General features: G+C 41.8%; 4 protein-coding genes across 4 annotated transcripts in view; all 4 read left to right on the top strand.

Moving 5' to 3' along the window:
- The window catches only part of LOC118575988 (leukocyte immunoglobulin-like receptor subfamily B member 3), an 8,939-nt gene extending 3,741 nt beyond the window's left edge, over positions 1-5,198 (top strand). The window contains exons 9-16 of the mRNA XM_036176370.1: positions 1-240; positions 471-773; positions 2,530-2,649; positions 2,960-3,026; positions 3,105-3,142; positions 3,347-3,399; positions 4,618-4,773; positions 4,850-5,198. The exon at positions 1-240 is cut by the window's left edge and continues 57 nt beyond it. Of these exons, the coding sequence (XP_036032263.1) occupies positions 1-240; positions 471-773; positions 2,530-2,649; positions 2,960-3,026; positions 3,105-3,142; positions 3,347-3,399; positions 4,618-4,773; positions 4,850-4,960 (1,088 nt within the window). The 3' untranslated portion in view covers positions 4,961-5,198. The remainder of the gene's footprint in view (positions 241-470; positions 774-2,529; positions 2,650-2,959; positions 3,027-3,104; positions 3,143-3,346; positions 3,400-4,617; positions 4,774-4,849) is intronic.
- A 42,169-nt stretch (positions 5,199-47,367) lies between these two features.
- LOC118590926 (leukocyte immunoglobulin-like receptor subfamily A member 6) lies at positions 47,368-110,410 on the top strand. Its single transcript, XM_036198763.1, is given in 10 exon segments — positions 47,368-47,407; positions 47,569-47,604; positions 47,787-48,071; positions 48,209-48,511; positions 48,804-49,088; positions 49,231-49,530; positions 109,600-109,725; positions 109,728-109,883; positions 110,018-110,057; positions 110,059-110,410. Coding segments are annotated over 10 exon segments (1,917 nt in total). The 5' UTR covers positions 47,368-47,373.
- Positions 50,302-66,257, top strand: LOC118579453 (leukocyte immunoglobulin-like receptor subfamily A member 6). The gene is made up of 10 exons (XM_036180738.1): positions 50,302-50,568; positions 59,621-59,905; positions 60,582-60,884; positions 61,103-61,396; positions 61,621-61,923; positions 64,060-64,126; positions 64,203-64,240; positions 64,442-64,494; positions 65,721-65,831; positions 65,908-66,257. Exons 1-10 carry the CDS (start codon positions 50,379-50,381, stop codon positions 66,016-66,018), a joined length of 1,755 nt encoding a protein of 584 aa, XP_036036631.1. The 5' UTR covers positions 50,302-50,378; the 3' UTR covers positions 66,019-66,257.
- A 14,408-nt stretch (positions 110,411-124,818) lies between the features above and the next one.
- Positions 124,819-134,155, top strand: LOC118590977 (leukocyte immunoglobulin-like receptor subfamily B member 3). The gene is given in 13 exon segments (XM_036198885.1): positions 124,819-124,852; positions 124,973-125,011; positions 125,194-125,478; positions 125,766-126,068; positions 126,378-126,662; positions 126,805-127,104; positions 127,422-127,706; positions 127,843-127,914; positions 127,917-128,144; positions 128,351-128,647; positions 128,879-129,181; positions 131,716-131,835; positions 134,145-134,155. Coding segments are annotated over 13 exon segments (2,562 nt in total).
- The last annotated feature ends 10,024 nt before the right edge of the window (positions 134,156-144,179 follow it).

Genomic DNA, 144,179 nt, shown 5'->3' on the forward strand with positions numbered 1-144,179 from the left:
AGAACCTGACACTCAAGTGTTCCTCTGAGATAAGTTATGACAGATTTGCTCTGTTCAAAGATGGGGGATGTGACCTCACTCAAGTCTGTGTTCATCAGCTCCAGGCTGGACATTTTCATGCCAACTTCCATTTAGGCTCTGTGAATTTCTCTATTGGTGGTCAATATAGATGCCTTGGTGCAAGCAGCTTCTCCTCTGAGTGGTCAGCCCCCAGTGACCCTCTGGACATCTGGATCACAGGTGAGCAATGTAGTGCATTTATATAGACCCATCTTGGCACAGACTCAGCAGGGTGGAGACCTGGGATTCATCAACATGATGGTAAGCATGTCATGGATGAATAGGTCTGGGAACAAGAGAGTGGAGAAAGGACTGTCTTTTAAAATATAGAGACTAGATTCTGAAAGAGGGGGCTTGGAGCAATGACTGTAGCCCTTCAGTCACTTATTATTATTATTTTTTATCTTTAGGATACCTCCCTGTCACACCCATTCTCTCAGTGCATCCAGGGACTACTGTGTCCTCAGGAGAGAATGTGACTCTACTCTGTCAATCATCAAATCCAGTGGACACATTCTTTCTGTTCAAGGAAGGTGCAGCTCATCCCTACATGCAACAAAGATCAGCATCTCAAGATCTACAATATGAGGCAGAATTCTCCATGAGTGCTATGACCTCAGCCTTTGGGGGTTCTTATATATGCTTTGGTTCTAAGAGCTCATCCCCTTACCTGTTGTCATATCCTAGTGACCCCATCGAGATCATAGTCTCAGGTGAGGTGATCCTGACTTTTGTCAGCTCAGAGTGTTACCCAGGATAATTGACCTAGGAAGCATGTGGCTGGGATAGGAGTAAGTTTATACAAGGCAGGGTTATGAAAAGAGGGTCTCCTATGCAGAGATTTAGAAGTGAACTGAGATTTTTCAATGACCATCTCATTCTTTTCTTAGGAACCTAGGAGATTCCAGGTAGGAAACTTGGAGGTTCTGAAGAGGCTGCAGTGTAGACATAAGACTGAGAAGATATGAGATAATTAGTGCAGGCTTCCACACATCATTCCCCCAACAAATTTCCCATAGTCTCCTAGGGTCCAAAAATCCATTTCTATAAAGGTTTTAGATTTTTTTTATCTAGAAAATTGTTTCATCCTGAGTGTGTGCAGACTCTCTGTCCCCATGAGTCTTCATCCCTTTATCAGCTTGACTGATGACCAAACTACTGGGTGAGAAGCAGAGACCCCAACATGGTCTCCAGAAACCCAGAGGCTCAAAAGCTAGGTTGCAATGGAAGCATTCTGACAAAGAGTAGTACTGTTGATCTGTCCTCGGATGTAGCACATATAATGAGAGCAGGTGTTAATTCCCCTGGTTTTCACCATCCAAGTGTGTCATGCCATGAACAACAGCTCTTCATCCTTGTTGTGTGTGACAGCAGAGGTCTAAGCAAAAACTCTACTGCAGGGTGTGTCCAGCAGGGATAAAGCTAGTTATGTGGTTGGTACAATCTTGTCTGGAGAGGTTGACATGTACTATCCTCTGTCTTGTGAGGTTCTCAGTTTCTCCACATGTAAATGGAAAAGCCCTGGCAAGACATTAAGTTTCTTTTAATGATGATCTCATCTGTTTCACATACTTATAGAGAAAGATTCTAGAACTCTGTTCCACAGTGGTTCTGCCCCATCTACCACTGTGCTTGAGACATTGTGTTGGGGTGTGGTACAGGGCTAGGACAGGACATTCAGGATCTTTCCTTCCAGTTCATGAGGTTTAGCTCCAGAGGGCAGATATCCTGGACTCAATCCTCAGCTATGCACGATCCTTCAGGTTGATCTTGGGCAGGAAAACTGACTGAAAGTATTCAGAGATGGTCCTCTGCATGGCTGTGAGAATGAGATACAGCAAATACAAAGACCCAACATCGGGTTCTTTCTTTCTTTCTTCCTTCCTTCCTTCCTTCCTTCCTTCCTTCCTTTCTTTCTTTCTTTCTTTCTTTCTTTCTTTCTTTCTTTCTTTCTTTCTTTCTTTCTTTCTTTCTTTCTCTCTCTCTCTCTCCCTTTCTTTCTTCATTCCTTTTTTCTTTATCTATCTATCTATCTATCTATCTATCTATCTATCTATCTTTCTCTTATACAATGCTTCCCAATTGCAGCTTCCCCTCCCTCCACTCATTCAAGTGACCCACACACATCCACTCTGCTTCAGATTCACTATTCCTGCCCCAGAAAAGAACAGGCCACTGAGGGGCATCAATTGAACATTGGACTATATGATACTATAACATCAGGCATATACAGTCATATCAAGGTTGGGTGAGGTCGCCCAATTGAAAGAAGAGCATCCTAAAGGCAGGCTAAATGTCAGATACACCTTCATCTCTGCTGTCAGAAGTCACCACAACACTCCAAACCAACAACCATAATATATATGCAGGGGACCTAGTGCAGCCCCATGCAGACTCTGATAGTTGCTTCAGTCTCACGCAGTAGATTATCATCACAGTTCCTCATTCATGACGCCCCCTGTCTCCTAGGACTGGCAAGATATCAAAAGGCTGTGATTGTGGCTTCTGTGGCCTTCTTCCTACTGCTCTTCCTTCTCATCCTCTCCCTTCTTCTCAGACTCAGGCATCAGAAGAAAGACAGGAAGGGAGGTGAGTAGGGTGTGGGAAGCCTGGGTGTCAGTGGGAAGTGGGTCCCGTTGTGGGGTATCCAAGCAGGGGCTCAGGGCACCAGCCTCAGAGAAAGCCCAGACTGGGACAGATCAGCTAAGAAACACTTCTGCAGAATCTGAACACAAAGTGATATCTGGAAACATGTGTAATATTCTGTATTGTATAGACTTTTTCAACTCCTGAAATATTTTTAACATATATGCAATGAGTTGTAAAGGTCCTTTCTAGTCCTGACGGTGCTAGGTAAGGGGCTCCAGCCTCTTGGCTGAGGCTCCTTCCTCTCTCGCAGTTCAGACAAAGACTGACTTACAACATCCTGCAGCTTCAGCAAACAGGGACAAAAGTCTCCAGAACAGGTAACTCATGCCCAGAACCATAGACCACATCTGCCCAACTTCCCTCACTGACACTTGTCTTTTTCTTGTTTCTACTAGCTCCAGCCCAGCTCCTGCCACCCAGGAAGAAATTTTGTGTGAGAAAATGAGGGCCCATGAGGGAGATGTCTGACATCTCAGCATCACAGGGCTGGTGGAGGGTCTGGGATTCTGAACCCTCTCTATGTACCCTCAACCCACTACATCTTATCTTTCCATATCTGGGATATGGCAGAGGTCTGGGGAAGTGAGATGTCTTGGGAATGTGGACAGGGGAAGACCTGCATGTTCTGTTATGACAGATACTACTGTGAAGGTCACACAACCTGCATACAGCATGGAGCTGGATGTCCTGGTGAGACTCTTGTTATCCACAATGCTAAGAAGTCATGATCCAATATAACTGAAGCAATCTCTGTTCTCCCTCTTTTTCAACCCTTAGTATCATCCACAGCTGGATCCTTGATTCTTGAAGCACCTCCATTCTGTATGCTATGGTCTCATTCTTTCTTTGTTTACTTCTCAACATCTGTCTGATTTCTAGAGTGATTTTAAGGGCTCAGAAGAGAATATGAGGGTTATAAGTTGTAGTTGAATGGTAAATTGATTACTTTAGATGTATAAGGCCTTGGGTTTAAACTCTACTGATAAAACTAACAAGTGAATGAATAGGAACTACAAGTAAGTGAGTGTCTTGTGCCTGAGAATGTGTCTGCACATGCGCTTAAGCAGAAGCAGAAGACAGGGGTCAACATCTGATATCTTCTTCTATTTTTCCCTAAATTTCCCCTCATTTTCTCTGACAGGCTCTCTTCATGTCCCTGATGCTATTTATTTGGGTGGATTGGTGCCACTGAGCACTGGGCACCAGTCTCTCTCTCAACATCGCTTAGGTCCCAGGCATGTGAATTCTTGCTTGGCCTTTTTTTTTTTTAAATATGGCCACAGGGGATCACACTCAGGTGCTTATGATTGCATAGCAACCACTCTGCTGCTTGACTCCTCTCCCAGTTCCTTGTCTCCTTCTTGACCATGCTTTTGTAAGGGCTGCATTAACAGCTGGGAACAGAACTTCCTACCTACTGTGATGAGCTCAGATGGAAAATGGTATCGAGATAAATGGAATCTGAGCAGTACAAAGTATATGAAGGAAATATATTAGAAGAATGGGTTGAGTTATGTGAGGCACAGATGATCAATGTGAATTTAAAGGGAACTTGAAAGAAGCCTTCTGTGGAGAAGCCTGGGTAGAGTTTCATACAAACCTGTGAAGACATGGCACATCTAGGTATGGAGCATGGTAGATCCAAATGTCCTTAGGGTAGAGAAATTCTCTTTCCAAAAGCCGGAGTCACTGGAGAGGACATCATTGTGTCAGGATAATATTTCAGAAGCACAGAGAAGTAACTGACAGGCACTCATAGTCCCTAGAAAGTCCAAGAAGACCCCATCAGCAATAGTTTAGTTGGATAAAAACGTCTGAAGTATCATTCTTGCTCCCTGTGGAAGTATGGGTGGAGAGCCTCTGGGAAATCAGGCCAACTCCCTTTGTTACATTGTCTCTCTGCTGCAGAGCCAACATGAGGAAGACCACTCCAAAGACTTGTATGCCCAGGTGAAGCCCTCAAGACTCAGAAGGACAGAGACCACCTCTTCTTCTCTCATGCCAAAGAAATCATTGGCCTCAAATGACACACAGTCAAAAGGAAATCAAGTGATAGATGAGAAGGTGGGTCCTGACTTCTCTAGTTCCCCCATGCTCCCAGTGCCCAACATAAACCTTCTTCTACACTTTACCACTTCAGGCTGCTACAACAGAGGAGCCACATGATGTGACCTATGCCAAGCTGTGCATCCTGACCCCGAGACAGGGACATGTGAACCTCCCACCTTCCAGGCAGAAAAGTCCAACCTGAGAAATACTCTGGCCTCTACCAATCCAGGGAGATCCACATTCTGCATTCCATGGAGGAGGGAGGACTCAGGGACGTCAGAACACAAGATCTGCCTCAGGTGCACAGTCATAGTGCAGACATGACCAGTCTCTAGGAAATCCTGAGAAATTTGGGGATCTGATCCTGTTTCCCTGAATTTTATAAATAAAGCAAATGCTTTGTCAGTAACCAATGCATAAAATGAGGAAAGAAGAAAGGAATGAAGAAAGTTTTATTTTTTGTGTTTTTCTTTTAATTTTTATTTTTGAGATTCCACTATAATTACAGCATTTTTCTCTTCCCTTCCTTCCCTCCAGACATTTCCATAGATTCTTCTCTACTCTTCTTCAAATTCAAGACCTCTTTTTCCCTTGTTAACACATGTACATATAAAGATGCATGTAAAACATCTTAAACATTTTTACCCTGATTATATACCTTTTGTCAATTATATCTTAATAAAGCTGAAATTTGAATGATGAAGTTACCTTAATATAATGTAGTATGAACTAGAATAATTCAGAACTGATATTAACAAGCATAAATAAGGGTCCTGAAAATTGAGGAGTTGGGTTGGAAGACCTTGTTTAAGTTGCTTACAATGCTCTACCTGTTTACTTAGATAATAGTATATATCCTTCTGAGATGTTTGATGTAGTTGAAGACTAGATAGTTACAATTATTTTCCTTGGTTATGATAAAAGATAAATTAGACATAAAACTTTAGACTAACAAATATAGGATAGAATATTTTCTTTACTTTTGCCAAATACACATAGACTGGATATTGTAACTATAATTCTTGCTTGATAATTGTTTTGTTATATGTAGTTTTACTATGTTAAAGTTAAAACCTTCCTTTTTGAAAAAAAGAAAAGGGGAAGTGCTGTGAATATCACTCTGTATGCTGTGAATGTGTTGCTCTGATTGGTTGATAAATAAAATGCTGATTGGCCAGTAGCCAGGCAGGAGGTATAGGCAGGAGAAGCAAACAAGAAGAATTGTTGGAAGGGTGGAAGGCTGAGTCAGGAAATGCCAGTGAGCTGCCTAAGGAGCAACATGTAATGGCACACAGTTAAAGCCATGGATCACGTGGCACATTGAACACATATAGATTAACCAAAATGTGTTAGTTTAAATGTAAGAACACCTTACACCCATCAGAATGGCTAAGATCAAAAACACTGAAGACAGCTTATGCTGGAGAGGATGTAGAGCAAGGGGAGCTCTCCTCCACTGTTGGTGTGTATGTAAGCTTGTACAGCCACTTTGGAAATCAATACGGCACTTTCTTAGAAAATTGGAAATCAATTTCCCCCAAGACCCAGCTATACCACTCTTGGGTATATACCCAAGGAATGTTCAATCATACCACAAGGGTACATGCTCACCTATGTTCATAGCAACATTATTTGTAATAGCCAGAATCTGGAAACAACCTAGATGCCCTTCAACTGAAGAATGGATAAATAAAATGTGGTACATATACACAATGGAGTACTACTCAGCAGAGAAAAACAATGACATCATGAGGTTTGCAGGCAAATGAATGGATCTAGAAAAACAATCATCCTGAGTGAGGAACCCAGACTTAGAAAGACAAACATGGTATGTACTCATTCATAGGAGGATACTAGATGTAAAACAAAGATGACTAGACTGCTACTCACAACTCCAGGGATGCTACCTAGAAAACAGGACACTAAGAAAGGCACAGGGATTGACCAATGACAAAGAAATGGATGAGATCTACATGAGAAAACTGGATGTGAGGGTGGGTAATGAAGGGCAAGGGTCAAGGGTAAGAGAGCTTAGGGGAGTGGGAGATCCCAGCTGGATTAAGAACAGAGTGGGTGAACAAGGAAAAAGAGACCATGATAAATGAAGACCCCATGGGAATAGGAAGAATCAAAATGCTAGAGAGATCCCCAGAAATTCATAAAGATACCTCCACAATAGAATAGTGGCAATGGTTGTGAGAAAGCCTGAACTGACCTACTCTGGTGATCGGATGGCCACACACCCTAACTGTCTTGATAGAAATTTCATCCAATGACTGATGGAAGTAGATGCAGACATCCATGGCCATGCCCCTGGTGGAGCTCCAGGTGTTCAATTGGTGAGAAAGAGGAGGCATTGTCTGAGCGAGAATTGTTGAGACAAAGATTGGAAAAAGCACAGGGACAAATAGCCAAATTAGTGGAAACACATGAACTATGAACCAATAGCTGGTGGGGAGTCCCCAGCTGGATCAGGCCCTCTGGATAAGTGAGACAGTTGATTAGCTTGAACTGTTTGGGAGGCACCCAAGCAGTGGGACCGGGACCTGTCCTTAGTGCATGAGCTGGCTGTTTGGGCCTATGCAGGGACACTTTGCTCAGCCTGGGAGGAAGGGACTCGACCTGCCTGGACAGGATCTACCAGGTTGAATTGAATCCCCAGGGGAGTCCTTGCCCTGGAGGAGATGGGAATAGGGGGTGAATGGAGGGGGGGCAGGAGGAAGGAGGACAGGGCAATCCATGGCTGATATGTAAAATTAAATTATGTATAAAAAAAGAGCTAGTCAGTGGTAAGCCTGAGCTAATGGCTGAACAGTTTTAATTAATATAAGCTTCTGATTGATTATTTTATAAGTAGTGCAGGGTCTGTAGTGCTGGGCAGGACCAAAATAACCCCCAGGTATACCAGTGTAAGAAATAAAGAAGAGAAAATCAATAGTTAGATGAGAGCTATTGCAAAAGTTATCCCTTACACCACACAAATTTATTAAGAAACACACTATCTCATATACTATTAGCAGTAGGGAAAGGGGCAAGGTTAGCAGAGAGACAAGCCATTTTTGTAAAAGAAAGCATGGGGAACATCAGCCATATCCACTAGGATAAGAACCAAGCTCATGAGGCAGAGTCCTGTCCACAGACTTGAACCTCATCTCCTAGGAGGTAATGGTCCCAACATCAGACTGGCTTCCTCTGTCTGATCTTGGATGAGGATACAGAGCTAAAGTTCCCTTTGTCTTTTCATCAGGGCCTCCTAGACAGTCTTGGGTTGTTATAGTTTCCTGGACCAAACCATTAATAAACACATAAAATACCTTTCTAAATCAATGACCTCATTGTCATATTGAGAATATAAAAAAGAGAGCAACAGCATATTCTATATTAGGAGTAGGGATGGACAAGATCATGATGGGGAAACCTACAGAGATGACCAAACCAAACTAGTGGGAACTCATGAAATTTAGATGAACAGCTGTAGAGTCTCATGGGACTGGATTAGACCCTCTACATGAACAAGACATTTGTGTAGCTTGATCTGCTTAAGGGGCACCCTGGCAGTAGGATCAGGATCCATTCCTGGTACATGAGCTGGCTTTTTGGACCTCACTACCTATGGTGGGACACCTTGCAAAGCCTTGGTGCAAGGGGAGGGGTTTGAACATGCCTCTAGTGAATGGATCAGGTTGTACTGACTCCCCATGGAGACCCTACCTTGTCGGAGCGGGGAATGGGAGGTGGGTTGGATGGAAAGCTGGGGGTGGGAGGAGGGAAGAGAAGGGAATCTATGGTTGGTATGTAAAATGGATAAAAATTTCTTTTTTAAAAAAATATATTTATTTATTAAAACTTTTTTTTTCATTTTACATACCAAACCCATTCCCCCTCCCTCCCCTTCTCCCGCCTCCTCACCTCCCTCCCACTCTACCCCCATCCACTCCTCAGAGTGGGTAAGGCTTCCCATGATAGTCAACAAAGTCTGGCATACCAAGGTGGAGGAGAGCCTAGCCCCTCCCCATTGTATCAAGGCTGAGCAAGGTATCCCACCACAGGGAATGGGTTCCAAAAAGTCAGTTCATGCACCTGGGATAAGTCCTGGTCCTGCTGCCAGGGACCCCACAAACAGATATAACCACACAACTGTAACCCACATTCAGCGGGCCTAGTTCAGTCCCATTCAGGCTCCAAGCTCAGTCCTGAGTCAGTGAGCTCCAACTAGCATCGGTCAGCTGTCTCTGTGGGTTTCCCATCATGATCTTGATCCCTTCTTCTTCTTCTTCTTCTTCTTCTTCTTCTTCTTCTTCTTCTTCTTCTTCTTCTTCTTCTTCTTCTTCTTCTTCTTCTTCTTCTTCTTCTTCTTCTTTTGAATGCCAAATGCCGTTTATTGAAGGAGGGAGGAAGTCTTAAATACAGGCTTACAGCACAATGGGAGAACCCTGGAGAGCAGAAGTTCGTTTCTGATGTTTTTAAAAAAAATTTCTTAATAAAGAAAACTAAGAAAGTAGAAAATGGAATTCTTGGGAAGAGAAGGTGGTGGGGGGACCAGCAAGAGGAGGAGGATGGTACCAGAGAAGGACTGGAAGGTTAAATGTCTTCAGTGTAGTGAAACTTAGGATTGAGTATGATTTATGCATGTTAATAAAGACGGGAAAAACACAGTGCCCTCAGAACTACAAAACAAACACCGACAAAAAAGGAACAGGGGTGGAAATGATACAGGAAGACGTTACAAGATAAGAACACAGGCAGTCCCTGCTAAGGAGAAGATAGCAGCAGGTGAAACACTCATTGTAGGCCTCGCTGGGCTACACAGTGTTTTCAATGCCAGCACAAGAATGACTCGCTGGCTCTGACTGTATGACTGAGATAGTCCTTTTGTAGTTGTGCTGTATTTTTATTTTTAAAAATTAATGTTCTTTGTCAACATCTTATAATCTTCAACTCGTATATAACGCATTTTTTCTGTGTTCTCTCCATATCAATTTTTATATACCTCCCACTTCTTTAAAAATCCATCCCTTTGCAATGACTAAAGAAATGGCTCCATTTTATGCTAGGCGTCCATCTTGGTACTCCCTAGCTGTTTGTCTCTGACTCCAATCCCTCCCTGAAAGATAATTTCCCAGTAGGCCTGACTCAGTTACCCCCAACCCAGGAATGTATAGTGTGGTCATCTACATCTTACAATATCGCTAACTTCTTTTGGCTTCTGTTACCTGCTTCTGTAGACAGTCAAGGACCATTTTGAAGTGGCTTTGACTACTTAATTTTGGCAGAGAAAAATGGCTCTGGCTAGCTTGTGCAGAAACCAATGTTCATTCTACTTGTGGTTTTTGCCCTTAAAAATCCTCCCCTCGTTCTCCTGCTCATGGCAGTCTGTAGGTTGGCTCAGCGATCATTGCCTGCCAGCGGTAATCGGTAAACTTCTTCATTATGACCGGATTGTCCATGGACTTCCCCAGGGGTCAGGAACTGTGAAACACCCCCTCTCATCATCACTTCTCCGTAGTCATGTCTTCGGGGTGTAATGTGTGACTCGTTTAGTCATATGTGTGACAGTTGGATCGGAACTATGAGTTTGGTGGGTAAGCAGTAGGTGCACAATAGAGGAAATGACTCCCTCCTTCTCTGAATCTATAGCTAGGAAGCGGTTTATCAGTGAGCAACAATATGTCCTCTGTGACCTATCTCCTTCCATTCCTGGCTGTTCTTCTTTTTGCACTCATCAGCTTGTTGAGAGTTTTTTTTATTGTAATGGCTATGCATTACTCAGCAAGTGACATTTCAGCCCAGCGGTAGTGGCACATGGGTTTAATCCTAGCACTTGAGAGGCAGAGGCAGGAGGGTGAGGGAAGGCCATCAGGTTGGAGGAGGTCAGCCTGATCCACTAAGTGAGTTTCAGGACAGCCAGGACTGTTACAGGTCTGAGCTTAATTTGCATGAAGCTATGTACTTAAGTTCCACCTCACCTAGGTGGTGTCTCCATCTGGAATTTACCTTAATTCAGGAGACTGACATGCGGTGGTCTGCAATGTTATTGTCTGTCCTTGGATGTAGCTAAGGGAGATATCTGATTCCAGTGCTAAAAAGAGAGAAACAGTTGGGCCTGAGGGAAGGAAGCCTTTCCCGAGGCTGTTCTCCAAATACCTCAAATGTATATGTCCAAAGAGTGATCAGTCCATTGTTAGCAATTTGTAGGAAAAAAGTCAATTGGGAAAACTATGAAGGCACACATGATATTCATAACAGAAGACAGTTAATACATAAAAGCCACATAGCACCAAATGCTCCCTGAGTTTCGGCTTCTTCTGAGGGAATTCTTTGATTCCTTCAGGTGGTGGCCTTGCCATAACCAACTGAGTTCTTATATTACATTCCTGTGGCCCATAGCAGTGTACACCTGTTTCCCTGGAAGAATCGGACTCATCAGAGTCAGAGGTCCTGGCTTTCTTCACAGGCAAGAGAGGTGTATTTCAGAGTGAGTTGCCTGGCACCAGGATTTCTGTCTCTCTAAGACTAGCAGTGTGGAATGCAAGTTCCCCTTTTTTCCCCAGGGTCATTGGGTAGTTTTTAATCTGGACAGGGGTAGTTGCACTTTTTAGTTGAGTGATTATAGGTTCTTAGTGTTGGGCCAGTCCTGGCGGGTTGTTTTTTCTAATATCCCTGGGAATCTTTGTTTTCAAGCTGTGAGGTAGTTCACCTGTATCTTTTGATTGGAGGCAGAACTTTCAGCTAGAAGATGTTCTTCTGACCAAGGGTAAGAGACGAAAATTTTGTTTATTTGTTAGTTAGTGTACCTGTCTCATCATTAAAGGTGACAGTTACTATCTATACTATTTCCATTTCCAAAGAAGGTCTTTCTGTTTCCTCTAGTTCATTACTATCTTCTGTAGTTCTATAGACTTTGATTTGTGATCATTGACTTCATAGCTAATATTGTCATCTAAGCAAATACATATCATGTTCATCTTTCTGATTCAGGAATACAGCAAACAGGATGATTTTTTTCTAGTTCATCCATTTGCCTGCAAAATTCATGTTTTATTTTTTTATTTTATTCATTTATTTTTTTATTTAAATTTTTTTTCATTTTACACACCAATTCTAGTTCCCTTACCTCCCATTTTCTAGCTGCCCTCCTCCCCTCATACTCCTCCCATCCACTCCTGGGGGGGATAAGGCCCCCCTTGGGGAGTCAGCAAATCTGGCATGCCAAGTTGAGGTAGGACCAAGTGCCCCCCCCCCCCACACACATCAAGGCTGAAAAAAGTATCCCACCATAAGGAATGGGCTCCAAAAAGCCAGTTCATGCACCTGGGATAAGTCATGGGCCCACTACCATGGGCTCTTCCATCAGATCAAGCGCCACAACTATCACCCACATTCAGAGGACCTAGTTCTGTTCCATGCAGGTTGCCCAGCTGTCTTTACAGAGTCCATGAGCTCCCACTAGCTTGGATCATCTGATTCTATGGTTTTCCCCATCACGATCTTGACCCTCCTTTCTCATATGGTCCCTCCTCCCTCTCTCCAACTGAACTCCAGGAGCTCAGTCCAGTGCTTGTCTGTGGATCACTGCATCTGCTTCCGTCAGCTACTGGAAAAAGGTTCTATGATGATAATTACGGTAGTTACTAATCTGATTACAGGGGAAGGACAGCTCAGGCACCTCTCCACTATTGCTAGGAGTCTTAGCTTTGGTCATCCTTGTGGATTCCTGGGAATTTTCTTAGCACTAGGTTTCTCCTTAAGCCCATAATGACTCCCTCTATCAAGATATCTCTTTATTACTCTCTCTCTTCATCTCTCCCCCAACTCAGCCCTCTTGATCCCTCATGTTGCCATCCCCTATCTACTCCCGTCTACCCCCTCCAAGAGATCTTAACTATTACCCTTTCTTAGGGCTGTCCACGCCTGTCCCACTTAGGGTCCTCCTTTTTGCCTAGCTTCTCTGGGGTTGTGGATTGTGGTCTGGTTATTCTTTGCTTTGTGCCTAATATCTACTTATGAATGAGCACATATTGTATTTGTCTTTCTGTGTCTGGGTTACCTCACCCAGAATGATTTTTTTTCTAGTTTCATCCATTGGCCTAAAAATTTTGTGATGTCATTTTTTTTTTACTGCTAAGTAAGAGTCCATTGTGCATATGTACCACATTTTCTCTATCTATTCTTTAGTTGAGGGGCATCCAAGTTGTTTTCAGGTTCTGAATAATGCTGCTATGAACATAACTGAGCATGTGTCCTTATGGTATGATTAAACATCTTTTGGGTATATGCCCAAGAGTGGTATTGTTGTGTCTTGAGATAGATTGATTCCTAATTTTCTGATAAACCATCATACTGATTTTCTGAGTAGCCATATATGTTTGCACTTCCATCAGTGTAGGAGTGTTCTGCTCACTCCACATCCTCTCCAACATAAGCTGTCATCAGTATTTTTGGCCTTAGCTATTCTAACAGTTGTAAGATGGTATCTAAGTGTCATTTTGATTTGCATTTCCCTGATTGATAAGAATGTTGAGCAATTCCTTAAATGTCTTTTGGCCATTTGAGAGTCTTCTGTTGAGAATTCTGTTTAGGTCTGTACCCTATTTTTAAATTGGATTATTTGGTATTTTGATGTCTACTTTCTTCAGTTCTTTATGTATTTTGGAGACCAGCTGTCAAATGTGGGGTTGGTGAAGATCTTTTCTCATTCTGTAGGCTGATGTTTTGTCTTATTTACTGTGTTCTTTGTCTTACAGAAGCTTACAAAATTTAGAGGTTAGCCTGGTATATATTGAGTATATATATGAGCCATAGCTGCATATAGAGAGATCTGTTTGCAAAGCAAGAAAGAGGAAGAAGAGGAGAGGATGAGGATGAAGAGGAGGAGGAGGAAGAGGAGGAGGAGGAGAAGGAGGAGAAGGAGGAATGTCCAAGAATGGTAGTGCACATCTATAAATCTAGTGATTGGGAGGCTGAGGTAGGAGGATTGTAATTTTATTTTCATTTTTATTTATTAAGAAATTTTCTACTCACTTAACATACCACCCACAGGTCCTCCCTCCCCCCTCCTCCCACCCTCAGGCCTCTCTCCCAAGCCACCCTGCATCCTCACATCCCCCAAATCAAGGTCTCCCATGGGGAGTCAGCAGAGCCCAGCACATTGAGCCTAGGCAGGTCCAAGCCCCTTCCCACTGTACCAGGGTTGTGCAAGGCATCACACCACAGTCACCGGATTCCCAGGAGACTGCCCATGCACAAGGGATGGATACCGATCCCCCTGCCTAGGTGACCTCCAAACAGTTTTAATCAAACAACTGTCTTGTTTTTGCAGAGGACCTAGTCCAGTCCCATGAGGGCTCCACAGCTACCAGTCCACAGTTCATGGGCTTCCACTAGTGTGGCCGGTCATCACTGCATGTCCTCCCATCATGATCTCAATGTCCCCCGCCTGTAGAATCCCTCCTCTCATCAATTGGATTCCCGGAGCTCAGCCTAGTGCCTGGCCATGTATGTCTGCATCTGCCTCCATCAGTCACTGGACAAAAGCTCTATGATGACAGTTAGGGTATTTGTTAGACCGGTCACCAGATTAGACCAGTCCAGGTACCCTCTGGACCACTGCCAGCAGACCAAGTTGGGGTCATCCTTGTGGATTCCAGAGAGCCTCCCCAGCACCGTGTCTCTTCCTATTCCCATGATGTCTTCATCTATCATGGTATCTTCCTCCCTGCCCTCCCACTTTGTCCCTGTTTCAGCTTGACCCTCCTATTTCCCTATGTTCTCATCCCCCACACCTCACCCTCTGCCACCCCCCTACACCCAGTCCTCTTATATAGATCTCATACACTTCTCCTTCCAAGGGCTATCCATGTGTCTCTCCTAGGGTCTTTCCCTGTTAGCTAGCCTCTCTGGAGTCTCTTGAAGTCTGGCCACCCCTTCCCTCACATCTAGTATCCACTTATGAGTGAGTACATACTGTGTTTGTTCTTCTGAGTCTGGGTCACCTCACTCAAGATGATATTTTCTAGTTCCATCCATTTGCCTGCAAATTTCATGATATCATTGTTTATTTCCTGGACAACAACATTTTCAAATTATCATAAATCTCAAAGAGATTGTGATGAATACCTAATGGTTTGAAAGTATAGACTATTAGGAGCATCATTTATTTTCAGTTATTTTTTTCATTCTGGAATCTGTCTTGTGCTCATTTTTTGATTGATCTTGTACTGAGTCAAATGCCTTGTTCATAGGTACAACATCCACAAAAAGCAGATGCTCATAATGTAAAATAGGGAATGTGGTAATTTATCATAAAAAAAGTTTGACGCAGGGTGGTGGTGGCGCATTCCTTTAATCCCAGCACTTGGGAGGCAGAGGTAGGTGGATCTCTGTGAGTTCGAGGCCAGCCTGGGCTACCAAGTGAGTTCCAGGAAAGGCGCAAAGCTACACAGAGAAACCCTGTCTTGAAAAACCAAAAAAAAAAAAAAAAAGTATGACAACAGACTGGGGGAAAGCAGACGATACACAGAGGAAAAGACTCAAACCTCACTGCTGGGACAACATGTTCCCCACATCATAGACTGCAAAGGAAGGAAGAAAAACCTTCCAAGTCCACAGCAATGCAGAGGGTAAAGGACTAAACTTGGTGGTAGAAGAACTCTCCACACCAACATTTGGGTCTTTTCCTGAACCAAAAATATGTTTGATTCCTGGATCTTTTCTCACAAGTGATTCCCAATATTAAACATTGAATTTTATGCAACAACTTCAACCCCTCTGCCCCAAATCAAAACAAAAACCACCAGAGACCCTCAAATTTGCTTCCCATAAGTGGGCACCATGCATGGCCTGTTGCTATCTCTCTTCTTCCCTTCTAGGATGCAGTCAAGGTCCTTCTCTGGCTGCGGCAAGCTTCAAACAGCAAAATCCCAAGAAGTATGAAGATCAAGCCAGACAAGCCCATCCGGATGAGGTTCTGTACTGTGTGATCCTGGGGTGGTGAGACTGGAAATTGTTGACAAAGACATCAGGACCAACCAAGGCCACCGTAAGATACCAGAATTTTCCTTACTCACCTGTCGGGGCTTCTGACATGTTTTGTGGTTGTCTGCTGGTCTCAGGTGCTCCTGAGAAACAAAGACACGTTGGAAGTGTGAAGTGCTCAAGAGAACTGGTTCTTTTTGTCCAGTTTCATCTTGTTATTTTCTAGTCATGCATATTAATTCCATCACATAACATCATGAAAACATGAAATGCAGCCTTTCTCTGCTGTAGCAGCTTCCTCCAGGTCCTTGGCTTGATTTCTTCAGCCTGACTTGCTCTGAGTTCAGAAATTCTGCCCAAGGCCCTTCATCGACATAGAAAACCTGACCAGAAAACAAGAAGCGGAGACAAACCACATGGTGAATCTGTGATGGCTTTAGATAAATTGTTTGGAGACAAAGGAAGGAAATGAAAAATATCAAAAGAAACCCAAGCTGGGCTTTAGGATTTGTGAGTGAGTGAGTGAGTGTGTGTGTGTGTGTGTGTGTGTGTGTGTGTGAGTGTGTGATGTAACAATAATTATCTGATTCCAGAGAGCAGAGATGGAAAAGTATGGTCTCATAGTTCAGAATAAAGGAGCCTTTCAGTGCTCCCACCCCAGATTAGAATCCTGGAAGCTAATTTCCCAGAAAATTGGTTTGTGCCAATTCACCAGCTAAGAACCCAAGATACTGCCAAAATTCTTTCTCTCAGGGACCTATAATATCAGGTGTACAAAATAGTGACAGGCTGGGGTTCTCTACCTGCACTTATCCCAAGCAGTTTCCATGATGTTTCTGTTTAACATCTCACTCTCTAATCATCACATTGTTAATAATGCAAACAATACAAAAAAATGCTCATAATGTACATGAATGCAGATATGTTCTAATAAGTAGGTAACATAAATTATCAAAGAATAAACCAAAATCGAGCAGTGACAATATATTACTTGGGCTGGAGAGATGGTTCAGAGGTTAAGAGCAGTGACTGCTTTTCCAGAGGTCCTGAGTTCAATTCCCAGCAACCACATGGTGGCTCACAACCATCTGTAATGAGATCTGGTGCCCTCTTCTGGCTTGCAGTCATACATGCTATATACATAATAAGTAAATCTTTTAAAAAAAGATGCTTTTTTGAAAAAAAATATTACTTGTACCCACATCTGCAGAGGCTATGTGCGCTAAGGAAGAAATAAGTACTTCCATGTTCCTAAACCAATGTAATTTCTAACTGCATTATATATACTTATCATTAAACCTACAGGTAAGCATGGCTCTCACCTCTCATCAAAGAAGCTTCTTTTGCCATAGATCATGATGATTGTTGAGATCGACACTGGTCAAAACAGGAATAAGTGGCATTCATGTGCCCAGTCCAAATGGATACTTCTACAATCCAATACATACATATGTAAGTGTGTGTGTGTGTGCATGTGTGTGTTTGCGCACGCGTGTGTGTGTGTGTGTGTGTGTGTGTGTGTGTGTGTGTGTGTGTGTATTACAGGGTACATTGTGGAAGTGAGGTAGAAAGGTTATAAGAACTAGAGGAACAAGATTCCTGCTACAGAATGGAGTCTTCTAGACATGACATGAAATGTCAAAAGTATGCTTGCCTAAAGAAGGCCTGTATAATGACCACCAGGAATCCAAGTCATTTGCTCCCTTGTACATGCTGGGATCAAATGGAAAACCTGACCAGAAAACAAGAAGCAGAGACAAACCACATGGTGAATCTGTGATGGCTTTAGATAAATCGTTTGGAGCCAAGGGAAGGAAATGAAAAAATCAAAAGAAACCCAAGCTAGGCTCTAGGATGTGTGTGTGTGTGTGTGTGTGTGTGTGTGTGTGTGTGTGTGTGTGTGATATGTAACAATAATAATTAATAATCACAGGTCAAGTATAAAAAGGAATGAAAGAAACAGAGTAAGAGGAAGAAGAAAATGAGTAGATATGATTTCAGTACAACACTCATATGAAATCATCAAAAAAGTTAAATTTATACATATACATAAAACTATATAATATTGTAGATGTATTTCTGTAATTATTAATACATGTGAAAATAGAATTATGTATGTATATGCATAAATGTATAAGTTACAATGAAATTTCAAATATATCTGTTTGAAGGAAAAAATTCTTTGTGCAGAAAAATTGTGTAAAACTGGGTGCAACTGGAGATCAATATATTAAACCAAGTAAATGAGACACAGAGAGATTAACACCATGTTTTCTCTCATGTGATTATCTTTATTATACGTATATAAAATCACTTATAATGCATATACCATATACATATCTATTCATTTATTACATGATAATATGGAGATCATTAAGTTGATCCCAGAACAGCAGAAGGAACACCAGAGTCACATGAAGACTCATTTATCTTCTAGACACCCCATGTTTCATTATCACTGCCCACCCTCCCCTAGTTTCTGTATCTTGGGTCCTATTGTCTTCATGCTCTGCATCAATGGGATTGAAAGTCCTGGATCTCCTAGATCCTTTCCAGAAGCAATATCTTTCAATAGACAAGCGGAGCTTCCTCACCTGACACCAGGAACTGCAGCGGGTCACTGGGTTCTGACCACACCTGGGGTTTACTCAGGTAATAGCCATAGAATCTGAATGTCCTCCACTGTCTGGAGGTCACAGGCCACACAGAGGACAGTGCCCGGAAACTGCCATTAGAGTATATGTACTGTGAGTCTAGGGGCCAAGAGAACTTCTGTGGTTCCTCCTTAGTCAAAGCAAACCCATCATACCCAATCTTTGAGACACACTGGAGGGTCACATTCCCTCCTAATATCATCACTGGGATAGGCAAGGCTGACAGACTGGGTTTTCTGTAGAGTCCTAGGAGAAAAGAGAGCATCCTGTTAAATGGACCAGCACCTCCTGATTTGGGATGACCAAAGCACATCTCAGAGAGAAGATATACTCCTTGAGAGAACCTTGGAAGGGAGACCTTGGGTTTCCACTTACCTGTCACCATCAAGTCCAGAAAGTCACTGAGTTCTGGCCAGCCATAGAAAAGTAAATAATATAATCAATAAGGTATTTCACATATTTGGTCCAAGTTAGAGAAGAGTCTTCCAAAGCTAGATGTGGATTATCCTACCTTACATCACCAAAGAAACATGACACTAGGGTTCTTGAATCTAGAAGTTGTGTTAGTCTTGGAAAGTGAGGGTCTCAATGTTTAACAATGAGTTGGTCAAAAAACATCCCTGGCACTTGAGGATTAACTGCCTGAAGGTCAAAGGGAGGCAGACAACTTCTAAATTTTATGGTAATGGAATAAAAGGATGATGATGAAGGCCTGGGGAACAGCATTATCACACCTGAGGAACTGAGTTATTCTGGCTATCATGGGCAAACAAATTCATTCCTTATGGAATTTATTTAGGGGAGGGTTACTCATTTTTTACCTGTTTTTACAGAGAGTCAACCCTGCTGGTTTCAGAAGTGTTATTGAATTAGAACGTAGAGACAAACATTGTTACTTTATTCTGCTTTTAGATTACTCATTTCATTAAACTCTTCTTTCATGAATATCTTATGGTGCCCAGTTCCCCATTCTCTTTCTAGTAAGTATTATAGTGTACAAGTTGGACATTTTCTTAAGATTTGGATACTCAATGGTCAAAATTTGTCTCCAGAGGGAAATTATAACTTCTCTGATGCAAATAGAAAGCTCAGTAGCTCATTGGTCCTGATATACAGAGCATCTAAGAGATGCCATAACTATAAAGTACAAATTCAACTCAGAGATTCTTAGAAATTCCCTTGTAAAGTAAGAATATCCCACTAGCAAGCCAGGAAAGAATTACAACTTTCAACAGCCCAACTTATAAGATATATATCCCATCCTGTCTCACAAGAGAATACTAATTAACTAAAGACTTGAAAGTGTCCAAGGAAGCTTTGGTTTCTATATATTCCCTAGTGACAATTCCACATACTCTGTTGACAAAATTTACTGTTGGGGGAGGGGTTGAATGTCTTATTTTTGTTGTTCTTATTATTACTATTATTATCATCATCATCATTATTACTGGAAAACTTAGAACACACATATAATGTATTATAATCATATTAATCCCTAACTCTATTTGAAGTTCAACTTTGTGCAGTGTGAGAGATCAGCATTCATTTTACTATTTTGCGTGCTGAAATCTCTGTTCACCATCATCATCTGTTGAATACTTATATTTCTCCACTGTCCATTTTTTATATCTTTGTCAAAAATCAGGTAACCTTGGTTGGATAGACTTATATCAGAATCCACTATTCCATTCCAGCTATTTATTTACCTCCTGGGCCAGTACTGTGCTGTTTTGATTACTATGGCTCAGTAATATAACTTTAAATCAAGTATAGAGAGACCTCCTACACTACTCATTTTGTCTAGGATGTCTTTGGTTATCCTTGGTCTTTCTTTGTGCTTCTATGTAATTGAGACATTTTTCCTATGTCTGTGAAGAAATATCCCAGTGTTTCGATTGGGCTTGCATTGATTCTGCAAGTTACTTTTGGCAGGATGGTTATTTTTAACAATATTATTTCCTCCATCCATACATATGAGAGGTCTTTCCATCTTCAAGTGTCTTCCTCAACTTCTTTCTCCAGAGATTTGAAGTTTTCATTATAGTGGTCTTTAAACCCTTTCCTTAGGATTGTTCCTGTTCATTTTACTATTTTCTAAGCCTACCAATAATGGTGTTTCTATAAATTCTTTGAAAGCTTATTTGTTATTGATATTTAGAAAGGCTGCTTTTTAAGGTCAATTTTGTATGCTAGCACTTCGATGAAACTACTGATTATATATAGAAGTTTTCTGGAAGATTCTTTGGACTCCTTTACATATAATACCATACCATTTGAAATTAGGAATAATTTGATTTTTCTTCCTATTTGTGTCCTTTAGCAATATTATACTGAATTGGGAAGAACTGGGAGCATGCCCTCTAAGTCAGTAACGAGAAAATAGTGTCTTGTCTTTCTACACTTACACATTATAGCTCCCAGCATTTTAGTTATAACACTAAGCAGGAGGAAGAAACAAAACACAAATAGGAAAAGAAAAAGTCAAATTAGACCTATTTGCATATTATGTGGTCAAAAACTTAGATGATCCTAAATAGCACAACAGAAAACACTTGGATCTCTGAAATACTTTCAGTAAAATAATAAACAACAAACAAATTCACAAATATCAGTAGGTTTTCTACATACTACCATGAAAAAGAAAAAAATGAGAAAGAAAAATGGATGCAAACATATTAAACCAATTAAGTTATCTCAGAAAAAAATGAATATAAGTTTTCTCTCAAAAAAATGAATATAAGTGTTCTTTCACGTGGAACTCCCACACTCACAGAATGTCCATCTCTAGTCTGAACACTGTCACCACCCTCAAGACAGCCACATGCAATTCCACACTTACTCCCATTGCACATTCTCCTCAGATCCTGCTTTCTGCTTCTCTGGAGCTATCCTGCACATATCATAGGCCCACACTTATACAATAAAAGACACTGTATGCGCCACTTTTCCTTTGAGCGCATTGAAGTCCACCCATACTTTAATATGTAATGTGTTTTGTGGTATAAAACCGTATTTTCTGCTTCATATCAATACTTTAGTGGCTTCTGAAGGCTAGAAACCACAGTGTAAAACAGCAAATAAGCAGACCTTTCCCCCGATGAGAATTCATGAACAAGAGGTGTGGCCCCAGCCATCACCATGAGAACCATGCATGGAGGTCAGAGGCCCACACTTCTGCAATAGTAACTTCCTCTTTCTAGTCCCTACATGGAGTTGACTGACTTGTGTGAAAGGGAAAAGCTGAGGACTTTCCAGAAACTCACATAGCTCTGCTCCATTCATCCAGCACGTTGTCTCCTGATTCACTTTGGGTCCCCCATTCTTCCTCAGTATTCATACACCAAATTAAAAAAAAGACAAAAAGATGAAAAATTCTAAAATCAAGTAAGAATATAAAAAGCTGAGTCCTTGAGATTGAGCAATATTGAGGAAATGGGCAATCCAAGCCTGAGCAGAGGGAAAGACAGACTTTGGGGTGCATACTCAGCAAAGATGATTTTGGGCTGGTCTAAGAAGTGAAAATCAACATGATTTCTGGGGTCACATTTCACAGTGTCTCTTTCTTAATGTATTATTAATTAATTAATTTTTATAAGTCTTATCACAGTTTCTCCTTCTCTTTTATCCTCCCACACCCTCCTCCCAACATCTCCTCTTCTCCACATCCACTTCTCCTCTTTTTCTTAGAAAAGGCCAGTACTCCAATAGTCAAGAGGGTGCCTTAGCTGACCTACTCTGGTGATTGGATGGCTTTATTGTCATAATAGAACCTTCATCCAGTCACTGATGGAAACAGATGCAGAGATGCACAGCTGGGTCCCAGGGGGAGCTCTAGGAATCCAATTGTAACAAAGAGGAGAGATTCTATGAGCAAGGGATATCAAGACCATGACTGGACAAAATACAGAGACAACTAGCCAAACTAGGGGAGAAGCATGACCTGTGGACCAATAACTGAACAGCCCCCATGGTACTGGACTAGGCCCTCTGGATAAGCTAGACGGTTGTTTAGCTTAAACCGTATAGGGGGCCCCCAGGCAATGGGATTGGGACCTGTCCCTTGTGCATGAGCTGGCATTTTGGAACCTAATGCCTATGGTGAGACACTTTGTACAGCCTTGGTTCAGGGAGGAGGGGCTTGGACCTGCCTGAACTGAATGTACCAGGCTGTGCTGATTCCTCATGGAAGATCTTTCCTTGGAGGAGGTGAGAATTGGGGGTAGCTTGGGGAGAATGTTGCAGTGCAGGAGGAAGGAGGCCAGGGTAATCGATGGTTGGTATGTAAAATGAATAGAAAATCTCTTAAGATAAAATGAAATAAAATAAAATAATATAAAATGGCATTCTGCCTGAAGAAAAAAAAAAGGCCAGGACTCTCATTTATTTCAGCCAGCCATGGCTTATCAAGTCAGATGCCAAGTAAGACTAGGCATCTCCTCTGCTGCTGAAGCTAAATGAGGCAACCCAGTAGGAGGAAAGGGTCCCAGAAGCAGGTAATAGAGTCAGTGATAGCCTCTGCTCCCACTGTTAGAGCCCCCAAGAAGATCAAATACACAACTGTAACATATGTGCAGAGGGCCTAGGTCAGTCCCATGCAAGCTCTCTGGTTGGTGGTTCAGTCTCTTTTAGACCCTATGAATCCAGATTATTTGATTCTGTGGTTTCCTTGCCCCTCTCACAATCTTCAGTGGGTCTCTTGCCCAATGTGTTTATTCTAGAGTTCATCTTCCCATAAGTGAGAAATCTCTGACCAAAGGAAAATATGCACATGATGCTTGACTAAGAATATAAACAGTATGAAGTTGGGTGATCAAAGCATTACAATGATAGAGAACTGAACAAGCACCTGAATAAGAACGGAAACGCTGCATTCATCAGAAGTCTGAATGGTGTGTGGATTTGCATGTGTGCCCAACATAATAAATCTAACCCCATGGACATGTTTGTGGTTGAGCAGGATAAGAGAGGAAGACTCCCTTTTCCTTATGTCATTAAAGATGTTTTTAAAAGAGTATTTTTTTTTTGTTTTTTGCTCCCAAGAGCTCCAGGATCCAACTTCAGGAGGTATAAATGTATTCACGAATGAAGGTGTGTATAGCAGGAAGAAATGGTGACTCAGGAAGAGCTTGTCTTGTGGAGATAAACTGGGATTGTTTAGGAAAGAATAGTTCAATTAACTATGGATGTCAAGACAAGATGTCCTTAAATAGTGCAGGACAGTGGAGCCTTGTGGAAACTTCCAGCATCATGGATGATGAGGACTGGAGAAGGTTTCCATAAGAGGCTCTGAAGCAGTGAAAGGAATGGGATTGGGTGGGAGAGGAGACTGATGGTGGACAGGAAGCTGTTGATGTGATAGTAACAACAGGACATTTTGAGTCACACTGAGCCTTGTCAATGATCAAAGGACAGGGACACCTCAGAATAAGACTGTATGAAATTGATGCAGAGGAATGAAAGCAGGAGGATGGAGAAGCCAAGGAGTCCACTCTCTGTTGGCTTGACTGGAGGCGTGCAAAGATGTTCACAAGCCCTAGCTGGTTCACAGAGGGAAGCTCACCTCACTCCTCGACAGGATGTGGCTTTTAATTGCTGATCATTTACTTCTACTGGACATAAAAGAGAACCCCTTGTCTTCTTTAAAATTATTTAAAAAAATACATTTAGTAGAAACAGTATTACTTCATTTTCTCATCCCCTTTCTTCTTCCAACCCCACCCAGTAACCCTCCTTAAAAACCATCCATCTTTTCTTTGATAAATATTGTTTTACACACACACACACACACACACACGCACGCACGCACGCACGCACGCAAACATACACATACAAGTATGTTCTTGTTTTGTTTGTATATGGTCCATGGCAGACCACTCTGCACTGGACAAAGAATAAGATATTTTTCATCTGACATTCTTATAAAGGAGATCCCCTCTTCTTTACCCTGTGAATTTAAACCTCCTCACTATTTCCCTTCCCTCCATGCCTCTGGTATCCAGACCATAGCCCCTCCTCTAATACTGCAGATTCTGTCTAATGCCCCAGGCACTAATTATTATTGGAAGATATTCACTGGTTCCCTTAAGATATAGGAGGAACATTTATCAGTGCTCAGTTAACAGCCTCCATTCTTCCTCCATCAGCTATGATGATATCCTTAATTTAAATGTTAGTGTGAAGATCAGCAAGTTTAGTGACATGGAAGACTTTAATTTGGGATTCTTATTCCTCAAAAAATAAATCAAGATACAATATCCAATGTGGCGGGAATGATTCACTGATGTCCCCATTCTGTGCCCACACCCCTAAAAGGGGACATGATAAGCAGTGTTTCCTGGAAGGAAACACAGATGATCACAAAGATTTACAGAATGTGAGAATACCTGACACTCAGGGAGGTCTACCTTCAGGGAATTATCCATCTCTAGTCTGGACATTGCAAACACCCTGAAGAGAAACATATGCAAATTCACATTGGACAGTTTGCTCAGATCCTGCTTTCTGCTTCTGTGATTCTATATGTGACACTGTATGTTCTACTCTTTCATTGAGCATATTTCAAAGTTCACCCTACTTTAATATGTAGCAGATTTTTCACATTTTCTTGCTTCATATCAGTACTTTAGCAGTTCCCGAGAGGAAAAAAAAACAACAAAAAAACAAAAACAAACAAACAAAACAGCTGGGCGCTGGTGGCGCACGCCTTTAATCCCAGTACTCAGGAGGCAGAGCCAGGCGGATCTCTGTGAGTTCGAGGCCAGCCTGGGCTACCAAGTGAGTTCCAGGAAAGGCGTAAAGCTACACAGAGAAACCCTGTCTCGAAAAACCAAAAAAAGAAAAAGAAAAAAAAAACCCAATGTGTGAAACAGGAGACAAACACACTTTCCCTGATGAGACTTCATGAACGGTGTTGCCCCACCCCATTTCACGCAGTTCGCTGTGAGAACCATGCAGTTAGGACAGAGGCTGGCACTTCTGCAATAGCAACTTCCTCTTCTCTGATCTCTTGCATGAAATTTGCTAACCTGGATGTGAGAAGGAAGCCTGGCTCTCACCACGCCCCATCTCGCCCCCCTCAACACATGCGGCAAGTAGTGAAGCTGACCCAGCCTCTCATCAGCCGCAACACTCAAGAGAGCAAGCCCGGCACCTCCCCTGGGCAGCACAGTAGAACTGGCAGGGGGAGCTGGCAGTAGAGCTGACAGTGGGTTGCCTATGAATGTGAGCATGGAAGATCTGGCTCCACCCCTTACCTGCCATGTGGTGTTGTGGGCTAGGGAGAGATGACTCTCCTCACTGCCTGTGGCAGGAGGGAGAGCTGACCTTGAGTTGATGAGTAGGAGAGCTGACCCTGCCCCACGCCAGCTGCAGCACTCAGGAGAATAGCCCCTGCACCTGGCCTGGGCAACACAGTAAAGCTGGCCCTAATGGCATAAATGTGGGTGACCCAGCTCTGAGGACACGAATGGAGAAAAACCAGCCCCGCCCCTTGTTTCTTGCTACACAGTGTGAATGAGCCAGGGCAATGCTGGAGAGGTCAGTTTGGTGGTGAGGATGGGGGAGATTTGATGTCCTGATGAACTCTGAAACCTCAAAAGCCAAGAACCAGGGCTATTACAGTTAATCCACCCCAATATTCTCTCCATCTATGATATGCTGGAGCACATGAAGGGACTGGTCCTGCAGATCCAAAGCTGCAAGATCTCCACAACACAGGACAACAATAGAGTATCCAAGAGCAGTCCCAGTGAGGGCTAAATATTGATAGTCTAGTAGAAACCGGATGACTCAAATCAGACCAATGACTCTAGAATGAACACTTACAAGTAAAGATATATGGACTTAAAGATATGCAGTGTGACTCACTGTGTCACACTATAGCTTCTAAGACGAGAATTTTCTATTTCTCTTTTTTTTTCATTTTTCTTATTTTATTTTATTTTGGGGTGGAGGGAGAGGTTGCAAAGGCAGAGGACAGATATGAAGAGATGGGGAGATGAGTGGGATCAACATGCTTGATGTGAAACTCAAAAAGTATAAATAAAACTGTTGTTAAAAAAGAGGTGAGCTTGGCACTTTCCAGGAGCCCGGTTATGTCTGCTCCATCAACCCATCCCTTTGTCTCCTGGTTCACTTTGTGTGTCCCCATCGCTCCTCTTAAGGCAGTCTCTGAGATACTGGGAAGTGTCAGAGTGGGTAAAGTTAAAATTACTTTCCTCCTTCCCCACATGTTGTATTTCTTGGAGACATGTTCTGACCACAAAGTGGGTGAGGAAGACCACAATCTCGGGGCTGTGTGGGCCCTGTGTGGAATACTTTTGCATTAACCCTGCTGTTTAAAGCTCTGTCATTCACAGAGTCTATTAGAATTCATGGCCTTGTACCATGAGATGCCTCCTTCTTCCACAGGATCAAAGTATGAGGCCTCCAGCCTCTGATAAAATTAGGATAGGATCAGGAAGATCTTCCCATGGAGGAGAGTGCATGGAAGGTGCCCACAAGCCTGACCTATTTCAAAAAGGTCTGGTCAAATGCTAGAAGGAAGTCCAAGAAGCTAACTGGGCACTTGCATCCTAAAAGTAATATATGTAACCTAACCCATATGAGGTCATCATCATCTAACACAAAATCCAGACAAATACATTAGAAAACAAAATGATGCTGGGGGTTGGAGGGTGGCCCATGTCTTTAATCTCAGCTCTCAGGAGGCAGAGGCAGGTGGATCTCTGTGAATTCAAGGATAGCCTAGTCTTCAGAATGAATTCCAGAGCTACACAGAGAAATTCTGTCTCAAAAAAACTGTACATGTATATGTCCTATAAATATCAATACAAAGTCCTCAAGAAATATCAATCATATGCTACTTAACAAAATCCCAGGAAGTGACAGACCACACATGAGATGGAGATCCCACAGGATCTCATCACCTGTTCAACTTTATCCCTGTGATACTATATGATGTTTACATAATGAAAAACATTCCCACATGGGGATTTAGTTCAGTGGTAGAGCATTTGCCTAGCAAGCGCAAGGGCCTGGGTTTGGTCCTCAGATCCGGAAAAAAAAAAAAAGAAAAACATTCCCTACTATGCCTTTATCATCACATATTCTATTGTAAGTCATACAAATTTAATCCAATGATGAGTAAAAAGATTACTATATCATGAACAAGCAAGATTTGTCTTGTTATATAAAGCTGGTTCAAGAACCCAAAAGCCAATGAATATCACCCATCATAGCGACACAGTAAAAGTGGAAATAAACATAATGAAGGTAAGAAAGATGATTAAAAAGACATTTACCAGTGACCCAAATCTGTTTATGATGAACACTCACCATAAACTAAATATAGAGTACTCTCTCCACTGAATAAGATCATATTAAAGAAACCTAGAATCAACATCATAGTTGGTGGTGAGAAATGAGATATTTCACATTAAGTTGGGAGTAACACAGCAATACCCAGTCTCTCTAGGAAAATTCAAAGTTGTACTTGAAGTTCCAGGTGATGAAGTAAGACCAGAAATTGAAGGCTCATATATTCTGAAGGAAGATCTACAACTGTCATTTTTGTTTATTGTCTGGTTGGCTACATAAAAATTCTAAAATATTTTGCAAATTAACTTTGTAGAATTAAGCAGTGATTATTTTTTCCAATTTTATTTTTTATTTGTTTGTGTGTGTGTATGGATGTTTTGCCTGCATGAATGTTAGAATCCACAGAAAGCAGAAGATGGTGGACTCTCTGGAGCTGGAATTGTGAGCCACCTTATGGATGCTGAAAATTGAGCCAGAGTCCTCTACAGGAGCAGAGAGTGAACATAACCACTGCGCCAATTCTCCAGTCCCCAAAACAGTGATTATATCAAAGAGATTAGTTGTTGCTTTATTTATATGTTAATTGCTTTTGCATGTGGCAGCAATTGACAATTGAACTTGATGGAAAGTACATCAAAATCATGTATTATTTCCAAACTTCTCACACTTTTTTTTTTTTTGAGACAGGGTTTCTCTGCATAGCTTTGCGTCTTTTTCCTGGAACTCACTTGGTAGCCCAGGCTGGCCTCGAACTCACTCAAGTGTTGGGATTAGAGGCGTGCACCATCACCGGTTTTACATGAATATTATGAAGCTGTTCATTAGGAGAGTACATTGTATACAGCAATCAGCAAATGTCACATATCAGAACTTGTTTAGAAAATGATATTTACAAAGCCATGTCAACAGTACCTGATCAGAGAACTCCTCCAAACACCAGTGAGTTAATGGCTAGCAAGTCTTTACATTTTAGGAGAAACCACACAATGAGCATGTAGTCGTGATTGAAGGATGTGATGGCCCAAAAAGAGTTAAAGGACTTGATTTTTGTTCAGTCATTTTTCTTTCTAGAATCTGATTTATTCTCATAGTTGTTGTTATTGAGCCAAATACCTTGTTCTCATGAGAAAAGACCAAACCTCAAAGTACAAAGGAGAATGTGGTAGTTTATAATGAAGGAAAGTGTTACCTTAAAATGGCAGAAATTAGAAGATACGTGAGAGTAGAGACTCAACCAGGCTTTAGGACAGGATTTTCACTTGTAGTAAGAAGAGAGGATGCATCACTTAACAAAAGCCCACAACACGCTAAAGAGAGACATAATATGGTAGAAAAAAATTTTGGATCCCAAGACCCATGCCTCTCACTGAACCCAAAACACACTTGCTCTCTGAACAATACTGAAAACAGTTTCAAACATAAACCCCAGATTTTCTTACAGAAACCCTTTGAATCTTCAGATGTATTTCTCAGAATCTGCCACCAAGGATGATGCTGTCTCTTCTGTTTATCTCCCAGGTGTGTCCATCTCTGGCTGTATCACGTCTTTAATTGCAGAATCCCCAAAACCAAGAGGACCAAGCCAACCATAGCCATTTGGATGAGGTTGTCCACTGTAGGATCCTTGGGTTGTGAGGCTGGAGAGTGTATGCAAACTGGTCAAGGCAGGTCAAAATGGCTCCCAGATGTGTGGATATTCATCCTCAGCACCTGACTCCACTGCATGAGGAAAACTTGATACTTTGCATCCATCCCTTAATGAAGAACTCCCATTACTCACCTATCTTGGCTTCTGATGAGCTGATCATCTCAAATGCTCCTGATAAACAAGAAAAAGAGGTAGGATGTACGAAGTATTTAGGAGACCTGAGCCTTTCTAATGGGCTTCATGTTATTCCCTTTATTCATTGTATAATTTTCTCATCACATAATATTTTGAAGATCGCTTCCCTGCTATGGCAGAGCTCTCTCTGGTTGCCTTAATGAATTCTATAGCTCCAGTGCTCCCTACTCAAAAATTAAGTAAGAGTTCTTTGGAAGAATATGTATTTAACTCCTAAGAGCCAAGGATGAAAACAAAGATATTCTCCCACTTAAGATCTAATGAAGCATCCTTTGATCTCTGTCCAGTATGGGATATAGGGTGATGAAAGCTAATCTCCTTTGAGATTAGTTTCCACCCAGTCACCAGGATCCAGGGGTGAAGGCTGACCCACAGGTGCTTCTGAAGTAAGGAGAACAAGGGAGTAACAGTATGACACTCTGTCTCCTTTATCTACCACAGCTAATTCCTATGATGCTTCATCTACTCACCATCTCATTAATTAAGTATCCACAAGGCAACTCACAAATATACATAAATATTTTTACAACACACACACATTGAAGTATTCTAGTTATGGGTGATTTATGGCTTCAGAGAGTGACAAAAAATAAACATGTAAAAATATATTACCTGGACATCTTGACATGAATGGATTTGTAATACTGTATTTAAATATATGATCTATATAATTACCAATGTTAATGCATATATTTATATAACATATGTAAAATTACAGGCAAACCATTTGAAGCAGGAAAATTGGTATGCAAGAAAGGTCATAAGTACAACTAAGATCATTATATTAAGCTAAGTATATCAGACTCAGAAGGACAAATACCACAAAATATGTTTTGTCTCACTTGTAGGTGTTACGTAGACATACATAAATTCATATCATCCTGGTGACTGGGTGGAAACTAAGCTAAAAGGAGATTACCCAAGTAAACCCCAGGTGTGGTCAGAAACAATGACCTTCTAGAACTGCTTGTCTCAGGTAAGGCAGCCCAGCTTGTCTATTGAAAGATATTGCTTCTGGAGAGGATCTAGGAGATCCAAGGCTCTCAATCCCATTGACACAGAGCATGAAGACAATAGGACCCAAGATACAGAAACTAAGGGAGGAAGGGCAGTGAGAGTGAAACATGGGGTGTCTAGAAGATAAATGAGTCTTCATGTGACTCCAGTGTTCCTTCTGCTGTTCTGGGATCAACTCAATGATCTCCATATTATCATGTAATAAATGAATAGATATGTATATGATAGGTGTATATTATATTTGTTATATGTGATTTTATGTACTGATAAATCCAGATCCTCATGTGAGAGAAAACATGGTGTTAATCTTTCTGTGTCTCATTTACTTGATTTAATATATTGATCTCCAGTTGCACCCAGTTTTTCACAATTTTTCTGCACAAAGAATTTTTTCTTCAAATAAATATATTTAAAATTTCATGGTAATTTATACATCTATGCATATACATATAATTCTATTTTTATGTTCAAATGTATTTATAATTATAGAAATAAATCTATAATATTATGTTTTATGTATATGTATAAATTAAAATTTTTTGATGATTTCATATGAGTGTTGTACTGAAATCATTTCTACACACTTTCTTCTTCCTCTTACTCTGTTTCTTTCATTCTTCTTATATTTGACCTATGATTATTATTATTAATATTATTGTTAAATCTCACACATACAGACACATCCTAGAGCCTAGCTTGGGTTTCTTTTGATTTTTTCATTTCCTTCCCTTGGCTCCAAACAATTTATCTAAAGCCATCACAGAATCACCATGTGGTTTGTCTCCGCTTCTTGTTTTCTGGTTGGGTTTTTCCATTTGATCCCAGCATGTGCAAGGGAGCAAGTGACTTGGATTCCTGGTGGTCATTATACAGGCCTTCTTTAGGCAAGCATATTTTTGACATTTCATGTCATGTCTAGAAGGCTCCATTCTGTAGCAGGAATCTTGTTCCTCTAGTTCTTTTTAACCTTTCTACCTTATTTCCACAATGTACCCTGTAATACACACACACACACACACACACACACACACACACACACACACACACACACTTACATATGTATTTATTGGATTGTAGAAGTATCCATTTAGACTGGGCACATGAATGCCACTTATTCCTGTTTTGACCAGTGTCGATCTCAACAATCATCATCATCTATGGTAAAAGAAGCTTCTTTGATGAGAGGTGAGAGACATAATTACCTATAAGTTTAATGATAAGTATTTATAACAGCAGTTAGAAATTACATTGGTTTAGGAACATGGAAGTACTGGTTTCTTCTTTAGTGTACATATCTTCTGCAGACATGGGTACAAGTAATATATTTCCACTGCTCAATTTTGGCCTATTCTTTGATGATTTAGGTTTCTTACTTATTAGAACAAGTCTGCATTCATGTACTTTGTGAGCATATTTTTTGTATTGTTTACATTAACAGTGTGATGATTAGATAGTGAGATGTTAAACAGAAGCATCATGGAAACTGCTTGGGGTAAGTGCAGGTAGAGAATCCCAGCCTGTCACTATTTTGTACACCTGATATTTATCGGTCCCTGAGAAAAAGAATTTTGGGCAGGATCTTGGGTTCTTAGCTGGTGAATTGGCGCAAACCAATTTCCTGAGAAATTAGCTTCCAGGATTCTATACTGCAGACTGAGCTGGGAGCACAGGAAAGCTCCTTTATTCTGAACTGTGAGACCATACTTTTCCATCTGAGCTCGCTGGAATCAGATAAATTCTATTCCCAAGAAGGGCCTTGGGCAGAATTTCTGAACTCAGAGCAAGTCAGGCTGAAGAAATCAAGCCAAGGACCTGGAGGAAGCTGCTACAGCAGAGAAAGGCTGCATTTCATGTTTTCATGATGTTATGTGATGGAATTAATATGCATGACTAGAAAATAACAAGATGAAACTGGACAAAAAGAACCAGTTCTCTTGAGCACTTCCAACGTGTCTTTGTTTCTCAGGAGCACCTGAGACCAGCAGACAACCACAAAACATGTCAGAAGCCCCGACAGGTGAGTAAGGAAAATTCTGGTATCTTATGGTGGCCTTGGTTGGTCCTGATGTCTTTGTCAACAATTTCCAGTCTCACCACCCCAGGATGACACAGTACAGAACCTCATCCGGATGGGCTTGTCTGGCTTGATCCTCATACTTCTTGGGATTTTGCTGTTTGAAGCTTGCCGCAGCCAGAGAAGGACCTTGACTGCATCCTAGAAGTAAAGAAGAGAGATAGCAACAGGCCATGCATGGTGTCTACATCTGGGAAGCAAATTTGAGGGTCTCTGGTTTTGTTTTTGTTTTTGTTTTTTACATAAAATTCAATTTTTAGTATTGGGAATCACTTGTGAGAAAAGATCCAGGAATCAAACATATTTTTGGTTCAGGAAAAGACCCAAGTGTTGGTGTGAGGAGCTCTTACACCAGCACATTAAGGCTCTACCCTCTATCTTGCTGTGGACTTGGAAGGTTTTTCTTCCTTCCTTTGCAGTCTATGATGTGGGGAACATGTTGTCCCAGCAGTGAGGTTTGAGTCTTTTCCTCTGTGTATCTTCTGCTTTCCCCCAGTCTCTTGTCATACTTTCCTTTATGATAAATTACCACATCCCCTATTTTGCATTATGAGCATCTGCTTTTTGTGGATGTTGTTACTACGAAAAAGGAATTTGACTCAGTACAACATCAATAAACAATGAGCACAAGACAGATTCCAGAATGAAAAAATAACTGAATATAAATGATGCCCCCAAATTCTTTACTTTCAAACCATTAGATGTCATCACAAATTGATTGTGAGATTTCTGATAATTTATAAAAAGTTGCTGTCTACTGTTTAAAGCAACTCTGTGGTTGAATGCAGTTGATAGTGTTTTGAAAATATCATTTTGTTGAGCAAGTTCTGGTCTTTTATGTTTGCTGATTGCTGTGTATGATCCTTTGCATCAGCACCTTGAAGGCCCAGCCTATTCCTCTATACCAAAGTCAGCCCCATGCTGGAAACAACATGGGGCAGCAATTACAGCAGACACGGACCTTTGCCCTCCCTGACTGGTTCTGTGTGTGAAGGTTAGACACCATCAAACTATGATATATATTTTCATTCTCAAAATATTGGATTTTTTTAGTCCTCAATTGATTATTGGGATATTTGAGATGTATGAAAAAGAGACCCTTACACATCCTTCCTGTTTTGTTAAGGTCAAGTGTGAATTTTCCATTGTTAATTGTGTGAAAACTGTAGTGTGAAATGGGGGCTCTGAAGATGCAGGGCCCAATGGAGAAAAAACTGGGGCACTGTAAAGAAGGGGATGAAAAAAAAAGATTGTCATTTCCCCTACCAGGCAGTGGTGGCGCACGCCTTTAATCCCAGCACTCGGAAGGCAGAGGCAGGCAGATCTCTGTGAGTCTGAGGCCAGCCTGGGCTACAGAGTGAGTTCCAGGAAAGGTGCAAAGCTGCACAGAGAAATCTTGTCTCAGAAAAAAAGGAGATGGTGAGCATAAAGATTTAGATAATCAGTTCAGCACAGGGGTATGGAGAGCATGGATAGACCTTCAACAGCCCTTCATGGCTCTCTGAACTTGTTTCTGAGGCATCATCTTGAAAAGGTGATTGATATGGGAAGTGCCTTTTTAACTGTGCTTGGGACTGCTTTTTGGGGACAAGGAAGTACTCATGTGTATAAAATGAAAGAGGTTAGCTGAGCACCAGCATGTATTTGTTCACCCTTTTCTGCTTCTTGTTTGTGGATATAGTGCTTCTTGCTGCTTCGAAGTTGTGTGACCCTGATTTCCCTTCCACGGTCAACTGTTCCCTGGAATGAGAGCTGTAAATACACTTTCTCCTTCAAGTGTTTCCCCTTCCCTGAGTATCTTATCGTAGTAGCGGCACAGAGAGAGGCCTCATCATCCTCTCCTTTAACAATGCTTTAATGTTGACAACTCAGGCTTAGGTCAGTCTTGTGCAGGGAAACATACTTGCTGTGACTTCACTAGCACAATGTGACATTATGTTCAGGAGATGGTATTTCACAGCACTGTTCTTCATCCCTCTCCTTTCTTCTTCCGTGTTCCCCGAACCATGGAGAGGGGGATGTGGATGTGCTGATTAGGTCAGAGCACTCCATGGTCACTTATTTTCCACACTTTGACAAGCTACACATAGGTATTACTGATTAACAGTTACCAATTGTGTACAGAAATGTCCAACTAACACTGAGACCAGTATTTCTCTCTCTCTCTCTCTCTCTCTCTCTCTCTCTCTCTCTCTCTCTCTATATATATATATATATATATATATATATATATATATATATATATATACATACCTATAGCAGTTTGATACCGTGTGAATTTAGCAAAATAAGAGTGGCAGATACCTCTCCAAAGCTTATAATAGTTCCTGCAGTGGATTTTTGACCCAGTGTTATAGTACCATAAATGGATAATCTCTTGTTGATCATACCTCAAATACCATAAGAAAGAAGTTAGCTCTTCCTTTAATAGTCATGGACAAGTAGGCAGATGGAGCCTTTCTGGCAGGTGTATAGGACATAGGCTTCATAGCTAGGTAGGACCATTGGTGACTTTCCTCCCTTAGAAGCCTATACAACACATTCCAGATTATGAAGCTAGTGAAAAGGAGGAAAATTTCTGCATATTCTAAAACCAAAGTTTATGATATCTTCACCAATGGCATTTTACTATTTGATGGGAAACCAAAATTGATGACAATACTGTGTATTATTGTGGTGGATGTTTCTGGATCCACCTTGACTGAAAACTCTGACTATGAAATACATGACTATAAAACTTCTGTTTAATCATCCTTTTCTACTGAGCACTATCCATCTAAAGCCATAAAACAAAATGTTCAGAAAATTTGGGACACCATGGAAAGACCAAACCTAAGGATAATAGAGATAGAAGAAAGAGAACTCAAAGGAACCGAAATTATATTCAACAAATCATAGAAGAAAACTTTCCCAATCTAAAGAAGAAATGCCTATGAAGATATAAGAAGCTTACAGAACACCAAATTGACTGAATCGAAAAAAAAATCCCCTTGCCACATAATAATAAAATCACTAAGCATACAGAATAAAGAAAAAAAATTAAGATCTGCAAAGGAAAATTCGCAAGTAACATATGAAGGCAGACCCATAAGAATAACAGCTGTACAGTATAAATTGTAACTTCAGGAAAAGCTCCTGTTTTATTATTCCAAATAATTTCTCCCAAGTCAAACAAATGTCCAATAGTTCCTGGTATGTGGGAAGATAATGTTTGTTAAAGTCACAATGAAGCCTTATAGATGGAAGCTTGTGTATATAAACAGCACAAGTTGAGAAAAGGTTTAATCTCCAAACCTATTAGACTTGATGAAGTAAGATCAGTAATGGCCACCTTGCGACATAACAGGAGGTCTCATTCCCATTGGAGGTTGAGGAGACCCACCTTGGTAAGGGGGCACCATTGGTGGTCCCTGTTCATAAGGTGGCATAGCACCAGGAAGGTAACCTGGCATGCCTTGATGATAACCACCATACTGACCATGAGGTGGCATTGGAGGTCTCATTCCTTGCTGCTGTGGGATACCTGGCTGTGGTGGCATCATACCCCGAATTGGTCCAACTGGTGGATTACCAATTGGAGCCTGTCCTGGTCGAGGAAGATTATGCTGATATTTTGGTAACTGTGCCCTTCTTTCTTCCAGTGATATATCCTCATCTGGATGGATCAACTTATGGCTTCTTTTTCATGTTTCATCTAGGTTTTTAGAAGTGAAGTATAGTAAATTTGATTCGTTAAATTGTGAAGGCACTGGAATTACATGAACATACCATCTTAAATAAAGGCAAGTTCTGTAAGCTTACATTGCTCTTTGTAAAGTTATGTCTTCACAGCATTTCCAATGCTGTTGGACTTCATGCCCCCAACCTAGCTTGGTGAGGGCTGTAACTGTTTCCAAGTACTTGTACATTGGTAGTCTGAGTGTGTAACAATATTTAATGTATTTAGAGAGTTCCTGGTGTTGCAGGGTTTAAGAAATCTGTCCCACTGAGTCATGTGACTTTTCTGTACTGTTAAACTTCATTGTAATAAAATGCAAAAAAAAAGAATAACAGCTGATTTCTCGATCGAGATTCTGAAAGCCACATCTGGACAGACATTATGCAGACAATAAGAAACTATGGATGCCAACCCAGACTATTATATCCAGCAAAACTCTCAATAGCCATGGATAGAGGAAACAAAATATTCCTTGATAAAACCAGATTTAAACAATACTTATCCACAAATCTAGCCCTACAAAAAGCACTAGAAGGAAAAATCCAACCTAAGGAAGTTAGATACTCCCATGAAAACATAGGCTATAGATAATCCCACACCAACAAATACCAAAGAAGAGAAATACACAACACTACCACCCAAAATAACAGGAATTGACAATAACTGGTCACTAATATCCCTTAATGTCAATGGAATCAATTCATCTATAAAAAGACACAGGCTAATGGAATGGATATAAAAATAGGATCCATCCTTCTGCAGCATACAAGAAAAACACCTCAACTTCAAAGACAGATACCACCTCAGAGTAAAAGGCTGGGAAAAGACTTTCCAATCAAAGGGACTTAAGAAGCAAGCTGGTGTAGCTATCCTAATATCTAATAAAATAGATTTCCAACTAAAATTAATTGAAAGAGATTGGGAAAGACATTACATATTTATTACAGGGAAAATCCACCAAGATGAAATCTCAATTCTGAACATTTATGCCCTAAATAAGGGCACTCATATTTGTAAAAGAAACATTACCAAAGCTTAAATAACATGTCAAACCCCACATATTAGTAGTGGGAGATTTCAACACCTACTCTCACCACTGGACAGAACTGCCAGATCAAAACTTAACAGAGAAATAAGGGACCTAACAGAAGTTATGACTCCAATGGACTTAGTAGATATCTACAGAATATTCCACCTGAACAAAAAGAATATACCTTCTTCTCAGCACCCCATGGAACCTTCTCTAAAATCGACCACATGCTTGGTTACAAAGCAAATCTCAACTGATACAAAAAAATGGAATAACCTCCTGTATTTTATTGGACTACCATGGCTTAAATTTAGATTTCAACAATAACAAAAATTACAGAAAGCCTACAATCTCGTGGATACTGAATAATGCCCAAATGAATTACCACTGGGTCAAGGAAGAAATAAATACAGATATTAAGGATTTCCTAGAATTCAATGAAAATGAAAGCACAACATACCCAATCTTATGGGACATTATGAAAGCAGTGCTAAGAGGAAAATTCATAGGACTAAATGCCCACATAAAGAAGTTGGAGAAACCTCACACTAGTGTTTTAACAGCACACCTGAAAGCTGTAGAACAAACAGAAGCAAAGCACAGAGGAGGAATCAATGCCAGGAAATCATCAAATTGAGGGCTGAAAACAAAAAATAGAAACAAAGAAAACAATACAAAGAATCAATGAAACAAAGAGTTGGTTCTTTGAGAAATTCAACAAGATAGACAAGCCCTTATCCAAACTAACCAAAAGGCAGAGAGAGAGAGCATCTAAATTAACAAAATCAGAAATGAAAAGGGGGACATAACAGACAATGAGGAAATCCAGAGAATCATCAGGTCATACTTCAAAAACCTGTGCTGCACAAAACTGGAAAATCTGAAAGAAATGGACAATTCTCTGGATAGGTATCACAGACCAAAGTTAAATCTAGACCAGATAAATTATTCAAATAGACCAGTAACCCTCAAGGAAATAGAAAATGTCATTAAACATCTCCCAACCGAAAAGAAAGCTTACTACCAGATGGGTTCAGTGCAGAATTCCACCAGATTTTCAAAAAAGAGCTAACTCCAATGTTCTTTAAATTGTTCCACACAATAGAAACAGAATGAACATTACCAAACTCTTTTTATGCTGCTACAGTTACCCTGATACCCAAACCACACAAAGATGAGACAAAGAAAGAGAATGACACACCAATCTCCCTCATGAACATTGATGCAAAAATAATAAAATATTGGCAAACTGAATCCAAGAACACATCAAAATATTATCCACCATGACCACCAAGTAAGCTTTATCCCAGGGATGCAAGGATGGTTCACCATATTAAAGTCTGTCAGTGTAATACACCATATAAACCAAACGAAAGAACAAAACCACATGATCATTTCATTAGATGCTGAAAAAGTCATTGACAAAATCCAACACCCCTTCATGATAAAGGTTCTAGAGAGTTCAGGAATACAAGGAACATACCTAAACATAATAAATGCAATTTACAGCAAGCCAACAGCTATGGTGATATTTTATTTGTGTTCAAATGTCATTTTTATTTGTATGTTAATAAATAAAGTTACCTGGGGATCAGAGCTAAAAGTGAGCCATTTAGCAGAAGTCTGGCTGTGGTGGCACACACCCTTAATTTGATCACATGGCAGGCAGAGTCCTGTGTGGTCAAGGACACAGCCAAGTGGTGACAAACTTTTAATCCCAGTACCAACCATAACGACCTGGAGGTCTGCATAGACAGGCAGTGACAAGGAAGTCATGTGGTTGGGTTTAGAGTCGATGAGAAGGCAGAACAGAAAGGCAATAAAAAGACAAGCCAGACATTGGAATCTCTCAGGGGAAGGACGGCAGCAAGTGGTAAGCTAAAGGCTATTCACTAGTGCTCTGATCTCTTGGCTTTTAACTCTGTATTTGCTTTTGTGTTTCTTATTTAATAAGACTGTATAGAATTTCATCTACAAACAGCCAACATCAAATTAAATGGAGAGAAACGCAAAGCAATTCCACTAAAATCAGGAACTAGGCAAGGCTGTCCACTCTTCCCATATTTATTTAATATAGTGCTTGAAGTTCTGTCTAGAGCAATAAGATAACAAAAGGAGATCAAAGTGATAGAAATTGGAAAGGAGTCATTTAAACCTGGTGGATTCAGTACAGGCAGGTCCAGTCCCCTCCTTCCAGGATGAGCATGTGTCCCTGTGTAAGCCCAAGGTTCCAAATAGCCAGCTCATGCACTAAGGACAGATCCTGGTCTCACAGACTGGGTGCCTCCCAAACAGATCAAGCTATTCAATTGTCTCACTTATCCAGAGGACCTGATCCAGCTGGAGTCTTGGCCCTGGAGGAGATGGGAATGGAGGGGAGGGGAGGGTGGGGCGGGAGGGGGAGGACAGGAGAACCCATGGCTGATGTGTAAAATTAAAACACAAATATAATAATAATAAAAAATTCAATAATAAAAAAGGGCCACAACAGCATTGGGAAGGCTGAGAACTACTCAAAAAAATTAAAAAAAAACTGGACAGAGACTCTAATAATTTTACATAGGTAATCAATAAATAGCTTCAAGTAGAGGAGAAAAGAAATTGGAAAGGAAGAAATCAAACTTTCAATATTTGGAGACAATAACATAGTGTACATAAGTGACCCCCAAAATTCTACCAGAGAACTCCTTCAGTTGAAAAACTCCTTCAGTTATGTAGCAGGATACAAGATTAACTAAAAAAAAAAAAATCAGTAGCCCTCCTATATACAAATGATAGATGGGCTGAGAAAGAAATCAGAGAAACATTATCCTTTACAATAGCCACAAATAATATAAAATACCTTAAAGTAACTATAACTTAGGAAGTGAAAGACCTGTATGATAAGAACTTTAAGTCTCTGAAGAAAGAAATTGAAGAACATATCAGAAAATGAAAAGATCACCTATGCTCATGGATAGGTAGGATTAACATAGTAAAAATGGCAATCTTACCAAAAGCAATTTTCTTGCTTCAAAATCCCATCAAATCCGAACACAATTCTTCATAGACTTGTAAAAAACAATACTCAACTTCACATGGAAAAACAAAAACCTAGGACAGCTAAAAGAATCCTGTATAATAAAGCAATCTCTGGAGTTATCACCATCCCTGACCTCAAGCTCTATAATAGAGCTATATTAATAAAAACAGCTTGATACTGGCATAAAAACCAACATGCGGACCAAGGGAATTTGAATTTAAGACCCTGACATTATTCTGTACACCCATGAACACTTGGTTTTTGACAAAGAAGCCAAACTGTACCATGGAAAAAAGAAAGCATCTTCAACAAATGATGCTGGCATAACTGGATGTGAACATGTAGAAGATTGCAAATAGATCTATATCTTTCGCCATGCACAAAACTCAAGTTCAAGTGGATCAAAGACCTCAACATAAATCCAATTACTCTAGACCTGATAGAAGAGAAAGTAGGACATATTCTTGAACACATTAGCACAGGAGACCACTTCCTAAATATAACACCAGTAGCACAGACACTGAGAGCAACAATTAATAAATGGGACCTCCTGAAACAGAGAAGCTTTTTTAGGGCAAAGGACACAGTCAATAAGATAAAATGACAGCCTACAGAATGGGAAAAGATCTTTACCAACACTACATCTGACAAAGGGCTGATCTCCAAAATATACAAAGAACTAAAGAAAGTAGACATCAAAATACCTAATAATCCAATTAAAAATGGGCTACAGAGCTTAACAGAGAACTCTCAACAGAAGAATCTCAAATGGCTGAAAGACATTTAAGGAATTGCTCAACATCCTTAGTCATCAGGGAAATGCAAGTCAAAATGACTCTGAGATACCATCTTGCACCTGTCAGAGTGGCTAAGATCACAAACACTGAAGACAGCTTATGTTGGAGAGGATGTGGAGCAAGGGGAACTCTCCTCCACTGTTGGTGAGAGTGCAAACTTGTACAGCTACTTTGGATATCAGTATTGTGGTTTTTCAGAAAATTGGGAATCAATCTTCCTCAAGACCCAGCTATACCATTCTTGGGCATATACACAAGGAATGCTCAATCATACCACAAGGATACATGCTCAACTATACTTATAGAAGCATTATTTGTAATAGCCAGAACCTGGAAACAGCCTAGATGCCCCTCAACTGAAGAACTGATAAATAAAATATGGTACATATACACAAAGGAGTACTACTCAGCAGAGAAAAACAATGACATCATGAGATTTGCAGGCAAATGAATGGAACTAGAAAATATCATCCAGAATGAGGTAACCAAGACTCAGAAGGACAAACGTTATGTACTCACTCATAAGTGATACCAAATGTAATACAACAGGTAACCAGATTACAATGCACAGCTCCAGGGAGGCTAGCTAACAGGGAGGACCCTAGGAAGGATTCACGGATCATCTATTGAAGGAGAAATAGATGAGATCTTCATGAGCAAACTGGGAGTGGGGAGCTAGTGGAGTGCAATGGATGGAGGATGAGAACATAGGGAATGAGAGATTCAAGCTGGAACAGGGACATAGTGGGAGAGAAAGGAAAGAGATATCATAATAAATGAAGACATCATGGGAATAGGGAGAAACAGAGTTTTAGGGAAGTTTCAAGGAATTCACAAGGATGACCTCATCTTAGACTACTGGTAGTAGTCGGGAGGGTACTGGAAAATGTGCACAGACGACTAGCCAAACTAGTGGAAATACATGACCTGTGGACCAATAGTTGAGGAGCTCCCGTGATACTGGACTAGGCCCTCTGGATAAGTGAGATAGTTGTTTAGCATGAAGTGTTTAGTGGGGCCCCAGGTGGTGTGATCAAGACCCATTCCTGGTGCATGAGCCAGCCTTTTGGAGTCTAGTGCCTATGGTGAGACACTTTGCACAGCCTTGGTGCAGGGAGGACTGGTTTGAACCTGCCTCAACTGAATTTACCAGGCTCTTCTGACTTCCCATGGGAGACTTGGCCTTGGAGAAGGTACAAAGACTGGGTGTGTTGGGGGGAAGTTTGGGGTTGGGAGGAGGGATGAGAGGGGAGTCTGTGGTTGGTATGTAAAATGAATATAAAATCTCTTAATAATAATAAGAAAAAAGGGAGGAAAAAACTTAAATTATGCAATTAGACATTTGGGCTATCAGCTCACAAAAAACATGCAGATAATTATTAGTGATGCAAACTTGGCCTTACCTTAGCCTTGTCTCATTAGCTCTTATAACTTAAATTAACCCATATTTTTATTAATATACTTTATACCATGTAGCTTTTATCTCTCTCCAATTCTGTGTGTCCAACCCAATCTGCATCTTGATGGCATCTCCTTCATACCTCAATTATCTCATCTTTCTGTCTTTGCCTGGAAGTCTGGTCTATATCTCCTGCCTAGGAATTGGCCATTCTGATTTTTATTACAACAGTTACAGCAATACATCTTCACACAATGTTCAAATGTCCCACAACATTTCACACTTTTGTCTAAATAAGAGAAAAGGTTTTTTAAGTCTAATACATAAAGTTATATAAAATAAAAACAATTATCAAGTAAGAATTACATTTACAAAGTCCAGTCTATTTGTATTTGGCAAATTTGGACTAATTACTCTATTACCTTTCTTATCTTGATGAGTCCAAAGTTTTATACCTAAACTACCTTGTATCATAGCTTGTATTACCATCCTTACAATATCTTCTTAGATAAACAATTTAAGCTTTCATATTTCCCAACCTTATAAACTTTTCATCTTTTATGTAAGTATTTTTTAATTTATTAACAAGTAAGACTGTAACTATAACTATCTAGTCTTTGATGCCTATCAGAGACCCCAAAAGGATAAAATATTACCCGAGTAAATGGGATATGCAAAGCAGACAACTTCCAAATTCCAAAGCTATATAAACGATTAAGACATTTGGCTGCCTGCACAGTCACCCCAAGATTCCTCTGCAACATTGCGGCATCCATCTTCAGCCTACAGGCTTAGAAAATCTGACATTTCTGAGAAGCAGGAATTTTGTTTTCTTTTGTGTCCTCTGTGTCTAATTTGGATAGCATACTGTCAGCGGTCAAGGCAAGGGTTTTCTTACCCAGTGGATAACCTTGCCACAATCAAAGAAAGCTCCATATGTAGGTTCTTTGATGCTTATTATCCTTTTGTGAAGTAAATTGGTGCTGCCAGGAGCTAATATGTCTCACTGTCATGAAAATCCTTAGGTTATTAAAACATCTTAAATTCCATATTCTATAGGTCTCTGTAGTGTTTGAAGACCATTTATCTATCTAAAATATATATACCTTGAAAACATACTTAATGTGACTACATTTTGATTATTATAGATGACTAACTACTAACCTATATTTTTAAATTATACATTACATTTTTAATGAGTTGCATAGGTACAAATACCTTAAAGAAAAATAGAAACATATATACAGTGTAGCAAAATAATTTTAAATTTGTATCAATTTATAAAAATCCATACCAATGTAAAATATTTGAGATTAGTATTTGCTTTTTAGACTAAAAATAGGTTCAGTAATCTATCCTTTTATCCTATCATTCCCATATACCCCTTTTTTTCTTTTCATAAAGAGATCCTTGAATCCGACCTCAATTGCTTAGTTTCCTTCCTTTTTATGACCAGTAATAATTCACAACCAATTGCTCAAATGATGACAACCATCCATAAACCACCAAATGACAAAACCACCTACCCCACATATTGGAAACATGGGTTTTGTGTTATCTTATCTAGACTGCTTCCTCTTGTCTGCAGGTGATGTAATCTTTAGGGGACCCTGAGAAAATTAAGATAATGGTCAAGTCCTGTGAGAGCTAGCTGTTGCTCAGTCTCTGTGTGATGGGAAAATGTAAGGCTTATCTAAAGTCTGTGAGGCTGAACTCTCTCTAGCAGTTTTGAAGTTGTTCTGGATGCCAAATTTTGGAAATTGCACCAGAAACGTTCCAAAAGGCTGGGTCATCTGGACTACTTGTCTTTATTGGTGTCTGGCCTTTTTGTTCTGAAAACACAGAAAATTTAAACCCACCATGTAGCTCTGCACATGGTGCTGACTGGCTCAAAAGAGTGGGCAGTGGTCACCCAAGAGACTGCAGGACTAGGAAGTCACATCTGGCTCCATGTTTGGAACTTTTTAAAAGCTTTTTTGTGTCCTATGTGAAAGTATTTGTCTTCACACTGGATGCCCTGTGTAAGGAGTCTTTCTCTGACCCATCAGCCAGCTCCCAAATGATGACACAGAGACCTTTGTTAATTATGAAATCTCGGCCTATAGCTTAGGCTTGTTTCTAACTAGTTCTTGTAACTTAAATTAACCCATTTTTATGTATCTATTCCATGTCATGTGGTTCAGTTACCTCTTTTTTATTCTGTACCTCTGACTTACTTGTTCTGAGTCTCCTGGAATCTCTCTGGAATAATCTGCATGCTGAGCTCCCCCGCTCTCCTTTTCTCTCCCTGAACCCAGCCTATCTCTCCTGCCTGGCTATCATGTTGTGACTTCTCTTCCATCTTGCAGCTCCAGTTTGTTCCATGTGCCTGTTGTCTGGCTGGTGACTCTGCCGTACTTCTTCCTAGAGTTCTCTCTCTGTCCAGACGTCCCACCTATACCTCCTGCCTAGCTATTGGTCATTAAGCTTTTCATTATCCCAATCACAGCAAAACTTTTTCACACAGAGTACAAATATCCCACAACAAAACTGATACACATGAGACAAGATAGCTGTGGATAAAAGTAGGAATTAATCTATTTTAGTGTCAATGTGGGAACCAGGCAGTATTATGAACTATTGTAGTACCCTTCTGCAGATAGCGCACAGAGCATACACAGCTGTCAACATTCTCTTAGAGCCCTGACCCTACCTCAGCCTCCACTGAGGAGGAAGTCTCCCTGCAATGATCCTTAAGAAGGATAGGTTCAGAGACTGATCAATGTTAGCCTCTTTTCTTTTTTTCTCTGAAGCTAAAATTACCTTTAATTTTTTTGTTTAAAGTTTTTTTTTTCATTTTACCTACCAAACACAGTTCCCCCTTCCTCCCTTACTCCCACTAAACCCCCTGTCTCCTCCCCCGACACCCATCCTTACCCAGAGAGGGTAAGGACTCCCATGGGGAGTCAGCAAAATCTGCCATATCAAGTTGGGGCAGGACCAAGTCCCTCCCCCAGTTTCAATAGCCTCTTTTTTGAACAGTGAACCTTCTGCATTTTGGGAACTTTAGTTTTCACTTCTGCTTTTCAGCTCATGATTTTGATGACCTTCACAGTTTAGAATTAATATAGTAACCATTTCCAAAACAGGAGAGCAGAGAGGGGGCCCTTTAACTATAACATTTACATGACCAAAACACTCTTGTACCCGAATTACATTGTAAAAGTCTGAAAGTTAATCATTCCTTAAACATCAAAGTCACAAAATCTCCTGGACCCATAAGTAAAGCTGATGGTGATATTAGATAATCAGGATGGTGCTGATGCTCATAGTTGAGATGCCAACACCATTTAAATTGGAATAAACATTTGTGGATGAACAGGCATTAACTTAAACTCAGCCTTCACAAAAACTAGAAGGATTCTGGACAATAAAATAAGAACACTTAAGATGAAAGACAGCTGAGAGGTTGTTCCTATGGAAATCATGTATGTTGGTAAGAAAATGGAATGAGTCTATCAGCAATTATTTAGCATAGACTCAAATCAGAGCCATGAGAATACCACATTTCTTTCTCTATTGCAATAGATTTCTCCTGTGAGTTCATTCAGGATCTCTGAAGGATCAGGTGCTCAGTGTGTCCCTTCTGTTCTGTATGATCACAGCAGCATCAGCCTGCATCTTCCCTTGTTGTAGAACAGTGCTCTCCAGACAAGGCAGTACTCTTATCGTATAAGTCTCTGTAGCTCTGATTACACACAGGTGACCTGCACAAGATTGGCCCAATGAATATTCCTTCATGCTATAGAGGCTCCTAAGGCCACTCCCCGCTTCAGAAATATTGGCAGTTAAAAGTTGTAGGTGAAGCATTTTTTTTCAGGGATATAACCACAGAGAAGTTTCCAAAATTGTTGGGTATAGTGGAGTGCACTGTTTTCAACAGTTGGGTGTGAGACTGGTTGGTGGATCTAGTCTGGTCTACATAGTGATTTCCAGGACAGCCAGAGCTACACAATGAGAACCTGTCTCAGCAAACAAACAACAAAAACTGAATACCAAAAAGCCCAACCATTGACAACACACTTTTAAGGAACCCTAATAAAACTCATTGCTTCACCAGCTATGGCTGTGTGGAGTCTTATCTTTGATTCTATAACTGGTGTCTCATGTATCATGTGTAGGCATTGTTCTTGTATCACTAAGTAAAGTTCATACAACATTCCCAAAGCATCTCCCAGGCAGGCTCGGAAACTGGTATGAGTTTGGTCAGGCTGGTAAAGAAAAGGAGAACCAAGAAGAAACTCTGAGAGAAAAAGACCAACCACCTCAGAGTCTCTCAAGTGAAAGTGTTGGCTCAGGAATGCACCAGGTTTATTTTGCATGAAGTCCTAGTCTGTGGTGAGTGGGAGCATACAGGCAGACATAGTCGGTTAAAGTGGAGATGTTCTGCCGGAAGTGACCACAATCAGTTTGGGCTTTTAATCCCAGCACACAGCAAGCTGAGGGAGAAGGAGGAAGAATCTGAGACCCACATGATTTTTAAGAGGTTCTGTCAAAGAAACAAAAAGAAGATATAAAAGCCACAAATTCTGGCCCATCCAATCACAGCACCAGAAAGAAAAGAAGGGTCAGGCGCCAGTTTAGAGCATTTCCTCTTCCTCAGGCACTGCCAGTATGATATCCTTATGACAGGAAGCAGAAACCAGCCTTCCTAGGCCACGCATTTTGTCTCTGTGTGTGTCTGGAAAGGAGGCCAATCATCTGCACACTTGTGGCAACTGGAAGAGACCATGAACCCCTTTCTTACAGTCCCGCTGTATCTTGGTGAGATGCCAAATGGGGAGGGAGGATTCTCATCTGATAGGGAATCCACCTCACATCCATGCTTTGGGCCATCAGGATGTCTCAGCAACTGCAGAAGGGACCTGGGAGTGGAGGCCATGCTCTTGTTTAATTTCCAGCACTCACAGGTAATTCTATTGCAGGACTGAGTTTGGACCTCAGGATCCCAGTATTGGCAGGTGAGTGTCTTCTCAGCTGCCTCAGTTTGGACATCCTTGCTGGGGTCCACACGTCACTCATGAACAGAGCAGATGGTGAACAGCAGGTGTGGCCTGTTGCTGGGGAGTGTCTACATTTCCTGGTTCTGAGAGCTTACATCTGAGGGAGAGTTCTGGGAAAGCAGCTGACAATTTTCTTGCAGGGACCCTCTCTAAACCTACACTCAGGGCAGTGCCAAGAAATGTGGTAAACCCTGGGAACCAGGTGACATTCTTCTGCGAAGGGCCCTTAGAGGCCAAGGCATATGTTCTCTACAAAGAAGGAAGTCCAGATTACCCGATGCCAACAACCCTTCTGGAAACTGAAAACAAAGCCACGTTCTCTATCTCATCAGTTCAGTGGTACAATGCAGGCCAATGTTGGTGTGAATATAAAAGCAATCATGGTATGTCAGAAAGAAGTGACTCCCTGGAGCTGCCAGTAACAGGTGAGAGGACTGTACCATTTCCAGATTCTGCCTTAAGGAAAGGAGTATGTTCATTGCGAGTTTCTTTCTCAAATATGAGAAAGGAGAAAAATGCTTTTCATGTAAGCCCACACAACAGGCTTTCTCTTCTCTCCTAGGATACTACTCAAGCAAAATCACCTTGTCTGCCACTTCCAGCCCTGCGGCGACCCCAGGAGGGCACGTGACCCTTCAGTGTGTCTCACAACAGGCATATGACATGTTTAGTCTAATGAAGGAAGATGAGAAGTTCTCCAGGCCGTTGCCCTCACAGAACATCTACCCTGGGCTCTTTGGAGCCCTGTTCACTGTGGGTCCTGTGACCCCCAACCAGAGGTGGAGGTTCACATGCTATGGCTATTATTTGAGCATCCCCCAGGCATGGTCAGTGCCCAGTAACCACCTAGAGCTCCTGGTCTCAGGTAAGGAAGTGCAGGACTTTACATGATATTGTAACTGACCCAGGATCCCAGGAGAGGACCTGATGTGTTGTGGCACATCTACTGAACTCAGATCCCCATATCTGTGGTATAGCTTGACTTCAGATCCAGAAATTGGGGTCTAATTAATAGTGGAACTCAAAATTCAGGGAAGAGTGAAGTCTTTAAGTGTCCTTCTATAATTGCAAATCAGTTTAGATGTCATGGGCAAATGTGAACTTCTTTGTGATATTCTCCTAACAGATGCACCTCCTTCTTTTCTACTTTTTGGCAGGGATCCTTCATAAACCCACCATCTGGGCTCATCCTGGCTTTGTGATCACCTCAGGGAGTCCTGTTACCATCTGGTGTAAGGCAACCCTGGAAGCCCAAATGTATGTGATATATAAAGAGGGAATCCCAGGACCCTGGGACCAACAGGCCCCATTAGCCCACACCAATTATGCAAAACTCACCCTTCCATCTGTGACACAAGAGCAGGCAGGACGATATCACTGTTACACTTACACCTCTTCAGGATGGTCAGAGCGCAGTGACGCCTTAGAGCTGGTGGTGACAGGTGAGAGGACACCAGAAATCTTAACCCCAGATGTCACTCTCAAGAGAAGACTGCACTAACGGTATCTGCCATCTAAGGACAGCCATGGGGGACAATTCAGGCTTTGTGATCCTCTTTAATTTTCCATGTGTGTTTCTTCTAGGAGTCTACAAGAAACCCACCCTGTCAACCATGCAAAATCCTGTTGTAAACTTAAGACAGTCTGTGACCCTCTCTTGTACCTCAAGTCAGAGATACGACTGGTTCATTCTAACTATGAATGGTCGGAAGTTCTCCATCCCTCGGAGCTCAAGATACACATACACTGGGATGTTCCTGGCTGAGTTTCCAGTGGGTCCAGTGACCTCCAGCCAGAGGTGGAAGTTCACATGCTATGGCTATTATACAAATAATCCTCAGGTGTGGTCAGAAGGGAGTGACGTCCTGGAGCTGCTGGTCTCAGGTGAGGAAGCCTCAGACTCTCTGTGGAATCGTGTTGCACCTGACTCATGTTCCCAGTGAAGACCAGGCTTGCGGTATGTCTGTGGAATCAGGGTTCCTGAGATAACTGACACTGCCTGGAGATTGTGGGAGTCACTGTACAGAAAACAAGGGAGTCATAGTGAGACTGGGCCTTGGTAAGGTCAGGAGACTAATGAATATCCCCATGACATTATTCGTCCTTTGCTAGTCAGGGGTAAATTTCAACATCAATAGCATGCTTGACGTTTACTGTGAAACTGTTCAAAGTCCCCTCTCCTTCACACCTTCTTCCCTGCAGGGAACCTTCAGAAACCCTCCTTGTGGGCTGTGCCAAGTTCTGTGATTGCCTCTGGCAATGATGTGACCATCTGGTGTGAGGGGACCAAGGAAACTCAAATATATTTCCTATATAAAGAAGGAAGCTCAGCACCCCAGGACAGTCATACACCAAAAGATCCTGGTAACAAGGCCATGTTCTCCATATCATCCATTGAAAAGCATCATGCAGGGCAATATCGCTGTTACTCTTACAAATCTACAGGGTGGTCAGAGCGCAGTGATTCCCTGGAGCTGGTGGTGACAGGTGAGAGGACACTTCTCTAACACTAGGACCATCCTTGAGGAAAGGATTGTGAAGTATGTCCTCCTCAAGTCCCAAAGAGCATAAATTGTTTACCGTATGATTCAACTTACCATGCTTCCTCTTACTTCCTAGGAGTTTACCCCACCAAAGTCACACTGTCAGCCCTTTCCAGCCCTGTGGTGACCCCAGGAGGGCACGTGACCCTTCAGTGTGTCTCACAACAGGCATATGACAGGTTCATTCTAATGAAGGAAGATGAGAAGTTCTCCAGGCCTTTGCCCTCACAGAACATATACCCTGGGCTATTTGGCACCCCTTTCTCTGTCGATGCTGTGACCCCCAACCAGAGGTGGAGGTTCACATGCTATGGCTATTATTTGAGAAACACCCAGGCATGGTCAGTGCCCAGTAACCACCTAGAGCTCCTGGTCTCAGGTAAGGAAGTGCAGGGCTTTCCTTTGGCTGTAATTGCAACTGACACAGAATCCCAGGAAAGGACCTGATGTGTGACAGTCGATTATGAGCCAGGGTTACTGAACTCAGTGTCTCTGGATGTGTGATACTGCTTGACTTGAGGAACAGAAATCAGGGTGGGTAGTAAGAATGGAATCAAAGATCCATGGAAAAGTGTGGTTTTTATGTGTCCTTCTGCTATTGCAGATCAGCTCATGTGTCCCTGCAATGGTGACCTTCTCTGTGCAATTCTCCTAACTGATGCACCTCCTTTCTTTCTACTTCTTTGCTGGGATCCTTTATAATTGCTCAATATGGCTGAGCCAGGCTCTGTGATTACATCAGACAGTCCTGTCACCATCTGGTGCGAGGGGACCTGAGAAACCCAAACTTACGTGCTACACAAAGAAGGAAGCCTGGAACCCTGAGGCAGACAGACCCAAAAGAATCACAGCAATAAGACAAAATTCACCATTCCTGTGTGATAACACTGCAGACAGGCTGATATCACTATTACTCTCACAGCTTTGCTGGCTTGTCAGAATGCAGGGACACCCTGGAGCTGGTGGTAAAAGGTGATTGAATAGTCTCGAGTTATGTGGATTCCCAGATGGGACTTTTTTTTTTTAGTCTTTAAAAAAAGTCACATTTATTGTAAAAGCTAACATGCATGTTTCGGAATGAATCTCAGAAGCCCACCTGAGCATTTTCAGCACATAAAATATGAATATGTCTATTTCTTAATGAAAGGAAGCAGTGTCTGAATGAGTTCCTCATCTCCACCAGAGAATAATGAATGATAAATAATGAATGGAGCCCCAACCTTATATAACTGGCGTTTTTTTTTTTGTTTTTTTTTTTTTGTTGTTGTTTTTTTTTTTTTTTTTGGTGTGTGTGTAAAGTACATGTTTTTTTCATTGTTCTTTATTAAGAATTTTTCTACTAACTCCACATACCACCCACAGACCCCATCTCCTCTCTCCTCCCACTTCCCAACCCTCCCTCCCAAACCACCCCACATTCCCACATCTCCCAAATCAAAGTCTCCCATGGGGAGTCAGCAGAGCCTGGCATACTGAGCTTAGGCAGGTCCAAGACCCTCCCCACTGCACCACCAAGGTGTCACACCACAGACACTGGAATCTCAAATACATGCCCATGCACCAGGGATGGATCCTGATATCCCTGCCTGGGTGCACCCCCAAACAGTTTGAGCCAAACAACCATCTTCCGTATCCAGAGGGCCTAGTCCAGTCCCATGGGGCTCCACAGCTGCTAGTCTACAGTTCATGGGCTTCCACTAGTGTGACCGGTCATCTCTGCACATCTTCCCATCATGATCTCGATGTACCCCGCCTGCAGAATCCCTCCTCTCTCTCATTGATTAGATTCCTGGAGCTCATCCTGGTGCCTGGCCATGGATCTCTGCATCTGCCTCTATCTGTCACTGGACAAAAGCTCTGTGATGACATCTAGGTTATTTGCTAGGCTGGTCACCAGAGTAGACCAGTTCAGGCACCCTCTGGACCACTGCCAGCAGACCAAGGTGGGGTCATCCTTGTGGATTCCTGAGAGCCTCTCTAGCACCCTGCTTCTTCCTATTCCCATGATGTCCTCATCTATTATGGTATCTTCCTTCCTACCCTCCCACTCTGTTCCTGTTCCAGCTTGACCCTCCCATTTCCCTATGTTTTCATGCCCCACTCCTCACCCTCTGCCACTGCCTGACTCCCAGTCCACCCATGCAGATCTCATACACTTCTCCTTCGCTGTGCCATCCATGTGTCCCTCCTTGGGTTTTTCCCTGTTAGCTAGCCTCTCTGGAGCTGTGGTTTGCAGTCTGGCCATCCCTTCCCTCCCATTTAGTGAGTATATAACTTATGAGTGAGTATATAACATGTTTGTTCTTCTGAGTCTGGATTACCTCACTCAGGATGATATTTTCTAGTTCCATCCATTTGCCTGTAAATTTCATGATATTGTTTTTTACTGCTGAGTAGTACTCCATTGTGTATATGTGCCACATTTTATTTATCCATTCATCAGTTGAAGGACATCTATGTTGTTTCCAGGTTCTGGCTATTCCAAATAATGCTGCTATGAACATAGCTAAGCATGTGCCCTTGTGGTATGATTGAGCATTCCTTGGGAATATGCCCAAGAGTGTTATAGCTGGTTCTTGGGGAGATTGATTACCAGTTTTCTAAGAAAGCACCATACTGGTTTTCAAAGTGTCTATACAAGTTTTCATTCCCACCAACAATGGAGGAGAGTTTCCCTTGCTCCACATCCTCTCCAGCATAAGCTGTCTTCAGTGTTTTTGATCTTAGCCATTCTGACAGGTTTAAGGTGGTATCTCAGAGTTGTTTTGATTTGCATTTCCCTGATGATTAGAGATAGTGAGCAATTCCTTAAATACCTTTAAGCCATTTGAGATTCTTCTATTGAGAATTCACTGTTAAATTCTGTAGGCCATTTTTTTTTTTTTTTTGGCCAGAGCTGAGGATTGAATCCAGGGCCTTGAGCTTGCTAGGCAAACGCTCTACCACTGAGCTAAATCCCCAACCCCTGTAGACCATTTTTTAAATTGGATTGTTCAGTATTTTGAAGTCTAGCATTTTGAGTTCTTTATATATTTTGAAGATCAGCCCTCTGTCAGATGTGAGGTTGGTGAAGACCTTTTCCCATTCTGTAGGCTGTCGCTTTGTCTTGTTGACCGTGTCCTTTGCCCTACAAAAGCTTCTCATTTTCAAGAGGTCCCATTGATTAATTGTTTCTCTCAGTGTCTGTGCTACTGGTGTTATAATTAGGAAGTGATCTCTAGTGCCAATGCATTCAAGACTACTTCCTACTTTCTCTTCTAATCAGGTTCAGAGTACCTGGATTTAGGTTGAGGTCTTTAATCCACTTAGACTTAAGTTTTGTGAATGGTGACAGATATGGATCTATTTGAAATCTTCTCCATGTTGACATCCAGTTATGCCAGCACCATTTGTTGAAGATGCTTTCTTTTTTTTCCATTGTACAGTTTTGGCTTTTTTGTCGAATATCATATGTTCATAGGTGTGCAGATTAATGTCCGGGTCTTCAGTTCAGTTCCATTGGTCCACATGTAGGTTTTCATGTTAGTACCAAGCTGTTTTATATTACTATGCCTCTATTGTAGAGCTTAAGGTCAGGGATCATGATGCCTTCAGAGACTGCTTTATTATACATGATTCTTTTAGCTATCCTAGATTTTTTGTTTTTCCATATAAAGTTAAGTATTGTTCTTTCCAAGTCTGAGAAGATTGTGTTTGGATTTTGATGGAGATTGCATTGAATCTGTAGATGGCTTTTGGTAAGATTGCCATTATTACTATGTTAATCCTACCTATCCATGAGCATGGAAGATCTTTTCATTTTCTGATATCTTCTTCAACTTCTTTTTTCAGACACTTAAAGTTTTTATCATACATGTCTTTCACTTACTTAGTTAGACTTACCCCAAGGTGTTTTATATTATTTGTGGCTATTGTAAAGGGTGATGTTTCTCTCATTTCTTTCTCAGCCAATTTATCATTTGTATATAGGAGGGCTATTGATTTTTTTGAGTTAATCTTGTATTCTGCCACCTTACTAAAGCTGTTTATCAGCTGTAGGATTTCCCTGGTAGAATTTTGGGGTCACTTATATATACTATCATATTGTCTGCACATAGTCAAGGTTTGAATTTTTCCTTTCCAATTTGTATCCCCTTGATCTCCTCTTGTTGTCTTATTGTTATAACTAGAACCTCAAGTACTATGTTGACTAAGTATGGGGAGAGTGGACAGCCTTGTCTTGTTCCTGATTTTAGTGTAATTGCTTTGAGTTTCTCTCCTTTTAATTTGATGTTGGCTCTTGACTTCCTGTAAATTGGCTTTATTCTGTTTAAGTATGTTCCTTGTATTCCTGATCTCTCTAGAACCTTTATCATGAAGGGGTGTTGGATTTTGTTAAAGGCTTTTTCAGCATCTAATGAGATGATCATGTGGTTTTGTACTTTCAGTTTGTTTATATGGTGTATTACATTGACAGATTTTTGTATGTTGAACCATCCTTGCTTCCCTGTGATGAAGCCTACTTGGTCATGGCAGATAATTTTTTTGATGTGTTCCTGGATTCAGTTAGCCAGTATTTTACTGAGTATTTTTGCATCAGTGTTCATGAGGGAGATTGGTCGGTAATTTTCTTCTTTGTTACATCTTTCTGTAGTTTGTGTATCAGGGTAACTGTAGCCTCATAAAAAGAATTTTGTAATGTTCCTTTTGTTTCTATTGTGTGCAACAATTTGAAGAGTATTGGTTTTAGCTCTTTGGAAATCTGGTAGAATTCTGTGCTGAAATAATCTGGTCCTGGGCTTTTTTTGTTGTTGTTGGCAGAATTTAATGACTATTCCTATTTCCTTAGGTGTTTTTGGACTATTTATATAGTTTATCTGGTCTTGATTTAACTTTGGTATGTGGTACCTATCCAGAAAATTGTCCATTTCTTTCAAACATTCCAATTTTGTGGAGTAGAGGTTTTTGAAGCATAACCTGATAATTCTCTGGATTCCTCATTGTCTGTTGTTATGTCCCCCTTTTTGTTTCTGATTTTGTTAATTTGGATTCTCTCTGCTTTTTGGTTAATTTGGATAAGGACTTATCTATCTTGTTGATTTTTCTCAAAGAACCAACTCTTTGTTTCATCGATTCTTTGTATTGTTCTTTGTGTTTTCAGCCCTCAATTGATTATTTTCTGGCATTGTTTCTCCTGGGTGAGTCTGATACTTCTTTTTCTAGAGCTTTCAGGTGTGCTCTTGAGTCACTAGTGTGAGATTTCTCCAACTTCTTTATGTGGGCATTTAGAGCTCTGAATTTTCCTCTTAGCACTGCTTTCATGGTGTCCCATAAGTTTTTTATGTTGTACATTCATTTTCATTGAATTCTAGGAAATCTTTAATTTCTTTCTTTATTTCTTCCTTGACCCATTGGTGATTCATTTGGGCATTATTCATTTTCCATGAGATTGTAATTCTGTAATTTTTGTTGTTGTTGAAATCTAACTTTGAGCCATGGTGGTCTGATAAGAGGTTATTTTATTTTATTTTATTTTTTTGTATCTGTTGAGATTTGCTTTGTGACCAAGCATGTGGTTGATTTTAGAGAAGGTTCCATGGGGTGTTGAAAAGAAGGTATATTCTTTTGTGTTAGGGTGGAATATTCTGTAGGTATCTATTAAGTCTTTTTGAGTCATAATGTCTGTTAGTTTCCTTATTTCTCTGTTCAGTTTCTGTCTGGCAGACTTGTCCATTGGTGGGAATGGGGTGTTGAACCCTCCCACTAGTAGTGTGTGGGGTTTGATATGCAATTTAAGCTTTAGTAACATTTCTTTTACAAATGTTGGTGCCCCTGAATTTGGGGCATAAATATTCACAATTGAGACTTCTTGTTGGATTTTCCCTGTGATAAATATGTAATATCCTTCCTGATCTCTTTTGATTGATTTTAGTTTGCAGTCTAATTTATAAGATATTAAGATAGCTACACCAGCTTGCTTCTTAAATCCATTTGCTTTGAAATCTTTTCCCAGCTTTTTATTTTGAAGTGGTATCTGTCTTTGAACTTGAGGTGTGTTTCTTGTATGCAGCAAATTGATGGATGGATCTTGTTTTCATATCCATTCTGTTAGCCTGTATCTTTTTGTTTGTTCGTTTTTTTGAGACAGGGTTTCTCTGTGTAGCTTTGCACCTTTTCTGGAACTCGCTTTGGAGACAAGGCTGGCCTTGAACTCACAGAGATCTGCCTGCCTCTGCCTCCAGAGTCGTGGAATTAAAGGCATGTGCTACCACTGCCCGGTTAGCCTGTCTTTTTATAGGTGAATTGAGACCACTGATATTAATGGATATAATGAACAGTGATTGTTAATTCCTATTATTTTTTGGTGGTAATGTTTTATGTTTCCTTTCTTTGGTCTTTGTTGGTGTGGGTCTATCTATTGCCTGTGTTTTCATGGGTGTATCTAATTTCCTTAGGTTGGATTTTTCCTTCAAGTGCTTTCTGTAGGGCTAGATTTGTGGAAAGATATTGTTTAAATCTGGTTTATCCTGAAATATTTTGTTTACTTTGTCTGTGTTGATTGATTGTTTTGCTGGGTATAATTGTCTGGGTTGTCATCCATCATCCCTTAGTGTCTTCAGGTCCTTCTGGCTTTTAGAGTCTCCATTGAGAAGTCAGGTATTATTCTCATGTTTCTGCCTTTATATGTTACTTGGCCTTTTTCCTTTGTAGCTCTTAATATTTTTTCTTTATTCTGTATGTTTAGTGGTTTGATTATTATGTGGCAAAGGGATTTTTTTGGATCCAGTCTATTTGGTGTTCTGTAACCTTCTTGGTCTTTTTAGGCATTTTGTTATTTTGGTTATGAAAATTTTATTCTATGGTTTTGCTGAATATATTTTCTGTGCCTTTGAGTTGGTATTCTTCTCCTTTTTTTTTTATCCCATTTATTCTTAGGTTTGGTCTTTTCATAGTGTCCCTAATTTCCTGGACATTTTCGGTCATGACTTTGTTGGCTTAAGTGTTTTCTCTGACTGATGAATCTATTTCCTCTATCATATCTTCAAAGCCAGGGATCCTCTCTTCCATCTCTTGCATGCTGTTGGTTATGCTTGCGTCAGTAGTTCCTGTTTGTTTACTCAGATTTTCCACTTCCAGCATTCTCTCAGTTTGTGTCTTCTTTATTATTTCGATTTCAGTTTTCAAATCTTGAACTGTTCCCCACACTTGTTTAATTGCTTTCTCTTGGCTTTCTTTAAGGGATTTACTGATTTCTTCTCATTTTTTGTTTGACTTTTCCTCAAATTCTTTAAGGGAATTTTCATTTCCTCTTTAAGGATCTCTATCATCTTCTTAAGATCATTTTTAAAATTATATTTGTGTTTTAATTTTATACATCAGCCATGGGTTCCCCTCTCCTCCCCCCTCCAGCCCCACCCCCACCTCCCCCTAGCCCCTCCTCTTCATTCCCATCTCCTCCAGGGCCAAGACTCCCATGGGGATTCATTTAAACCTGGTGGATTCAGTACAGACAGGACCAGTCCCCTCCTTCCAGGCCGAGCAAAGTGTCCCTGTGTAAGCCCAAGGTTCCAAACAATAAAGTCATTTTTAAGGTTGATTTCTTCTGTTTCTTCTGTGTTGGGATGTTCAGGTCTTGCTTATGTAGGTTCTGATGGAGCCATATCGTTTTGTTTGTGTGTGTGTCGTTGACTGTATATTTTCACTGGTGTCTACCCATCTCTTTCTCCACTTGGTGCAAGCAGTGTCTGTGTCTGAGGGAGCCTCCACTTGGTCCATTGGGAGCTCTTGGTCTAGTTGGTGCTGATGGACTCTTTGCCTCAGGGAGTAGCTCTTAGTTCAATTGGTACTCATGGGCTTTGTCTCAGGGAGTAGCTTCAAGTGGGTGGGTTGGGAGGGGTGGGGCTTGTGGGTTACAGTGTCTGATGGGGAATGGATGTAGTTTGGCCTATCTGCAAGAGGCCTGCTATTGGCATGAGACAGGGACTATAATGGGTGGTCATGTGGAGGCACAGAGTTGTGCCCCTTTGCCCAAATCCTAGTGGCTGGGGTGTTTGAGTATGAGGATAAAGACTTACCTCTTGGTCCAATTGGGTGCTGTTGAGCCCTGTGTCAGGGAACAGTGCAGTCTTGGAGGGTGGATGGGATTTGGGGGAGGTTGGGCTTTTGGGTTACAGGGTCTGGTAGGGGATGGTGGTAATCTGACCTGTCTGCAGGAGGCATGCCTATTGGTGTGAGACTGGGACTATAGTGGGTGGTGGTGTGGGGGCACAGGGTTGTACCCCTGGGCCCCACCTAGACAAAGACTCACCTCTTAGTCCAGTTGGGCACTGGCAAGCTCAGTCTCAGGAAACAGTTGCAGTCTCGGAGGATGAGTGAGATATGGGGGAGGTGGGGCTTGGGTTACAGGATCTGATGGGGGATGGTGGCAGTCTGACCTGTCTGCAGGTCTGCCTGCTGACTGGCCTGAAACTGGGTCTGCAATGGGTGGTGGTGTATAGGCACAGGGCTGTGCGCCAGGGCCCAAAGCCTAGGGGATGGGGTGTTCAGGTATGAGGATAAAGATTCATCTTAGTCCAGTTTGGTGCTGGTCAGCACCCAGATGTGACTCTCAAGACAAAAGTGTTCTCTGAATATATCCCCACTTGTTAGTCAGGTCTGAGGGACAACCCAGACTGTGTGAACCCATTTAATATTCCATATGTATCTCTCCTAGGTGTCTAAAAAATCCACCCTGTTTTCACTGCCAAACCCTGTTGTAATCTTAGAAGGGTCTGTGATCCTCTCATATATCTCAAATCAGAGATACAACTGACTCATTTTAATTAAGGATAAGCAATTCTCTACTTCCATGTGCTTACAATATGTATATATCAGGCTGTCTCCAGCCAGGTTCCAAGTGTCCCATCACACTCATTAAAAAAATGAAGATTAGCTCTGACGTGGTGGCACACACCTGTAATCCCAGCACTCGGGAGGCAGAGGCAGGTGGATCTCTGTGAGTTTGAGGCCAGCCTGGTCTACAGAGCTAGTCCAGGACAGGCTCCAAAGCTACAGAGAAACCCTGTCTCGAAAAACAAAACAAAAAAAAATGTAGATTAACAATTCTCAAGTTTTTTCAGAAGGTAATGACATACTGTAGCATCTAGTCTCAGAGGAAGCCCCAGCTCCTCTGTTAAAGGACACTGAACCTGAAACAGGTTTCCCCAGGAGACCCTAATGTAAGGTGAGCATAGGGAAGGACAGGTGTATTAGCCCACTGATACAGATGCAGACTGTGGGAGTCAAGATGCAGAAACCAATGAGAGGTGTTGGGATAATGGAATCTGGGAGGGTCAGCAATGATATGGATCTTCAGATGCTTCCATGTGTCTTTCTGTTATTCAAGGGTCAAGTTTCACATTCACTGTACTACTGTTTAAAGTCCCACATCCCTCTCACATAACTCTTTTCAGGGAGCCTCCAGAAACCCACAATCTGGGCTGAGCCAGGCTCTGTGATCAACTCAGGGAATCCTGTGACAATTTGGTGTGAGGGAACAATGGAAACTCAAATGTATATCCTGTATAAAGAAGGAAGCCCAGCACCATGGGGCAGATTGACTGCACCAGTGCCTGATCACAAGGCCAAGTTTTTCATCCCTTCCATGAGAGTGCATAATGCAGGACGATATCACTGTTACTGTTATAACTCTGCTGGCTGGACACAACACAGTGACTCCCTGGAGCTGATGGTGACAGGTGAGTGGACACTAAGGGTCACAGTTCTCACCTTTTTCCCTATGGGCCCCTGAAAGCTCTGCTGCTTGCAGGTAAATGACCCACATGAAGTAATAAGTAAAACTCAAAGCAGGCTGAAATAGCAGTTGCCTGTTAACACTCTTAAAAGCCTGAAACCAGGTGGCTTATTGCAAGCAAATTTAAATGCAGAACAATCTAAAAAAAAAGATTTCTTTTGTAATCAATACCCTAGTGAACAACTAGGCATAATTACATCAAAACTCAAATCAAAATACATGTGATCATGAAGATTGATTTTACATCTTAAGGTTCTTTGCTCTGGTGTGGTCTCTGCCTGAGGTAATGCCAATGTCAGCAGGCTAAAAAATATATGTGACATCTCCCCAAAGGATGAGCTTCATTAACTTAATGCCAATGATAAAGGTCTAGGGAGGTCTAGATTCAGGTGAGGTTTGGAATCACAGATGGAAAGGTCACCTGGGTATTAACAACATGCACTCCCAGCTTTCTTGTTAGAAAACAAATATTTACTTACTCCATTGAGCAGACACACTGCATGAGTAACATTTTATCCTCTACATTTTCCCTCAGGAAATACAGCTCCCAAACATTTTCAATCATATCCCAGCTGCTGGAGACAATGTATCATTTAACAGGCTCTGTCCTCTTTTTCTAGGTGTCCACCATGGTAAACCTACTCTTTCAGCTGTGCCTAGCCCTGTGGTGACCTCAGGTGGGAATGTGACCCTTCAGTGTGTCTCATCCAAAGGATACGATGGGTTCATTTTGACTGGGGAAGATCTGAAGTTCTCCAGGTCCCAAAAGGCACAACTCATACACGCTGGACTGTCCCTAACTCTGTTTCCTGAGATCTCTGTGATATCCAGCAAGAGTGGTCCTTTCAGATGTTATGGATACTATACAAATACCTCCTTTGTGTGGTCAGAGGCCAGTGACCCTCTGGAGATACATGTCTCAGGTGAGGAAGTCTCCTCATTCACTCAGCTCTTTGACACCAGAAACCATTTGACATGCCCTACAGAACCGTCACAGAGGCATTGAGGCCATGATGGCTGAAGCAAGCTCTTGAGTGGTAAGGCCTAGAGTATGAACGGCCATGGCAGTGTCAGAGCAGGATGGGATATCGAATGTATTGGAAGAGCCAGCTGAATGACTTCCTGTCTATCCTTCTTCCAGGGCTGTCAGGGAAGCCCTTCCTGGTGACTCAGCATGGCCCTGTCCTGGGCCCTGGAGAAAACCTGACACTTCAGTGTTCCTCTGAGATAAGTTATAACAGATTTGTTCTGTCCAAAGAAGGGGAAAGTGACCTCCCCGAGGTCTCGGTTCATCAGACCCAGGCTGGACATTTTTATGCCAACTTCACCCTAGGCTCTGTGAATTTCTCCATTGGTGGCCGGTATAGATGCTATGGTTCCTATAACTTCTCTGAGTTGTCAGCCCCCAGTGACCCTCTGGACATACTGATCATAGGTGAGGAATGTAGTTCATTTAGTATGGACCCATCACAGCACAGGTACAGTTTGGTGGAAACCTGGGACTCATCAACAGAATGATGATGAGCATCTCAGGATGGAATAGGTCTAGGAAAGAGAGTGGATGAAGGACTGCCTGTTAAATTATAGAGATTAGGTTCTGAAAACGAGGTTCATAACAATGGCTATAGACCTTCACTCACTTACTTCTCTTCTCTTTAGGACATCCTCCTGTCACACTCAATCTCTCAGTGCATCCAGGCACTACTGTGTCCTCAGGAGAGAATGTGACTCTGCTGTGTCAATCATCAGTCCCAGTGGACAAATTCTTTCTGTTCAAGGAAGGTGCAGCCCATCCCTACATGCAACAAAGATCAAAGTCTCAAGATCTACAATATGAGGCAGAATTCTTCATGAGTGCTATGACCTTGGCCTTTGGGGGTTCTTACATATGTTTTGGTTCTCAAAACTCATCCCCTTACCTGCTGTCACATGCCAGTGTTCCTGTGGAGATCATAGTCTCAGGTGAGGTAACCCAGACATTTGTGGGCTCAGAGGGTAATCCAGAACAATTGACCTAGGAATTGATCTATGCAGAGATTAAGAAGTAAACTGAGATTTCTCAATTAATGACCATCTTACCCTCTTCATAGCAGTCCAAGAGATTCAGGGAGGAAGCTGGGAGGTGCTGGAGGGGTGTAGTGTAGATATAAGGCTGAGAAGAGATGAGATAATTAGTCCAGCCTTCCTCACATCATTCCCCCAACAAATTTCCCAGTCTCCTGAGGTCCACAAATCCATTCCTATAGAGGTTTTAGATTTTCTGGTCTAGGGAAGTTGTTTCACCCTGAGTGTGTGCAGAGTCTCTTTCCACATGAGTCTTCATTCCTTTATTAGCTTGGCTGGTGACCAAGCTACTGGGTGTGAATCAGAGATCCTAACATGATCCCCAGAAACCCAGAGGCTCAGAAGCTAGGCTACAACAGAGGCATCCTGACGAAGAGCGACATTTTTATCTGTCCCAGGCTGAAGCACCTAAAATGAGAGCAGGCACCCATTCTCCATATTTCCCCACCCTATTATGTCAGGCCATGACCAACAGCTCTTCACCCCTGTTGTGTCTGACTGCAGAGGTCTTGGAAAGAACTATTTTGCAGGGTGTGTTCAGGGCATCAAGATAGTAATGTGGTTGGTGCATTTTTGTTTGGAGTGGGTGACAGGTACTACAGATTCTTTCTAGTCCACTTCACTCATCTCTAGAGACATTTGGAATTTGACATCACCAGTGGTAAGCCTTGCCCCCTCATTTCCCAGAATTGAGCACTGTTGTTTAGAGAGTCACATGCCACACATAAAATTTCAATTGCCCCCTGTCTTGTGTGGTTCTCAGTTTCTCCAAGTGTAAATGGGAGAGCTCTGGCACAGATATGAAGTTCTTTTAAATGATGATCTTACCTGTTTCATCTACTTACAGAGAAAGACTCTAGAATCCTGTTCTGCAATAGTTCTGCCCCATTTGGCACTGTGTTGGTGACATTGTGTAGAGGTTTGGTACAGGGCTAGGGCCGAATATTCAGGATCATTCCTTCCATTTCATGAGGTTTAGCTCCAGTGTAGAAAATTTGGTGGGAGGCCAGACACCTGGGGATGAATCCTCAGCAATGCACCTTCCCTATGGGTGTCTTTAGGGCAGGGAAAACTACTGGAAATGGTCAGAAATGGTCCCATGTTGCAAAGCTATGAGAATGATAGGTAATAAATACAGTCCACATTGGGTACTCACAAAGTAAGTTCTTTATTATTTATCTATTGATTAACTGATTCTTCTCTAATACAATACATTATAATTAGCACTTCCCTTCACTTCACTTTTTTGAGTTCCCACACACACATTCCACTCTTCCCCATGACCATTACTCCTGTCCCATCTGCCTCAGGAAGAGAAGACCAGTTAGGGGCATTAACTGAACATGGCACAACATTATACCATAATATCATGATACCATAATCTCCCTCAAGGCAGGTTAGTAGGAAGAATAGTGTCTTAAGAGCAGGCAAAAGTGTCAGATACACCTACACCACCACTGTCAGAAGTCTCCTGTAAAACCCCAAACTAAGAACCATAACATATATGCAGAGGACCTAGTCCAGACCCATGAAGGCTCTATGACAGTCTTTTCAGTCTTACATAGTGTGTTCTAATTTACAATTCTTCATTCATGATGTCCCCTGTCTCATCGGACTGGAAGGATACCAAAAGGCTGTGCTTGGTGTCTCTGTGGCATTCTTCCTACTGCTCTTCCTCCTCTTCCTCTTCCTTTTCCTCAGACTCAGACGTCAGAAGAAAGACAGGAAGGGAGGTGAGTAGGGTGTGGGAGGCCTGGGTCTCAGGTGGTAGTGGGTCCCACTGTGGGCTATCCAAGCAGGGGCTCAGGCCATCAGCCCCAGGGAAAGCCCAGACTGGGATACATGAGCTTAGAAACACTTCTTCAGAATCTCAACACAAAATGAGATCTGAAAATGTGTTCAATGCACTCTATTGTATGGACTTTTCCATCTACTGGAAGATTTTAAGAGACATGCAATGTTGGTCCCTTCTTTTTTTGAAAGTGCTAGGTAGGGGCTCAACCCTCCTGGCCAAGGCTCTTTCCTCTCTTGCAGTCCAGACAAAGACTGACTTGCAACATGCTACAGTCTCAGCGAACAAGGGCAAAAGCTTTCAGAAGAGGTAACTCACGCCCAGAATATCTACCTAACCTGCCTGACTTCCATCACTGTCACTTGACACCCTCTTGTTTCCACAGATCCAAACCAGCTCCTGTCATCCAGGAAGAAATCTTATGTGAGAGGAAGAGGGCCTGGGGGAGATATTTGAGATCTCAGCATCACAGGGCTGGAGGAGGGCCTGGGACACTGAACCCTCTCTATCTACCCTTACCCCACTACATCTTCTCTTTCCATATCTGGGATATGGCAGGGTTCTGGGGATGTGAGATGTCCTGGAGATCTGGTCATGGGAAAACTTGCATGTTTGTTATGACAGATGCTACTGTGAAGGTCACACAGCCTGCAGACAGCATGGAGCTGGATGTCCTGGTGAGACTATTGCTTATCCACAATGCTAAGATATTATGACCCAATATAATGCCAAAGCAATCTCTATTCTCCCCCTTTTCAGCCCTTAGTATCATCCACAGCTGGCTCCCTGTTTCTTGAAGCACCTATATTCTGTATGCTATGATCTCATTCTTTCTTTATTTACTTTGACAATATGGCCCCAAATTTCTGACTCCTCAACATCTCTCTGGTTTCTAAAGTGATTTTAGAGGCTCCAAAGAGAATATGAGGATCATAAGTTGTAGCTGAATGGTAAAGTAATTACTTTAGATGTATAAGGCCTTGGGTTAAACTCTAGTGATAAAACTAACAAGTAAATGAACAGGAAACACAAGTAAATGAGAACCATGAGTCTGAGAATATGTGTGCACATGTGCTTAATTAAGCACAAGCAGAAGGCAGGGGTCAATATCCGATGTCGTCTTCTATTATTTCCCAACTCATTTTCTCTGACAGGCTCTCTTCATGTCCATGGTGCTATTTATTTGGGTGGATTGGTGCCACTGAGTACTGGGCACCAGTCTCTCCCCCAACATCACTTAGGTCCCAGGCACTTGAATTCTTGCTTGGCTCTTTCTTATGTAGCCACAGGGGATCAAACTCATAGCAACTACTGCTGCTTGGCTCCTCTCCCCAGCTCCTGTGTCTCCCTTTTGACCATGCTTCTGTAAGGGCTGCAGATACATCAAGGGACAGAACTCGCTACCCATTGTGATGAGCTCAGATGGGAAATGATGTGGAGATAAATGTCAGACTAAGCAGTGCAAAGTGTATGAGGGACATATATTAGAGGATATGGGTTGAGTTATGTGAGGCACAGATTATCAATGTGAATTTAAAGGGAACTTGAAAGAAGCCTTCTGTGGAGAAGCCTGGGTAGAGTTTCATACAAACCTGTGATAACATGGCACATATAGGTATGGAGCATAGTAGATCCAAATGTCCTTAGGGTAGAGAAATTCTCTTTCCAAAAGCCAGAGGCACTGGAGAGGACATCATTGTGTCAGGATAATATTTCAGAAGCACAGAGAAGTAACTGACAGGTACTCAAAGTTCCTAGAAAGTCCGAGAAGACCCCATCAGCAATAGTTTAATTTAATAAAAATGTCTGAAGTATCATTCTTGCTCCCTGTGGAAGTATGGGTGGAGAACCTCTGGGAAACCAAGCCAACTCCCTTTGTTACATTGTCTCTCTGTATGCCCAGGTGAAGCCCTCAAGACTCAGAAGGACAGAGATCACCTCTTCTCTCATGCCAAAGAAATCATTGGCCTCAAATGACACACAGTCAAAAGGAAATCAAGTGATAGATGAGAAGGTGGGTCCTGACTTCTCTAGTTCCCCCATGCTCCCAGTGCCCAACATAAACTTTCTTCTACACTTTCCCACTTCAGGCTGCTACAACAGAGGAGCCACATGATGTGACCTATGCCAAGCTGTGCATCCTGACCCCGAGACAGGGACATGTGAACCTCCCACCTTCCAGGCAGAAACGTCCAACCTGAGAAATACTCTGGCCTCTACCAATCCAGGGAGATCCACATTCTGCATTCCATGGAGGAGGGAGGACTCAGGGACGTCAGAACACAAGATTTGCCTCAGGTGCACAGTCATAGTGCAGACATGACCAGTCTCTAGGAAATCCTGAGAAATTTGGGCATCTGATTTGGTTGTTCCTTTGTTTTATAAATAAGGCAAATGCTTTGTCAGTGACTAATAGATAAAATGAGGAAAGAAGAAAGGAATGGAGAAAGTTTCATTTTTTTGTGTGTTTTTTTGTTTAATTTTAATTTTTGAGATTCTACTATAGCATTTTTTCTCTTCCCTTTCTTCCCTCCAGACATTTACATAGATCCTTCTCTACTCTCCTTCAAATTCAGGACCTCTTTTTTCATTAACACATGTACATATGAAAATGTATATAAAAAGTTTAAACACTTTTACTCTGAATATATACCTTTTGTCAATTATATCTCAATAAAGCTAAAATTGAATGATGAAGTCACCTAATTATAATGTAGCATGAACCAGAGTATTCAGAACTGATCTGAACAAGCATGAGTAAGGGTCCTAACAATTGAGGGGTTGAGCAGGAAGACCTAGTGTAAGAAATAAAGAAGTGAAAATCAATAGATGAGAGGTATTGCAAAAGTTATGCCTTACGCCACACAAATCTATTAAGAAACACACTATCTCATATACTGTTAGCAGTAGGGAAAAGGGCAAGGTTAGCAGAGAGACAAGCCATTTTTGTAAAAGAAAGCATGGGGAACATCAGCCATATCCACTAGGATAAGAACCAAGCTCATGAGGCAGAGTCCTATCCACAGACTTGCAACCTCATCTCCTACGAAGCAATGGCCCCAGCGTCAGACTGGCTTCATGTCTGATCTTGGATGAGGACACTGGACTGAAGTTCCCTTTGTCCTTTCATCAGGGCCTCCTAGACAGTCTTGGGTTGTTATGGCTTCCTGGTCCAAACCACTAATAAATACATAAAATACTTTTCTAAATCAATGACCTCATTGTCATATTGAGGCTAAAGAAAGAGAACAGCAACATATTCCATATTAGGAATAAGGATGGAAATGATACAGGAAGAAATTACAAATTAAGAATGCAGGTAGTCCCTGTTAAGCAGAAGATGCAGGCAGGGGAAGCACTCATTGTAGGCCTCCTTTGGCTCCATAGTGTTTTCAGTACCATCACGAGAGAGACTGACATGCTGGCATTGATTGTGTGACTTAGATCCTTTGCAGTTGTGTTGTATGTTTTTTTTTTAAAATAACTTAGTTCTTTGTTAATATCTTATAATCATCTACTTGTATGTACTGCATTTTGCCTGTCCTGTCCCCACACCTTTTTTATATACCTCCCACTCCTTAAAAAACACATCCCTTTGCAATGACTAAAGAAACTACTCCATTTTTTGGCTAGGCATCCATCTTGGTAATTCCTAGTTGTTTTCTCTGACTCCAGTTCATACAAGACAATTTCCTAGGAAGCCTGACTCAGTGACCCCCACCCAGAAACGTTCAGTGTGAATATCTACTTCTTGTGATATTACTACATTCTTTTTGGCTTCTTTTTCCTCCCTATGTAGACAGTCAAGGACCATTTTGAGGTTGCTTTGACTACTTAGTTTTGGAAGAGCACAAGAGATTCTGGCTAGCTTGTGCAGATACCAATGTTCTTCTTGTGGTTTTTGCTCTTCAAAGTCCTTCCCTTGTCCCCCTTTTCATGCCACTCTATAGTTTGGCTAAGATATTGTTGTCCTGTTAGCAATAATCAACAATCCTCTTAATTATAATTGGATTGTCATGGACCTTCCCAAGGGTTAGGAAGTCCATAACATGTTCCTGTCCCATCACTTTTCCATATTCATGACTGTGGGCTGTGACTCATTTAACCAGAGACCTATATGTGACAATTGGATTGGGACTGTGCTATTGAGCCTGGTTGGTTATGTCTGTGTACACAATAGAGGAAATGACTCTTTTCTCTCCAATTCTACAGCTAGGAAGCAGTTTATCAGTGAGGGATAATGGGTTTTCTGTGACCGTCCTCCATCTATTCCTGGCTGTTCATGCTTTGTACTCATCAACATGTTGAGAGTTTGTGATTGCAATAGCTGTGCATTACTCAGAAGACGACATTTCAGCCAGGCGCTGATGGTGTATGCCTTTAATTCCAGCACTTTGGAGGCAGAAGCAGGCAGAGCTCTGTGAGTGTGAGACCAGCCTTGTCCACTAATTGAGTTCCAGGACAGTCAGGGCTGTTACACAGAAAAAATCTTCTCTCAAAAAACAACAACAGCAACAGCAACAGCAACAACAACAAAAGAAGTTGACTTTTCATAACCAGGTTACCTTTTGCCTCCCTTCAGCTAGAAGCTAAGGTTAAGTAACCCCTGAGGAATAAAGAAATAAAATTGAGCTTTCATAGCTGAGATTCTGTTACCTTAGCTCTCTAACATTTGGAGTAGTCCCTCAGTGGCACTTTTGTAATTTATTTTTCTCTGAAACCTCTGATTGATGGGCAGAAGTTCAAAGAGGTTTGGAAAAGTTTTAAATCCATGGGGATCCCTGGTCCAGGTAAGTTGCCTGCTGTAACCTCCCTTTTGGTATGCCCATTTAAAATCAAAGATGTTCATAATTCATGTGCTTCCATTCGTTTGGCTGTTTGTTCCTGTGCTTTTTCCAATCTTGGACTCAACAACTCACGTTCTTACAGTCCCTCCTCTTTCTCGACAATTGGACACCTGGAGCTCCACCTGGGGCCTGGCTGACGATCTCTGCATCCACTTCCATCAGCTGGATCAGGCCCTCTGGATAAGTGAGACATCCGAATAGCTTGGACTGTTTGGGAGGCACCCAGGCTGTGGGACCGGGACCTGTCCTTAGTGCATGAGCTGGCTGTTTGGAACCTGGGGCTTACACAGGGACACATGCTCAGCCTGGAAGGAGGGGACTGGACCTGCCTGTACTGAATCCACCAGGTTTAAATGAATCCTCAGGGGAGTCTTGGCCCTGGAGGATATGGGAATAGAGGGGAGGGGCTGGGGGGAAGGTTGGGGTGATGGCAGGAGGGGGGAGGACAGTGGAACCCATGGCTGATGTATAAAATTAAAACACAAATATAATAATAAAAAAATAAAAAAAAATCAAAGATGTGTTGACTCTGGTTTTCCAATAGGAGGTTGAAGAGTGCATCCTTCAGGTCCAAGAAAGTGTACATCAGTTTTTCTGGAGGAACCAGACTCATGAGATTCAGAGTTCTGGGTCACTAATCTGGGTACTGGAGTAGACCAGTTCAGGCCCCCTCTCGAGGATTTCCAGTAGTCTAAAGTGGGGTCATCTTGTGGATTCCTGGGAACTTCCCTAGCACCCTGTTTCCCCCTATTCCCATGATGTCTTCATTTATCATGGTATCTCTTTCATTGCTCTCCCACTCTGTCCCTGTTCCAGCTCCTACCTCCAATTTCCTTATGTTCTCATCCCTCATTCCTTGATCTCCATTAATCCCCCTCATCCTCAGTTTGTAATGTAGATCTCATCTTTTTCTCCTTCACTGGGTTATCTATGTGGCTCTCTTAGGGGCCTCCTTGGTAGCTAGCTTCTCTGGAGCTGTGGGTTGTAGTCTGGTTATCCTTCACTTTACATCTAGTATCCACTTCTGAGTGAGTACATACCATGTTTGTCCTTCTGAGTTTGAGTTACTTTACTCAGGATGATATTTTCTAATTCCATCTATTTGTCTGCAAATTTCATGTTTTCTTTTTTTTTTAACTGCTGAGTAGTACTCCATTATGTATATGTGCCACATTTTCTGTATCCATTTCTCAGTTGACAGGCACCTAGGCTGTTTCCAGGTTCTGGATATTATGAATAATGTTACTATGAACATATTTGAGCATGTATCCTTTTGGTATTATTCAGCATTCCTTACGTATATGCACAAGAGTGGTATAGCTAGTTCTTGAGGCACCATAATGATTTTCAAAATGGCTGTACAAGTTTGCATTCCCACCAACCAATGGAGGAGTGTTCCCCTTTCTAAGCATCCTTTCCAAAATAAGCTGTTTAGTGTTTTTGATCATAGCCATTCTGACAGCTGTAAGATGGTATCTCAGAGTCATTTTGATTTGCATTTCTCTGATGATTAAAGATGTTGAGCAATTCCTTAAATGTCTTTCAGCCATTTGAGATTCTTCTGTTGAGAATTCTCTGTTTAGCTCTGTAGCTCATTTTTTTTTCAGTTGGATTGTTCAACATTTTGCTGTCTAGTTTTTTGAGTTCTTTGTATATTTTTGGAGATCAGCCCTCTGTCAGATGTGGGGTTGATGAAGATCTTTTTCCATTCTATAGGATGTCGTTTTGTCTTATTGACCATGTCCTTTGCTCTACAAAAGTTTCTCAGTTTCAGGAGGTCCCATTTATGAATTGTTGCTCTCAGTGTCTGTGCTACCAGTATTATATTTAGGAAGTGGTTTCCTGTGCCATATTCTCTTCTATCATATTCAGTGCAACTGGATTTATGTTGAGGTCTTTGATCCACTTGGACTTGAGTTTTGTGCATGGTGACAGATACGGATCTATTTGCAATATTCTACCTGTTCACATCCAGTTATGACAACACCATTTGTGGAAGATACTTTCTTTTTTTCCATTGTACAGTTTCTGCTTCTTTGTCAAAAATGAGATGAGGTGTTCATTGGTGTGCAGATTAATGTCTTTATTAGATTCTATTGGTCCACATGTCAGTTTTTGCATCAGTACCAAGCTGTTTTCATTACTATAGCTCTGTGGTAGAGCTTGAGGTCAGGGATAGTAAGAATGCCTCCAGAACTTGTTTTATTATACATGATTTTTTAACTATCCTAGATTTTTTGTTTTTCCATATGAAGTTGATTATTGTTTTTTTCTAACAAATAATTGTGTTGAGATTTTGATGGGGATTTCACTGAAACTGTGGATTGCTTTTGGTAAGATTGCCATTTTTACTATGTTAATCCTGCTTATCCATGAGCATGGGAGACCTTTTGATTTTCTGATATCTTCTTCAATTTCTTTTTTCAGGGACTTAAAGTTCTTGTCATATAGGTCCTTCACATGCTTAGTTAGAGTAACCCCAAGGTATTTTATATAATCTGTGGCTATAGTAAAGGGTGATGTTTCTCTGCTTTCTTTCTTAGCCCCTTTTTATTTTTATATAGGAGGGCTACTGATTTTTTAAGTTAGTCTTTTATCCTGCCACATTATGGAGTCTATCAGCTGTAGGTATTCCTGGTAGAATTTTTTGGGTCACTTATGTATACTATCACATTGTCTGCAAATAGTTTCTTTTTCCTTTCTAATTTGTATCCCCTTGATTTCCTTTTGTTGTCTTATTGCTCTGGCTAGACCTTCAAGTACTATATTGAATAAATATGGGAAGAGTGGATAGCCTTGTCTTGTTTCTGATTTTAGTGGAATCGCTTCGAGTTTCTCTCCATTTAATTTGATGTTGACTGTTGGCTTGCTGTAAATGGCCTTTATTATGTTTAGGTATGTTCCTTGTATTCCTAATCTCTCTAGAACCTTTATTATGAAGGGGTGTTGGATTTTGTTAAAGGCTTTTTCAGCAGCATCTAGTGAGATAATCATGTGTTTTTTTCTTTCAGTTTGTTTATATGGTGTATTACATTGACAGATTTTCATATTGAGCCATTCATACATCTCAGTGATGAAGCCTACTTACTTGATCATGATGGATGATTTTGTTTCAATGTGTTTTTGGATTCAGGTTGCCAGTATTTTATTGAGTATTTTTGCATCAATGTTCATGAGTGAGATTGGTCTATAATTCTCTTTCTTTGTTCCATCTTTGTGTGTTTTGGTTATCAGGGTAATTGTAGCCTCATAAAAAGAATTTGATAATATTCCTTCTGTTTCTATTGTGTGGAAAAATTTGAAGAGTATTGGTATTAGCTCTTCTTTGAAAATCTGATAGAATTTGTGCTGAAACCATCTGGTCCTGGACTTTTTTCGGTTGGGAGATGTTTGTGACTGTTTGTATTTCCTCAGGGGTTTTTGGCCTATTTAAATAGTTTATCTGGTCTTCACTTAACTTTTCTATATGGTACCTATTCAGAAAGTTGTCCATTTCTTTCAGATTTACAAATTTTGTGGAGTACATATTTTTGAAGTATAACCTGATGATTCTCTGGATTTCCTCATTGTCTATTGCTATGCCTCTCTCATTTCTGATTTTGTTAATTTGTATTCTCTCTCTCTGCTTTTTCATTAATTTGGATAAGGGCTTATCTATTTTGTTGATTTTTCTCAAAGAACCAACTCTTTGTTTCATTGATTCTTTGTATTGTTCTGTTTGTTTCTATTTTATTGATTTCAGCCATCAATTTGATTATTTCCTGGTATCTAGTCCTTCTGGGTGAATTTGTTTCTTTTTGTTCTAAAGCTTTCAGGTGTGCTGTTAAGTTACTAGTGTGAGATTTGTCCATCTTCTTTTTGTGGCCATTTAGTGCTTTAAATTTTCCTCTTAACATGCTTTCATAGTGCCCCATTAGTTTGGGTATGTTGTGCATTCATTTTCATTGAGTTCTAGGAAATCTTTAATTTTTTCTTTATTTCCTCCTTGACCCACTGGTGATACAGTTGGGCATTTTTCAGTTTCAGTGAGATTATAGTCATCATGTCTGTTAGTTCCTTTATTTCTCTGTTAACTTTCTGACTGTCAGACCTGCCCATTGGGCAAGAGAAGAAGACTATTTCTTCCTTGTTTCATTGTATATGTTAAAAAATTATTTTCTTTGCTCCCAGGATCTCCACAATCTAGCTTCAGGAGGCATAAATGTATTCATTAATGAAGATGTTTGTAGCAGGAAGAGATGGTGAATCAGGAGGACCTGGCCTCATGGAGTTAACCTGGGTTTGTTTGGGAAAGATTAGCTCAATTAAGTATGGATGTTAAGACAAGATGTCCTGAAATATTGCAGGACAATGGAGCCCTGTGAAAGCATTCAGCATCATGGATGATGAGGACCAGAGAAGGTGTCCATAAGAGGCTCTGAAATAGTGAAGGGAATGGGATTTGGTGGGACTCGAGCTTAGTGTTGGATCGGAAGAGGTTGATGTGATAATAACAACAGGACATGTTTAGCCACATGGATCCTTGTCAATGATCAAAGGACAGGGACAGCTCAGGATAAGACTGCATGAAACTGATGCAGAGGAATGAAAGTGGGAGGATGGGGAAGCAGAGGGGTCCACTCTCTTCCTGGCTTAACTGGAGGTCTGAAAACATGTTCACAAGCCCTAGCTGGCTCACTGAGGGAAGCTCAACTCCCTCCTGGACAGGATGTGATTTTTACTTACTGTTCATTTACTTCTACTAGACACAAAAGAGAAACCCTTGTCTTTTTTAAAATTATTTAAAATATATATGTAATTGGAATAGTATTACTTCACTTTCTCCTCCCCTTTCTTCTCCCAACCCCTCCCAGTTACCCTCCTTCAAAGTCCTTCAAATTTTCTTTGATAATTATTGTTACACACACACACACACACACACACACACACACACACACACAATTCTGTTCTTTTTTTTTTTGTATATGGTCCATGGCAGACCACTCTGTACTGGACAATGATTTAGCTATTTTTCCTCTGACATTCTTATAAAGGAGATCCCCTCCTCTTTACCCTGTGAATTTAAACCTCTTCACTATTTCCCTTCCCTCCATGCCTCTGGTATCCAGACCACAGATCCGCATCAAATACTGAAGATTCTCTCTAATGCCCCAGGCACTAATGATTATTGGAAGATATTCACTGGTTCCCTTAAGATATAGGAGGAACATTTATCAGTGCTCAGTTAACAGCCTCCATTCTTCCTCCATCAGCTATGATGATATCCTTTATTTAAGTGTTAGTCTGAAGTCATCAAGTTCAGTGGCATTGAAGACTTTAATTTGGGATTCTAATTCCTCAAAAAATAAATCAAGATACAATATCCAGTGTGGTGGGAATGACTCACCGATGTACCAATTCTGTGCCAACACCCATAAAGGGGACAGGAGAAGCATCCTGGGAGGAAATGCAAATGATCACAAAGAATTTGAGAATACTTACATTCTTACAGTATTCTCAGGGAGGTCTACATTCAGGGAATTATTCACCTCTAGTCTGGACATTGCAAACACCCTGAGGAGAAACACATGCAAATTCCACATTCACTTCCATCGGACAGTCTGCTCAGTTCCTGTTTTCTGCTTCTGTGATTCTGTATGTGAGACTGTATTTTCTACTGTTTTGCCGAGCATATTTCAAAGCCCACCCTACTTTAATATGTAGCAGTGTTTTTCACATTTTCTTGCTTCCTATCAATACTTCAGCAGTTTCTGGGAGCAAAACAAAATGTGTAAAACAGGAGAGAAACTAATTTTTCTTCTGATGAAACCTGGTGCCCTGTCCCGTCTCATGCAAATCCTTGTGAGAACCACACAGAGAGGGCAGAGGCTGTGAGTTCTGCAATACCAACTTCCTCTTCTCTGATCTTTACATGAAATTGGCTAACATGGGTGTAAGAAGAGAGCCTGGCTTCTTCTCCTCTTGCCACTTGTAACAAGCAAAGAAGCTGACCCAACCTCTCACCAGCTGCAACACTGAGGAGAGCAAGCCCTGCAACTCTGCATGGACAGCACAATAGAGTCGGCAGGGGGACCTGGCAGTAGAGCTGAGAGCGGGGTTGCCAAGAATGTGAGCATGGAAGATCTGGCCTCACTCCTCATCTGCCATATTGTGTTGGGGGCAAAGGAGAGATGCCCCTGCTCACTGCCTGTGGCAGAAGGGAGAGCAGGCCCTGAGGTCATGAGAGCATCAGAGCCGTCCCTGCCCCTCACCAGCTGCAGCACTCAGGAGAGTGTCCCCACTCCTGGCCTGGACAACACAGTGAAGCTGGCCTTAATGATACAGGTGTGGATGAGCCAGCCCTGGGAGCATGAAAGCAGGAAAACTTGCTTCTTGCTGCATAGGTGAAATAGTTAGGGCAATGCTGGAGAGGCTACCCTAGTGGTGAGGATGGGGGATATCTGGTGGGCTGATGAACCCTGCAACTGCCCAAGCCCAGAACCAAGGTTACCAGTTGGCCTACCTCAACATTCACCCCATCTATGATCTGCTGGAGCACTTGAAGTGGCAGATCCAGAAGTTCCAAAGTTACAGGATTTCCAAAACACAGGGCAACAACACAATATCTAAGAGCAGTCCCAGTGCGGGCCTAGTATTCATGGTGTAGCAAAAACCAGAGGCCACTGACCAATGACTCTTCAGGATGAACAGTTGCAAGTAAAGATATATGGACTTCAGGGTATACAGTGTGAGTCACTGTGTCACAGTACAGCTTCTAGTGACTTTTTTTTCTTCTTTTTTGTTTCTCTTAAATTTCATTTTATTTTCTTTAAGGGGACAATAGGAGATTTCAAAGACAGATGTGGATATGAAGGGATGGGGACAAAGATGGGATCAAGATGCTTGACGTGAAACTCACAAAGTATAAATAAAAACATTTTTAACAAAGAGGAGTGCCAGCTGGACACGGTGGTGCACATCTTTAATCCCAGCTCTCAGGAGGCAGAGAGAGACAGATCTCAGTGAGTTCAAAGCCATCCTGGTCTACAAAGTGAGTTCCAGTCTATCCAGGGCTGTTACATATAGAAATTCTGTCTCAAAAAGCCAAAAATAAATAACTAAATAAGTAGATGAGAGGAGACGAGGCTATCCAGGAGCCTGGTTATCTGTTTCATCCATCCATCCCTTTGTCTCCTGGTTCACTTATGTGCTCCACATCCCTCCTGACAAGGCAGTCCCTGAGTCACTGAGAAATGTCAGAGGGGGTGAAATTAAAACGATCTTATTTTCTCCATGAGATAAGAATATTACTTTCCTCATTCCCTACATGTTGTGATTCCTGGAGACATGTTCTGACCATAAAGTTGGGGAGGAAGACCACAATCTCTGGCCTGGGGGGTCCTGTGTAGAATTCTTTTGCATCAACCCTGCTTGGTTTTTTCCCCTGAATCTACCAGGTTGAGCTGAATCCCCAGGGCAGTCTTGGCCATGGAGGAGATGGAAATGGAGGGGAGGGGCTGGAGGGAAGTTGTGGGAGGGTATGGGAGGGAGGAGGACAGGGGAACCCATGGCTGATATGTAAAATTAAAACACAAATATAATAAAAAAAGAAAAAAATACTTTAAACAACAAAAAAGGAAAATTTCTACTCACTCATCATACTATCCACAGATAACCCCTCCTCCCTCCTCCCACCCCCTAGCCCTCTTTCCAAAGCCACCCCACATCCCCACATCCCCACATCCCCCAAATCGAGGTCTCCCATGGGGAGTCAGCAGAGCCTGGCACACTGAGCCTAGGCAGGAGGTCCAAGCCCCTTCCCACTGCACCAAGGCTGTGCAAGGCATCACACCACAGCCACTGGGTTCCAGAAGCCTGTCCATAGACCAGGGACAGATCCTAATCCCCCTCCCTGGGTGTCCCCCAAACAGTTGGAGCCAAACAACCATCTTCCTTATCCAGAGGGCCTAGTCCAGTCCCATGGGGGCTCCACAGTCACATAGGCTTCCACTAGTGTGTCTGGTCATCTCTGTATGTCCTCCCATCATGATCTCGACATCCCTCTCCTGCAGTATCTCTCCTCTCTCTCATCAGTTGGATTCCTGGAGCTCATGAAATTTGCGGACAAATGGATGGAACTAGAAAATATCATCTAGAGTGAGGTAACCCAGACTCAGAACGAACATAGGATGTACTCACTCATAAGTAGATACCAAATGTGAGGGAAGGGATGGCCAGAATGCAACCCATAACTCCAGAGAGGCTAGCTAACAGGGAAAGACCCTAAGAGGGACACATGGATGATCCTGTGAAGGAGAAGTGGATGAGATCTACATGAGTGGATTGGTTGTGGGGTAGTGGCAGAGGGCGAGGAGTGGGGGATGAGAACATAGGGAAATGGGAGGGTCAAGCTGGAACAGGGACAAAGCGGGAGGGCAGGGAGGAAGATGCAATGATAGATGAGGACATCATGGGAATAGGAAGAGGCAGGGTGCTGGGGAGGCTCTCAGGAACCCACAAGGATGACCCAACCTTGGTCTGCTGGCAGTGGTCCATTGGGTGCCTGGACTGGTCTACTCCAGTGACCAGCCTAGCAAATAACCTAACTGTCATCATAGAGCCTTTGTCCAGTGACAGATGGAGGCAGATACAGAGATCCACAGCTAGGCACCAGGCTGAGCTGGGAACCTTGCTTGTACAAAGGTCTGTGATTCTCAAAGTCTATTAGAATTCATGGCCATGGAACATGAAATGCTTCCTTCTAACACAGGATCAAAGTATGAGGCTTCTATCTACTGATGAAATCAGGATAGGATCAAGAAGATTTTTCCACAGACGAGAGTGTATGGAAGGTGCCCATAAGCCTGTTCCATTTGGGAAAGATCTGGCCAAATAATAGTAGAAAGCCCAAGAAAATAACTAGGCACTTATATCCTAAATTTAATACATGTAATCTAACCCATGTGAGGCCATCATTATCTAACAACAAATCCAGACAAACATATTATAAGAAAACAAAATGAAGCTGGGTGGTGGTGGTGGTGTACATTTTTAATCCAAGTAGTCAGGAGGCTGAGGCACGTGGATCTCTGTGATTTCAAGGGTAGCACCTCATATACAGAACAAGTACCAGGACAGCCAGAAATATGCAGAGAAACCCTGTCTAAAAAAACTGTACATGAATGTCTCTTAAAAACATAAATACAAAATCCTCACCCAATATTATTTATAGGCCACTTAACAAAATCCCAGGTAATGACAGACCACACATAAGATGGTGATCCTACAGGATCATATTACCTGTACAACTGTATCTCTATGACAGTCTATGATGTTTACATAATGAAAAATATTCCCTAATATGCCTTTGTTACCATATACTCTATTGTAAGTCATGTAAATTTAATTCAGTTATGTGTAAAAATATTAATACATTGTGAATAAACAAGATGTACCCTGTTATATAAAGCTGGTTCAACAACCCAAAAGCCATTATCAATCATCATAGCAACACAGTAAAAGTGGAAATAAACATAATAAAGGTATGAAGGGAAATAAAAAAATAACATCTGCCAATGCCCCCAAATCTATTTAAAATGAACACTCACCATAAACTAAGGATAGATGATAACTCTCTCCATTGAATAAGATCATATTAAAGAAACCTAAAATTAGCACCATATTTTTGGTGGTGAGAAATGAAATATTTCACAGTAAGTTGGGAAGAACACAGCAATACCCAGTCTCTCCAGGAAAATTCAACCTTATACTTGACATCCCAGGTAATGAAGTAAGACCATGAAATGAAGGTCCACTTATTCAGAAGGAATATGTACATCTGTCAATTTTGCTTGTTGCCTGGTTGTCTACATTGAAATTCTAACTTATTTTGTAGAATTAAACAGTGATTATTTTTTCTGATTTTATTTTTTATTTGGATGTGTGTGTATGGATGTTATACCTGCATAAATGTTCAAATCCACAAGGCCAGAAGATGTTGGATTCTTTGGAACTGGAGTTGTGATGCACATGTGGATTCTGGAAATTGAGCCAGGGTCCTCTGGAGGAGCAGACAGTGTTTTTAACCACTGAGCCATTTCTCCAGCCCCCCAAACAGTGATTATATCAAAGGCATTCAGTGTTGATTTATTTACATGTTAACTGCTCTTTCATGTGGTAGCATTTGACAATTGAATTTGATTGAAAGAACATCAATATCATGTATCATTTCCAAATTTCTCACACATGTTTTTTCATGTATGTTATGAAGTTGACCATGAAGAGATTATATTATATATAGCAATCAGGAAATGTTGCATATCAGAACATGTTTAGAAAAAAGCCATGTCAACAGTAGCCAACCAGAGAACTCCTTCAAACACCAGTGTGTTGATGAGTGGCAAGCTTTTACATTAAAGGAAAAACCACACAATGAGCATACAGTGAAGATTGAAGTGTTTGAGGGTCCCAGAGAGTGTTTCAGTACTTAATTTTTTATTCAGTCATGTTTCTTTCTAGAATCTTATTTATGTCCATAGTTATTGTTATTGAGCCAAATAGAAAAGACAGAATCTCAAATTGCAATGGCAAGTGTGGTGATGTATAATTAAGGAAAATGCTACATTATAGTGAGAGAAATTAAAAGACATATGAAAGTGAGGATGCAACCAGGCTTTAGGGCAGGATTTTCCATTTGTGTCATGTAGTAAGGAGAAAGAAGCCAACAAAAGTCCACAACATGGTAAAGAGAAACTTAATCTAGTAGAGAAAAGCTCTGTACCCCAACACCCAGACCTTTTCCTGAACACAAAACACATTTGCTCCCTGACCAATACTGAAAACAGTTTCTAACATAAACCCCAGATTTTCTAACAGAAACCCTTTGAATCCTCAGGCCAATTCTCACAATCTGCCATTCAAGAAGGATGCAGCTGTCTCTTCTGTTTATCTCCCATGTGTATATCAGATCTGTCTCTGGCTGTGCCAAGACTTTAATCGCAGAATCCCTCAAACCAGGAAGACTAAGCCAACAATAGCCATCAAGATGAGGTTGTCTACTATATGATTCTGGGGTTGTGAGGCTTGAGATTGTATAAAAACAGGTAAGGCCAGACCAAAGTAATGCCTGGATAAGGAAATCTTGATTCTTTGCATCCATCATTTAATGAAGAACTCCCATTACTTATCTATGTTGAATTCTGATGAGCTGATCACCTCAGATGCTCCTGATAAACAAGAAGAAGAGGAAGGATGTATGAAGTACTTAAGTGGGGAGCTAGAGGTCCCAGCTGGATCAGGAACAGAGTGGGAGAATAAGGAAAGAGATACCATGATAAATGAAGACTCCATGGGAATAGGAAGAAGTAGAATGCTAGAGAGGTCCCCAGAAATCCACAAAGATGACTCCACTATAGACTACTGGCAATGGTCGAGAGGGTGCCTGAGCCTACCTACTCTGGTGATTGGATGACCAACACCCTAATTGTCAGGATAGAACTCTCATCCAGTGACTGATGGAAGCAGATGCAGAAATCCATGGCCAAGCCCCAGGTGGAGCTCCAGGGGTCCAATTGGACAGAGAGAGGAGGGATTCTATGAGCCAGAGATATTGAGACCATGGTTGGAAAAAGCACAGGGACAAGTAGCCAAACTAGGGGAAACACATGAACTGTAAACTAATAGCTGAGGACCCCCCATGGAACTTGACTAGGCCCTCTGGATAAGTGAGACAGTTGATGAGCTTGAACTGTTTAGGAGGCCCTCAGGCAGTGAGACCAGGACCTGTCCTTGGTGCATGAGCTGGTTTTTGGAACCTAGTGCCTATGGTGAGACACTTTGTGCAGCCTCAGTGGAGGGAGGAGGGTTGTGGACCTGCCTCAACTGAATGCACCAGGCTGGGCTGACTCCCCAGGGGATACCTTGCCTTGGAGGAGGTGGGAATGGAGGTGGATTGGGGTGAAGGCTGGAAGGTGTGAGGAGGGAGGACAGGGGAATTTGTGACTGATATGTAAAATGACTAGAAAATCTCTTATATAAAATAAAAGAAGAGAGACCTGAATCTTTCTCATGGATTTCATGTTAATTTGTTTATTCATTGCATAATTTTCTCATCACATAATATCTTGAAGTTCCTTTCCCTCTTATGGTAGAGCTCCCTCTGGTTGCCTTAATAAATTCTACAGCTCCAGTACTCACTATTCAAAACTTAAGTATGAGTTCTTTGGAAGAATGTTTATCTGACTCCTAAGAGCCAAGGATGAAAACAAAGATATTTTCCCAGTTCAAAATTAATGAAGCCTCCTTTGATCTCTGTCCAGTATGGGACATGTTATAAAAGCTAACCTCTTTGAAATTAGTTTCCACCCTGTTACCAGGATCCAGGGGTGAAGGCTGACCTGCAGGTGCTTCTGAAGTAATGAGAACAAAGGAGTAACAGCAGGACACTTTGTCTCCTTTATTTACCACAGCTAATTCCTATGGTGCTTCATCATCTACTCAGTATCTCATTTATTAAAGTATCCACAATGCAACTCACACATATACATAAATATCCTCACCCCCCCCACACACATACACATGTTGAAGTATTCTAGTTATGGATTATATATGTCTACAGAGAGTGGCAAAATAATAACATGTAAAAATATATTAATTGGATATCTTGACATGAATGGATTTGTAATACTATATTTAAATATATGATATATAATTACCAATGTTAATGCATATATTTATATGTTATATGTAAAATTATAGGTAGAGCCCTCCAGAACCAATTGGACTAAGAGGTGAGTCTTTGTCCTCATAGCTGAACACCCCAGCCTCTAGGTTTGTGTCCAGGGGCACACCTCTGTACCCCTGTACCACCACCCATTGCAGTCTCAGTTTCAGAGCAGTAAGCAGGTAGACCTCCTGCAGACAGGTCAGGCTAGTACCACCCCCCACCAGACACTGTAAAGCATAAGCCCCAGCCTCACACCCCCCTAGACTCCAGCTGCTCCCTGAGACAAAGAGTCCACCAGCACTGATTAGACCAAGAGCCCTGATTAGACCAAAAGTGTCTATGGGACCAAGAGAGGCTCCTGCAGACACAGACAATGCTTGCACCAAGTGCAGAGAGAGATGGGTAGATGCCAGTGCAAAAATACAGTCAAAACATAAAGATCAATATGGCTCCATCAGAACCAAGTGGTTCTACATCAGCAATACCTGAACATCCCAACAAAGAAGAAACAGATGAAATTTATGTTAAAATGACTTTAAGAAGATGATAGAGGCCTTTAAAGCAAAAATGAGAAATTCCCTTAAAGAAATTGAGGGAAAGACAAACAAAAATTTGGAAGAAACCATAAGTCCCTTAAAGAAAGCCAAGAAAACAATGAAAAGAGAATTTAAAAGGTGAAGGAAACAGTTCAAAATTTGAAAACTGAAATTAAGATAATAAAGAAGAAACAAACTGGGGGAATGCTGGAAATGGAAAATCTGACTAAACAAAAGGAAATACAAATGAAAGCATAACCAAGAGAATGCAAGAGATGGAAGAGAGAATCTCTGGCATTGAAGATACAATGAGGAAATAGATTTATCTGCCAACTCAAAGGCACAGAAAATATATTCAACAAAATCATAGAAGAAAACTTTTCCAACCTAAAGAAGAAAATGCCTATAAAGATACAAGAATCTTACAGAATACCAAATAGACTGGATCCCCAAAAAGTACACTCACCACATAATAATCAAACCACTAAACATACAGAAAAAGAAAAAAATTAAGAACTACAAAGGAAAAATGCCAAGTAATATATAAAGGCAGACCCATCAGAATAACACCTGACTTCTCAATGGAGACTCTAAAAGCCAGAAGGTCCTGGCTTTTAGATGTTATGCAGATGTTATACAGACACGAAGAGACCATGGAGCCAAACCAGACTATTTTACCCAGAAAAACTCTCAATCAACATAGAAACAAAACATTCCATGATAAAACCAGGTTTAAACAATACCTATCTGAAAATCCAGCCCTACAGAAAGCACTAGAAGGAAAAATCCAACAAAAGGAAATTAGATACATCCATGAAAACAGAGGCAATGATAATCCCACACCAACAAATACCAAAGAAGAGAAACACATAAAACTATTACCAAAAAAATAACAGGAATTAACAATCACTGGCCATTAATATCAATGGTCTCAGTTCACCTATAAAAGACAAAGGCTAAGAGAATGGATACAAAAACAGTATCCATCCTTTTGCTAGATATAAGGAACACACCTCAGCTCCAAAGACAGACACTACCCCAGAGTAAAAGGCTAGGAAAAGACTTTCCAATCAAATGGACTTAAAAAGCAAGCTGGTATACCTATCATAATATCTAATAAAATAGACTTCAAACAAAGATCAATCAAAGGAGATCATGAAGGACATTACATATTTATCACATTGAAAATCCACCAAGATGAAGTCTCAATTCTGAACATTTATGCCCCAAATACAAGGGCACCCACATTTGTAAAAAAAAATTACTAAAACTTAAATAGCACATCAAACCCCACATACTACTAGTGGGAGAGTTCAACATCCCACTCTCACCAATGGACAGATCTACCAGATCAAAACTTAACAGAGAAATAAGGGACCTAACAGAAGTTATGACTGTAGTGGACTTAATACATATATCTACAGAACATTCCACCCTAACACAAAAGAATATACCTTCTTCTCAGCACCCCATGGAACCTTCTTTATAATTGATCACATGCTTGGTTAAAAGGTAAGTCTCAACAGATTAAAAAAAATGGATTAACCTCCTGTATTTTATTGAACCATCATTGCTTAAAGTTAGATTTCAACTACAACAAAAATTACAGAAAGCCTACAATCTTATGGAAACTAAATAATGCCTAAATGAATCAACAATGACTCAAGAAATAAATAAGAAAGAAATTAAATACCTCCTAGAATTAAATGAAAATGAAAGTATAACATACTCAAACTAATGTGATACTATGAAAGCACTGCTAGAAAAAATACATAGCACTAAATACCCACATAAAGAAGATGGAGAAATCTCATACTAGTGACTTAATAGCACACATAAAAGCTCTAGAACAAAAAGAAGCAAACTCACCCATGTGGAATAGATGCCAGTGAATAATCAATTTGAGAGCTGAAATCAATGAAATAGAAACAAAGAGAGCAATACTCTTTGTTTTGATTTCAATCAATGAAACAAAGAGTTTGTTCTTTGAGAAAATCAACAAGATAGTAAAGCCCTTATCCAAATTAACCAAAAGGCAGAGAGAGAACATCAACAAAATTAGAAATCAAAAGGGAGACATAACAACAGACAATGAGGAAATCCAGAGAATCAACAGGTCATACATCAAAAACATGTACTCCACAAAATTGGAAAAATGTAAAAGAAATGGACTATTTTCCAGATAGGTCCCACATACCAAAGTTAAATCAAGACCAGATAAACTATTTAAATAGACCAATAGCCCCTTAGGAAATAGAAATTGTCATTAAAAATCTTCCAACCAAAAGAAACGCAGGACTAGATGGTTTCAGCTCAGAATTCTACCAGATCTTCAAAGAAGAGTTAATACCAATACTCTTTAAATTGTTCCACACAATAGAAGCAAAAGAAACATTACCAAACACTTTTTATGAGACTACAGTTGCCCTGATACCCAAACCACACAAAGATGTAACAAAAAAGAGAATTACAGACCAATCTCCCTCATGAACATTGATGCAAAAATACCCAATAAAATATTGGCAAACTGAATTCAAGAACACATCAAAAAATTAGCCACCATGACTAAGTAGGCTTTATCCCGCCGATGCAAGCATGGTTTAACATACAAAAATCTGTCACATCATATACACACACTGAAAGAAAAAAAACCCACATGATCATCTCATTAGATGCTGAAAAAAACCTTTGACAAAATCCAACACCTCTTCATGATAAAGGTCCTAAAGAGATCAGGAATGCAAGGAACATACCTAAACACAATAAAGGCCATTTACAGCAAGCCATTAGCCAACATCAAGTTAAATGGAGAGAAACTCAAAGTGGTTCCACTAAAATCAGAAACAAGACAAGGCTGTCCACTCTCCCCATATTTATTAAATATAGTACTTAAAATTCTAGCCAAAGCAGTAAGACAGCAAAAGGAGACCAAAGGGATTGAAATTGGAAATGAAGAATTCACACTTTCAATATCTGGAGACAATGTGATAGTATACATTGGTGACCCCAAATTTTCTACCAGGGAACTCCTTTAGCTGATAAACTCCTCAGTTATATGGCAGGATACAAGATTAACTTAAAAAAATGAGTAGCCCTCCTATATATAAATGAAAAAGGGGCTGAGAAAGAAATCAGAGAAACATCACCCATTACTATAGCCACAAATGATATAAAATACCTTGGGGGTAACTCAAACTAAGTAAGTGAAAGACCTGTATGATAAGAACTTTAAGTCTCTGAAGAAAGAAATTGAAGAAGATATCAGAAAATGGAAAGATCTCCCATGCTCATGGATAGATAGGATTAACATAGTAAAAATGGCAATATTACCAAAAGGAATCTACAGATTCAATGCAATCCCCATCAAAATTCCAACACAATTCTTCACAAACTTGGAAAAAACAATACTTAACTTCATACGGAAAAGCAAAAAACCTAGGATAGCTAAAAGAATCCTGTATAATAAAGCAAACTCTGGGGGCATCACAATCCCTGACCTCAAGCTCTACTATAGAGGTATAGTAATAAAAACAGCTTGGTACTGGCATAAACACTGATATGTGGACCAGTGATATTGAGTTGAAGATGCTGAAATTAATCTGCACGCCTATGAACACGTGATTTTAGACAAAGAAGCCAAAACTGTACAATGAAAAAGAGAAAGCATCTTTAACAAATGGTTCTGGAATAACTGGATGTCAACATGTAGAAGATTGCAAATAGATCTATATCTGTCACCACACACAAAACTCAAGTCCAAGTGGATCAAAGACTTCAACATAAACTAGTTACATTGAACTTGATAGAAGAGAAAGTAAAAAGTAGTCTTGAATGCATTGGCACAGGAGATCACTTCTTAAATATAACACCAGTAGCATAGACACTGACAGCAACAATTAATAAATGGGACCTCCTGAAACTGAGAAGCTTTTGTAGGGCAAAGACATGGTCAATAGGACAAAACAACAGCCTATAGAATGGGAAAGACCTTCACTAACCCCATATCTGACAGAAGACTGATCTCCAAAATATATAAAAAACTCAAGAAACTAGACATCAAAATACTTAACAGTCCAAATTAAAAATGGGCTACAGAGCTAAACAGAGAATTCTCAACAGAAGAATCTCAAATGCCTGAAAAACATTTAAGGAATTGCTCAACATCCTTAGTCAGGGAAATTAAAATCAAAATGACTCTGAGATACTATCTTACACCAGTTAGAATGGCTATGATCAAAAACACTGAACACAGCTTATGTTGGAGAGGATGTGGAGCAAAGGGAATAGTCCTCCTCTTTTGATTGAAATGCAAACTTGTATAGCCACTTTGGAAATCAGCATGTCAGTTTCGCAGAAAATTGGGAATCAATCCATCTCAAGACCCAACTATACTATTCTTGTTCATATACCCAAGGAATACTCATCTTTCTACAAGGACACATACTCAACTACGTTCATAGCAACAGTATTCATAATATCCAGAACCTAGAAACAACCTAGATGTCCCTCAACTGAACAGTGGATAAAGAAAATGTGGCACATTTACAAAATGGAGTACTACTCAGCAGGGAAAAAAAATGACATGAGGTTTGCAGGCAAATGGATGAAACTAGAAAATATCATCCTGAGTGAGGTAATCCACACTCCAAAGGACAAACATGGTATGTACTCACTCATAAGTGGATAGTAGAGGTAAAGCAAAGGATAACCAGACTACAACCCATAGTTCCAGAGAAGCTAGCTAACAAGGAGGACCCTAAGAGAGGCACATAGATAACCCAGTGAAGGAGAAATAGATGAGATCTACACAAGCAAACTCTGAGTGATGGGGAGTAATGGAGGGCAAAGAATGAGTGGTGAGAACATAAGGAAATGGAAGGTTCAAGGTGGAACAGAGACAGAGTGGGAGTGTAAAGAAAGAGATACCGTGATAAGTGAAGATATCATGAGAATAGGAAGAAAGAGGGTGCTAGGGAAATTCCCAAGAATCCAAAAGGATGACCCCACCTTAGACTTCTAGCAATAGTGGAGAGGGTGCCTCAAACGGTCTACTCTGGTAACCAGATTAGTGCATAACTTAATTGTCATCACGGAGCCTTCATCCAGTTACTGATGGAAGCATGCAGCAATCCATGGCTGGGTGCCAGGCTGAGCTTCAGATGAGAGAGGAGGGAGTCTATGAGCAAGGGAAATCAAGATCATGGCGGAAAAGCATATAGAGGAGCAGCAACACTAGTGGAAGCCCATGTACTGTGGACCAGTAGGTGTGGAGACCCCATGGGACTGGACTAGGCCCTCTGGATACTCGAGACAGTTGTTTAGCTTGAACTGTTTTTGGGGTCCCCAGGCAGGGTGATTGGGATCCATTTGTGGTGCATGAGCAGGCTTTTTGAAGCTGAGTGCCTAAGGTGTGACACCTTATGCAGTCTTGATGCAAGGGGTATGGACTTGGACCTGCCGCAACTGAATGTACCAGGCTCTGCTGACTCCACATGGGAGACCTTGCCTGGAGGAGGTGGGAATGTGGTGTGGTTTGGGGGAAAGGCTGGTGGAGCAGGAAGAGAGAGGAGGCAGAGATCTGTGGTTGGTATGTTAAATGAATAGAAAATTTCTAATAATAAAAAAAGCCCTTACCCGACCCCCCTCCCCCGAAAAAAACCTCTAGAAGACTGGGATAGCTCAGGTTGTAAAATGTCTTGGGAATAATCCCAGAAATTTGGAAAAAAAATCTAGTCTTGAGCATGTCTGTCCCTAAAGGTGTCATAAGGTATTTCTGAAAACATATCCTCATGGTGATTGACAAGCACAGATTATTACAATAAAACATACTCCAAATAATAAAAAAATGGAAATCACTTATGAGAAAAGATCCAGGAAGGAAATGTAATTTTTGGAGCAGGAAAAGCCCTGAAAATTGGTGTGAGGAGCTGTTCCACCAGCACATTAAGACTCTACCCTCTATCTTGCTGTGGACTCTGAATATTTTTATTCCTTTCTTTGCAGTCTATGAACATGTTGTCCCAGCAGTAAAGTTTGAGTCTTTTCCTCTGTGTATTTTATGCTTTCCTCCAGTCTCTTTTCATACTTTCCTTTACTATAAATTACCACATTTCCTATTTTGCATTATGAGCATCTACTTTTTGTGGATGTTGTTACTATGCACAAGGCGTTTGACTCAGTACAACATCAATAAAAAATGAGCACAAGTCAGATTCCAGAATGAAAAAATAACTGAATATAAATGAAGTCCTCAAATGCTGTACTTTCAAACCATTAGGCATTCATCACAAACTCATTGTGAGATTTCTGATAATCTAAAATTTACTGTCTAGTGTTTAAAATGACTATCTGGTTGGATGCAGTTGGTACTGTTTTGAAACCATCATTTTGTTAAATAAGTCCTGGTCTGTGACATTTGTTGATTGTTGTGTATGATCCTTTGCATTGTCACCTTGAAGTCCCAGCTTATTCCTCTATACCAAGGTCAGCCTGTTCCATGCTGGAAACACCAAGGGGCAGCGATCATAGCAGACATGGACCTTTGCCCACCCTGACTGGTTCTGTGTGAGAAGGTTGGACAGCACCAAGCTATGATATGTATTTACATTCTCACAATATAGGACATTTGTTTAGTCCTCAATTGATTATTGGGATATTTGAGATGTATGAAAAAGAGACCCTTATGCATACTAGCTATTTTGTTAAGGTTAAGTCTGCACTTTCCATTTTCACAGTCCTTTGTTCCTGTTTATTGTGTAAAAAATGTAATGAGAACTTGGGGCACTGAAGATATAAAACCCAATGGGGGGAAAAACTGGATCACTGTAAAGAAGGAGATGGTGAGCATGAAGACTTAGATGATCAATTCATCACAGAGGTATGGATAGATCTTCAACAGTCCTTCATGGCTCCTGAACCTCTGAACTTGTTTCTAAGACATTATCTTAATTAAAGTGATGGATGTGGAAAACCCCATTTTCACTGTGATTAGGACTATTTTGGGGACAAGGAGGTATTGGTGTGTATAAAATGATGAAAGTTAACTGAGCACCAGCATGTATTCATTTATCCTTTTTTGCTTCTTGCATGTGGGTATAACACTTTTGCTGCTTCCAGTTTTCGTTGCCTTGATTTCCATTCCACGATCAACTGTTCCCTGGAATGTGAGCTATAAATACCCTTTCTCCTTCAAGTTGCTTCCACTTCCCTGAGTATTTTATCATAATAGAAGGACAAGGGACAAGTAACAGAGAGAGGCCTCATCATCCTCTCCTTTAACAATGCTTGCATGTTGACAACTCAGGCTTAGGTCAGTCTTGTGCCGGTAACCATAATAGTTAGGAGTTCATTAGTATGATCTGACATTATGTTCAGGAGATGGTATTTCATAGCACTACTCTTCATCCCTCTCCTTTCTTCTTCCGTGTTCCCCAAACCATGGAGAGGGGGATGCAGATGTGCTGACTAGGCCAGAGCACTCCATGGTCACTTATTTTCCACACGTTGACAAGTTACAAATCTGTACTACCAATTAACTATTACCAATTTCATACAGAAATGTCAAACTAACACTGAGACCAGTATTACTCTATTCATATAAATATAACTAAGGCCAAGAGAGCAAGACAAACTCCATTTTAAAGAAAACTTCATTTCTAGCAATACTAAGATAAAAGCTGAACCAAGTTCTGGAGACACAGACACCCAGCTAAGACTCCGGTCAAGGAGACCACCCTGCTCCCCAGGGTGGGTAAGCTGCTGAGCAAGAAATAGTTATGAAGCTAAAACAAAGGCTTAATCCATCCAAAGTCTCCAATGGTACTGGGAGAGTCTCCAAATGTATTTTGTCTCTGTAGTTCTTTCTTCTCTTGGCTAAATGTTCCTGTTAACTGAGTATGACCCTGAAATGCAAAGGCTTGTACCCCCTAGCTTGTGATTTTTTCCCATTAAAAACCTTTCAGTTTGAGAGCTCTGGGCCATCCTCCTTCTCCTGGCTAGCCAGGGTGTTAGATGCAGACCAAGCCTGGGCTTGCTTGTTATTAATAAACCCCTTTGTACTTGTATCAGATATTGGCTCAGTGGTGGTCTTGCTTGGGGGTCTCATGAAATGGGCCCAACCAGGCAGTTTGATATCATGTGAATTTAGCAAACTAAGAGTAGCAGATACCCCTTCAAGGCATATAATATTTCCTGCAGTGGATTTTTGACCCAGTTTTATAGAACCATAAATGGATACTCTCCTGTTGATCAGACCTCATATACCATAAGAAAGGAGTTAGCTCTTCCTTTAACAGTCATGCACAAGTAGGCAGATGGAGCCTTTCTGGAAGGTATTATAGGACATAGACTTCATAGCTAGGTAGAGACATTGGTGACTTTCCTCCCTTAGAAGCCTACACAGCACATTCCAGATTATGAAGCTAGTGAAAAGGAGGAAAATTTCTGCTCATTTTCAGCTTGATTTCTGCATATTCTACAACCAAAATTTATGATATATTCATCAATGACATCTTATTATTTGATGGAAAACCAAAATGGATGACAATACTGTGGATTGTTGTGGTGGATGCTGCTGGGTCCACTTTGAACGACAACTCTGACTCTGAAATGCCTGTTTCTGTTCAATAACCTGTTGCTTCTGGGCATTATCCATGTGTGCAGGGTGCCTCTATTAAACTCTTTAAAAATTCTACTTTTTTTCTTTATTATTATGTGTCTTAAATTTTATACATCAGCCATGGGTTCCCCTGTCCTCCCCACTCCCACCCTCACCCTCATCTACCCACAGCCCCTCCCCTCCATTCCCATGTCCTCCAGGATCAAGGCACCCCTGGGGATTCCTTCAAACCTGGTAGATTCAGTACAGGCAGGTCCTGTCACCTCCTTCCAGGCTGAGCAAAGTGTCCCTGTGTAAGCCCAAGGTTCCAAACAGCCAGCTCATGCACTAAGGACAGGTCCGGTCCGACTGCCTGGGTGCCTCCCAAACAGTTCAGGCTATTCAATGGTCTCACTTATCCAGAGGGCCTGTTCCAGTTGGGGGCTCCACAGCCTTTGGTTCATAATTCATGTGCTTCCATTTGTTTGGCTATTTGTCCCTGTGCTCTGTAGACTGCTGGCAATGGCCGAGAGAAAGCCTGACCTGACCTAGTCCGGTGATCAGATGGCCAAACACCCTAACTGTCGTGCTGGAACTCTCATTGAATAACTGATGGAAGTGGATGCAGAGATCTTCAGCCAGGCCCCAGGGGGAGCTCCAGGTGTCCAACTGTCGAGAAAGAGGAAGGTCTGCAAGAGCGTGAATTGTTGAATCCAAGATTGTAAAAATTCTACTTTTAATTAGATTACAAAGTAGCAAAATTCTATGGATTTTAAAACTCCTCCATGTAACCAGACAGGAAGATTCCTCCAGTAACCCTAAAAGAAAGGGCAATAACATAATCCTACCCTAGGGAAGGAGCAAGGAGTTTATGATCTGTTTGTGGTTGAACTGTATTGTGTTGTCCCTTGTCTTCAGTGGAAACTAGTGACATTTCTCCAGTGAGCATCAGTGCCTGGAATGTTACAACAGAATCTGCAGTGCCAGATGGGGAGTGGTGGCCAGGAGAGAAGGGTTGAGGAGGAAGAACTGGCGAATTCAGATGCAGAAGTGTGATAATGAGGGGAAGCCTTTTCTATCAATGTGTGAGTCAGGGAAACAAAAAATATGTGAAACTAAAGCACAACCCAGGGTGTGAGGGAGGTGACCTTCCTTCAGTGGGTCAGCTATGTCTTGTCAGCATTTCTAGAAACCCTCTTCTCCTGGGATCCTCTGTCTGGTAATGGTCCTATTCATGCTTAGTCAACTCAGAATGAGTGTGGTCTTCTTTAGCTCTTGCTTCCCCACTATTCCTCCTGCCAATATTGCCAAAAGATTCTGTCCTGTGGTGTTCCTGTTGCTGCCCTCCAGCTGCTGTGCTATGTGAAAAGGATACTCCCTAAGTTGTTGAGCTACCTACAGGTTTCTCAGGGTATCCAGGAGTCTAGGTTTTGTGATCCATCACTCCCTCTGGCATTGGATTTTGTGACTCAGCTGCATTGTAGTGGTTCTTGTTCCTGTAAACAACCCCTGACACATTTCTCTAAACATCCCTATAAAATTTGTTGGTTCACGAGGTTAGATTTTAGTGTTTTCCTTACTTTGACCTATCATGTGTTCCCTACCTAGCACGAATAGATGTTTGTTCACAGCCTTTCCCCTGGCCTATTAAGGTTCACAGGCTGAAATCTGAACTTCAAGGGTATGTGTGTGTCCTGGAGAGATCATTAAGGACATACCTAAATAAAGACCACCACAGATTATGAGCATTACCTTTTCTAAATTACTACTGTAACTCCCTGAGACCCTGATAAGTTCCTTTTGGAGTGTAATGGAACACAATTCAATGCCCTCAACACAGTTTTATCCTGTACCTGGGAATTTCATTTTAGCTCCTCTCCCCAGGAGGGCACGTGACCCTTCAGTGTGTCTCACAACAGGCATATGACATGTTTATTCTAATGAAGGAAGATGAGAAGTTCTCCAGGCCGTTGCCCTCACAGAACATCTACCCTGGGCTCTTTGGAGCCCTGTTCACCGTGGGTCCTGTGACCCCCCAACCAGAGGTGGAGGTTCACATGCTATGGTTATTATTTGAGCATCCCCCAGGCATGGTCAGTACCCAGTAACCACCTAGAGCTCCTGGTCTCAGGTAAGGAAGTGCAGGACTCTCCTTTAAATGTAATTGCAACTGAAACAGGATCCCAGGAAAGGGCCTGTCTTTCTGTATGCTGCGAATATGTGTTGCTCTGATTGGTTGATAAATAAAACCATTTGGCCTATGGCAACTTAGCTTAGAGGCAGGTGAAAATTCAAAGGGAGAGTCAGGAAGAAGGCCGAGAGACAGTAGCCATTCGCCCAAGGAGCAACATGTAATGGGATGCATGCAAAGCCATGGAACATGGAGAGATATATAGATTAATAGTTATGGGCTAATTTAAGATATAAAAGCTAGCTAGCAAAAGGTTTGAGCCATGGTCATGCAGTTTTAATTAATATAAGCCTCTGTGTCTTTACTTATGGGATGCGAGTAGAAGAGATTTGTCCCGACTACTGGCGGACCAGGACACAGGGAAACTTCAGCTACAGTGGTCTTTATGTGTCCTTCTGCTATTGCAGATCAGCTCATGTGTCCCTGCAATGGTGACCTTCTCTTTGCCATTATCCTAAGAGATGCACCTCCTTTCTTTCTACTTCTTTGTTGGGACCCTTCATAATTGCTCAATATGGCTGAGCCAGGCTCTGTGATCACATCAGAGTCCTGTCACCATGTGGTGTGAGGGGACCAGAGAAACCCAAACATATGTGCTACACAAAGAAGGAAGCCCAGAACCCTGGGACAGACAGACCCAAAAGAATCACAACAATAACACAAAATTCACCATCCCTCATGTGATAACACTGCAGACAGGCTGATATCACTGTTTCTCTCACAACTTTGCTGGCTTGTCAGAATGCAGGGACATCCTGGAGCTGGTGGTAAAAGGTGATTGGATAGTCTGAAGTCATGCGGATTCCCAGAAGGGACTCTTTAAGATAAAAATGTGCTCTGAATATATCCCCATGTGTTCGTCAGGTCTGAGGGACAACCCAGACTGTGTGAACCCATTTAATATTCCATAAGTATCTTTCCTGCGTGTCTAAAATAGGCCACCCTATCTGCCTCCACTGAATCTACCAGGCTGAGCTGAATCCCCAGTGGAATCCTTGCCCTGGAGGAGATGGAAATGGGGGATGGACTGGGGGAAAGGCATGGGGACAGGAGGAAGGAGGACAGGGGAATCTGTGGCTGATACGTAAAATTAAATTAAAATAAATAATCTGTGTCATCAAAAAAATAATAAACCACCCTGTTTACACTGCAAAACACTGTTGTAATCTTAGAAGGGTCTGTGATCCTCTTATGTATCTCAGATCAGAGATACAACTGGTTTGTTTTAATTAAGGATAAGCCTTTCTCCAGCTCCATGTGCTTACAATATGCATGCACCGGGCTGTCTCCAGCCAGGTTCCAAGTGGGTCCCATCACACTCAGTAAAATATCAGAAGGTAATGACATACTGTAGCATCTGGTCTCAGAGGAAGCCCCAGCCTCTCTGTTAAAGGACACTGAATCTGAAACAGGTTTCCCCAGGACACCCTAATGTAAGGTGAGCACAGGGAAGGACAGGTGTATAAGCCCACTGATATAGATGCAGACCTGGGAGTCAAGATACAGAAACCAATGAGAGGTGTTGGGATAATGGAATCTGGGAGGGTCAACAATGATATGGATCTTCAGATGCTTCCATGTGTCTTTCTGTTATTCAAGGGCCAAGTCTGAATTTCACATTCACTGTACTACTCACTTACCTCTTTTCAGGGACCCTCCAGAAACCCACAATATGGGCTGAGCCAGGCTCTGTGATCAACTCAGGGAATCCTGGGACAATCTGGTGTGAGGGAACTGCAGACACCCAAATACATTTCCTGTATAAAGAAGGAAGCCCGACACCCTGGGGCACATTGACAGCACCAGTGCCTGATCACAAGGCCAACTTTTTCATCCCGTCCATGAGAGTGTATAATGCAGGCTGATATCACTGTTACTGTTATAACTCTGCTGGCTGGACACAACACAGTGACTCCCTGGAGCTGGTGGTGACAGGTGAGTGGACACTAAGGGTCACAATCCTCACGTTTTCCTGTGGGGCTCCTGAAAACTCTGCTGCTTGCAGAGAAATGACCCACATGAAGTAATAAGGAAAACTCTGATCAGGCTGATATAGTAGCTGCTAGTTCACATTCTTAAAAGACTGAAACCAGGTGGCTTATTGCAATCAAATTTAAACAGAACAATTCTGCAAAAAAAAAAAAAAAAAAAAAAAGAGATTACTTTTGTAATTGAAACCCTACTGAACAAGTCAGCATAATTGCACCAAAACTCAACTTAAAGTACATTTGAACATGAAGACTGACTTTATATCTTAAGGTCCTTTGCTCTGGTATGGTCTCTGATTGAGATAATGCCATTGTTAGCAGGCTATATAGTATATGTGACATCTCCCCAAAGGATGAGCTTCATTAACTGAATGCCAATGATAAAGGTCTAGGGAGGGAGAACCTGCGATAAACCTCCTGAGGGATCTGGTGAGGTTTGGATGAACAGATGGAAAGATCACCTGGGTTTTAACAACATCCATTCCTAGCTTTCATGATCGAAAACAGGTATTTTCTCCTCCATTGAGCAGACACACTACATGAGTAACATTTCTGATTTCTCCCATATTATTTGTGAGTATGAGTACATTGTGCCCTCTACATTTTCCCTCAGGAAATACATCTCTCAACATTTAAAATCCTATCCCAGCTGCTGGAGACAATGCATCATTTAACAGGCTCTGTCATCTTTTTCTAGGTGTCCACCATGGCAAACCTACTCTGTCAGCTTTGCCCAGCCCTGTGGTGACCTCAGGTGGGAATGTGACCCTTCAGTGTGTCTCATCCAAAGGATACAATGGATTCATTTTGACTGGGGAAGATCTGAATTTCTCCAGGTCCCAAAAGGCAGAGCTCATACACGCTGGACAGTCCTTAGCTCTGTTTCCTGTGATCTCCATGACATCCAGCAAGAGTGGTCCCTTCAGATGTTATTGATACTATACAAATACCTCCCTTGTGTCGTCAGAGCCCAGTGACCCTTTGGAGATACATGTCTCAGGTGAGGAAGTTTCCTCATTCGCTCAACTGACACCAGAAATCCTTTGTCATAAGCCATTCTACTTCAAGGAGGGTTCAAACCATAACTTCTGAAGGGAGCCCTTGACTACTAAGGCCCAGAGAATGAGAGCCCTGGCACTTTCAGAGCAGGATGGGATATGGAATGTAATGCAGGAGCAGCTAGGTGAATTCCTTGATGTTTCTTAAATCATATGTATACAATTTGTGTTTTAAAAGTATCCTTTTATGTCAGGTAGTGGTGGCACATGCCTTTAATGCCAGCACTTGGGAAGTAGATACTGGTAGATCTCCAAGTTCAAGGCCAGTCTGGTCTACAAACTGAGTTCCAGGACACCAAGAGCTGCCCAGAGAAACCCTGTCTTGAAAAACAAAACAAAAAAAAGTGTCTGTTTGGACTGGGAACACCTACTCCGCTTATTCCCATTTTGACCAGTTTTGGAGATATTTGTGGCATCCAGCAGGAATCAGCCCTTCAGATGTTGTAGATACTGTATAAATAACCCTCATGTGTGGTAAGAAGCCTGTAACTCTCTGGATAGTTGTGGATCTCTATGATTTTCCCCGTCTCTTGTGAAATAAGCTTTTCAGATGAGTTCTAAAGCTACACTCACCTGTGAGTATAAGGATAAACACTTAGAATGAAGTTAGAAATTATATTGGTTTAGGAACATGGCAATACTGGTTTCTCTTCTAGAGACCATATGGCCTCTCCAGATATGGATACAAGTGTTATTTAATTTAAAAAATATAATTTAATTGCTTAATAATGGCCTATTCTTTGATTATTTATGTTCAGGTTTTTTTTTTTTTTTTGTCAGTTGAAAGTCTTTACTCCACCTACCTGGACAACACTCGGGTATTCAGGATCCTGAGCATTTAGAGCAAGGGGCTTTTTTTTTTTAAGTATTTTTTTCTTTATTATTATGTGTTCTAAATTTTATACATCAGCCATGGCTTCCCCTGCCCTCCCCCCTCCTGCCCCCACCCCACCTTCCCCCCAGCCCCTCCCCTCCATTCCCATGTCCTCCAGGATCTAGGCACCCCTGGGGATTCATTTAAACCTGGTAGATTCAGTACAGGCAGGTTCTGTCACCTCCTTCCAGACTGAGTAAAGTGTCCCAGTGTAAGCCCAAGGTTTCAAACAGCCAGCTCATGCACTAAGGACAGATCCTGGTCCCACGGACTGGGTGCCTCCCAAACAGATCAAGCTAGTCAATGGTCTCACTTATCCAGAGGGCCTGATCCAGCTTCAGTACTTTTTAGAACATATCTGCATTCATGTACATTGTGAGCATATGTTTATGTATTTTTTATTGCATTGTTTGTGTTAACAACAATGTGAAGATTGGAGCATGAGATGTTAAACAGAAGCATCATAGCAACCTTGTGGGGTGAGTGCAGGAAGAGAAGCCCAGACTGTCACTATTTTGACACCTGATATTCAGGGGTCCCTGACAGTAAGAATATGTGGCTAGATCTCGGGTTCTCAGCTGTGGAATCAGTGCAGGTTATTTTCCTGTGTGTATTATCCTCCAGGCTTCTATACAGCCGACTGAACTGGGAGCACAGGAAGTCTCCTATCCTGTGAAAAGGGAAATGACATGTTTCCTTCTGAGCTCTCTGTAATCAGATAAACTCTGTTTCAAAGAGGAGCCTTGACCAGCGGTGCTAAACTCAGCATATTCAGGCTGATGAAATCAAGCCAAAGAGCACGAGGAAGCTGCTACTGCAGAGAGAGTTCCTCCCACATTTTCATGATGTTATGTGATGAGAATAATGTGAATTTGTAGTAAATAAGAAGAGGAAACTTGACAACAGAATGACTTCTCTAGCGCACTGCACACACTCAGCAAATCTTTGTTTCTCAGAGGTGCCTGAGACCTTTACCTAACCACAAACTATGTCAGAGGCGATGACAGATGAGGAGGGAAAATTCTGCTTAGGGCATGGAACCAGAAGGTCAAGTTCTAGAGAGGGGAGGGAGCTGTCAGAGTGAAAATTCAATCATCTTATGGTGGCTTTCATTGGTCCTGACTTCTTTGTTCACAATCTCCAGCCTCACAGCCCCAGATTCACACAGTGGAGAACCTCATCCGGATGGGCATGGCTGGCTTGATCCTAACAGTTCTTGGGATTTTGCTGTTAAAGGCTTGCCACAGCCAGAGAAGGACCTTGAATGCATCCTAGAAGTAAAGAAGAGAGGCAGCCATAGTTCTTGCCTGGTGACCAAGTCTGGGAAATAAGTTTGGGGACCTCTTCTGCTATTTACAAACATTCCATGTTTAATATTGGGCATCACCTGTGAGAAATGATCCAGGAAATAAATTTATTTTGGGTGCAGATAAAGACCTAAATGTTGGGGCAGCAAGCTCGTCTACCACAAACTTAAAGGTCTTCCATTCTTCCTTGCTTTAGATTTGAGGATTTTTTTCTTCCTTTCTTTTCATTCCATAATGTGGGGGAACATATTATCCCACCAGTGAGGTCTGGGTCTTCACCTCTTTACATATTCTTCTTTTCCTCAGTCCCATGTGATAGTTCCTTCATTATAAACCTCTACATTCTCCATTGTGCTTCATGTGCATATTTTTTGGGAGGGGATGTTGTTGTTACAATGAAGAAGGATAATGACTCAACTACAATAACAACAACAACAGAACATAGTGAACACATATCAAATTACAGGATGAAAAGAATGACGAAATACAACCATGCCCCGTAAACATTGCAGTTTCAATACACTCAGTATTCATAACACACACTTTGTGAGGTTTCTGCTAATTTGCTCATTTATTTTAAAAGATATATCTGTTTTGATTCTTTGGAAATTTCTCATCATTCACCCCAACTCCATTCATCTCCCAGTCCCTCCATATCTACCCTTGGCTCCTGCAGTATGTTCCCTCAATTTAATTAAAAACAAAACAAAACAAACACAACAATTACCTCACTCCTCCATCTTTCCCACATGTTCATTCATCTTAGTGGCATCATGTCCTGTGGTGTGTCATGCACTATACCCCTTTTGTCCAGTCAGCCAACCCACAATATGTTCTTTGCAATCAGTCTGGTTCAAGCCTCTGGTGTCTGGAACACCTTCATCACTGGACCCTCTAGAAACTTCTCTTTGACAGCCTGTTTCTGCCTTGAGTTATGCAGATCCTGAGCTTATCATTCTGCAGATCCAGTCCCTTCTTGGACTTCAGCAAGTCACAGATCGGAGAGCAATTAGGGTTGGCCCTGAATATGGGTCTGAGTGGTAGATGAGCTGGTTGGTTTGGGACATTGGGGCCACAAACTCAGGCAAGAGCAGAGCCAGCACCCCTTGGCTAATACCATCAGGACCAGGTCTGCCATACCTTAGTGAGTGATGGGGCAATTTCTCCTGAATGCTGGAGTCAGCTCTCCCATGGGGAGACAGTACAAGATCTCCAGTGTCCATCAAGAGGAAGGGCCACTATGGCAGGGTCAGGAAGGGACAGAGCTGGCTCAGCATGGCACTAAGTTTTTAACATGCCTGGTACCTGTGACCCACTGTGGTAACACAAGCTGTGAACAGCACCCCAGGTCATGGCTGCTGTGGGGCCCCAGACCCACACTTGACCAACAGCAGCAGCCAAGGCCTGCCCCCTGGTGGCTGTGCACTACACTTGCATTGGCATGGTCTCAATGGCAGCAAGGCCCTAGGAATCAAACATGGCCACAGGTGATGGCCATGACCCCTGGCATGAGCACTGATTTTGATGGTGTTAGGAGCCACAGATATCAACACAGACTTTAGATGCAGTAGGGCCATAATTCCAGACATGGTCCTCAGCAACAGCCCTGGCCCAGGTGACACCATGGCCCCATCAGGAGCTTTTCCCTTTGACACCTACATGGTCATAGGATGTGGACTAGACCCTGGGCATCTGTGTGGCCTTTAGTGGCATCATGTGCCATGAATAACACAGACCTCAACTGTGATAGGACCACAGACCCATACATAGTCCTTGGCAACAGCCCAGGCCCCTATGACACCCTGGCCCTAGGTGGCAGCACAAGCCACTCAGATCAACATGGCTGCTGTGGAAGTGTGGCCCTCAGACACTCATATGGCACCATGTGGCAGCCTAGACCTTTGACATTGGGATTGCCTTGAATGGTTTCAGAACCCATGGACTTCAACACAGACCCTGGCTGTGTGTCAGAGGGCCACAGACCCAGACATGGCCCTCAGCAGCAGCCCTTGTGCAGATGACATCATGGCCCCTGTGGCTGCATGGCACCATGGGTCAGGGTCAACACAGTCCCCAATTGTGATAGGACCACAAACTCAGACATGGTTCCAGGCAGCAACCAGGCTGAAGATCTTAGGTGTTTTTTACAAGACAGTTCACTGCTTAATTTTGTAAATCACTTGTGAGAAAGGATCCAGCAAGCTAATGTGTATTAAGGGCAGCAAAACCTCACGTGTTGGGGTGAAGAGCTCTTCTATCACTACACTAAGACTCTTACCCTCTACTATTTGTGGACTTTTGAGGAATTTCCATTCATTCATTTAAGTCCATGATGTGGGGGAGCATCTAGTCCCACAAGTGAGATTTGTGTACTCACCTCTGTATATCTTCTACTTTTCCTCAGTCTCATGTGATATTTTCCTTTACTAGATGTCACCACATACTACATTGTGCATCATGTCCACTTTGTCCTGGAGAGAACTTTTAACCTCATACCTAGATAAAAAAATTCATTTACATGTGACACCAACCTCCTCTATTACTACTTTATCTCCCTCAGACCATGATGAATTCCTACTGGGATATATTAGTACACAATTCAGTGTCCACAATGCAGTCTTTCCTTTCCATACCTGAGAATTTCCTTTCAGGTCCTCTAGCATTCAGTGACACAGCAACCAACATCCACATCAGAGGATGAACACACCAGGTTGCTTAGTACTGGATTTACATCTTCCAAAATTATCAGCTAAGATAACCACAATTCTTTATAGTGATACAGTGTCAATTGTCTAGGTATAGAAACAGAAAATGAAGCTGATACATATTGAAGGGTAAAGCAAAGCTTGAGTTTGGCATTTTCATGGTCAATAAGTAGATCTAGTGATAGAGATAATACCTGGAAGTATCTGCATGAGCTACAGGCTACTCTGCTCCCAGGGATAGGTTCAGTCTGACTTTCAAACTGATACTGATAACTACATAAGAGATAGCATGCCTGTGGATAAGAGCTTACATTAATCTATTTTGCTGTCAATATGGGAAACAGATAGTTAGACGAGCTATACCAGTGCCCACTTGCACATAGGGCAGAGCTACTAACTTATTGAGGCCTGACCTTACTCCACCAACCATGGAGGAGGAAGTCTCCATGCCATGATCCTTCACAAAGTTAGACTCTGTCTTGAACATAGAACCTTGTGCATTTGGGGAACTTAGTTTTCAGTTCTGCTTTTCAGCTCTGGAGCCATGGACATCAACATAGACCCTGGCTGTGGTAAGGCTACAGACTCATGCACGGTTTTCATCTGCAGCCCTGGTGCCAGTGACACCATGGCCCCAGTGGCAGCATGGCTTTGAACACCGAAATGGCTACAAGATGTAGTGTAAACGCTGGGCATTTGTGTGGCCTTTGCTGGCACCATGGCCTATGGACATGACAGACCCCAACTGTGATTGGAACACATACCCAGACATGGTTCCAGTAGCAGCCCAGGCTTGGATGTCATCCTGGCCTGGGTGGCAGCACAGAGTATCCACATTAGAATGGCCCTGGTAGAAGCATTTGCCCATTCCTCCAAGTTCTCACCTCTTCAGAACTGCCTCTTACCATAGTACATGGACCACTCCTCCTCTCCTCCTCTCACATCTAACCACCATATACTTGCTCATCATTATATTGGTACCGTGAAGACCCAGGGTGTCCCACGGGTTTCTTTGGCCCTGCTTATGCATTTGAGAGCTTCAAGCAGGCTGGACAATGAGTTCCCAGGCTGCACTGTGGGTGTCTTTTATTACCTGAGCTGCTTGACATCAGTGGGTCTTTAGATGCTTAGGCAGGCTGGACTCTGAAGACCCAGGCTGCCCCAGGGGTGTCTTAGCATGCTTGAGCTACCTGGCATCAGGGGTCCTGTGCTGGCTTCAGACAGCTCAAACAGTGAGGACGCAGGAAACTCCAGGGGTGTCTTTAACCTTTCTGACCCACAGGCACCAGGTAAGCATGTGGATGCTGTAGGCAGGCTGGACTGTGAGATCCCACGTTGCCCATGGCCATCAGTCATCACCTCTCAGTACTATAGACAGCAAAAACTTAAAGTACAAAACTTTTTACAGGCATGTAACCACTGATACATTTCCAATATTACTTGTCATAGAGGACCACAATGTCCTGAAAAGTTGGGAGGTGGCACTGGTTGGTTGATATCTTCTGGTGTATATGGTGTGTTCCCGGACACGCAGAGGTATATAGTGTGACCCCCTATTTGAAAAAGAAAAAAAAAACACTAAACCAACTAAAAAACAAAAACAAAGCAAAACACCAAAACTCCAAAAATATTCAACATACGATTCTAAGGAATCCTAATATATCTCATTGGTTCACCAGCTAGATTTGTGTGTAGTCTTATATTTGTTTCTGTCGCTTGTGTCTCATTGGGGTGAGTAGATATTGTTCTTGTATCCTCAGGACAAGTTCACATGTCAGTAAAGCTTGTCCAGGGCAGGGTAGGAAACTGGCCATGAGTTTAGTTTGGCTGAAGGAATGAAGGTGTTCCAAAAAGTAGTCTTGAGAAAAAAAGTCTAGATCTGAATCCCTTAGGAGATAATGCTGGCTCAGGAAGTCATTTGGCTTATTTCCTATTAAGTCCTGCTTCTAGGTGATTGGGAGCATCCAGGTATAGGTAGATAGTTACAATAGAGATGTTCTGAAAGAAGAGACCACATCAGATTTATGTTTGTAATCTCAGGCACAGGAAGCTAAGGAAGGACGATGAGTCTGATCTGCATGAGATTCAAGAGTTTCGGTCTGAGAGACATAAACAGAAACTAAAGAACCACCAAGAGACAGAAGCTACATATTCTGTAGCCCAACCCATCATTGCACTGGGAACAGAAGAGTCAGGTGACTGGGAAGAGCAGTTCCTCTTTCCCAGGAACTGATAAAAATTCATACTCATGTCATGGAGGAGAAACCACCCCATATAGACCACATACTTTGTTTCTGTCCCTTTGGCAAGGAAAACAACTATCTGCAAACTTGTGGCAACAGGAAGATGCCATGACATCCTTTCTGATATCTTTTCTGTATCTTGGTGAGATGCAAAGACTTGTAAGGAGAATTCCAGTCTGAGAGTGAATCCACCTCACAACCATGCCTTGGGCCTTCAGGAAGTGTCAGCAGCTTAGAAGACATCTGAAAGTGGAGGGCCTGCTCATGTTTCAGTGTAAACACTCAATGTTAACAGTCTTGCAGGGCTGAATCTGGGTCTCAGGAGTCCAGTGCTAGTGGGTGAGTGTCTTCCCAGGTGTCCCTGATTGGACAGCCATGATGGAGGCCACAGGCCTCTCCTAAACAGAACATATAGAGAACAGCATGTGTGACCTGATACTGTGGATGCCTAAAACTCCCTGGGTCTGATAGCTTCTATCTGAGGGGGAGTTCTGGGGAACCAGCTGTCAATTTTCTTGCAGGTGTCCTCTCTAACCCTGTACTTAGATGGGATAGGCAAGCTCCAAAAGATATTGCTTACAGGGCCATGCTCTCCATAGCATCCATGGAAAAGCATCATGAAGGAAATATCACTGTTACTCTTACAAATCTGCTGGATGGTCAGAGCACAGTGACACACTGGAGTTGGTGGTGACAGGTGAGAGGACACTAATCATTCTTTCCCTTTGTCCTCAGGAAGTAGTCTTCCACACGTATACTTCTAGAGCTCTTTGCTGGATACAGTTTGGGCTGTATTTTATTTAACAGGCTGCCTGCTCCTCATTTAGGTGTCTACCATGGAAAACCTACTGTGTCAGCTTTTCACAGCCCTGTGGTGTCATCAGGTGGGAATTTGACCCACCTGTGTGTCTCATCAAAACGCCACAGTGTGTTTATTTTGACTGTTGAACATCCGAAGTTCTCCAGGTCCCAAGAGGCACAGATCATTCTCAGTGAACAGTCCCAGGCTCTGTTTCCTGACAACTCTGTGTCATCCTGCAAGAGCTGCCCTTCAGATGTTATGGATACTATAGTAATACCCCATATATCCTGTCAGACTCCAGTAACCCTTTGAGATACATGTCTCAGGTGAGAAAGTCTCTTCATTCACTCAAATGTTTGACACCAGAAACACTTTCTCATATGCCCCTCAGAACCCTCAAGAAGGGTTTGTGGACATGGCCAATGAAGGCGCAGGGTATGAAAGGCAATGGACCTGTCAGAGCAGGATCGGATATGGAATGTATTGTAAAAGCAAGTTGGATGACTTTCTGTCTTGCCTCCTTCTAGGACTCTTAAGAAAGCCCTCCCTGATAACCCTACAAAAGCTCTGTCCTGGACCCTGGTAAATACCTAATCCCCAGTGTTCCTCTGAGATGAGTTATAACAGATTTGCTCTGCCCAAGGTGTGGGAAAGGGATGTCCCACAGGTGTCTGTCATTCAGCCTCAGGCTGAATATTTTCATGCCAACTTCCTTTTAGGCTCTGTGAATTCCTCCACTGGTGGTTGGTACAAGTGCCTTGTGCACACAACTTATCCTCTGTGTGGTCAGCCCCTAGTGACACTCTAAACATTCTGATCACAGGTGAGGAATGTAGTTCACTTAGTATGGACCAATTCTGGCACAAGTTCAGCTGCAAGAAGACCTGGGATTCATTATCAAAAGATGATGAGCATCAGGGACTAGGGACAAGAGAATGGACAAGGGGCTGTCCGTTAAAATATAGAGACTAGGTTCTGAAACAGGGTCTAGAAAATGACTGTCATCCTTCACTCACTCATTTTTCTTCTCTTTAGGACATCACCCATCACACACAATCTCCCAGTTCATCCTGGAACTACTGCGTCCTCAGGAGAGAATACAACCCTGAATGTGTCAATCATCCATCCCAGTGGACACTTTCTTTCCTTCCAAGGAAGGTTTTGCCCATCCACACATGCATGAAAGATCAAAAACTCACCATGCACAATATGAGATAGAATTATTCATGATTGCTGTGATCTCAGCCCTTGGGGGTTCTTGCACATGCTATACCTCTCAAAGTTCATCTCCTTACCTGTTGTCAATCTCCAGTGTCTCCACATCATAATCTTAGGTAAGGTAATGCAGAATTTTGTGAGCACAGAAGGTAACCCATGGTAATTGACCTAGGATGCTTATGCCTGGGAAAAGAGTACATTCTACTTTAGGGCATCAAAAGAGTAGATCAATTCAATACAGAGGAGGGCACTGCTCATAGTAGAAATTCAGTTATCTTCTGCTGACTTTGGTTGGTCTTGACCTGTTTGTCAACAATCTCCAGGCTCACAGTCCCAGTATCACACAATGCAGAACCTCATCTGGATCAGCATGTCTGGCTTAATCCCAGTCCTGGGATCTGCTGTTTGAGGCTTGTCACAGACACAGAGGAACCCTGAATTCAACCTCGATTTGAAGAGAAGAGACTATAATATAACTTGTTTGGTGACTCAGTCTTGAAAATAAACTTGAGGATATTAGGTGTTTTTTACAAGAAAGTTGGCTGCTTAATTTTGTAAATCACTTGTTAGAAAAGATCCAACAAGCCAATGTGTTTTTGATGCAGGAAAATCTCATGTGTTGGGGTGAAGGGCTCTTCTATCACTACACTAAGACTCTTACCCTCTACTATTTGTGTTTGAGGAACTGCCATTCATTTATATGAGTCCATATATGGGGGAGCATCTAATCCCACCAGTGAGATTTGGTCCTCACCTCTCTATATCTTCTGCTTTTCCTCAGTCTCATGTGATATTTTCCTTTACTAGATGTCACCACATACCACATTGTGCACCATGAGCCTCTCTGTCCTGGAGACATCTTTTAACCTCATACAATGATAAAAAATTCATATACATGTGATGACCAGCCTCCTACATTACTACTTTTTTTCACAACAGTAGAAAACTTAAGACAGCCTGATTGTTTCCCCTGTGTTCATCTAGAAGAACTGATAGATCAGGTGCTCAGTGTGTCCCTTCTGCTATACACTCCCAGGAGCATCAGCCTGCATCTTCCCTTGCTGTGAGTCACTGCTTTCCAGGAATGACATGTCTTTGGCCTGTTGATGTCTCTGTAGCTCTGATTACACACAGCAGTATTCTTTCACGTGTAGAGTGTCCTGAGGCTACTCCTCTTCTCTCAGAACTAGAGGAAGTTAAAAGTTTGAGGCAAAGCTTTTTTCAGAGATATAACCACTGGAAAGTTTCAAATATTGCTTAGCATAGATGAGCACATTGCGATCAACAGTTGGGAGTTGAAACTGATTGGTGGATCTTGTCTGGTCTACACAGTGAGTTTTGGACAGTCAGAAATACATTTTAAGATCCTTTTTCAATACACAAACAGAAACAAAACACAAAAGCAATGGCATTTAACCACATGCTTCTAAGGAACCCTAATATATCTTGTTGATTCACCAGTTAAAGTTGTATGGAACTTGCCTGTTTTTTCACTGTTGGAATGAGTAGGCTTTGTACATGTTTCCTCTAGAAAAGGTCACACAAAATTCACAGAGTCTCTAGAGCTGGATAGGAAACCATTCATGAGTTTAGTCTGGCTGATGGAGTCAAGGAGAACCAAGAAGAAGCTCTGAGGGAAAAAGACCAACCAGCTCAGCACACCCTCAAGTGAGGGGGCTACATCAGAATGTCACCAGGTTCATTTTATGTTATGTCTTTGTCTGAGGTCACTAGGAGCATTGAGGCAGTAGTTTATGTTTACAACGGACATATTCTGTAAGAAGAGACCACAATCAGATTTGGGTTTGTAATCCCAGTCCACATGAGGCTGAGGGATACGGAGAAGAAATCCAAAAACGGCATGAGATTGAAGATAATCTATCTCAGATACAAACACAAAAAGTAAAGGACCAGAAAGAGACAGAAGCAACATATTCTGTAGCCCAACCCACACAGCACTGGGGAAAGAAGTATCATGTGTCTGAGAGAAGTTCCTCTTTCTAAAAAGCTGCTCCTATTACATCTTCACAACATGAAGGAGAAGAAAGCCTCCATAGCTCATACACTTTGTTTCTTTCCATTTGGCAAAGAGATCAACTATCTGCAAGGTTGTGGCAATTGGAAGACGCCATGAACATCTTTCTTACTGCCCTGCTGTGTGTTGGTGAGATGCCAAGATGGGGAGGGAGAAATCTTGTCTGAGAGGGAATCCACCCACAGCCCTGCCTTGTGACTCAGGAAGTCTTCTGATATTTCAGTGCAAACAGGTATCTCTTTTGCAGCACTGAATCATCTGGATCTCTGGATCCCGGCATTGGCAGGTGAGTGTCTTCACAGCTGTCCCATATTGAACATCATTGTGGGGACCAGAAAACTCCTGAACAGAGCAGATGGAGAACAATAGGAGTGGTCTGATGCTGGGATGTCTGAGAATGTCCTGGGTCTGAGAGCTCATATCTGAGAGGGAGTTCTGGGGAACCATTGTCATTTTTCTTGCAGTGGTCTTCTCTAAACCCACACTTAGAGTTATTCCAAGAAATGTGGTAACGACTGGAAACCAAGTGACATTCTTCTGTCAAGGCCCCTTAGAGGCCAAGGAATACCGTCTCTGCAAAGAAGGAAGTCCAGATTGCTTGGTACCAACAACCCTAATAGAAACCGGGAACTTGGCCAAATTCTCTATCTCATCATTTGCGTGGAACAATGCAGGGCAATACAGGTGTGAGTATAAAAGCCCCAAAGGCAAAACAGAACACAGTGACTACCTGGAGCTGGTGGTGACAGGTGAGAGGACCCTTCTGCAATCCCAGCATCTGCCTTGAGGAAAGGAGTATGTTCACAGTAGGGTCCCCTTTTTAAATATGTGAAGAGGGGAAAATGCTTCTCATATGGGTCATATGGGCATATTAGGATACAGCAAACATTATTGAAATTAATAAATAATGGCCTTTTGTGTGGTCAGATAGTTGTCAGGAAGAGGGTGTGGGAACTCTTATTATGTTGAGTTAATCTGAAGGTCTGTTTAAACACAAGAGAAAGTCATGTATGTTTATTGCCCTCTCCTCTCATAGGGGTTCACCAGAAGCTTGTGACCCTGTCAGCCCTTCCAGCCCAGTGGTGATGGCAGGAGGGAATGTGGCCCTTCAATGTGTGTCACATCATCCATATAACAGGTTCATTCTGATGAAGGAAGATGAGAAGTTCTCCCCGGCTTTGCCCTCACAGAATATATCCTCGGAGCTATTTGGATCCGAGTTCACAGTTGGTCCTGTGACCCCAACCAGAGGTGGAGGTTCACATGCTATGGGTATCAATTGAGCAGCTCCCAGCTGTGGTCAGTTCCCAGTAGCAGCTTAGAGCTTCTGATCTCAGGTAAGTAAATACAGAACTTTCCTTTGGCTGTGATTATAGCTGACACAGGATCCCAGGAAAGGGCCTGATATGTGATGGGTGAATGGGAGCCAAGACTACTGAACCCAATGTCATAAAATGTGTGGTACAGCTAGACTTGGGGTGTGGAATCCAGGGTTGAGAGTAACAGTAGAACCTAAGACCCAGAGAAAAGTGTATCTTTACGTATCCTTTTGCTATTGCAGATCAGATTACATGTCCCTGCAGAGGTGACCTTCTCTGTGATGGTTCCTAATTGATGCACATGCTTTTTTCTACTTCTTTGCAGGGACCCTTCACAAACCCCGCATATGGGCTTATCCTGGCTCTGTGATCACCTCAAGGAGTCCTGTTACTATCTGGTGTCAGGCGACCCGAGAAAGCCTAATCTATGTGATATATAAAGAGGGAAGCCCAGGACCCTGGGAACAACAGGCCCAATAGCCCACACCAATAAGGCCAAACTCACCCTTCCATCTGTGACACAAGAGCAGGCAGGACGATATCACTGTTACACTTACACCTCTTCAGGATGGTCAGAGCGCAGTGACGCCTTAGAGCTGGTGGTGACAGGTGAGAAGACACCAGAAATCTTAACCCCAGATGTCACTCTCAAGAGAAGACTGCACTAACGGTATCTGCCATCAAAGGACAGCCATGGGGACAGTTCAGGCTTTGTAATCCTCTTTAATTTTCCATGTGTATTTCTTCTAGGAGTCTACAAGAAACCCACCCTGTCAACCATGCAAAATCCCATTGTAAACTTAAGACAGTCTGTGACCTCTCTGTACCTCAAGTCAGAGATACGACTGGTTCATTCTAACTAAGAATGGTCGAAGTTCTCCATCCCTCGGAGCTCAAGATCCACACACTGGGATGTTCCTGGCTGAGTTTCCAGTGGGTCCAGCGACCTCCAGCCTGAGGTGGAAGTTCACATGCTATGGCTATTATACAAATAATCCTCAGGTGTGGTCAGAAGGGAGTGAGTCCTGGAGCTGCTGGTCTCAGGTGAGGAAGCCTCAGACTCTCTGTGGACTCACATTGCTCCTGACACAGGTTCCCCGTGGAGACCATGATGTGTGATATGTCTGAGCATCTAGGGCTCCTGAGATAATTGACACAGCATGTTGACTCTGGGTCGTCTGTACAGAAAATGAGGGGGGCACAGTGAGATGAGATCTTGGGAGGTTCATGAGACTGAGTCTTCCCATGACACTACTGGTCCTTTTGCTGCTTAGGAGTACATTTCAAGATCAGTGGCATGTTTGACTCTTACTGTGAAACTGCTCCAAGTCCCACCTCTTTCCCACCTACTTTCTTATAGGAAACCTCAAGAAACCCACCCTCTGGGCTGAGCCAGGCTCTGTCATCAGCACAGGGAATCCTGTGACCATCTGGTGTGAGGGGACCAAGGAAACCCACATATATTTCCTGTATAAAGAAGGAAGTCCGCACCCTGGTTCAGTCAAACTCCAAAAGATCCTGGTAACAAGGTCATGTTCTCCATAGCATCCATAGAAAAGCATCATGCAGGGCAATATCGCTGTTACTCTTATGAATCTGCAGGGTGGACAGAGCACAGTGAAGCCCTGGAGCTGGTGGTGACAGGTGAGAGGACACTAAGGGTCACAGTCTTTTCCTCTGTCCACAGGAAATAGTCTTCCATGAGTGTGTTTCCATAGCTCGTCTGCTGGAGTGAGTGTTGGCTATGTATCATTGACAGACTGTCTGCTCCTCCCTAGGTGTCCACCATGGCAAACCTACTCTGTCAGCTGTGCCCAGCCTGTGGTGACTCAGGTGGGAATGTGACCCTTCAGTGTGTCTCATCAAAAGGATACAACGGGTTCATTTTGACTGGTGCTGATCTGAAGTTCTCCATGTCCCAAAAGGCACATTTATTACACACTGGACAGTCCCAAGCTCTGTTTCCTGTGATCTCCATGACATCCAGCAAGAGTGGTCCCTTCAGATGTTATGGATACTATACAAATACCTCCCTAGTGTGGTCAGAGCCCAGTGACCCTTTGGAGATACATGTCTCAGGTGAGGAAGTCTCCTCATTTGCTCAACTGACACCAGACATCCTTTGTCATAAGCAATTCTACTTCAAGGAGGGTTCAAACCATAACTTCTGAAGGGAGCCCTTGACTACTAAGGCTCAGAGTATGAGAGCCCTGGCACTTTCAGAGCAGGATGGGATATGGAATGTAATACAGGAGAGAGCTAGATGACTTCCTTGATGTTTCTTAAGTCATAGGTATAAGATTTGTGTTTTAAAAGTATCCATTTGAGCCAGGTAGTGGTGACACATGCCTTTAATCCCAGCACTTGGGAAGTAGAGACAGGTGGATCTCTGAGTTCAAGGCCAGTCTGGTCCTCAAAGTGAGTTCCAGGACACCAAGTGCTGCCCAGAGAAACCCTGTCTTGAAAAAAAAAAAAAGTGTCTGTTTGGACTGGGAACACCTACTCCACTTATTCCTATTTTGACGAGTTTTGGAGATATTTGTGGCATCCAGGAAGAATGAGCCCTTTAGTTGTTATAGATACTATATAAATAAACCTCATGTGTGGTCAGAGGTCTGTAACTCTCTGGATGGTTGTGGATCTCTATCATTTCCCCCAACTCTTGTGAAATAAGCTTTTCAGATGAGTTATAGAGCTACACTTACCTGTGGGTATAAAGATAAACATTTAGAATGAATTTAGAAATTATACTGCTTTAGGAAATGGCAGTACTAGTTTCTCTCTGACGTCCATATAGCCTCTCCAGATATGGATACAAGTGTTACTTAATTAAAAAATAAATATTTATTGGCTTAATACTGGCCTATTCTTTGATGATTTAGATTCAGTACTTGTTAGAACACAACTACAATTCATGGCCATTGTGAGCATATGATTATGTGTATTATTATGTTGTGTTAATAACAATGTGATGATTAGAGAGTGAGATGTTAAACAAAAGCATCATAGCAACCTTGTGAGGTGATTGCAGGAAGAGAAGCCCAGACTGTCACTATTTGGACACCTGATATACAGGGGACCCTGACAATAGGAATATGTGGCTAGATCTTGGGTTCTCAGGTGTTGAATCAGTGCAGGTTATTTTCCTGGGGGTATTGTCCTCCAGGCTTCTATACTACAGACTGACCTGGGAGCACAGGAATTCTCCTATACTGTGAAAAGGGAAATGACATTTTTCCATCTGAGCTCTCTGTAATCAGATAAACTCTGTTTCAAAGAGGAGCCTTGACCAGTAATTCTGAACTCAGAGCATAGTCAGGCTGAGGAAATCAAGCCAAGAACAGGAGGAAGCTGCTACTGCAGAGAGAGTTCCTCGCACATTTTCATGATGTTATGTGATGAGAATAACGTGAATTTGTAGCAAACATGAAGATTAAACTTGACAACAGGATGACTTCCCTTGAGCACTGCACACACCCAGCAAATCTTTGTTTCTCAGAGGTGCCTGAGACCTTCACCTAACCAAAAACTATGTCACAGGCAATGACAGATGAGGATGGAAATTTCTGCTTAGGGCATGGAACCAGAATTTCAAGTTCTAGAGAGGGGAGGGAGCTGTCAGAATGAAAATTCACTCATCTTATTGTGACTTTGGTTGGTCCTGACTTCTCTGTTCACAATCTCCAGCCTCACAGCCCCAGAGTCACACAGTGGAGAACCTCATCCGGATGGGCATGGCTGGCTTGATCCTAACAGTTCTTGGGATTTTGCTGTTAAAGGCTTGCCACAGCCAGAGAAGGACCTTGAATGCATCCTAGAAGTAAAGAAGAGAGGCAGCCATAGTTCTTGCCTGGTGACCAAGTCTGGGAAATAAGTTTGGGGACCTCTTCTGCTATTTACAAACATTCCATGTTTAATATTGGGCATCACCTGTGAGAAATGATCCAGGAAATAAATTTATTTTGGGTGCAGATAAAGACCTAAATGTTGGGGCAGCAAGCTCGTCTACCACAAACTGAAAGGTCTTCCATTCTTCCTTGCTTTGGATTTGAGGATTTTTTTTCCTTTCTTTTCATTCCATAATGTGGGGGAACATAGTATCCCACCAGTGAGGTCTGGGTCTTCACCTCTTTACATATTCTTCTTTTCCTCAGTCCCATGTGATAGTTCGTTCATTATAAACCACTACATTCTCCATTGTGCTTCATGTGCATATTTTTTGGGAGGGGATGTTGTTGTTACAATGAAGAAGGAATATGACTCAACTACAATAACAACAACAACAGAACATAGTGAACACATATCAAATTACAGGATGAAAAGAATGACGAAATACAACCATGCCCCCTAAACATTGCAGTTTCAATACACTCAGTATTCATAACACACACTTTGTGAGGTTTCTGCTAATTTGCTCATTTATTTTAAAAGATATATCTGTTTTGATTCTTTGGAAATTTCTCATCATTCACCCCAACTCCATTCATCTCCCAGTCCCTCCATATCTACCCTTGGCTCCTGCAGTATGTTCCCTCAATTTAATTAAAAACAAAACAAAACAAACACAACAATTACCTCACTCCTCCATATTTCCAACATGTTCATTCATCTTAGTGGCATCATGACCTGTGGTGTGTCATGCACTATACCACTTTTGTCCAGTCAGCCCACCCACAATATGTTCTTTGCAATCAGTCTGGTTCAAGCCTCTGGTTTCTAGTACACCTTCATCACTGGACCCTCTAGAAACTTCTCTTGGACAGCCTGTTTCTGCCTTGAGTTATGCAGATCCTGAGGTTATCATTCTGCTGATCCAGTCCCTTCTTGGACTTCAGCAAGTCATGGATGGGACAGCTGTTAGGGTTGGCCCAGAATATGGGTCTGAGTGGTAGATGAGCTGGTTGGTTTGGGACATTGGGGCCACAAACTCAGGCAAGGGGCAGAGCCAGCACCCCTTGGCTAATACCATCAGGACCAGGTCTGCCATACCTTAGTGAGTGATGGGGCAATTTCTCCTGAATGCTGGAGTCAGCTCTCCCATGGGGAGACAGTACAAGATCTCCAGTGTCCTTCAAGAGGAAGGGCCACTATGGCAGAGTCAGGAAGGGACAGAGCTGGCTCAGCATGGCACTAAGTTTTCAACATGCCTGGTACTTGTGACCCACTGTGGTAACACAAGCTGTGAATAGCACCCCAGGTCATGGCTGCTGTGGGGCCCCAGACCCACACTTGACCAACAGAAGCAGCCAAGGCCTGCCCCCATGTGGTTGTGCACTCCACTTGCATTGGCATGGTCTCAATGGCAGCAAGGCCCTAGGAATCAAACATGGCCACAGGTGATGGCCATGACCCCTGGCATCAGCACTGATTTCGATGGTGTCAGGAGCCATAGATATCAACACAGACTTTGGCTGCAGTAGGGCCATAATTCCAGACATGGTCCTCAGCAACAGCCCTGGCAGGTGACACCATGGCCCCATCAGGAGCTTTTCCCTTTGACACCAACATGGTCATAGGATGTAGACTAGACCCTGGGCATCTGTGTGGCCTTTAGTGGCATCATGTGCCATGAATAACACAGACCTCAACTGTGATAGGACCACAGACCCATACAGAGTCCTTGGCAACAGCCCAGGCCCCTATGACACCCTGGCCCTCGGTGGCAGCACAAGGCACTCAGATCAACATGGCTGCTGTGGAAATGTGGCCCTCAGACTCTCATATGGCACCATGTGGCATCCCAGACCTCTGACATTGGCATTGCCTTGCGTGGTTTCAGAACCCATGGACTTCAACACAGACCCTGGCTGTGTGTCAGAGGGCCACAGACCCAGACATGGCCCTCAGCAGCAGCCCTTGTGCAGATGTCATCATGGCCCCAGTGGCTGCATGGCACCATGGGTCAGGGACAACACAGTGTCCAATTGTGATAGGACCACAAACTCAGACATGGTTCCAGGCAACAACCAGGCTGAAGATCTTAGGTGTTTTTTACAAGACAGTTCACTGCTTAATTTTGTAAATCACTTGTGAGAAAGGATCCAGCAAGCTAATGTGTATTAAGGGCAGCAAAAACTCACGTGTTGGGGTGAAGAGCTCTTCTATCACTACACTAAGACTCTTAGCCTCTACTATTTGTGGACTTTTGAGGAATTCCCATTCATTCATTTAAGTCCATGATTTGGGGGAGCATCTAGTCCCACAAGTGAGATTTGTGTACTCACCTCTGTATATCTTCTACTTTTTCTCAGTCTCATGTGATATTTTCCTTTACTAGATGTCACCACATACTACATTGTGCATCATGTCCACTTTGTCCTGGAGAGAACTTTTAACCTCATGCCTAGATAAAAAAAATTCATTTACATGTGACGACCAACCTCCTCTATTACTACTTTATCTCCCTCAGACCATGATGAATTCCTACTGGGACATATTAGTACACAATTCAGTGTCCACAATGCAGTCTTTCCTTTCCATACCTGAGAATTTCCTTTCAGGTCCTCTAGAATTCAGTGACACAGCAACCAACATCCACATCAGAGGATGAACACACCAGGTTGCTTAGTACTGGATTTACAACTTCCAAAATTATCAGCTAAGATAACCACAATTCTTTATAGTGATACAGTGTCAATTGTCTAGGTATAGAAACAGAAAATGAAGCTGATACATATTGAAGGGTAAAGCAAAGCTTGAGTTTGGCTTTTCATGGTCAATAAGTAGATCTAGTGATAGAGATAATACCTGGAAGTATCTGCATGAGCTACAGGCTACTCTGCTCCCAGGGATAGGTTCAGTCGACTTTCAAACTGATACTGATACCTACATATGAGATAACATGCCTGTGGATAAGAGCTTAAAATAATCTATTTTGCTGTCAATATGGGAAACAGATAGTAGGACGAGCTATACCAGTGCCCACTTGCAGATAGGGCAGAGCTACTAACTTATTGAGGCCTGACCTTACTCCACCAACCATGGAGGAGGAAGTCTCCATGCAATGATCCTTCACAAAGTTAGCCTCTGTCTTGAACATAGAACCTTGTGCATTTGGGGAACTTAGTTTTCAGTTCTGCTTTTCAGCTCAGGAGCCATGGACATCAACATAGACCCTGGCTGTGGTAAGGCTACAGACTCATGCATGGTTTTCATCTGCAGCCCTGGTGCCAGTGACACCATGGCCCCAGTGGCAGCATGGCTTTGAACACCAAAATGGCTACAAGATGTAGTGTAAACGCTGGGCATTTGTGTGGCCTTTGCTGGCACCATGGCCTATGGACATGACAGACCCCAACTGTGATTGGAACACATACCCAGACATGGTTCCAGTAGCAGCCCAGGCTTGGATGTCATCCTGGCCTGGGTGGCAGCACAGAGTATCCACATTAGAATGGCCCTGGTAGAAGCATTTGCCCATTCCTCGCAGCTCTCACCTCTTCAGAACTGCCTCTTACCACAGCACATGCACCACTCCTCCTTTCCTCCTCTCACATCTTACCACCATACACTTGCTCATCATTATATTGGTACCGTGAAGACCCAGGGTGTCCCCCGGGTTTCTTTGGCCCTGCTTATGCATTTGGGAGCTTCAAGCAGGCTGGACAATGAGTTCCCAGGCTGCACTGTGGGTGTCTTTTACTTACCTGAGCTGCTTGACATCAGTGGGTCTATAGATGCTTAGGCAGGCTGGACTCTGAAGACCCAGGCTGCCCCAGGGGTGTCTTAGCATGCTTGAGCTACCTGGCATCAGGGGTCCTGTGGTTGCTTCAGACAGCTCAAACAGTGAGGACACAGGACACTCCAGGGGTGTCTTTAACCTTTCTGACCCACAGGCACCAGGTAAGCATGTGGATGCTTTAGGCAGGCTGGACTGTGAGATCCCACGTTGCCCCATGGCCATCAGTCATCACCCCTCAGTACTATAGACAGCAAAAAGTTAAAGGACAAAGCTTTTTTACAGGGATATAACCACTGATACATTTCCAATTTTGCTTGTCATTGAGGACCACACTGTCCTGAAAAGTTGAGAGATGGTACTGGTTGGTTGATATCTTCTGGTGTACATGGTGTGTTCCCGGACACGCAGAGGTATATAGTGTGACCCCCTATTTGGAAAAGAAAAAAAAAACACCAAGCCAACTAAAAAACAAAAACAAAGCAAAACACCAAAACTCCAAAAATATTCAACATATGATTGTAAGGAATCCTAATATATCTCATTGGTTCACCAGCTAGATTTGTGTGTAGTCTTATATTTGTTTCTGTCGCTTGTGTCTCATTGGGGTGAGTAGATATTGTTCTTGTATCCTCAGGACAAGTTCACATGTCAGTAAAGCTTGTCCAGGGCAGGGTAGGAAACTGGCCATGAGTTTAGTTTGGCTGAAGGAATGAAGGTGTTCCAAAAAGTAGTCTTGATAGAAAACGTCTAGATCTGAATCCCTTAGGAGATAATGTTGGCTCAGGAAGTCATTTGGCTTATTTCCTATTAAGTCCTGCTTCTAGGTGATTGGGAGCATCCAGGCATAGGTAGATAGTTACAATAGAGATGTTCTGAAAGAAGAGACCACATCAAATTTATGTTTGTAATCTCAGGCACAGGAAGGTAAGGAAGGACGATGAGTCTGATCTGCATGAGATTCAAGAGTTTCGGTCTGAGAGACATAAACAGAAACTAAAGAACCACCAACAGACAGAAGCTACATATTCTGTAGCCGAACCCATCATTGCACTGTGAACAGAAGAGTCAGGTGACTGGGAAGAGCAGTTCCTCTTTCCCAGGAGCTGATAAAAATTCATACTCATGACATGGAGGAGAAACCACCCCATATAGACCACATACTTTGTTTCTGTCCCTTTGGCAAGGAGAACAACTATCTGCAAACTTGTGGCAACAGGAAGATGCCATGACACCCTTTCTGATATCTTTTCTGTATCTTGGTGAGATGCAAAGACTTGTAAGGAGAATTCCAGTCTGAGAGTGAATCCACCTCACAACCATGCCTTGGGCCTTCAGGAAGTGTCAGCAGCTTAGAAGACATCTGAAAGTGGAGGCCCTGCTCATGTTTCAGTGTAAACACTCAATGTTAACAGTCTTGCAGGGCTGAATCTGGGTCTCAGGAGTCCAGTGCTAGTGGGTGAGTGTCTTCCCAGGTGTCCCTGATTGGACAGCCATGATGGAGGCCACAGGCCTCTCCTAAACAGAACATATAGAGAACAGCATGTGTGACCTGATACTGTGGATGCCTAAAACTCCCTGGGTCTGATAGCTTCTCTCTGAGGGGGAGTTCTGGGGAACCAGCTGTCAATTTTCTTGCAGGTGTCCTCTCTAACCCTGCACTTAGATGGGATAGGCAAACTCCAAAAGATATTGCTTACAGGGCCCTGCTCTCCATAGCATCCATGGAAAAGCATCATGAAGGAAATATCACTGTTACTCTTACAAACCTGCTGGATGGTCAGAGCACAGTGACACACTGGAGTTGGTGGTGAGAGGACACTAAGTGTCTCATTCTTTCCCTTTGTCCTCAGGAAGTAGTCTTCCACACATATACTTCTAGAGCTCTTCTGCTGGATACAGTTTGGGCTGTATTTTATTTAACAGGCTGCCTGCTCCTCTTTTAGGTGTCTACCATGGAAAACCTACTGTGTCAGCTTTTCACAGCCCTGTGGTGTCATCACGTGGGAATTTGACCCACCTGTGTGTCTCATCAAAACTCCACAGTGGGTTTATTTTGACTGTTGAACATCCGAAGTTCTCCAGGTCCCAAGAGGCACAGATAATTCACAGTGAACAGTCCCAGGCTCTGTTTCCTGACATCTCTGTGTCATCCTGCAAGAGCTGCCCTTCAGATGTTATGGATACTATAGTAATACCCCATATATCCTGTCAGAATCCAGTAACCCTTTGAGATACATTTCTCAGCTAAGAAAGTCTCTTCATTCACTCAAATGTTTGACCCCAGAAACACTTTCTCGTATGCCCCTCAGAACCCTCAAGAAGGTTTTGTGGACATGGCCAATGAAGGCGCAGGGTATGAAAGGCAATGGACCTGTCAGAGCAGGATCGGATATGGAATGTATTGTAAAAGCAAGTTGGATGACTTCCTGTCTTTCCTCCTTCTAGGACTCTTAAGAAAACCCTCCCTGGTAACCCTACAAAAGCTCTTTCCTGGCCCCTGGTAAATACCTAATCCCCAGTGTTCCTCTGAGGTGAGTTATAACAGATTTGCTCTGCCCAAGGAGTGGGAAAGGGATGTCCCACAGGTGTCTGTCATTCACCTTCAGGCTGAATATTTTCATGCCAACTTCCTTTTAGGCTCTGTGAATTTCTCCACTGGTGGTTGGTACAAGTGCCTTGTGCACACAACTTATCCTCTGTGTGGTCAGCCCCTAGTGACACTCTAAACATCCTGATCACAGGTGAGGAATGTAGTTCACTTAGTATGGACCAATTCTGGCACAAGTTCAGCTGCAAGAAGACCTGGGATTCATTATCAGAAGATGATGAGCATCAGGGATTAGGGACAAGAGAATGGACAAGGGGCTGTCCGTTAAAATATAGAGACTAGGTTCTGAAACAGGGTCTCAGAAAATGACTGTCATCCTTCACTCACTCATTTTTCTTCTCTTTAGGACATCACCCATCACACACAATCTCCCAGTTCATCCTCGAACTACTGTGTCCTCAGGGAGAATACAACCCTGAATGTGTCAATCATCCATCCCAGTGGACACTTTCTTTCCTTCCAAGGAAGGTTTTGCCCATCCACACATGCATGAAAGATCAAAGACTCACCATGCACAATATGGGATAGAATCATTCATGATTGCTGTGACCTCAGCCCTTGGGGGTTCTTGCACATGCTATACCTCTCAAAGTTCCTCTCCTTACCTGTTGTCAATCTCCAGTGTCCCCAGGTCATAATCTCAGGTTAGGTAATCCAGACTTTTGTGAGCTCAGAAGGTAACTCATGGGAATTGACCTAGGATGCTTATGCCTGGGAAAAGAGTAAATTCTACTTAGGGCATCAAAACAGTGGATCAATTCAATACAGAGGAGGGCACTGCTCATAGTGGAAATTCAGTTATCTTCTGCTGACTTTGGTTGGTCTTGACCTGTTTGTCAACAATCTCCAGGCTCACTGTCCCAGTATCACACAATGCAGAACCTCATCTGGATCAGCATGTCTGGCTTAATGCCCAGTCCTGGGATCTGCTGTTTGAGGCTTGTCACAGACAAAGAGGAACCCTGATTTCAACCTCGATTTGAAGAGAAGAGACTATAATATAACTTGTTTGGTGACTCAGTCTTGAAAATAAACTTGAGGATATTAGGTGTTTTTTACAAGAAAGTTGGCTGCTTAATTTTGTAAATCACTTGTTAGAAAAGATCCAACAAGCCAATGTGTTTTTGATGCAGGAAAATCTCATGTGTTGGGGTGAAGGGCTCTTCTATCACTACACTAAGACTCTTACCCTCTACTATTTGTGGTCTTCCCTCTGCTATTTGTGGTCTTTTGAGGAATTGCCATTCATTTATATGAGTCCATTATATGGGGGAGCATATAATCCCACCAGTGAGATTTGGGTCCTCACCTCTGTCTGTATATCTTCTGCTTTTCCTCAGTCTCATGTGATATTTTCCTTTACTAGATGTCACCACATACCACATTGTGCACCATGAGCCTCTCTGTCCTGGAGACATCTTTTAACCTCATACATTGATAAAAAATTCATATACATGTGATGACCACCCTCCTACATTACTACTTTATCTCCCAGAAAGCATGATTAATTCCTACTGGAATGTATTAGAATACAATTCAGTGTCCACAATGTAGTATTTCCTTTCTGTACCTGGGCATTTCCTTTTAGATCCTCTAGCATTCTGTGACACAGCAAACAAAAACCACATCAGAGAATGATCATGTCTGGTTGTATTTACATCTCCTAAAATTGTCAGCTAACCTAACCATATTTCTTTATGATACATTGTCAATTGTCATTGTATAGAAACAGAAAATGAACATATACAATATTGAAGGGACAAGCAAGCATGAGTTTGGTGTTTTCATGGTCAGTAAGTATAACCAGTGATGGAGACAATGCCTGGGACTATCTGCATGAGCTTCTGTCTTTTCTGCTCCCAGGGATGGGTTCAGTCTGACTTTCAAATTAAAATTGATACCTATATATTGAGATAACTTGCCTGAGGATTAAAGTTTGAATTAATCTATTTTACTCTCAATGTTGGCAACAGAGGGTAAGACGAGCTATCCCAGTACCCATCTGCAGATAGAACAGAGCTACTAACAATCTTTTGGACTCCAACCATGGAGGAGGTAGTCTCACTGCAATGATCCTTCACAAGTATAGGTCCAGGATTGCACAATGTTAGCCTCCTTCCTTGAATACAGAACCTTCTGCATTCTTGGAACTTAGTTTTCATTTCTGCTTTTCAGCTCATGATTGTAGTTTGGTGAATTTCACATTTGAGACCTAATGTATGAACCCTTTGCAAAACAGGAGAGCAGTCCTGTCCCCTTTAACCATAATATTTACATAACCAAAATCACTTTGTTTCCAAGTACATTGTAAAGCACCCTGAAAGTTAACCAATCCTTGATCCTCCAGGTCACAAGCAATCCTGATCCCATAAATGTTGTGAAAATGACACTGATGTTAGACAGTCAGCAGTATAATGTAGCTCAAAGTTGAGATGCTAACAACATTTAAGTTGTTATGGATATTTGTGTATAAACAGGCATTAAATCAAAATCAACCTTCACAAAATCAAGAAGGATTCTGAACAATGAACTAGGAATACCAAAGTGGTAAGAATACTTAGATGATGTACTTATAAAATTCATGTATGTTGGTAAGGGAAGGCCAATGAATCTATAGGAGGTTTTTTTTTTAATTTTTTTAATTTTTTTTTTATTTTAGCAGAATAGTATCAAATACAGAACCTTGAGAATACCATGTTTCCTTCTTCTCCCTATTCGGCCGCTGGTTTGTTGTGTCAACTTTACACAAGTTAGAGTCATCAGAGGAAGGAAACTCAGTGGAGGGAATGATTTCATGAAATCCAACTGTTAGTCAATTTCTCAATTAGTGATAAAGGGGGAAGGCCCTGCCCACGTTAGGTGGTGTCTTCACTAGGCTCCTGGTCCTGGGGTCTATTAGAAGGTGGGCCTAACAAGCCATGGGAAACAAGCCACTAAGCTGCACAGCTCCATAGGCTCTGCATCAGCTCCTGCCTCCAAGAACCTGTCCTGCTTGAGTACCTGTCCCAATTCCTTTAGTAATGAACAACAATTCTGAAGAGTAAACCAAATAAACCATTTCCTCCCCAATTTTCCTTGTGGTCATGGTGTTTTGTCACAGCAATGGAAACCTTAACCAAGACCAATTAGTACCAGTGTAGTGGGGTATTGCTGAGACAGACCTGACCATGTTTTGGGGAGGATTGTGGAAGGACATTGGAACTTTGGACTAGAAGAGCCATTGAGTGTTGAGAGATCAGTGGGATGTTCTGTGGGAACTTGAGATGTGCAAAGGTGGAGGCCCGACTGGCTTGTAAATAATCAGAAGGAAATTTAAAGATGATATGAGGGCCATTCTCTATTTTTGAATTTAAAACAAGTAGTTCTGGTTATCTGGGGATGAAAAATCAACTGTGATTAAAAGATACCAGAACTACACAGCAATTCTGTGGTTCTTATTAGCCTGTTCTGAAGAATCATTGGTGATTAGCAAGATACCAGAGTTACTGAAGTAAAAACTTTATGATAATGGGAAAATAGAAGATGGTCATAATGGGAAAATAGAAGATGGTCAGCTGGAGCTAATATTAGCAGTGATTAAGAACAGACCAGTGGGGTTGGGCATTTAACTCAGTGGTAGAGTGCTTGCCTAGCAAGCACAAGGTCCGGATTTGGATCCTCAGCTCCAAAAAAAAAAGAAAAAAAGAAAAAAAAGAAAAAGAGAAAACATGGGATGGAGAGATGGCTCAGAGGTTATGAACACTGGCTACTCTTCAGAGGTCCTGAGTTCAATTCCCAGCAACTACATGGTGGCTCACAACCATCTATAATGAGATCTGTTGCAGTGCCCTCTTCTGGCCTGCAGGGATAACTGCAAACTGAACACTGTATACACAATAAATAAATAAATCTTAAAAAAAATAAGATCCAGCATCACTGAGGTGAAACCTGCCTGGAAGTATTTCCTGAGGTCACAGAGAAGCTGTGTTCTAGAGGAAGCCAAGGTTGTTCATGGTGGGGCAGCCTGACTTGGTAATGTGTATGAGTCACCCAGGTGGTACTGGTTTTGAAGGCATGAAGGGGTCATGAAGATCATCTGAGGGTTGACACTGTGAGTGGAAAGCAGAGGCCGTTGGTTAAGGTGCAGCCTTACCGGCTGATGAAGGCTCAGAACTGAAGGGGTCTTGCAACGAATTTGAGGCTTGGCACCATGAGGAGATTCTATGAGAGGACATTGGTGAAAGTGAAGCCCAGTTGCAGCAGAGAACCCCTGTGGCCTGGAGATGCCAGTGCAATTAGATGACAGCCAAGAACAACAGTAGCTGTGGAGAGGAGCCAGTCAGAGCCTAGAAAATGAGCTGTGTGTACTGCAGGTTTCAGAGCCAGAGGAGTAACCCAAACCCTTTGGAGGATTACAGAACATTGTGAATGGATTCCAGATATTGGAGGGTTACAATTTTTGTTTTGTTTTGATTTGATCATGACTGTGTCCTGACTGTTCCCTATTGAAGTTATTTTACGAGAGCCCATACTTGAGAGACTTTAAATTTTAAAAGGCTTTGGATTTTATGAGATTAGTTATTTTTTAAGGGACTAAAATTTTATGTTTTGAATTTGTAAAACAGTGAAACTTTTATAGTTATATAAGATATTGTTGATAAATAAAAAATGAAATCATGTGCCTTCATAGTGACTTATTTGTATGTCTACTTCACAAGCGATCAGGTGTACTGGCTGTGTTTTTTGTGTCAACTTGAAACAAGTTAGAGTCATCAGATGAAGGAGCCTCAGATGAGGAAATGCCTCAATGAGATTCAGCTGCAAGGAATTATTTCAATTAGTGATCAATCGGGGAAGGATACCATGGTGGGTGGTGACATGCCTGGCCTGCTGGTCCTGGGTTCATCAAGAAGCTGGCCTGAGCATGCCAGAAAGCAAGCCAGTAAGCAGTTCCACTGCATGGCTTCTGCATCAGCTCCTGCCTCCAGGATCCTGCCCTGTTTGAGTTCCTGTCCTGACTTTCTTTAGTGATGAGCAGAGTTGTTGAAGTGTAAGCCAAATGAACATGTTCCTCCCCAATTTGCCTTTTGAACATAGTATTTTTTCACAAAAATAGAAAACTTAAGACAGCCTGATTGTTTCCCCTGTGTTCACCTAGAAGAACTGATAGATCAGGTGCTCAGTGTGTCCCTTCTGCTATACACTCCCGGGAGCATCAGCCTGCATCTTCCCTTGCTGTGAGTCACTGCTTTCCAGGAATGACATGTCTGTTGGCCTGTTGATGTCTCTGTAGCTCTGATTACACACAGCAGCATTCTTTCACGGTGTACAGTGTCCGGAGGCTACTCCTCTTCTCTCAGAACTAGAGGAAGTTAAAAGTTTCAGGCAAAGCTTTTTTCAGAGATATAACCACTGGAAAGTTTCCAATGTTGCTTAGCATAGATGAGCATATTGGGATCAACAGTTGGGAGTTGAAACAGATTAGTGGATCTTGTCTGGTCTACACAGTGAGTTTTGGGACAGTCAGAAATACATTTTAAGATCCTTTTTCAATACACAAACAGAAACAAAACACAAAAACAATGGTATTTAACCACATGCTTCTAAGGAACCCTAATATATCTTGTTGATTCACCAGTTAAAGTTGTATGGAACTTGCCTGTTTTTTCACTGTTGGAATGAGTAGGCTTTGTTCATGTTTCCTCTAGGAAAAGGTCACACAAAATTCGCAAAGAGTCTCTAGAGCTGGATAGGAAACCATTCATGAGTTTAGTCTGGTTGATGGAGTCAAGGAGAACCAAGAAGAAGCTCTGAGGGAAAAAGACCAACCAGCTCAGCACACCCTCAAGTGAGGGGGCTACATCAGAATGTCACCAGGTTCATTTTATGTTATGTCTTTGTCTGAGGTCACTAGGAGCATTGAGGCAGTAGTTTATGTTTACAACGGACATATTCTATAAGAAGAGACCACAATCAGATTTGGGTTTGTAATCCCAGTCCACATGAGGCTGAGGGATACGGAGAAGAAATCCAAAAACGGCATGAGATTGAAGATAATCTGTCTCAGATACAAACACAAAAAGTAAAGGACCAGAAAGAGACAGAAGCAACATATTCTGTAGCCCAACCCATCACAGCACTGGGGAAAGAAGTATCATGTGTCTGAGAGAAGTTCCTCTTTCTAAAAAGCTGCTCCTATTACATCTTCACAACATGAAGGAGAAGAAAGCCTCCATAGCTCATACACTTTGTTTCTTTCCATTTGGCAAAGAGATCAACTATCTGCAAGGTTGTGGCAATTGGAAGACGCCATGAACATCTTTCTTACTGCCCTGCTGTGTGTTGGTGAGATGCCAAGATGGGGAGGGAGAAATCTTGTCTGAGAGGGAATCCACCCACAGCCCTGCCTTGTGACTCAGGAAGTCTTCTGATATTTCAGTGCAAACACAGGTATCTCTTTTGCAGCACTGAATCATCTGGATCTCTGGATCCCGGCATTGGCAGGTGAGTGTCTTCATAGCTGTCCCATATTGAACATCATTGTGGGGACCCCAGAAAACTCCTGAACAGAGCAGATGGAGAACAATAGGAGTGGTCTGATGCTGGGGATGCCTGAGAATGTCCTGGGGCTGAGAGCTCATATCTGAGAGGGAGTTCTGGGGAACCAGTTGTCATTTTTCTTGCAGTGGTCTTCTCTAAACCCACACTTAGAGTTATTCCAAGAAATGTGGTAACGACTGGAAACCAAGTGACATTCTTCTGTCAAGGCCCCTTAGAGGCCAAGGAATACCGTCTCTGCAAAGAAGGAAGTCCAGATTGCTTGGTACCAACAACCCTAATAGAAACCGGGAACTTGGCCAAATTCTCTATCTCATCATTTGCGTGGAACAATGCAGGGCAATACAGGTGTGAGTATAAAAGCCCCAAAGGCAAAACAGAACACAGTGACTACCTGGAGCTGGTGGTGACAGGTGAGAGGACCCTTCTGCAATCCCAGCATCTGCCTTGAGGAAAAGAGTATGTTCACAGTAGGGTCTCCTTTTTAAATATGTGAAGCGGGGAAAATGCTTCTCATATGGGTCATATGGGCATATTAGGATACAGCAAACATTATTGAAATTAATAAATAATGGCCTTTTGTGTGGTCAGATAGTTGTCAGGAAGAGGGTGTGGGAACTCTCATTATGTTGAGTTAATCTGAAGGTCTGTTTAAACACAAGAGAAAGTCATGTATGTTTATTGCCCTCTCCTCTCATAGGGGTTCACCAGAGCATTGTGACCCTGTCAGCCCTTCCCAGCCCAGTGGTGATGGCAGGAGGGAATGTGGCCCTTCAATGTGTGTCACAACATCCATATAACAGGTTCATTCTGATGAAGGAAGATGAGAAGTTCTCCCCGGCTTTGCCCTCACAGAATATATCCTCGGAGCTATTTGGATCCGACTTCACAGTTGGTCCTGTGACCCCCAACCAGAGGTGGAGGTTCACATGCTATGGGTATCAATTGAGCAGCTCCCAGCTGTGGTCAGTTCCCAGTAGCATCTTTGAGCTTCTGATCTCAGGTAAGTAAATACAGAACTTTCCTTTGGCTGTGATTATAGCTGACACAGGATCCCAGGAAAGGGCCTGATATGTGATGGGTGAATGGGAGCCAAGACTACTGAACCCAATGTCATAAAATGTGTGGTACAGCTAGACTTGGGGTGTGGAATCCAGGGTTGAGAGTAACAGTAGAACCTAAGACCCAGAGAAAAGTGTAATCTTTACGTGTCCTTTTGCTATTGCAGATCAGATTACATGTCCCTGCAGAGGTGACCTTCTCTGTGATGGTCTCCTAATTGATGCACATGCTTTTTTCTACTTCTTTGCAGGGACCCTTCACAAACCCCGCATATGGGCTTATCCTGGCTCTGTGATCACCTCAAGGAGTCCTGTTACTATCTGGTGTCAGGCGACCCGAGAAAGCCTAATCTATGTGATATATAAAGAGGGAAGCCCAGGACCCTGGGAACAACATGGCCCAATAGCCCACACCAATAAGGCCAAACTCACCCTTCCATCTGTGACACAAGAGCAGGCAGGACGATATCACTGTTACACTTACACCTCTTCAGGATGGTCAGAGCGCAGTGACGCCTTAGAGCTGGTGGTGACAGGTGAGAAGACACCAGAAATCTTAACCCCAGATGTCACTCTCAAGAGAAGACTGCACTAATGGTATCTGCCATCAAAGGACAGCCATGGGCGACAGTTCAGGCTTTGTAATCCTCTTTAATTTTCCATGTGTATTTCTTCTAGGAGTCTACAAGAAACCCACCCTGTCAACCATGCAAAATCCCATTGTAAACTTAAGACAGTCTGTGACATTCTCGTGTACCTCAAGTCAGAGATACGACTGGTTCATTCTAACTAAGAATGGTCAGAAGTTCTCCATCCCTCGGAGCTCAAGATCCACACACACTGGGATGTTCCTGGCTGAGTTTCCAGTGGGTCCAGCGACCTCCAGCCTGAGGTGGAAGTTCACATGCTACGGCTATTATACAAATAATCCTCAGGTGTGGTCAGAAGGGAGCCAAGTCCTGGAGCTGTTGGTCTCAGGTGAGGAAGCCTCAGACTGTCTGTGGACTCACATTGCTCCTGACACAGGTTCCCCGTGGAGACCATGATGTGTGATATGTCTGAGCATCTAGGGCTCCTGAGATAATTGACACAGCATGTTGACTCTGGAAGTCGCTGTACAGAAAATGAGGGGGGCACAGTGAGATGAGATCTTGGGAGGTTCATGAGACTGAGTCTTCCCATGACACTACTGGTCCTTTTGCTGCTTAGGAGTACATTTCAAGATCAGTGGCATGTTTGACTCTTACTGTGAAACTGCTGAAAGTCATATCTCTTTCCCACCTACTTTCTTATAGGAAACCTCAAGAAACCCACCCTCTGGGCTGAGCCAGGCTCTGTCATCAGCACAGGGAATCCTGTGAACATCTGGTGTGAGGGGACCAAGGAAACCCAAATATATTTCCTGTATAAAGAAGGAAGTCCAGCACCCTGGTTCAGTCAAACTCCAAAAGATCCTGGTAACAAGGTCATGTTCTCCATAGCATCCATAGAAAAGCATCATGCAGGGCAATATCGCTGTTACTCTTATGAATCTGCAGGGTGGACAGAGCACAGTGAAGCCCTGGAACTGGTGGTGACAGGTGAGGTGACACTAAGGGTCATAATCTTTGTCTCTGTCCACAGGAAATAGTCTTCCATGAGTGTGCTTCCACAGCCCATCTTCTGGAGTCAGTGTTGGCTGTGTTTCATGTGAACAACTGTCTGCTCCTCTCCTAGGTGTTTATCGTGGCAAACCTACTTTGTCAGGTGTGCCCAGCTCTGTGGTCACCTCAGGTGTGAATGTGACCCTCAGTGTGTCTCATCAAAAGGATATGATGGCTTTATTTTGACTGGTGCAGATCTGAAGTTCTTCAGGTCCCAAAAGGCACAGTTATTATCCACTGGACAGTCCCAAGCTCTGTTTCCTGGGATCTTTGTGACATCCAGCACACATGGGCCCTTCCAATGTTATGGAAACTATTCAAATGCCTCAAATGTGTGGTCAGAGGCCAGCAACCCTCTGGAGATACATTTCTCAGGTGAGAAAGTCCACATTCCCACAAGATAGTGACACCAGACCCTTTGCCATTAGCGCTGCCTCCAGGTTGGATTGAGGCCATGATGGCAGAAGGGAACTCTTGATTCCTAAGGCCCAGAGTAGAAAAGGCCATGGCACTTTCAAAGAAGGATAGGATATGGAATATATCAAGAGCCAGGTGGATGACTTCCTGACTCTTCCTTCCAGGACTGTCAAGGAAGCCTACTTTGCTGACCCCAAAAGTCCCTGTCCTGGCCCCTGGAGAGAACCTGACACTCAAGTGTTCCTCTGAGATAAGTTATGACAGATTTGCTCTGTTCAAAGAGGGGGGAAGTGACCTCACTCAAGTCTATGTTCATCAGCCCCAGGCTGGACATTTTCATGCCAACTTCCATTTAGGCTCTGTGAATTTCTCCATTGGTGGTCAATATAGATGCCTTGGTGCAAAAAGCTTCTCCTCTGAGTGGTCAGCCCCCAGTGACCCTCTGGACATCTGGATCACAGGTAAGCAATGTAGTGCATTTATATAGACCCATCTTGGCACAGACTCAGCAGGGTAGAGACCTACAATTCATTAACATGATGGTGAGCATGTCATGGATGAATAGGTCTGGGAACAAGAGAGTGGAGAAAGGACTGTCTTTTAAAATATAGAGACTAGATTCTGAAAGAGGGGGCTTAGAGCAATGACTGTAGCCCTTCAGTCACTTATTATTATTATTTTTTTATCTTTAGGATACCTCCCTGTCACACCCATTCTCTCAGTGCATCCAGGGACTACTATGTCCTCAGGAGAGAATGTGACTCTACTCTGTCAATTATCAATTCCAGTGGACACATTCTTTCTGTTCAAGGAAGGTGCAGCTCATCCCTACATGCAACAAAGATCAGCGTCTCAAGATCTCCAATATGAGGCAGAATTCTCCATGAGTGCTATGACCACAGGCTTTGGGGGTTCTTATATATGCTTTGGTTCTAAGAGCTCATCCCCTTACCTGTTGTCATATCCTAGTGACCCCATCGAGATCATAGTCTCAGGTGAGGTGATCCTGACTTTTGTCAGCTCAGAGGGTTACCCAGGATAATTGACCTAGGAAGCATGTGGCTGGGATAGGAGTAAGTTTATCCAAGGGAGGGTTATGAAAAGAGGGTCTCCTATGCAGAGATTTAGAAGTGAACTGAGATTTTTCAATGACCATCTTATTCTTTTCTTAGGAACCTAGGAGATTCCAGGTAGGAAACTTGGAGGTTCTGAAGAGGCTGCAGTGTAGACATAAGACTGAGAAGATACGAGATAATTAGTGCAGCATTCCACACATCATTCCCCCTACAAATTTCCCACAGTCCTTTTCTACAGAGATTTTAGATTTTCTTGTCTAGCTAAGTTGTTTCATCCTGAGTGTGTGCAAACTCTCTGTCCCCATGAGTCTTCATCCCTTTATCAGCTTAGTTGATGACTAAGCTACTGGGTGTGAAGCAAAGACCCCAACATGGTCTCCAGAAACCCAGAGGCTCAAAAGCTAGGTTGCAATGGAGGCATCCTGACAAAGAGTGGTACTGTTGATCTGTCCTAGGCTGAAGCACCTAAAATGAGAGCAGGTGTTAATTCCCCTGATTTTCACCATCCAAGTGTGTCAGGCCATGAACAACAGCTCTTCATCCCTTGTGTCCCACAGCAGAGGTCTAAGCAAGAACTCTACTGCATGGTGTATCCAGCAGGGATAAATCTTGTTATGTGGTTGGTACATTCTTGTCTGGAGAGGTTGACATGTACTATCCTCTGTCTTGTGTGGTTCTCAGTTTCTCCACATGTACATGGGAGAGCCCTGGCAAAGACATTAAGTTCCTTTTAATGATGATCTCATCTATTTCACATACTTATAGAGAAAGATTCTAGAACCCTGTTCCACAATGGTTCTGCCCCATCTACCACTGTGGTGAAGACATTGTGTTGGGGTGTGGTACAGGCTAGGACAGGACATTCAGGATCTTTCCTTCCAGGTCATGAGGTTTAGCTCCAGAGGACAGATATCCTGGACTCAGTTCTCAGCTATGCACCTTCCTTCAGGTTGATCTAGGGTAGGAAAACTGGAAGTATTCAGAGATGGTCCTCTGCATGGCTGTGAGAATGAGATACAGCAAATACAAAGACCCAACATGGGGTACTCACAGTAGGTTTTTTCTTTCTTTCTTTGTTTTTCTTTCTTTCTTTCTTTCTTTCTTTCTTTCTTTCTTTCTTTGTCTTTCTTTCTTTCTTTCTTTCTTTCTTTCTTTCTTTCTTTCTCTCTCTCTTCCTTCCCTCCTCTTCCTTCCTTCCTTCCATCATTCCTTCCTTCCTTTCTTTCTTTCTCTATATTTCTTTTTTTTATTTATTACTTTTTTCTTTATTATTATGTGTTTTAATTTTACACATCAGCCATGGGTTCCCCTGTCCTCCCCCCTCCTGCCCCCACCCCCACCTTTCCCCCAGCCCCTCCCCTCCATTCCCTTCTCCTCCAGGATTAAGGCACCCCTGGGGATTCATTTAAACCTGGTGGATTCAGTACAGGCAGGTCCTGTCACCTTCTTCCAGACTGAGCAAAGTGTCCCTGTGTAAGCCCAAGGTTTCAAACAGCCAGCTCATTCACTAAGGACATATCCTGGTTCCACAGACTGGGTGCCTCCCAAACAGATCAAGCTATTCAATTGTCTCACTTATACAGAGGGCCTGATCCAGCTGGGGGCTCCACAGCCTTTGGTTCATAATTCATGTGCTTCCATACGTTTGGCTATTTGTCCCTGTGCTTTTTGCAATCTTGGATTCAACAATTCACGCTCTTGCAGACCCTCCTCTTTCTCGACAGTTGGACACCTGGAGCTCCACCTGGGGCCTGGCTGAGAATCTCTGTATCCACTTCCATCAGTTATTGGATGAGAGGTCCATGACGACTGTTAGGATGTTTAGTCATCTGATCACCAGACTAGGTCAGATCAGGCTTTCTCTCGACCATTGCCAGCAGACTACAGAGGATATATCATTGTGGATTTCTGGGGACCTCTAGAGCACTCTGCCTATTCCTGTTCTCATGTGGTCTTCATTTATCATGGTCTGTTATTATCTATCTATCTATCTATCTATCTATCTATCTATCTATCTATCTATCTATCTATGTAATTTATTTATTGTTCTCTCATACAATGCATTCCAATTGCAGCTTCCCCTCCCTCCACTCATCTAAGTCTCCCACACACATTCACTCTGCTTCAGATTCACTATCCCTGCCCCAGAAAGAGCAGGCCACTGAGGGGCATCAATTGAACATTGGACTATATGATACTATAACATCAGGCATATACAGTCATATCAAGGTTGGGTGAGGTCGCCCAATTGAAAGAAGAGCATCCTAAAGGCAGGCAAAAATGTCAGATACACCTTCATCTCTGCTGTCAGAAGTCACCACAAAACAGCAAACCAACAACCATAATTTATATGCAGGGGACCTAGTGCAGCCCCATGCAGACTCTGATAGTTGCTTCAGTCTCACACAGTTTCTCATTCACACTTCCTCATTCATGACGCCCCTGTCTCCTAGGACTGGCAAGATATCAAAAGGCTGTGATTGTGGCTTCTGTGGCCTTCTTCCTACTGCTCTTCCTTCTCATCCTCTCCCTTCTTCTCAGACTCAGGCATCAGAAGAAAGACAGGAAGGGAGGTGAGTAGGTGTGGGAAGCCTGGGTCTGAGTGAGGAGTGGATACCACTGTGGGGTATTCAAGCAGGGGCTCAGGGTACCAGCCTCAGAGAAAGCCCAGACTGGGACAGATCAGCTAAGAAACACTTCTGCAGAATCTGAACACAAAATGATATCTGGAAACATGTGTAATATCCTGTATTGTATAGACTTTTTCAACTCCTGAAAGATTTTTAATATATATGCAATGAGTTGCAAAGGTCCCTTCTAGTCCTGAAGTTGCTATGTAAGGTGCTCCAGCTATTAATATATCTCTTCCTTTTTATTTATTTAGTATTCATCTATTTATTTATTCATTCATTCATTCATTTATTTATTTAAATTAAGAATTTTTCCATTCATACTACATATCAGTCACAGATTTCCCTGTCCTCCCTCCTCCCATCCCTAGACCCTCCAAATACCCCCCCATTCCCACCTCTTCCAAAGCAAGGTCTCCCATGGGGAGTCAGCAGAGCCTGGCACATTCACTTGAGGCAGGTCTAAGCCCCTCCTCCCTGTGCCAAGGAGGAGCAAAATGTCTCACCATAGGCGTTAGGTTCCAAAAAGCTGGCACATGCACTAGAGACAGGTCCCAGTCTGACTTCCTGGGTGTTCCCAAAAGAGTTCAAGCTAAACAACTGTCTCACTTATCCAGAGGGCCTGATCCAGTACCATGGGGGCTCCTCAGCTATTGGTCCACAGTTCATGTGTTGCCACTAGTTTGGCTAGTTGTCTCTGTACTTTTTCCAATCATGATTTCTATTTCTCTTCCTCATAAAATCCATCCTCTATTTTGTCAATTGGACTCCTAGAGCTCTTCCTGGGACCCAGTCATGGATCTCTGCATCTGCTTCCATCAGTCACTGCTTGAGGGTTTTATGATGTCAGTTAGGGTATTCCGCCATCTGATCCCCAGAGTACGTCAGCTCAGGCACATAGTATCATATTGTGCCATGTTCAATTGATGCCCCTCAGTGGCCTGCTCTTTTCTGGGGCAGGGGTAGTGAATCTGAAGCAGAATAGATGTGTGTGTCTGGGGGGGGAATTGAATGAGTGGAGGGAGTGGAATTCTCGACCATTGCCAGTAGTCTATGGTGGAGTAATCAATGTGGATTCCTGGGGACATCCCTAGCATTCCCATGGTGTCTTCATTTATCATGGTACTGTTTTCCTTGATCTTCCACTCTGTTCCTGATCCAGCTAGAACCTAAGCTCTCTTTCCTCTGACTCTTGCTCTCTATTACCCGCTCTCACCCCTAGTTTGCTCATGTAGATCACATCCACTTATGTTGCTGGGCAGTCACTGTGTCATTCCTGTGGACCTCCTTATTAACTAACCTCCCAGTAGCAGTGGGGTGCAGTCTGGCTATCCTTTGCTTTACATCTAGCATCCACCTATGAGTGAATACATACAATGTTTGTCTTTCTAAGTCTGTGTTACCTCGCTCAGGATGATATTTTCTAGTTCCATCCATTTGCCTGTGAACCTCATTATGTCATTGTTTTACTCTGCTGAGTAGTACTCCATTGTGTATATATGTACCACATTTTCTTTATCCATCCTTGAGTTGAGGGCCATCTAGGTTGTTTCCAGGTTCTGGTTATTGTAAATAATGCTGTTATGAACATAGTTGAGCATGCGTGTTTTGTGGTATGACTGAGCATTGCTTTGGTATATGCCCAAGAGTGGTATAGCTGGGTTTTGAGGAAGATTGGTTTTCAATTTTCTGAGAAACCACCATATCGATCTCCATAGTAGATGTACCAGTTTGCATTCCCACCAACAGTGTAGGAGTATTCCCCTTGCTCCACATTCTCTCCAACATAAGCTGTCTCCAGTGTTTTTGATGTTAGCCATTCTGACAGGTGTAAGATGGTATCTCAGAGTCGTTGTGATTTGCATTTCCCTGATGATTTAGGATGTTGAGTAATTCCTTCAATATATTTCAGCCATATGAGCTTCTTCTGTTGAGAATTCACTGTTTAGCTCTATAGCCCATTTTTAATTGGTCTATTAGGTATTTTTATGTCTAGTTTCTTGAGGTTTTTTTTTATGTATTCTGTATATCACCCCTCTGTCAGATGTGGGGTTGGTGAAGATAATTTTCCATTCTGTAGGCTGTCATTTTGCCTTATTGACCATGTCCTTTTTCCTACAAAAGCTTTTCAGTTCCAGGAGGTCCCATTTATTAATTGTTGTTCTCAGTGTCTGTGCTACTGGTGTTATATTTAGGAAATGAACTCTGGTGCCAATGCATTCAAGACTAATTCCTATATTCTCTTTTATCAGGTTCTGAGTAACTGGATTTATGTTCAGGTCTTTGATCCACTTGGACTTCAAATAGATCCATATCTGTCACCATGTGCATGGTGACAGATATGGATCTATTTGCAATCTTCTAAATGTTGATATCCAGTAATGCCAGCACCATTTGTTGAAGATACTTTCTTTTTTCCATTGTACAGTTTTGGCTTCTTTGTCAAAAATTAGGTGTTCATACCTGTGTGGATTAATGTCAGGGTCTTCAATTCAATTTAATTGGTCCACATGCCAGTTTTTATGTCAGTACCAAGCTGTATTCATTATTGCAGCTCTATAGTGTAGCTTGAAGTAAGGGAATCTGATGCCTCCAGACATTGTTTTATTGTACAGGATTCTTTTAACTATCCTGTTTTGTTTTGTTTTTTCTATATGAATTTCTAGTTCTGTGAAGAATTATGTTAGGATTTTGATGGGGATTACATTGAATCTGTAGATTGCTTTGGTAAGATTGCCATTTTTGCTGTGATAATCCTACCTATCCATGAGCATCGGAGATTTTTTAATTTTCTGATATCTTCTTCAATTTCTCTCTTCAGGGACTTAAAGTTCTTGTCATACAGAACTTTCACTTGCTTAGTCAGAGTTAACCCAAGGAATTTTATATTATTTTTGGCTATTGTAATGGGTGATGTTTCTTTGACTTCTTTCTCAGCCCATTTGTCAATTTTATATAGGAGGGCTACTGATTTTTTTAGTTAATCTTGTATTCTGCCACATTACTGAAGATGTCTATCAGCTGCAGGAGTTCCTTGGTCAAATTTTTGGGGTTACTTATGTATACTAACATATCATTTGCAAATAGTGAAAGTTTGACTTCTTCCTTTCCAATTTGTATCACCTTGATCTCCTTTTGTTGTCTTATTGCTTTAGCTAGAACTTCAAGTACTATGTTGAATAAATGTGGGGAGAGTGGACAGCTGTGTCTTGTTTCTGATTTTAGTGGAATCACTTTGTGTTTCTCTCCATTTAATTTGATGTTGGCTGTTGGCTTGCTGTAAATTACCTTTATTATGTTTCAATATGTTCACTGTATTCCTGATCTCTCCAAGACCTTTATCATGAAGGGGTGTTGGATTTTGTCAAATGACTTTTCAGCATCTAATGAAATGATCGTGTGGTTTTTTTCTTTCAGTTTGTTTATGGTATATTACATTGGCAGACTTTCATATGTTAAACCTACCTTGCATCTATGGCATGAAGCCTACTTGATCATGGTGGATATTGTTTTGATGAGTTCTTGGAGTCTGTTTGCCAATATTTTATTGAGTATTTTTTGTATCAATGTTCATGAGGGAGATTGGTCTATAATTCTGTTGCTTTGTTGCGTATATGTTTGGCTTGGGAATTAGAATAACTGTAGCCTCAATGAAGAAGTTTGGTAATGTTCCTTCTGTTTCTATTGTGTGGAACAATTTAAAGTGTATTGGTATTAACTCTTCTGTAAAGATCTGATAGAATTCTGGATTGAAACTCTCTGGTCCTGGGCGGTTTTTGTTTTGTTTTTTGGTTGGGAGACTTTTAATGACTGTTTCTATTTCTTTAGGGGTTATTGGTATATTTAAATAGTTTATCTGGTTTTGATTTAACTTAGGTATGTGGACCCTATCAGAAAATTGTCCATTTCTTTTACATTTTCCAATTTTGTAGAGTACAGATTTTTGAAGTATGACCTGATGATTCTCTGTATTTCCTCATTGTCTGTTGTTATGTCCCACTTTTCATTTCTGATTTTGTTTATTTGGATGCTCTCTCTCTCTGTCTTTTGGTTAGTCTGGATAAGAGGTTGTCTATCCTATTGATTTTCTCAAAGAACCAACTCTTTGTTTCAGTGATTCTTTGTATTGTTCTCTTTGTTTCTATTTTATTGATTTCAGCTCTCTATTTGACTATTTCCTGGCGTCTGTTTCTCCTGGGTGAGTTTGCTTCTTCTTGTTCTAGAGTTTTCAGTTATGCAGTCAAGTCACTAGTGTGAGATTTCTCCAGCTTCTTTATGTGACATTTAGTGCTATGAATTTTTCTCTTAGTACTGCTTTCATGGTGTCCCATAAGTTTGTGTATGTTGTACATTCGTTTTCGTTGAATTCTAGGAAATCTTTAATTTTTTTCTTATTTTTTCCTTTACCCATTGGTGATTCAGTAGGGCATTTTTCAGTTTCCATAAGATTTTAGGCTTTCTGTAATTTTTGTTGTTGTTGAAATCTATCTTTAAGCCATGGTGGTCTGATAGAATACAAGAGGTTATTCCATTTTTTTTTCTATTTGTTGAGATTTGCTTTTGACCAAGTATATGGTCAGTTTTAGAGAAGGTTCCATTGGGTACTGAGAAGAAAGTATATTCTTTTTGTTTTGTAGATATCGATTAAGTCCATTTGAGTCATAACATCAGTTAAGCCCCTTATTTCTCTGATAAGTTTCAATTTGGCAGGTCTATCCAGTGGTGAGAGTAGGGTGTTGAAGTCTCCCACTATTAATGTGTGGGGTTTTATATGTGATTTAAGCTTTAGTAATGTTTCTATTACATATGTGGGTGTCCTTGTGTTTGGGGCATAAATGTTCAGAATTGAAACTTCATCTTGGTGGTTCTTTCCTGTGATGAGTATATCATTCCCTTCTTGATCTCTTTTGATTGCTTTTAGTTTGACGTCTATTTTGTTGTATATTAGGATAGCCACACCAGCTTGCTTCTTAAGACCATTTGGCTGGTAAGACTTTTCCCAGCCTTTTTCTCAGAGGTAGTGTCTATCTTTGAAGTTGAAGTGTGTTTCTTGTATGCAGCAGAAAGATGGCTCCAGCTTTCATATCCATTCTCTTAGCCTGTGTCTTTTTATAGGTGAATTAAGTTCATTGATATCAAGGGATATTTATGAACAGTGATTATTAATTCCTGTTATCTTTTGGTGGCAGTGTGTATTCTGTTGGTTTTGCTTGCATCTGTGTACCTGTTCATTTACTCATATTTTCTATTTCCAGCATTCCCTCTGTTTGTGTCTTCTTTATTGTTTCTGTTTCCCTTTTCAGGTCTTAAACCATTTCCCTCACATGTTTAATTGCTTTTTCATGGTTGCCTTGGCTTTCTTTAAGGAATTTATTGATTTCTTCCAGTTTTTGTTTGTCTTTTCCTCTATGTTTTTTATTGATTTCTTCCAACTTTTTGATTGCCTTTTTCTCAATTTCTTTATTGATTTCTTTACATTTTTGTTTGCCTTTTCCTCCATTTCTTTAAGGGAGTTTTTCATTTTTTCCTAAAACGCCTCTAGCATCTTCCTGAAGCTATTTTTATGGTCGTTTTCTTCTGCTTCTTCTACCTTGTGATGTTCAGGTCTTGATGTTGGAGGGAGGGTTAGGTTCTAGTGATGCTCTTTTGCTCTTTATGTTGTTGTATGTATTTTTGCATTGATGTCTGCCCATCTCTTTCTCTAATAGTTGTAAGGGGTGCCTGTGTCTGAGCAAGTTGCTGTTGGTCCACTCTGTGCTTGTTGTGTCTGTGTCACAGGGGGCCCCTCTAGGTCCAAACTTAGCTCTTGGTCTAATTAGAGCAGGTAGATTCTGTGTCTCAGGGAGCTACTCTTGGCTCAACCCATGGTAGTTGATTCTGTGACTCACAGAGTCACTCTTGGTCTTTTCAGGGCTCTTGGTCCAGTCAGAACTGACAGATTCTGTGTCTCAGGAAGCCTCTCTTGGTCCAATGAGGTCTGGCAGATTCCCTGTCTCAGGAAGTTACTCTTGGTCCAGTGAGAACTGGCAGTTTGGTTTCTGAGCTTCAGGAAGTTACTGGGGTCTTAAGCAGATGGGTATTGGGGAAGGGCATGTAGATTGCAGTGTCTGATGTGAGGTTTTGGTGAGTGAGGTGTCTTCCCACAGTTTTCCCTGCTGTCTGGCAACTGGGGCAGAGTTGGGTGGGGTTTCCCAGGAACTGACTGTGTCCCTGCACTTGGGTCCTAGTGGCAGGACTCTCTGGGTGTGAGAAGAGTCACTCACCTCTTGGTCCAATGAGAGCTGGTGGTTTGATTTCTGAGCCTCAGGATGTTACTGGGGTCTCAGGTGGATGAATATTGGGGCAGGGCATGTAGATTGCAGGGTCCAATGTGGGGCTTGGTGGCGGTGGGGCTTCCTCCAGGAGTTGCTGGCCAGCAACTCAAGCTACGTTTGCTGGGCATTCCCAGGAAGTGATTGTGCCCCCCAATATATCTCTTTCTTTGCTCCCGCTCTCTGTCCCTCCCCCAATTTAGCCATCCTGATTCCTCATGCTTCTATCCTTCCACCCTTCCCACTACTCCCCTTCCAGTTTACCCAGGATATCTTATCTATTTTCCCTTCTTAGAGCGATCCATGCCTGTCCCTCTTAGGGTCCTCCTTACTACCTAGGAGTGAATACATTCTGTACTTTTCTTTCTGGGTCTGAGTTACTTCACACAGAGTTATTTTATCTAATTTCATCCATTTGCCTGCAGATTCCATGATGTCATTATATTTTACCGCTGAGTAATCTTCCATGGTGTAAATGTACCACATTTTCTTTATCCATTCCTTGGTTAAGGAACATCTAGGTTGTTTCAAGGTTCTAACTATTATGAATAATGTTGATATGAACATAGTTCAGCAAATGTCCTTGTGGTATGATTGAGCATCTTTTGAGTATATGCATAGGAGTAGTATTACTGCGTCTTGAGGTAAATTGATTACCAGTTTTTTGCCAAACCACCATACTGATTTCTAAGGTGGCTGTACAAGTTTGTATTCCCACCAACAGTGGAGGAGTGTTTCCCTTACACCACAGCTTCTCCAACATAAGTTGACATCAGTGTTTTTGATTTTAGCCATTCTGACAGGTGTAAGATGGTATCTCAGAGTTGTTCTTATTTGCATTTCCTGATGACTAAGGATGTTGACCAATTCCTTAAATGTCTTTTGGCCATTTGAGATTCTTTAGTTAAGAATTCTCTATTTTTTAATTGGACTGTTTGGTTTTTTTTTTTTTTTTTTGTCTTGTTTCTTGAGTTTTGTATGTATTTTGGAGATCAGCCCTCTGTCAGATGTGGGGTTGGTGAAGATCTTTTCACATACTGCAGGCTGCCATTTTGTTTCTTGAGTTTTGTATGTATTTTGGAGATCAGCCCTCTGTCAGTTGTGGGGTTGGTGAAGATCTTTTCACATACTGCAGGCTGCCATTTTGTCTTAGTGACCATGTCCTTTGACCTTACAGAAGCTAGTCAGTTTCAGGAGGTCTCATTTATTAATTATGCTCTCAGTGTCTGTGCCACTTCTGTTATATTTAACAAATGGTTTCCTGAGTTGTTGAGTTGAAAGCTCCTTATCACTTTCTCTCCTATCAGGTTCAGTGTAACTTGATTCATGTAGAGGTCTTTGATCCATTTGGATTTGAGTTTCATGCATGTCAATAGATACGAATATATTTGCATCATACTACATGTTGGTATCTGGTTATGCCAGCAATATTTGTTGAAGATGCTTTCTTTTTTCCATTGTACAATTTTGGCTTATTTGTCTAAAATCGGGTGTTCATTGGTGTGTGGATTAATGTTAGTGTCTTCAGTTCAATTCTATTGATCCACATGTCTGTTTTTATGCCAATAGCAAGCTGGGTTTTTTATTATTATTACTATAGCTCTATAGTTGAGCTTGAAGTCAGGGATCATGATGCCTCCAGAAGTTCCTTTGTTTTGCAGTAATGTATTGGCTGTCCTGAGATTTTTTGTTTTTCCATGTGAAGCTGAGTATTGTTCTTTCCAGGTCTGTGAAGAATTGTGTTATGATTTTGATGGTGATCACATTGAATTGGTAGATTGCTTTTGGTAAGACTGCCATTTTATTGTGTTGATCCTACCTCTCCCAGAGCATGAGAGGTCTTGCCATTTTCTGATACCTTCAATTTCTTTCTTCAAAGACTTAAAATTTTTGTCATAGAGGTCTTTCACTTGTTTGGTTAGAGTTACCCCAAGATATTTTATGTTATTTGTGGCTATTGTAAAGGGAAATATTTCTCTGATTTCTTTCTCAGCCCATTTATCATTTGTATATAGGAGGGAACTGATTTTTTTAGTTAATCTTTTATTTCACCACATTACTGAAGGTGCACTGACTTAATTTGTATTCCCTTGATCTCCTTTTGTTGTCTTATTGCTTCAGCTAGAATGTTGAGTACTATATTGAATAGATATGGAGAGACTGGACAGCATTGTATTGTTCCCAATTTTAGTGGAATATCTTTGAGTTTCTCTCCATTTAGTTTGATGTTGGCTTGCTTTTTATTGTTTTATTTTTTTTTAATGTTTAGGTAAGTTCCTTGTATCCATGATCTCTCCAAGACTTTTAACATGAAGGGGTGTTGAATTTTGTCAAAGGCTTTTTCAGCATCTAATGATATGATCATGTGTTTTTTTTTTTCTTATTCTTTGTGTGTTTGTTACTTTCTTTTTATTGTGGATTAAAATGACAGATTTTCATATGTTGATTCATCTCTGCACCTCTGGGATAAAGTCTACTTGATCAGGGTAGATGATTTGTTTTTGATGTGTTCTTGGATTTGGCTTGCCAGTATTTAATATCAGTGTTCATGTGAGAGATTGGTATGTAATTCTCTTTCTTTGTTGAACCTTCATGTGACTTGGGTATCAGGATAACTATAGGTTCATAAAATGGGTTTGGCAATGTTTTGTCTGTTTCTATTGTGTGGAACAATTTGAGGAATATTGTTATTTTCTCTTCTTTGAAATTCAGGTAGAATTCTGTGCTTAAACCATCTGGTCCTGGGCTTTTTTGGTTAGGAGAATGTTGTTGAATGCCTCTATTTCCTTAAATGTTGTAGAATTATTTGAATTGTTTGTCTGGTCTTCATTTAATTTTGGTATGTGTTATCTATCCAGGAAATTGTCAATTTCTTTTAAATTTTCTAATTTTGTGGAGTACAGGTTTTTGAAGTGTGACCTGATGTTTCTTTGTATCTCCTCAGTGTCTGTTTTTTTTTTTTAAATCTCTCTCTTTTCATTTCTAATTTTGTTAAAGTGGATATTGTCTCTCTGTCTTTTGGTTAGTTTGGATAAGGGTTTATCTATTTTGTTGATTCTCAAAACCCAACTCTTTGTGTTTTGAGTTTTTTTATAGTAGTCTCTTTCCATTCTATTGATTTCAGCCCTTAATTTGATTACTTCATGTCATGTACTCCTCCTGAGTAAGTTTGCTTCTTTTTGCTTTAGAGCATTCAGGTATATTTATAACTAGTGTGATATTTCTCCATATTTTTTTATGTGGGCACTTAAAGCTATGAACTTTTCTCTTAGCACTGCTTTTATAGTGTCCCATAAGTTTGGGTATGTTGTGGATTCATTTCCATTGAATTGTAGGAAGTCTTTAATTTCTTTCTTTATTTCTTCCTTGATCCAGATGTGGTGCAGTTGAGTTGTTCAGTTTCTATGAGTTTGTAGGCTTTCTGTAATTTTTGTTGTTGTTGAAATATAACTATAAGCTATGGTGATCCAATAAGGTATAGGGGGTTATTTCATTTTTTCTTCTATCTGTTGAGGTTTGCTTTGTTACCGAGTATGTTTTTGATTTTAGAGAGAGTTCCATGAACTGCTAAGAAGATACACACACACACACACACACACACACACGCACACGCACACGCACACACACATATGTTTGTGTGAAATGCTCTATAGATGTCTGTTAGGTCCATTTGAGTCATAACAACTGTTAGTTCCCATATTTCTCTGTTAAATTTCTGTCTGGCAGACCTCTCCATTGGTGAGACTGAGATGTTGAAGTCTCCCACTATTAGTGTGTGGGGTTTAATGTGTGTTTCAAGCTTCAGTAATATTTCTTTTACTTGTTGGTGCCTTTGTATTTGGGGCATAAATGTTCAGAATTGAGATTTCATCTTGATGGATTTTTCCTGTGATGAATATGAAATCTCCTTCTCCATTTCTTTTGATTAATTTTACTTTGAAGTCTTCTTTTAGATATCAGGATAGCTACACCAGCTTGTTTCTTGGGTCTATTTGATTAGAAAATCTTTTCCCAACAATTTATTCTGTGGTGATGTCTGTCTTTGAGCTTGAGGTATGTTTCTTGTATGCAGAAGAGTGATGGATCCTGTTTTTCTACCCATCCTGTTAGTGTATGACTTTTTATAGGCAAATTTAGTCCACTGATATTAAGAGATATTAATGACCAGTGATTATTGATTCCTGTTATTTTTGCTTTTGTTGGCAGTGCCAGCAGTGTGTTTGTGTTTCCCTTCTTTTGGATTTGCTTGTCTGAGGCTATATATTGCCTGTGTTTTTGAGGGTGCAGCTTACTTTCTTGGGTTGGAGTTTTCCTTCTAGTACTTCCTATAGGGCTGGATTTGTGGATACGTATTATTTAAATCTGGTTTGGTCATGGAGTATCTTGTTTTCTCAGTCAATAGTAGTTGAAAGATTTGCTGGGTATAGTAGTCTGGGCTGGCATCCACAGTCCCTTAGTGTCTGTGAAACATCTGTCCAGGACCTTCTGGCTTTCCTAGTTTTGATTGAGAAACCGTGTGTAATTCTGATAGGTCTGTATTTATATGTTATGTGGGCTTTTTCCTTTGCAGCTTTTAATATTCTTTCTTTATTCTTTATATTTAGTGTTTTGATTATTATGTGGTGAAGGGACTTTTTTTTAGTATAGTTTATTTGATGTTCTATAAGTCACTTGTACCTTCATAGGCATTTCCTTCTTTAGGTTGGGAAATATTTCTTCTAAGATTTTGTTTAATATAATTTCTGTGCCTTTAAGCTGGAATTATTCTTCTTCCATCCCTATTATTCTTAGTTTTGGTTTTCTCATGATGTCCCAGATTTCCTGGATGACTTTTGTTAATAATTTATGGGATTTAACATTTTGTTTTCCGGATGAATCTATTTCTTCTATTGTGTCCTCAACACGAGATTCTTCCTTCCATCTCTTTTATTCTGTTGGTTTTGCTTGCATGTGTAGTTTCTGTTCATTTACCCAGATTTTCACTTCCTGAATTCCCTTGGTTTGTGTTTTCTTTATTGCTTCTATCCCAATTTTCAAGTCTTCAACTGTTTTCTACACATGTATGATTTTTTTCTTTGCTTTCATTAATGGACTTATTCATTGTTTGCCAGTTTTTTGTTTGTCTTTTCCTCCATTTCCTTAAGGTAATTTTTATTTCCTCTTTAAGGGCCTGTATCATATTCATAATGTTATTTTTAAGGTCATTTTCTTTTGCTTCATCTGCATTGGGTTGCTCAACTCTTGCTGTTGTAGAACCACTGGGTGCTGCTGATTACTTGGTTGTGCTTGAGTGGGTGGGGAAGGGGCATGGGATATTCCCCTGGGGGTCTTGAGCCTATCAAATGTGATTGTCCAGACAGGGGTTCAGATACTCATCTCTTCTTCCAGGTGGGGCCAGTCTTAGATTAACTCTTTATTAGAACATACCTGCTTCCATGTACATTGTGAGCATATTTTTATGTTTTTATGATTGTACTGCTGTGTTACTAGCAGTTTAATAATTAGAGAAAGATTTAAACAGAAGCATTTTGGGAACTAGCTGGGGTGAATTCAGAGAGAGAACCCCAGATTATCATTATTTTTTTAAAGATTTTTCTTTATTAAGAAATTTTCTACTCACTCCACATACTATCCACAGATTCCCCCCACCTCCATCCTCCCACCCCAGCCCTCTTTCCCAAGCCACCCCTCATCCCCACATCCCCCATATTGCGGTCTCCTATAGGGAGTCAGCAGAGCCCAGCAAATTGAGCCTAGGCAGGTCCAAGCCCCTTCCCACTGCAACAAGGCTGTGCAAGGCGTCACACCACAGGCACCGGACTCCAGAAGCCTGCCCTTAGACCAGGGACAGATCCTGATTCCGATCCCCATGTCTGGTGCCTCCCAAACAGTTCAAGCCAAACAACCATCTTCTGTACCCAATCCCATGGGGGCCCCACAGCCACCAGTCCACAGTTCATGGGCTTCCACTAGTGT

The sequence above is a fragment of the Onychomys torridus genome, chromosome 1, assembly GCF_903995425.1.
Source record: "Onychomys torridus chromosome 1, mOncTor1.1, whole genome shotgun sequence".
Lineage (NCBI taxonomy): Eukaryota > Metazoa > Chordata > Mammalia > Rodentia > Cricetidae > Onychomys > Onychomys torridus.

Coding starts and splice junctions, on each gene's coding strand:
- LOC118579453 (XM_036180738.1), top strand. CDS start 50,379: ATGAAGGAAGATGAGAAGTTCTCCAGGCCTTTGCCCTCACAGAACATA. Junction 60,885..61,102: donor TCTGGAGATACATGTCTCAG/GTGAGGAAGTCT, acceptor TCCTTCTTCCAG/GGCTGTCAGGGAAGCCCTTC. Junction 64,495..65,720: donor GCATGGAGCTGGATGTCCTG/GTGAGACTATTG, acceptor CTGTATGCCCAG/GTGAAGCCCTCAAGACTCAG.